At 42.7% G+C, this 144,179-nt stretch overlaps 2 protein-coding genes across 2 annotated transcripts; one reads left to right on the top strand and one right to left on the bottom strand.

Annotated features, from left to right (window-relative positions):
* Positions 1 to 15,108: 15,108 nt before the first annotated feature.
* Positions 15,109 to 32,148, top strand: LOC133365257 (von Willebrand factor D and EGF domain-containing protein-like). Its single transcript, XM_061586894.1, has 5 exons — positions 15,109 to 15,461; positions 28,828 to 28,923; positions 29,362 to 29,466; positions 30,650 to 30,745; positions 31,788 to 32,148. The coding sequence occupies exons 1-5, from the start codon at positions 15,134 to 15,136 to the stop codon at positions 31,895 to 31,897; spliced, it is 735 nt and encodes a 244-aa protein (XP_061442878.1). The 5' UTR covers positions 15,109 to 15,133; the 3' UTR covers positions 31,898 to 32,148.
* A 27,106-nt stretch (positions 32,149 to 59,254) lies between these two features.
* VWDE (von Willebrand factor D and EGF domains) lies at positions 59,255 to 136,879 on the bottom strand. Its single transcript, XM_061586215.1, has 31 exons — positions 136,610 to 136,879; positions 132,268 to 132,446; positions 130,737 to 130,968; positions 121,317 to 121,376; positions 114,850 to 115,109; positions 114,052 to 114,141; positions 112,939 to 113,083; positions 111,543 to 111,757; positions 108,929 to 109,002; positions 104,021 to 104,294; positions 100,550 to 100,758; positions 94,237 to 95,237; positions 91,659 to 91,795; positions 87,933 to 88,088; positions 87,455 to 87,559; positions 86,322 to 86,436; positions 83,129 to 83,379; positions 82,890 to 82,998; positions 80,615 to 80,752; positions 75,000 to 75,164; positions 72,083 to 72,769; positions 71,028 to 71,123; positions 70,849 to 70,944; positions 68,746 to 68,841; positions 67,419 to 67,514; positions 66,060 to 66,155; positions 63,876 to 63,971; positions 63,678 to 63,773; positions 61,985 to 62,080; positions 59,431 to 59,534; positions 59,255 to 59,328 (listed from the first exon to the last, which is right to left on the bottom strand). Exons 1-31 carry the CDS (start codon positions 136,689 to 136,691, stop codon positions 59,308 to 59,310), a joined length of 5,577 nt encoding a protein of 1,858 aa, XP_061442199.1. The 5' UTR covers positions 136,692 to 136,879; the 3' UTR covers positions 59,255 to 59,307.
* Positions 136,880 to 144,179: the final 7,300 nt, after the last annotated feature.

Here is a 144,179-nt window from a genome sequence, read left to right as displayed (position 1 = left end):
GTTTGGAAAGCACAAACAAAAGCAACTATGAGATTTTTGGCACTCAGCCTTTTTAGGATGGCTGATTTTTACTTAACAGAATCCTGAAGAGAAGTCTGAATTAATTCAATCTGATAAGGTAACATCTACAGCTTTTCAGTTTCTCATTTTAGTCATCTTCCCACCAATATGTAAATCAGGGATGACTAAACTGTGAACCTGCAAATGTCGCTGGACTCCAACTCCTATTATCCCCGACTATTGGCCATGCTGGCTGAGGCTGATGGCAGTTGGAGTCCAACAACACCTGGAGGGCCACAGGTTCCCCATCTCTTTCGTAAATGTAACAGTAGTACCTACATTTCATGTATGGCTGCTAAAAATTTTTAAAAGGGGAGGGATCTGTCTGTCCCCCAGATAGATGTATTCCTAATACAGAAGTACCTAGTTTACATTGTCCTGGGCAAACATAAATATGTCAATGGTTTGCTGTGAAGATCTGCCCATCAGTACAACTATATTGTATTGTTTTTGTTTATCTTATGTTTTCTTGTATTTCTATATATTGCTGTACACCATCTTATTTTTGTATATGAGTGGGCAGTATAAAAATATTTTATACTGGGGTTTTGCCCCTATGTGCTTTGCATCCCACCCCAGGCACCCCCATGCAATACCTCCAGGCATTGGCATGCATTGGCTGCCATGGGCCTGCTCATCTCCCGTTTCTCCACTGCTACCTGCCACTAGCCTGCACAGCCGCTCCTCCTTGTCAAATGCTGCTGCTGCTCCCTTTTCAAACACTATCACCAGCTTGCCTGGGCCACTTACCAGCCCCTCTGTCAAACACTGCCACACAGTGCACCTAGGCCACTGCCATGCCACCTGATCTGCTTACTGGCCTCCTGCTCACCTGGTTGCCCAGCCACTGCTGTCGTCCTACCTAAGCTGCTTACCAGCCTCCTGTCCACCTTCCTTTCTCTTCCACCCCCAGCCTTGAGTCCAGAATGGCTCGGTCACACTGCAGTTTGCAGCAGCACCTGCCTGTGGCCAAGCAAACTGCGGCATGATGGCTTAGGGGCATACAAAAATATAGTATAGAGAGATAAATATAAAATAAATAGATAAAATCATGTGACTATTCCCATTATAGGTGAGACAAAATCTAAGATTCACCAAATACTGCAAAATTTGTGCAATATTTCATCCTGTTGCTTCACTTCTCATAAAGTGGGCATAATTATGAATTCCTAGATTTCTATAGGAAATTATTTAATTATTATTTAAGATGCGTTACAAAGGCACTTTCACAAATTTGGCTTCTGATGAGCCTTAAGCAGATGTCTTAGCCAAGATTATCATGATGTATATTATCACTAACCCACAGTGAAGGTTGGTCCTAGAGCAAATGGGATACTCTTCTGCCAACACTTTCCTCCCCCCCCCTTCTTACTTACATCCACTCCAGGAGGTGCCCCTGGCTGTCCCATTTCCTTGTCCTTTGTTTGAGTGTCGCCTCCGTAGAAGGAGGATTGCCTGCCATTGACTCTGGCTCTAACTACTCTTGGCCACTCTGCCATATTCCCCAATGGGCATCAGCCACCACTGCTAGCCCATGGTGATTGTTAGGTAGCGGAGGACTGCTGAGGTTTAATTCTAACTTTGGTATTCTCTCTCGCAATACAATTTCTTCAGAACATGTGATACCACTGTCTGTTCCTGCTTAATATGTCATTACACTGCATACTCCCTACTCCTCTGAGTGGTAAGAAATTCCAAAGGCAGCATGGCCTGGATTGTTGGTTTACTTTAGAGGTGTTTTTATAATATCTGTTTTATTTACAGATACGCGAGTGGAACACAAGTGAAAGCAAACAGGTTCTATAAAGCAGCAACCCATCAGATTCCTAGGGTGAGGTCCTGATCCTCAAAATGCTTCTCACTTTCAGCTCACATATTTTTTCTCTCCAGTGCAAACTGCAGAACACCTGCAAAACTCTCTACACTCCCCTCCCCCACACCTTATATCAACTCACTCACCTGGGAAATGTCCCATTCTCCAAGCTCCGATGGCTATCTTCTTTAAACACTCAAAGAGATTGCCAACCACCTCCCAACTATTACCTCCCTCTGGAAACATCATCCAGCTATTCTGGGCTATTAGCAAGCAATCTGGGCAACCCTAAAAATCAAACAGAGATGAAAACTAGAGGTGAATGTCACTTCATCTAGGCACAAAGTGGGAGAACTTTTGTTACTCCAGGTTGTCACAGATGAAGCCCTGTGCCAGCACCATTCTCTGTTCAGTGCAGAAATTAGCTGTGCTGTGCAGCTTGATATCCCATGAGATTGCCATCTGCCTCCCAGCTGCATTACGAGGCTCAAGCTAAGATGCTATCTGGATTTCCCCGGGACAGCTACAAAGTCACTGTACGACCGTTCCTGGGGAAGAGTGCCATGTGTATAAACACATTAATGGTCATTTCTCCACCAATTCTTGCCCAGTCTCTTTGACAGAAACACCACTGTGATATTTCAACAGATGACAGAGTGAACTGCCTTGGTAATTTTCCATTGTAATGCACTCCAGTGGACATTAGTGCCTCATGTAGATGTATTGCACAGTGGTTTCAGGGGGCTTCAATGGAAGAAACAGTGAACTGTGTTGGCTCCCTTTATCCCCTTCTGCATCTTAAAATACTTTTTCTTACATTCTTTTTTCCCTTCTTTTATAACTTAGAAAACATACTCTGGGGCCTTTGTGCCCTCCATTTACTGTATATTTTAGGGCAAGTGCTATATTGGCTTCCACTTAATTTCCTGGCCCAATTCAAAAATACTGGTTTTGAGCTTTTTTGGCAGCCTAGATCCAGAATGACTTATGGACCGTTTTCTCCATACAGCTAGGAAGATCTTCCTCAGAGGCCTTGCTCTAGGTTCCCCCATCATCTGGGGTGGGGTGGGGTGGGGTGGGGTGGAGGATTACTTGAGAGAGGGACCTTTTTGGAAATGGCACCAGGGCTGTAGAACTTCTTCACATGCATGTCTTTGCTCTGTCTTTTTCCTGTTGGGCTTTACAAATTGGGAGAAGACATCTTGCCAAAAGGGCCTTGGAAGCTTCTATCCAGCTGCTTTTCCTGCTGCTCCATTAATTAGATATTATTCTCTCTTGTTTTTTTCTGCTGTTTTGAGTATTGTGTTTTGTTTTTATAAAATTATTATTATTATTGATTTTCATGAGTTGCATTTTAGATCAAATGGCAGGATATAAACATTTAAATAAAACAAATGTTCAGATAAAAGAAAGTCTAGAGTAGTATAATAGAGTCTCATCTAAGTAGTTATGTCACCATGGGTTGCTCTTGAATAAACACATTTTATTCTTGGACATTTTCCTTGCATGCACACATGCTTTAAAAATGGTTCTGAACCAAAATGTAGTGTGTCTAGTTATTTTTGTGCTGCCAGGGGTATGAACAGGATTGGAACCATGACACAAACAAGGGGGAATTTAACTGTATGCCCCCCTCCATGGTCATGACATAAATTGCTCCCACAGAAGCTGCTATTTATCTGGGCAGCTTTCCTCCCAGAGTGAAGAACAGCTACGGGGGCCCCCCTATGATTTTTGTTGGTACAGAGGTGGGGAAAGGCTTACCCCTTCCTCCAAGCACCACCTGATCCTGATCACCTCTTCCACAACTGTTATTTAAAGGAATGAAAACTAGACATGTTAAACCATGTATTTACAGTTCAGTGCTATACATACTCAGAAGCCTCACTGAGTTCAGTTAAGCTTACTCCCAGGTGAGTTCAGGATTGCAGCCTTCGCATATTGTCTAGTTTGACTCTTAAGAGGTTACATATACCACATGGGTGGGTGACATTTTTTTCCCTGTTGAAGGCTGCCTTCCCTCAGGGGTAATCTGTGATTGTGTGGGTGATATACTGGCAGTGGGTGGGGCCAGAGACAAAAATGGGTGGAGACAGAACCGATGGTCAGTGCAGCCACCCCCACTCTCCCCTTTCCCCCACTCCTTGCCACCCACATGAGAATAGGCCAAGAGCCACATGTGACCCTAGTGCCACAGGTTGTCCACTCCTGACATACTGTTGGAATCTATTAACTTGGTGGTTTACTCAAACGTCATTCCAGGCTTAGAACTGTTCTAAAAAGAAATTGAACTAGCTTCTACCTATTGTCAGTTATCATCTTCATTGAAGGTTTTCATCCTAGTCTGTATCTGTATTGGCCTTAAAATTGTTCTTCTATTTATAATTCAGTTGTTTCAAGATGTTTTATGGGAAGGGATTCATAAATGGAAACAACAACTAGATTCCTCACTTTCACATTCAGGTGTTATACAAAACTGGAAATCTAATGAGTGGGAAGGACGGGACAGCATGAAATCTCTATCCCCCCTCAACCCATTCAGCTCCCTGCTGCCCTTTGCGAGTTCAAGGGCAGCTGCCTGAAATTAGGAGCCTTTTGCACTCATGGAGATTCCCCACACACGGTAGAAACCTGGAAAATTAGGGTTCTGTGTCACACAGAGAGCCCACGAAGTAGAAGCAGGCTTCCTAGTTCAGACAGTTGCCTTCTCAAGTCGTAAAAGGTGGCAGGGATGGCAGTGGAGATGGACGTAGCATGTTGGCCCCCACTTTCTCTGCTCATGTGTTGCATTTCCAGATTTGTATAATGCCTGAATAGGGCTAACAAAAGAAGCGTATGTGTACACGGAGCATACGGCTAAATTCTGCAAAGGTTTCTTAAGGAATGGTAATGTCCTTTTAAATAATACCTGAGCACAGCAGCCATGATTTATTAGTCCTTGGAACAAGAATTAAATGTTCTCCTTTTATTTCAGGATGGCACCGTCCCTTAGCTGAAGTGTAATTGGGATTTTTTAAAACAGCATTTCAATTTATCATAGACTTGCAAGCCTCTTTTGTCCCACATTGGTCATCCATTGGCTGTCTGTGAAGCTCCATAAGGAATCACAGTCTTAATGGATAGTCCCTTTATGCTGAGGGATAAGAGCGAAGAGATGACATGAATTACTTATAAAGTTCACAGAAATACTGCGCCTGACAAAAAGACTAATGACTGGTTTCTAGCCTTAACTACTCCCATTTCCCCCCCTCTCACCTGCAGGCTGTCATTAACAAACCACAAAGGTGTAAATGGGCAGAGAACACTTCTGTTGTCTTGGTGTTCACATAGTGATGGAAAAGCTAGGAAATAATATGGGACATGGACATTTTTCATGGCTTTGTATTTTAGTTTTAAATTTGCAGATATCACCTTCTGAAAGAACGTGCAGAGAGAAATGGCTTTATTCCTTCCTTTTTCTTCAGATTTAATGGGTGGGAGTCCTGCTTTACATCCCCACAAAATGCTGAACAGGCCAAGTCTGCATATTTTGGTATGTCTTACAATGAAGCACATGTGTTTCTGTGCTGACTACAGTTCAACATTTTGTGTTGTCTTCCTACAAACAATGCAGCAGCTTCAACAAGAGTGTGTGAGAGAGAGAGGGGGGGGGAAATCCTTTTACATATAGTAAACATGTCATGGGAAATTCTCCAGCAACTGCTCCTACTGATCATATAGGCACCGTGATCCTCTTTCTCACCATCTTTATCTAGAGCACACAAAGGACCAAATAGGGTATAAGGCAGTGTGTGCGCCTGAATTGCAGGCCCAGCTTCCAGAAGCAAAGTGTGGACTATGCAACATGCTCTGTGCTGAGGCTATTAGAAATGTGTTTGACAGGATCACTGTCTTGCAGATTAGAAACATGCACGTGCTCAATCTAGCAAGCACAGCTGTGGCCACTGGTCACATTTACACCATAAATTTATTCCACTCTTATTCCAATTTAAACAGTCATACTTTCCCCCAAATAATCCTGGGAAGTGTTTGTGAAGAGTGCTGAGAGTTATTAGGGGACTCCTATTCCCCTCACACAGCTATAATTGTCAGAGTTCTCTGGGAAGAGGGACAGACTGTGAAACCACTCTGAAAACTGTAGCTCTGTGAGGAGAATGTTTCCTAACAACTGTCAGCACCTTTCATAAAATGACACTTCCCAGGATTGTTTGGGGGAAACCATGACTGTTTAAAGTGGAATAATAGTGGAATAAACCAGTGGTGTGAATGTGCCCTATATCTGAACATATGTGACAATTGTCTGCCTTTTAAAAAAAAGACAAGAAAACAACTCCAAGGATTAGTCCAGTTGTTTGTAATCTGACACAAAAAGATGATTCTGATTTGGAACACTTACAGGGAATCTTCAGGCATAGATGCAATTCTTGAGGAGGCACTTGGCACCTGTGGAAACTGACAGTCAGGGCTGAGCACTGACATTGTATTCAGGCCTAGCATTCAAAGGTAGATGTGAAGAAATCAAGAACAAATCTTTGACAATGTTCTGACCACCTTTCCCAGAAAACAGCTCACACTAGCTGGGCTTAGCAATAAGGGCATTCATTAGAGAGAGCTTTGACTTTCAGAAAGGCACCTCTTGTTTTAAGGAAGGGCTAAAACAGGAATGCCACCATGCTCTAGAATGGTATTTGATATAAAGCTGCTTGTGACACTACAGCCTCACATGTAAATGTATTTAGAACATACAGACAGGAAACTTGTTAAGTCTGCACCTTCTAAATTATTTGATGCATTTTATCCATATGCAGGGCATTTTTAATGTAGAAGGAACCTAGGAAGTGGCTCTCCAGGATTTCAGTCAGGGTTTTCTCCCAGTCCTACCTGGAGATTGTGGAAATTGAACTTGGGACCTTCTACATGCAAGGCAGATGCCCTAGCACCAAGCCATGGCTCTACCATGCAAGGCTGGAGAATGAGGCTGTGTCAGGAGCATACTGCCTAATTTGACAGGAGGCAGCAAGATGGCTCCTAGCTGAAACAACACTTTCTCACAGACTAGCCTGGAGATGGGAGAGGCAAGTGACAAGGGATTGGCTGAAGGATGTGTGTATAGTTCAGCAAGGCTATCAAGTTGGCTTTTATTATTAGATTCATTGCTCAAACAATGAAAGTGCACTTCCCCCCTTTCCAAATGATGTCAAATCACAAGGTGCTTTTCAAACTTGTCATGGTAATAAAGAAAAATGTGCTTTGAACATACTTCATTGTAACTGTTCTCCCGTGTATTGTCTTGAAGTGGAGCTTATTTCTCAAGTTGAGAAATAAAATTTTTGAAGAGAAACTATAACCTGCTTCAACACTTTCAAAGGAAAATATATGAGTATATATAAATGATAAACTTGCTGGGTATTAATGGACAAAGGTTCGATAAATGACCTTATCTGTATGAACCCAGGAATACACGTTTAGACTACAGCTTTGGTCCCCAACTGTCTGCCACTGATAGTGGTTTGCTAAACCAAAAATTGGCTACAGTATTTCATAAAACTTAAGTCGTAGCTAGGCTTTTACAATGCACTCATTACAATGGTGTTGAAGCATCACAATCCATTGTTATATCAACAAAAACTAGCAGTAAGGGACAGTTTGATCCTTTTGCATACATACAACTTGCAATATTGAAAAGAAATCACTCATGCACTATCACACGCTAAGCCATATTCAAAGCACAGTGGGAGCTTGATGTTCATAGGCTCCCCTTTTCAATATGATGTCAAGAACATAAGGAGAGCCCTGTTGGAGCAGACCTAAGGCCTATCTAATCCAACTTTCTGTTCAGAAGTCCACTAGCAATACCTGATAGCAAACTCCTAATTCCCTGTGTGCATCCTTTTGATGTATGTGTCTCAGATTTGTTCTTCGTGTTGCAGGGATCTGTGAAGCCCTTATGCACACAGGAGTCCCATATGACATCAAAGCAGCTGTCCACACAAATGTGCATCAGAGCTGCACTTCACTGATCCACACTTTATTGCTTTCAGTAGAATACACATTTGAACACACATTCCCATTCATGTTCTGGCACAACTAGTAATATGTAAAGTGTAATAAGATGGATCTGCACAGTAGTGTGATCACATATTTTGCTTCTGTCTAAAATATTTGTTAATAGATTGGAAAGCTGTGTATCAGGTTTATGTCAACATAAACAGCAAAATCATGACTGTAATAATGTTGTTTGATATCATGCATAAGGTGCACAGACACAATTATAACAGCATTATTTGCTTCATTACACACACATGCACACATACTAAAGGGAAAGCTGTTTTTTGCTTGTATGCATTCAAACACATGACAGTAATCCAGTTACAAGACTACTATGGATGAATGTAACACATTTATATTGCTACCTGTAGCTTTACTAATATTAACTCTTACAATGAATGAGGTCAATCCTGTACTGACTCAGAAAACAGAAGCCTTGTTAGCTGCATACTAAAGAGCATAGATGTAAACAACACAGTGCCAGCTGTGCAACTTGATCCATGCATATAAGTACCACAACACAACCATGCATATAAGTACCACAATGGTGTTTACTCCCAAGAAAGTATTCACAGGGTTGCAAACATTTTACTCGTGTAGCAAAAAGTAAAAAGATCCCCCTAATTCTGTATTGGACCTCACAGGGTTTTTTACCCTTTTCATGACATGTACAAAGACAAAGACCAGGTCCTGGCATTATTCCTAGAAAAAAAGTGAGGAAGCATGCCAGATATATTAACAGGAAGATTCCAAGCATATAAGTAGCAAGGCAAGATATCGGAGACCTAACAAGGCAACAAAAGTTTGAAATAGTAAGTGAAATATAAGAAGTAATTTTAAAGTATGCACACTATTGAGATTCAAAGTCATTGCTTTAAGTATTTTCCCATGAGTAAAGCTCTCTTGCCTACTTTTTTCTTGGAGATTCTTCTTTCCCTCTCTGTTACTCATATAACCCAAGGCTCACAGGCTTCGAGTTTGGAAAGCATTGATCTTATATGCTACTATAGAAGGGTTTATTGAAACACTTTTGACTGCTATGGTATTGACTCCTTCCTTTTGATCATGCACAGCTTTCTATTTTAGCATTCATTATGCAAAGGTTATTGGGACCTTTTTCTTCTAGAAGTTGTGCTTCAGTACTGACATTTGTACAGTACACCATCAAGTTTAAAAGTCAAAAATATTTGATTTGTTTTGTTTTCCATTACAGATAAAGACACAAAATCCATTTGTAAAAAAGTATGTCATGAAATTGAAATAATTTCTGAAAAACACTAAAAGTCTGGTTCCATTAAACAACTTAGAATTCTCTAATCATTTTGATCTTGTTTGAATTCCAGCAATGCTGACTATGGTCTTCTGTAACTGAATATTTTTCCTCATCTCTCCCCTAAATTGATCTAAACTGCTAAAGGGTATTTGCAGCCCTACCCTAGGATAGGGTATTCTGCTGGGGATGACTGTTCTTCTGTACTTTGCATATAGAATAAGTTTAGGAGTTCCATATCCCCCCCCATCTTCAGTACTCCCTGTATTCAAGCACCATCTTAACAGAACAAACACACACATCCCAACATTATCATCTATATAATACAGAACACAGAGAGATGACACTTACTGGTTCTTCCACTCCCAAAGTGTTTTTCTTTACAAAGACCAGCTTTGCAAAGGCCTCAGTAACAGGCATGGATCCCAGAACAGGGATAGCTTCCAGGTTTTGTGGACTACAACTCCCATTATCCCTGACTATTGGACATGCTGGTAGGGGCTGATGGAAGTTGCAGTGCAAAATATTTGGAGGGCACCATGTTGACCAGCCCTATCCTAGACACTCCGTCTCTCTTTGCTCTTCTTCACAGTGGCGATCATTGATTAAGCTGAGGAAGAAGGAGCACTGCTGATGTCTCCTCCTTCAACCAAAAAGATAGTCACTGAGGGCAAAACTATGGCTGATCCACATTAGGTCTATTTAGTGGTATTATTGCTCCTGACCACCTTGAGATGCACAAGACACTCATCCACATCTGTATTGAGGCCACAAACAGGTCTGTTTTAAATGAGGCTGCATGACTCAGGCTCTTTAAATATGCAGATTACCAGACTGATAAACCCTTAAATGAATTTAGGTGCACAAAAACAGTGACTAAACCTAATCCCTAATATTGGAGATAACATTTAAACAAATGTATTTAATTCAATGAGACCTGGACAAGCTTATTTAATTCACCCTTGCATCTGATTAGCTCTATTGAAGGGAAAGTTACTGTATTTCATGCTAAGTGTTTTGCCCTTTCATAGTAATCCTTTTAAGACCCTCAAAGGAAGCACAGATGAAAACAGGGGGGAAAATGCTTGTTAATTAACCCGGACCTCTGGAAATCCTTTTCTGGGGTGTTATGGAATATTGCCAATACTCTGACCATTCTCCCATTAAAATCTGGGCTCTGTGTATGAATAATAAATATGAAAATGTCTTGGGTTTCAAGAAAGGATACCAGGTTTATATTAAGTGGTGCAATAGTTATACCTAATCATACAAATTATATTAATCAAATCTGTGGTGTATCCCGAGTGTTTTAGGAGGTTTCCCAAGGAGAGACAGCTGGTATAGCACAGTGGGGAGGAGAGCCTGGCTGGGAGTCCAGAGTCTGTGAGTTCAAATCCCTATGTCTCTTGAGTGTAAAGGACCAGCTAAAGATCACCCTTGCAGTGAGTGGCTCCGGGGTTACCTGCCCTGCCACCTGTGTAGCTGTGGGCAAGCTGCATAGTCCCAAGGAGCCCAGTTGCTCCCCAGCTGGCAGCTGCGGACAAGGAAGGGGCTGGCTTGTGCAGCTGTGGCAAGCTCAGCAGGCCCTAGCCAGCTGGGGAGGACTAGCCTCAGAGGGAGGCAATGGTAAACCACTTACCATGAAAACCCTACTCATAGGGTAGCCATAAGTCGGGATCGACTTGAAGGCAGTCCATTTCCATTTTTTCCCAAGGAGATGAAAACAATGGCATAACCCAAAGATCAGCAAATATTTTTGAAGGCTATGGTCATGTTTCCAGAGAATAATCTGGATTGCCAAGCAGAAGCTTTTTCAGCCCCAAGTATCAACCAAGTATGGTAGAAAGGTGTCATATTGGTCCTGTATGAGGCTTTTGAGTTAAATTTCTTCAGAGAGGATATTGCAATAAGAGGTAGCTCCCTATCTATCAAGATCCAAAGGATACTGGTAATAGGTATGCAGGAGCTGTTATGCCCTGGAATATAAAGTTTCTTTGAATTAAATATTTTAGCTCAATACATTCTAATACTATTTATTTCCTTTGGATTTTGTCAACCACGGGGAAAAATGATACCGATGCTTAATGCAAGCATTCTCTGCTCTCACTCTGCCTAACAGGTGACTGGTGTTGTGTGATGCTTTATTTAAAATTCCTTTTTTTGGTGGTCTGATAAGGGTGGTACTACTGAACCCAGTCACAAAGACACTTCGTTGGAGGCAGGGGTTTTCTCTTCCATGCACGCAGCAGCAGCAGCCTACTGTGCTGCCCTTCTTAACAGAGCAGATCTATGTGGAGACTTCAATTTCTCTGCAGAGATTACACTCCCTGGATCACGCAGACTGTTCTATCACTCCCTCTAATAGCAAACTCAGGTGATGAGTGCCCACAGAAATGAAACCAAAACTAACTGTGAAATAAGTAGGTACTAGCAGCATGCTTGTGTAGAAATACAAAAACAGAACCTTTTGTAATACCCACAAAACCTAGGGTACTTAATCATTTGGAGTATCAGTTGGAAAATAAAAATGGAAACCAACAAAACCCAACTGGACCGGGGGGGGTGCCCTGCTTGAGCCTCTAATAAACTATAATATCTTGGAGAAGGGCGTGCTTGGCTAGCTGGAACCCTGAAGAGGAACTCTCCTATTGGAAGGCAAGAAGGATATACCACAAAATTTTGTTGCAGGTCCCACTTGTAACAAATTAATATGAAACATGCTGCCTGGGAGAAATTTTTTAAGCATTTTAATTCTTGATCATTCTTTAGCAGTTGACAAAAGTAAAAAGTAAAAGTAAAATAAACTATACACACCAGGTATGTGCATGTGTTAGCTTGTTTTCTACTTCCCTCCCCATTCCTTTTTCCATTTGTGGAATGCTTTTTTTTTAGATAATAAACCTAAGAACAGAGACTGTCTTTTTTTTTAACTGAAATGTAAATCGCTCTAGGAGCTTTTTGACTGAATAACAGGGTAGAAATGCTCTATTTATTTATTTATTATTTGCTTTATATCCTACCCTTCCTCCCAGCAGGAGCCCAGGAAGGCAAACATAAGCACTAAAAACACTTTAAAACTTCATAAAAATGGACATTAGAATACATTAAAACAAAACAACTTTTAAATTTTTTTTAAAGCTTTGAAGACTTTTTTTTAAAAAAAGATTTAGAAACATATTGTTTAAAAAAATGTTTAAAAGCAATTCCAACACAGAAGCAGACTGGGATAAGGTCTTAAAAGGCATGTTGAAAGAGGAAGGTCTTCAATAGGCACCGAAAAGATAACAGAGATGGCACCTTTCTAATATTTAAGGGTAGGGAGTTCCACAGGGTAGGCACCGCCACACTAAAGGTCCGTTTCCTATGTTGTGCAGAACGGACCTCCTGATAAGATGGTATCTGCAGTTGGCACCTGCAGAGCGCAGTGATCGACTGGGTATATAAGGGGTAAGACGGTCTTTTAGGTAATCTGGTCCCAAGCTGTATAGGGTTTTGTACACCAAAACTAGAACCTTGAACTTGGCCTGGTAGCAAATGGGCAGCCAGTGCAATTCTTTCAGCAGTGGGATGACATGTTAGCGATACCCTGCCCCAGTGAGCAGTCTCGCTGCTGCATTTTGCACCAGCTGCAGCTTCCGGACCAACCTCAAGAGCAGTTCTACATAGAGTGCATTACTGCAATCCAGCCTGGAGGTTACAAGTGTGTGGACAACAGTGGTCAGGCTATCCCAGTCCAGAAACGGCCACAGCTGTCTTACCAGGCGAAGCTGGTAAAAGGCACTCCTAGCCACTGATGTCACCTGGGCCTCTAGTGACAAAGATGGATCCAGGAGCACACCCGGACTACAGACCTGCTCTTTCAGAGGGAGTACGACCCCATCCAAGGCAGGCAAATGACCAATTATCTGAACTCGGGAAACACGAACCCACAGTGCCTCCATCTTGCTAGGATTCAGACTCAGTTTATTGGCCCTCATCCAGTCCACCACCGAGTCCAGGCAGCGGTCCAGACCTTGCATGACCTCTCCCAATTCAGATGTTACAGAGAAAAAGAGCTGTGTATCATCAGCGTACTGCTGACACCTTGCCCCAAATCTCCTGATGACTACTCCCAAGGGCTTCATATAGATGTTAAACAGCATGGGGGACAAGATGGTACCCTGCGGCACCCCACAGCACAACTGCCAGGGGGCCAAAAGACAATCACCCAATGCTATTATCTGAAAACGACCTTGGAGATAGGATCGGAACTACTGTAAAACAGTGCCTCCAATACCCATCTCACCAAGTCGGCCCAGTAGGATACCATGATCAATGGTATCAAAAGCCGCTGAGACATCAAGTAAGAGTGTCGCACTCCCTCTGTCCTTCTCCCAATAAAGGTCATCCATCAGGGCGACGAAGGCTGATTCAGTCCCATAACCAGGCCTGAACCCAGACTGGAACGGGTCAAAATACTGTAATCTGTTTCATCCAAGAGTACTTGGAATTGCTGCGCCACAACCGTCTCAACCACCTTCCCAAAAAGGGGAGTATTTGCAACCGGTCAGTAATTGTCATAGACCGATGGGTCCAGGGTGGGCTTTTTCAGGAGCGGTCGGATCACCGCTTCTTTCAGGGCGACTAGAACCACTCCCTCCTGCAATGATGTATTGGCCACACCCTGGATCCATTTGGTCAAACCCCCTTCGCAAGCTTTAATAAGCCAAGAAGGGCAAGGGTTGAGAGGACATGTTGCTGGCTGCATCATCACGAGCACCTTGTCCACGTCATCAGGCCTCATCAACTGAAACTGATACCAAGAAGTTGCAGCAGACATTGCACTGGACACCTCATTGGGGACTACAGTAGATGTGGATGGGACATCAAGACTATGGAGGCAAGCAACTTTACCCTCAAAGTGCCTTGCAAGCAATTCAGTGGGCCTCCGAAATGCTCTAAATAAACAAGTTAACGAATTTCCTCCCAAATTATTTCTTCCACTATTTTTCCTACTTCCTCCATGTTCTAGAACTGCTGTGCTACGTTCTGCTCATAACACAAAGGTAATGTAACCACAAACGAAATTTTGCAGATTGGCACCTCACTCTACATGTAGCTTGCTCCTATGTCTGGGTGGGGGGCAAATCCGTTCTGCAGCTTTAATGCAATATAATTATAACATGTTACTGGTAGCAGGTGCACATGGCAGCCAGCCCCAGCATAGGGAATTGTTGGTCTCAGAGGCCAGGGCTTGAGGCAGCCCCACGGGGAAGGAACGGGGGGGGGGGAGGAGAAAACTTGGCCACTTCATATTTAAAAGTAAGACTAAACATTTCTCTCACCCTAACCTCCTTCACAGCGCTCTTAAGGACATGGGATGGGGGAGAGCCATGTACATTGCTTTGAGCTCCTTGGAGGAAAGGCAGAATATAAATATATAACACATTGTAATACCAACAACAATAATATAATTGCTTTGAATTTCCTCTGGAATACAAACAGATGTGCACAAGAAGCTTCTTTGTTGGTCCCAGTCGCACAACCAAATAAAATAAAAACAAAACTTTCTCTTAGCCTAACCACAGGATAATGGAGGATAAAATGAGGTGGGGGAGGGAGAGAAAAAAGTACACTGCCTTCCACTCTTTAAGGCAGAATGGTAATAACACGACAAATGCTTGGATTTTTCTTTGGTATGGAAACACGAGTGCACCAGAACTTCCTTGCGTTGGTCCCAGTCACGCAAGCAAATAAAAACAAGTATGTCATGTAGTGATTTTAGATTGATTGACTGATGGATAGCGGTAGGAGGGTGTTTGTGAAAAAGGACGCGCAAACTGAAGACGAAGAAAATGAAGATGGGAGAGGTGGGGGAGCGGGGGGGAGGGAAAATAAAGGGGAAGCCACAAGTGGAGAGGGTGGGAGTGAAGGAGAAAGCGGCAGGGCGTTGAGGTAGACGGATGCCGGCTAAGAGGCAACTGCAACCGGGACAAGATAGCCGTCTCACTGCGTGCGGCGCCAGGGCCATGGGGTGGCACGTCGTCGCCGCGCACCGCGCGCCAAAGCTGCAGCTCCTGCCGCCGCCTCTGTGCCTGCTCTTTCTGGCCTGCGTGGGGGGGCCGCTTTTGGCGCGCGCGCTGCCTTCCAAGGCGTCGCGCGGCGTCGCCGTCCCCTTCGTCTTCGACCCGCACGCCGTCTGCAGCCCGCCTTGTCAGCACGGAGGCCTATGCATCCGGAACAGCACTTGCTTCTGCTCCAAGGGCTACGAGGGCGAGCTCTGCCAGTATGGTTGGTATATCATTAAAATAAAAAAAAGACCCCGCTCCCGCGCGCCCTGCTCTGCTGCGCCTATTAAGCATTATGGCGCGCGCCGTGATTGCCGTTGCTGCTCACCCACTCTCCCTTGCACTCTTCTTCGTGGGCTCCCCGTCGGCAGGGATGGGCCGATCAGCCACCCTATTGGTGGCGGGGCATCAGAGCCACCTGCTGATCGCAACCCGTGGCGAGATGGCAATCTATTCACTTTCGCGTTCCCCCCCCCCCGGAATTGGCTTTGAGAACTTTATTTCCAAGTCAAGCCGCAATCCTCTGCATGTACGCATCTCTAGTAGACAGTGTGAGGCTTATTCCCAGAGGTGCGCAGAAAAGGAGTGCATGCATGTTTAGGATTGCAAGTTTACTGCCCGATCCTAATGTTTACACGGAAGTATCATACACTCACAAACATGAGGTAGGCTCAAATCGAGGAAAGCTGATAAGATTGCAGTCCTAAATATGCGGATTAAGGAGTTAGGCTGCAATCCTAACGCCACTTAACAAGAAATAAGCCTATTTAATTCTGTAGCATTTACCTCTGAGTAGACCTGTGTAGGATTGCGCTGTAAAGCATCATTGAACACAGTGTGAGCTGGTAAAGTGAGCTGCACTTCTTTAAGGTTCCTGCCATAACGCTCCTGTTTTGTGTTTGCAGTGACAAAGTAAAACTCTGGAATTTTATCAGCATTGATTTCATTGGTGAGACTTTCTCCCCAAAAAATGGCTGTAGGATTACAGCCTTGAGAACAAAGAGCTTTTTAAGCTTCAAAAAGGGTTCCTTCCTTCCTCATTCAAATCAAGCTCTTGCTTGGTTAGCAAGTTCCTCCTTGCTAAACTAACATCAGGAATGCTTTTCTGAATGTGGAGGAAGATGTAACCCAAGTATTCATCTGGTGGGAATAGTGTAGGAGGGCTGTTCCACTTTGCAAACCGCCTATTTTCCAGTGGCAGCAGCACCAGGAAAAATATTTAAGGAGAGATATAGAGAAGGAGGGAAATGCCAGCCATATTTTGTCCAACTTTTTCGCCCTCTTGAAAGTATTGTAGATCTTCCTTGATTGGAATCGGGACAAGTTGCTTTGCATGCAAGGGTTATTAGGAAATGGTGCTCAGGGGGAAGAGAAGGCAAGTAATTTTTCGGAGGGGAGGTTCGGTTTACAGCAGGGGTGGAGAAGTTGAACCCCTCCAGATGAGGGCAACAGATTCCTCACCCCTGGTTTAGAGCCACTTGTTGTGGGAAGAGAAGGAAGGGGAGACCTGAATACCTTGATCTGGGATTGGTTTTCAGGTGCTGCTTTAAAATGGGAAGGGATGGTGCACATGTCAGGAGGATAAGTATTGTACACTTAGGAACCACAAGGAGAAGGAGAATGAAGACAAGAAGTGGGAAAGTGCGTGGATCTTGCATTTATAAAGAAGAAGGCACCCAAACGAGTGTGTGAGAGAGAAAGGGATTAAAGAAAAGATAGGCAAAAAGAAGCAAAAGTATGCAAACACTTAAAGGACAAAAGGTGACCCTAGGGTGGCACTTTTCAGTGGGCAACCTTATTTTTTCTGCAGTTTTGGTTTGCTTCCACAAACAGAAGTTTGATAGCGAGTTTTAGGCAGCCTTTACCAACCTTTGGGTCCCCAGATGTTGCTGGACTACAATTCCCATCATTCCTGACCATAGTACGTGCAGGCTGGAGTTGAGAAGAGCTAGAGTCCAACAACAACTGGGAACCCAAAGGTTGGGAAAGACTGTTCTAGAGAGTTGGAGAAAAGCCATTGGCAAGGGATCTGCTAGCAGGAAGAGAGTATGTTAAGACCTGTCAGGACTGTAGCTACAGGAAGAGGGGCACAGGTTACCCCGTTTGAGGACATTTCATACCCCTTCCTTAAGGATTCAACTTTTTTAAAAAAGTTTTTTAAGCCCTTCTAGAAACTTGTAAAAGAGAACTATTACAATAGTTATTGTACAGAAATAGAAGAGGACAACAAAAAAGTAGAACAAGAGCCATATTCCAAAAGATTAGCGAAATGAAAGGGAAATTTAAACCGAGTAGGGATGTTGAATAATCAACAGGAGAACACACTAATTGACCGAGATGAAATAAAAGGAAGATGGAAGCAATACACTGAAGAACTATATAAAAGAGATACAAGGAAAACAGATTCATTCATGGAGGAACCGTATGATAAAGAACCAGAAATTTTAGAATGTGAGATGATAGCTGCTCTTAAATTACTTGGAAGTAACAAATCACCAGGAACAGATGGCATACTAACAGAGTTGCTATAAGTTACTGAGATTGAATCTGTCCAAATTTTGACAATTGTCAACAAATATGGAAAACTAAACAATGGCCCACAGACTGGAAGCTTTCAATATACATCCCAATTCCAAAGAAAGGGGATCCCAGGGAATACAGTAATTATCGAACTATTGCCTTAATATCCCATGCAAGTAAAGTAATGCTCAAGATTCTACAATAAAGGCTCTTACCATTTATGGAGCGAGAAATGCTAGATGTTCAAGCTGGATTTAGAAAGGGAAGAGGTACCAGAGATCATATCGCAAACGTATGTTGGATAATGGAACGGACCAAGGAATTTCAGGAAAAAATCACCTTGTGCTTCATAGGTTACAGCAGAGGCTTTGATTGTGTAGATCATGAAAAACTATGGAATGCTTTAACAGAAACAGGGGTGCCGCAGCATCTGATTGTCCTGATGCACAACCTATACTCTGGACAAGAGGCTACTGTAAGGACAGAATATGGAGAAACCGATTGGTTCCCCATCAGAAAGGGTGTGAGACGGGTGTATTTTATCACCCTGTTTGTTTAATCTATATGCAGAACATATCATACAGAAAGTGGGATTGCACCAAGATGGAGGTGTGAAAATTGGAGGGAGAAATATCAGTAATTTAAGATATGCAGACGATACTATGCTGTTAGCAGAAACCAGTAATAATTTGCAACGAATGCTGATGGAAGTTAAAGAGGAAAGCACAAAAGCAGGACTACAGCTGAAAGTCAAGACGACTAAAGTAATGACAACAGAAGATTTATGTAACTTTAAAGCTGACAATGAGGACACTGAACTTGTCAAGGATTATCAATACCTTGGCATAGTCATTAACCAAAATAGAGACAATAGTCAAGAAATCAGATGAAGGCTAGGACTGGGGAGGGCAGCTTTGAGAGAACTAGAAAAGGTCCTCAAATGCAAAGATGTATCACTGAACACGAAAGTCAGGATCATTCAGACCATGGTATTCCCGATCTCTATGTATCTATGTGAAAGTTGGACAGTGAAAAAAGCAGATAAGAGAAAAATCCACTTATCTGAAATGTGGTGTTGGAGGAGAGCTTTGCGCATACCATGGACCGTGAAAAAGACAAATAATTGGGTGTTAGAACAAATTAAACCAGAACTATCACTAGAAGCTAAAATGATGAAACTGAGGTTATATTTTGGACACATAATTGTTGGAATTGCGGCTTGCCTGTCAGGGCAATGCCACTGCGTATGACAGGAATGAATAGAGACAGTACACTAGAAGTGGTGAAGATGAATCTTTTACTGATTCAATAGTCGTTTGCAGATACACGGATACACGAGCTTCTCTCTCCTTCACATACATCAAATGCACCCCCCACACCCTGAGCTGTTTCCATGGTAGTTTTATAGCCTTGGCAGCTTTCCTGCCCAGCCACCTGCAGCCTTCGGTCTGCTGTCTGTCCTTGAGCCCCAGAGTGTGCTTTTTAACCCTGTCCATGTCTTTTTGGAATACGTGCACGTCACAGCACCCAACAAGCCCCCACCTTCCAAACAGACATGGCTCTTTATACATTTTACAGATTTTGTTTCTCTCATTTACATTTCAGTTAAGTACAGTTTTACAGTTTACCTTTTTCTGTTTCTTGTTACATTTTATTATTACATTTCACACCTTTTATCAGACAACACATTAGTCAGCATCTATCTCTGGTTTGAAACATGTTAGATACAAAGTTTCTTCATTTGTTTTTCGTTCTGGCACTTTTGTATACCCTGTATATCCATGCATTTCATCATGTTTTTGTATGATGCTAATCTGGAACCTATCAGGCGGTTTCCCCAGATTAGATCTCTCAGATCTCCTTAAAACAATTTCTGGTTTGGGACTGCTATGTGTTTCTGTTTCAACAACAGCATGTTCCTCTTGTTCCTCTTGTTTTACTGTTTGCTCCCTTTGTTCAGAGCCATTGTGTGTATGCGTTAATTCCACTGATACTGATTTATCCCAGTCCTCCTCCTGAGCTTTCACACTCCGGCTGAATATCACTCTTTTCTCCTGTGGTAGCCATACGCAGTAAAAAAACATTTTGAAAACCTAAAATGATTCCTTTCTGAGCCCTGGGTGCTAGTTTCCCCCTACGTTTTCCCTTGGGGACATGAACCCATTATTTTGCGCCAAACTTTAGGATGTGCTTGAGTGTAGGTTTTTGTCCATATAGTTTTTTGTAGGGTGTCATGTTTATAGCACTGTGGAACAACCTGTTCTGAATATGTGTCGCATATAAAATACATTCACCCCAGTATGCATTACTCAGATTAGCATCTCTAATCATGGCTCTCGTGGCATATTGCAAGGATCTGTTTTTTCTCTCCGCCAGACCGTTCTGATGTGGGCTAAATGGAGCAGTGAGCGCATGTTTAATGCCTTTCTTTTCCAGATACTGTGCCAAGGACTGACTGGTAAACTCCCCCCCCCCGGTCTGATCTCATTTGCTGTATGCACATGCCATGCTGTACTTTCACCTTTTGTATGAACATCTTTAGTTTCCCTTCCGCTTCATTCTTGGAACGTAACAGATATACTGTACTATATCTTGAGAAATCATCTACTATCACCAAGAAATAGTGGGCTCCACCTTGTGACCCCTGAAAAGGTCCTGCCACGTCTACATGTATTGTTTGGTATGGCTTATTCGTGTGACTTTCAGCTTCCTTGTGTTTGGGAGCTGTGGTTGCTTTTGTCTGCTTTGGGAGCTGTGGTTGCTTTTGTCTGCTTACGTATTTCACAATCGATATAAACATCACATGGTTTTAATGTAACATCACTGCTCAAAGCGGGCATTTTCTTAATCATTTCATGATTTGCGTGCCCTAATCTTTTATGCCAGGAGTGTATGCAGTTATCATGTGGCCTTTGGTTAGAAAACATCATTACGTTTTCTTTGTCATTAGGGTTCAGTTTTACATAATACATGGAATCCCTGAGAAACCCCCTCACGCATACTTTTTCTCCTGCTTTCACCTCACAAGTTCTGTTTCTAAATGTAACTGTAAATCCCATCGCACATAATTTAGGAACAGACAATATGTGACATTGAATGTCTGGCACGTACAAAACGTCAGTAATTATCGTATTTAAAGCACTTAAAGTCACAGTACCCGTAGCTTGTACCTGTTTTTGTTTCCCATCAGCCAGCACCACATGTGAAGTCGCTGGAACCATAGTCCTGAACATAGATTTGTCATTGATTAGGGTGTGTGTAGCCCCTGAATCAATAATCCAGGTTCCTTTACTTTTATATTCTCTGTTTTCAGCTTCAGCTTTCACTAGCTGCACTTGCGATGGCCTTTCTCTCTGCCTTCTCTGCCGCAACTCACAGTCTCTTTGAAGATGAGTTAATGACCCACAACGATAGCATGCCTTTGTTCCAAACGACCTGCCAAACGACCTGCCATTAATCTCAGACTTTTCACTTTTTCCTTCCGACTTTCTTTCCTTCTCCTGTTCAGTAGCCTCCTGACGTCTCTCCCACTGCTGTATCAACTTGCCTGTCACGTAAGGGAGCGATAAATCTTCTTCAGGGAGCGCTTCGAGTGAACTAATAAGATTGTCCCATGATGAATTTAATGTTGCCAGGATTATATAAATTTTCTGTGTGTCCGGATACGTTACATTCCTTTCCTGCAACTCAGCAAATAGCTTTGAAATTTTAAACAAATGTCCAGACATTGTGACGTCGTCCGTGTACTTGAGCTGGTACAATCTTCTTGTTAAACTTATTTTATTGCTCGCTGTTTTACGAACGTGGGCCTCATACAGAGCTTGCCAGGTTAATTTAGCTGTTTCTTTATCCTGCACGTATAGCAATTGAGAGTCACTTACTGCCAGGATAATATACGATCTCGCACGCTCATCCAGCCTTATCCACAGTGCCGGTGGGGGATCAGACGGGGGATCCTCTGTTACAACAGTCCATAAGTCTTCCTTTGTTAGAAACGCCTGCATCCTCATTCTCCAATTCAAGTAATTAGTTTCGTTCAGACGCTCCAATGGCATCCCTTGCGAAAGTGAAACTGCCATTTTTCACAGGCACAGTTTCCTTGCGTCACTTTGGAGAAACGAATCCTCTTTTTACAGCTTTACCGTATCTGCTCCAGGCTTCTTTTACGTCCTGCACAGGCTTCCACTGGCTCCTGTCACCGTCCGTGCTGCCGTCGTTAGTCGGCTCAGCTCTGCTGCCTTTCTTTCTTCACTGCACTCTGCTTATGCTCTATTCCTTTCCTGTTCTGGGCCCATAACCCTTTGTTGGAATTGCGGCTTGCCTGTCAGGGCAATGCCACTGCGTATGACAGGAATGAATAGAGACAGTACACTAGAAGTGGTGAAGATGAATCTTTTACTGATTCAATAGTCGTTTGCAGATACACGGATACACGAGCTTCTCTCTCCTTCACATACATCAGATGCACCCCCCACACCCTGAGCTGTTTCCATGGTAGTTTTATAGCCTTGGCAGCTTTCCTGCCCAGCCACCTGCAGCCTTCGGTCTGCTGTCTGTCCTTGAGCCCCAGAGTGTGCTTTTTAACCCTGTCCATGTCTTTTTGGAATACGTGCACTTCACAGCACCCAACAATAATGAGAAGACATGATTCACTAGAAAAGACATTAATGCTGGGAAAAACAGCAGGGAGTAGAAAAAGAGGAAGACCAAACAAAAGATGGATTGACTTCATAAAGGAAACCACAGACCTGAACTTACAAGATCTGAATAGGGTGGTTTTTAACAAATGCTATTGGAGGTTGCTGATTCATAGGCTTGCCATAAGTAGTAATCGACTAGAAGGCACATAACAACAAGAAGAAACTTGTAAAGATTCAAGGAAAAACTCAGTTGCAGCATTCTCTACAATTGCTCCCTAAGCATCAAAGTAGTTCCTATCTTCCAGTGTTCTGACCAATGAGTGCAAAGTCACTGGGATAACTGACTAGTGTCGGCAGCTAGGGAATAGTGCGTGAATTTTGAATTTTGTATCAGGAAATGATTAACCTAGGCAGTTATTGCAAGGTTGAAGAAATGTTTTGAGCCCAGGGACCACAGTCCTTCATGGACAAACTGGGGGGGCACATACTACTGGTGTATGGAGCTTGATGGATGTACAGTAGGTTATATTCCAGCCATGCAAAAGTCAGAGGTTTCTTCTAACCATACATTCCATACATCTCTCCATCTTCCTTCAAGGAAAGCAAGAGGCATTATTACAGCTCAAGTCAAGCAAAAGCATTCAAGGAGAATATGGCCTATAGTCCTGAGAGCCAGATAGAGAGGTCTGGGAAGGGGGCACATTTGGCCCCCAGGCCTGAGGTTCCCAACCCCTGCACGAAGGCCTTATTTTTAATGTTGCCGAATATTTTTACAGATTTACTAACATTAATCAATCAAGTTATTTAGTTATGTCATTTATATGCTACCCAGTAACAAAAGTTCTTTGGGTGGGTTTTGATATTATGCTAGCTGTATTAGTATGTTGTTGCTGTTCTGTTATGATTCCCCACCACTTTAGGCCTCTTTACCACAACCTTTCTGGACCGCAGGACTGGAGCTGAAATGCAGGCAAGTTGAGTAATGAGCAACTAGGAGGCAGTGAGGCAATGAGGGGCATGGCTCTCTAAGCCACAGGACTAGAGGGAAAGCTGATGAATAGGGCCAGTCTGCCCCAAAAGCTCCAAAATCATTTTGATTTTTTTATCTGATGTATCCTAACGCGTATGCTTGTTTGTTTTGACATTTATACTCCACCTTTTATGATTAAAATAAAACTCAAGGTGGTTTATAAATGAAAATTAAAAATCACAACAAAATTTAAATAATCCTGAAAATTAAACAAAACAAACATCTGGAACAATGGCATCATAAAATCAATCATCAACAATTGACTGAAAACAACATCAGTGGCTTTAACTATAGTTGATACGCCTGTCAGAATGCCGTGTTAGGAACCTGTTTAATGTTATTGCTATCATCAAAGTAACTTACATCCTACTGGATTTAGGACGCTGATGCAGACAGTATAATAAAAGGAAATTATTCCAATTAATCAGGCATAGTTGAGTCTGGGATAGAAAGGTTTTTACAGAGATTATCACAAGAGGGGGTTGAATATGAAGAATCTGTATTTGCATAATTGAATTAGGAATAGTTCTTTGGAGAATAAAATTTATATGACTCTCTTTATTAGTAAAATGGGTACTTAGCATGGAGATACACTTTTATTAAAATGGATGGGGGAGGGAGGGGAAGCAGGAGTGGTCCCTGAAGACAGGGAAGAAGAAAACTCCTCAAAGTATGCAGGAAAATCTTACCTTTCAAAAAAGAAAGCCCGACATCTCCTGAAACACTCAAAGTTGAGCTGTGATTGTGCACTTGAGGATTCTAAGGGACAGTAATGGCAGATGAATGTCATGTACAGAGACAAGAAAGGAAAAGAAAACAAGGGGTAAAAAAGGGGGAAATGTTAGTTAGTTAGTTATTCTTTATTTATATCCCACCATCCTTCCAATACTGGAACTCGCGGCGGCTTCCAGATAAAAGCATATATAATTAATACAGAATCTACATTAAAATGAAATTAAACTACATCCAATATTAAAACCAATCATACTGCTAGATAAAAAGGAATCAAAACCAATTTAAAAATAGTAAAATTTGGCATTAGTAGTGCAGTTCCCAGCAGTCCCAACTTTAGCAACCGTCAGTACCAAAAGCTTGATGGAATAGGAAAGTCTTTGCTTGACGCCAGAAGGACTGCAGGGAGGGGGTTATTATATCCCTAGGAAGAGCATTCCACAGCCTAGGGGCCACCACCGAGAAGGCCCTATCCCGCGTCCCCACCAATCGTACTTGAGAGGAGGTGGGTACTGAGAGAAGGGCCTCTCCTGAAGATCTCAGGGCCCGGGCAGGTTCATACAGGGAGATACAGTGTGATAAAATGGGCATGGACTGCCTTCAAGTTGATTCCGACTTATGGCAACCCTATGAATAGGGTTTTCATGGTAGGCGGTATTCAGAGGTGGTTTACCATTGCCTTCCTCGGAGGCTGAGAGGCAGTCCCAAGGTCACCCAGTGAGTTTCATGGCTATGTGGGGATTCGAACCCTGGTCTCCCAGGTCCTAGTCCAGCATCTTAACCACTACACTACACTGGCTCTCAAACAAGGGGTAGGGGTATTATTTATTATTTAATTTATTTCCTTTTGGATATATACTTAGGTGTGTGGAACTGCAGGCCTGGGGCTAATTGTGGTCCTCCAAGCCTCTATCTGGCTCCAGACCACACCTCCTCTCCCCCGCCTCACCACCCTTCAGTGTTTTTGTCTGGCTGGAATGTGTCCTCGAACTCTGATAATGGCTCTTGCTTGCCTGCTTTGAAGATAGAGAAGGGTGTATGAGCATGTATAGAAACTAGTCTAGTGTACAAAGGTAAGATTTATATCCGTTCTGCCCACTTTTGCTTCTGGTCTCACTCAACACTGACATGTGGCCCTCAATGGCTTCCTCTCTCTCTCATCAAGGGGTGTAGCATCCAAGCCAGCCAAGTTATTTTGGCACTTGAGGCAGAAAATACAAGAAGAACCTCTCCCCCTTGCTGCAAATAAAAATAACTAATAATTTTATGCTCTTTCACGACCCCCAAAATCAGCTGCCTGAGGTGCTGCGTAATGCTAGTGCCAACCCAATCATTGGTAGGAGAAATGCATAAAAAGTCACAAAAGTATAATAATTGTTTGCAAACAGGAAAAAAAATCAGAAACATAAGCCATAATGGTGGGGGAGGGGAATAGAGTGTTCGCTTCAAATTAAGTCTCCAGCAATTCAAAGCAGAAAGGGCATTCAGGCGTTTGTTTAAACATGTCAATACATAATCTGTGGCCGGCTGGTAAAGGCACACATGCAAGCTACATCCCCAGCTTCCCAATATGCATTGCCGTGCCCATTCACTCCCCAACCTTCCTTTTCTTCACTGAGGAAGGTCTGCAGGGAGCTTTTATTTGTGTTTGCGTGAACATGAGTAGACCCTTGCATGTGATGAGGGACCCTGCCTTGTCAGTGCCCTCTGTCTCGTGGAGGGTTTTACTAACGTTCAAGAAGACATGAGTGAAAGCCCCCTGAAGGCCTTTCCCATTCAACAAAGGGAAAGTTGGGGATTGAGCAGGTGGGGTGATGTGCGGGGGGGACGTTGGGCTCAGGGCTTGTGTAGGTGCTTCTGCCCCCACATTCACAACTGTAGCCTATGCATGATTAGAGGAGTGCTTGAATGTGCCCAGAATACCAATATCTGGGGGGGGGAATTTAAATAATGTAAGATGCAAACAGCAAGCTTGGCACAGTGTGCAGTCTGAAACAGTTTTTAAAGATGAACCAATGTCCTCAAAAAGCTAAGCGACCCTATGAAAATAATTACTAGTTTTTTGACGAACAAGCCCAAAATGTGTAGGGAATGTGTTGGCAATGTAAAAAGGAACATTAAAGTTTTATGTCTTGTAATATGTTTGGGCTGCTTGGATAAAAAGCCACTTGACTGAAATGTAACAAAAACCTAAGTGAAGTGTATAAAATGACAAAAGAATGAAGAAAAAAAACAGGGAGATGCATGACGTGCTACTGTTCACAGTAAGTAATCCGTGTCCTCTTCCAGGATACTCCATTCCATCCTCCCCACCCTTCCAGCCCCACAACAGTCACCATTCCATGGCTGCTGAACATTCTCTGCCCCTACAGAGCTGTTTTTGGGGGATGGGTTCCCCCCTTTTCCAGATTTTTTCTGAAAAAACAAAATTTGTACTGTAAACCTGAGGTTACCCAAGCCTGTCAAAACCTCCCTCCCATGTATGCATAGAACCGTTTTGGTTACATAAGATCAGCATGTACTTCTGAACTTTGGAAACAGAAGGAATTATATGAATTAATGTATGAATAAGTGAGGTTTAGAAGAAAAATTAAATGTTAATAATTGTTAAATGTAGAAAAAATTAGATCAAATGTATTTAAAATATCAAATTTTGTTGAACATTTGAACAATGTTTTTAAAATATTAATACAAATCTGCATTCTTTAAAATAGTTTTAAGCATTTAATAATCTTTAAAAACACTCAAAAATGGGAAAAATAATAAAAGATAGGAGTGGACTACACTTCTAATATTTATCAATAATATTTATTACAATACACTGAAATACTGTTTTTGGCCTTCATAATTTATAACTGTGATTTAAATAAGTCTTGTTCACACATGCGTTTTTGAGGAATATTTCTTCATATGATAAGTTATTGATGTTTGCTATTCATTATTTTTTGAGCAGTACTCATTTTTTTCTTTAAAGTTCCATTTGCAACATTTCATTTGTATGTTCAGAGAGCAGAACCATCATTACACATTAAAGACTGTTCCCAGTAAATTCCTGGTGATCACCTGAATCTCAATGTAATCCATAAGGAAAGTCCAGAGGAAAAACCTGCAAATGTTTTCTTGAAAATTGTTTGCAGATAGCAAATACTGTACATCGAAATTGGGATTGGCTCATGAATGATTTATTAGTCAAGAACTACCTAAACTTCTCAGATAATTCGTTTGCACAAAATCATCGAAGCAGCCATACTCCAAAATGTGCAATTTCCGAGTTATTTATTTGTTTGTCATGCAGGCACATCTTTTAGCTGTCAGTCACAAATAATCCCTTAGAATCCACAAAGAATACTGTCTTCTCAGCAAGCTTTTGTTTTAAGCCCATATTTAGCATGGATAAAAACTAATAAAATGCTGTTTGCTGTAGGAAAACTACTTGTGAAGAAAATTCAGTGAGAATGTTGCAAATGATTTAGTCCTGGAAACGACTGGTAAAAGAGCTGGGGGTGGGAATGAGAAAAATTGTGGTTTGAAGACATAATCAGTTTTAACTGTAGAAAGATTTTCAGTTGTGTTGTGGAGTTCTACATGGCTTCCAACCATAAATCAAAAACCATCTCAAGATCTCAGACTGGAGATTAGATGTGGGTTCACAGCTGCTCCCAGAACTGTCCTGAATAACCAGACAATCCAGAGACCTGGGATATTCCCAGTGGATTTTTAACATCATCAAAGCTTTAGGGCCACCCTGTTTCTTTCAGATTCCTGTTAGGCCCATTAATCTTATATTGTGCGGAATAGTGCAAGGGGCAACAATGAATGAATGAATTCTGCTTTTTACAAGACAGTTTTGCATCTTAAATAAGTAGGCATTCATTAAGGAAAATGGGCACTAATGAGAAGCATGCCAGAAAATAAATTATCAAATTATCAGTGTTACTGAAATGATAAACTCACTGATTCATGCAGAATCAATCAAGTACTCAAGCACAAAGGAGAAAAAATTATGCTGATCTCTCTCTTCTATCAAATATACCAGTATATGAAGCACTGGCTTTAAATAACCTTTGCCAAACTCAAAAGCTAAACCCATCCCATAATCCTTTGACCAGTGAGATGGGAGTGATTCATTTATTTAAATATTTCTGTAGCTATGTTGTTGTGTTTTGTTTGCACCAATGTTAGCCTGGATTAGCTCTTAATCAGAGTTTGAAACCAAAGCAAGTCCCATTACTGCATCTCTTCCTCCTCTGTTTTGCCTGTGTTAGCAATTGAAGGGCCAGGCAATACCCATCAGAGACTAGATTTGGTTCAGAGTTTTCCTGCTACTGATTCTTTTCATGTAGCATTTGAAAGCTAATTAGTATAACCAGTTGTGGCTGTTCTCAAATGATAAGTTTTTCTCCTACCACTTGATAGTAAACAGTATTTACATGAAAAGAAAGTTCTGCCTTTATTATAGCTATTTCACAATCTGAATTAGATTATATTTGCTGTTACTAAGTGTATAGCATGAGTCATAGGGCTGCCTAGCTTAATGTGTCCAGGCAAATGTATGGATTTACTGGCAGGATTTTTGAAGGAGCAGCTTGCTTTTGAATCTGCTTTCCGCATCCCTACCCCTCAGAAACATCTCATCCTCTTAATTTGCCCCCTTTTTTGGTTCATAGCAACTTGTTATCCAAAATGTAAAAACGGTGGAAAGTGTCTCAGACCTGGAAAATGCAGGTGCCAGCCTGGCTATGGAGGAAGATACTGTCATAAAGGTAAGTTAATGTAGGCAATTTGCAAATTAGTGGCAAGGAGTAGTGGTGGTGGTAAGAGAGGCCTAGCTGCTGTTTTTGAGCTTTGAGCATGTGACTTGGTTTGCTTGCTCTAAGCTGATCGGCACTTCGAGCAAACCTGCCAAGAAACAATGGGCAGCACACTTTAAGACTCCTGATTGTTCCTTTGTAGCCACATTTTTATTTGCTTAATATGGCCTTTTCCCCTTCCTGAAATTCTTTCCCCTTGGCTATGCCTGGTGAGGCCTTGGCTAAGTCAAAACAGAAATGTTTTGCATAAATAAACCAATAGTACATTTATGTCTAGATGCCTCAACTCCATCCTAGATTGTTGCTTGGAAGAGGCAACATTTATGGGATAAAACATCATGCTAGAGTTCTGCTCTTGCCATGCTTTGTGTCTGTGCTGTTGCCTTCCAGTAAGCTGTGAAGGAGGATGTCAAAACAGTGGGGAATGCATCTCTGTCAATGGGGTGGTAAAGTGCCTTTGTGCTTCAGGATGGACAGGATCAAGATGCCAAGAAGGTAAGGACTATATGCTTTGTTAGTAATTGTATTTGGATCCTGTACTACTTTCAAGGAGTTTATGGTGTTCTATGCAGATTTTATTGTTGCAACCATAATCATAAAGAAATTAGGCAGAATGAGAGACAGACAGACAGACTTGTCCAAGGCTGCCCAATAAACTTTATGGCTCTTATGACTGAAAAAGGGAGAGGATGAGAAGATTTCAGTGGGTGCTACAAGACAGTTTCATTAAAATACATCCCATGTATTCAGGGGCAACTCACTTTATATGATTCTGCACAGATTCTTGTGCTACCACCTACTCTCATTCCCAATAAATCATTATTGTCAGAACTAATACAGTTTGCCCTCTGTTCAGGGGCAAGAGATCCTTAAGAACAGCAGTGTGTTTGCAGCCTCTCTGTTACAATTGATCATCTTTGGATTGTGGCAATGGATATCAATCTTCTGTTTTACATGGAAAAAAACGTTTTGGGCATGCTGCTGTTACACACTGCTGATTTGCCCACAAGTCTTTGGACTTCAGAGTATTTATAAAAACTATACATAGTTTGTCCAAAAAGAAAAGAGGGTGTTTATAGAACAGAAGGTTAGTGAACAGAATAGAAAAATAAGAAGGGGCTGTTGGCGAGTTATATTGCTAATTGACATGACACAATATGTTTTCTATAGTTCAAGAGCCATCCAGTCTTTGAACTGCAAGGCCAAAACCTTAACCAACAGCAAATAAAAGCAACAGCATTTGAGACTGACAGCTGAAGCTGCAGCTCTCAATCTGTCAGTTTTGTGGAAATGTAGAATATGTCAGGTTTAATGACATTGCTCTGAGGGGGAAATAACCCCCCCTTAAACTAGGGCCCTCCAGATGTTGATGAACTACAGCTTCCATGAGCTTCAGCCAGTACGGCTAATGGCCACAGATTATGGGAGTTAAAGCAGGTTAGTCACCACTGCTTTAAATATTTTCTAATGCTCTACAACAAGGATGGGGAGCCTGTGGCCCTCCAGATGTTACTGGACTACAGCTCCCATCATCTCTGACCATTGGCCATGTTGGCTGGGACTGGTAGAAGTAATAATCCAACAACATCTGGAAGACCACAGCTACCACCACCACCAATCCCCAACTCTACAGCATAATACTGAGAGAGTCAGACATATGACTTTGCTTTTTTTGCAGCGGTTTGTCCTCAGGGATGTCGGAATGGAGCAGCTTGTGTGGCTCCTGGAATCTGCAGCTGTGCGACTGGCTGGGTTGGCGGAGCGTGTCATTTAGGTGAGTTACCTATCTTTTCTAGGAACTTGAGAGCTTCTTGAATAAAATGCCTAAAGCTGACATGATCATCGTAACACCTGTCAAAGCTAAAGAAAAAAGAAAAAAAAAGAAGACAACTTCGTGGACGTGTACCAACTGCATCTAACTTTCCATCCTCATATCTCATGTACACCCTCTCATGCAGATATTCATGCACATAGGGAATATTGCACAAAAAGAATTTTGTACTGGGGTGTAGTTAATCTGAGTAGTTACTGGTGTGTACTTGGCAATTCACTATTTGTACTTGCTGTGTAGCATCCCCTTTCAGTTAATGGCTCTTGCATGGCTGCCCCATGGAAGATCCACTGAAATGGATGAAAGTTGCATAGCAGTAGTATAACAGATGTAGTTATGATAATAACAATAGTAGTAACAATAATAACAATAATAGATTGTGTGCTGAATTTAATACAGTCTGTTCTATTTGAAATCTGGAATCTGATCTAATTTTTGAAGTTAATAGATAAATATCCATTATCCCTCAAATGCTGGCTCCATTGGTGAAAGTTAGGATAAAGTTAGGATATGTTCTGTGTGCCACATGTGCACCATAAGGTCCTGCTTATTTAGGCTGTTTCCCTGGAAAGGAAGACTCAAGAGCATAAAGCAGTTTCCACAAACAGATCGCCCTGTCCAGTCCTAAATTTTGTGCTTGCATGGAATCTTCATAGTCCTGCCAGTCTTAGTTTCTCTTTCAAAACAGTTTGTAAATTCTCACAGGGATTGTGGATTTTAGCTGGATTTTAGAAATCACAAGACACTTACACATAAATTATTTTAAAAGTAATAATTGTTTCTCCAAGAATGGGAGTTTACAAAATTCAGACACTACAAAGATGAATGTCAGACATGGATATTGTGATTCTGCTATATTTTACTGATATTTTCTTAGGAATAATTGTGATAATTCAATGATATTATGTATCACATTAGATTAATTATATGAAATCTATAGTGTGTAACTAATGTGGTGCATTTTGGTTCCTCCCCCCCCCCCCAGCATTGTGTAGACTGCCTTGTCACCATGGAGGCAAATGTATCGCTCCAGATGTGTGCAGATGCCGTTCACCATACTCTGGTATACAGTGTACAAAGAAAATTAAAAAATGAAACAGCCTCTCTGAAGATGAATGCTTTTATTTTAATGAATAAACATTGGTAGAAATGAGAAATTTTGCTTTATGCTAATTGTTTCCTAAATAGATTTTAAAAATCCTGATTATATATATTAAAGGAAAGCTCTCCTATACTAAAGGGCAATTTAAATTTTTTAAAAGGCAATATCAACGCGGTTGAATGTGTTTAAAAATATATGTGAGTATGGAGAATTTGGATGCATGCGGATACTTTGATGTTTCATTTTAGCACATTTAACATTGAATATTTTAATTGAATAAAGCATTTTTCCTAAATATCTGCCCTTTTCCCATTTGTTTCCATGGACAGAATTTGTTTTTTCCCGTGTAATGAATACAGTCTTCGTTTTTAAGTTCTCTGCTCCAATATGAGAAATCTCTGGGCAGAAGCAAAGTTCCACATGTGGATCTTGCTGGATCATGGAATTTTATAGACATCTTTCCCTCTAAACAGTTGGTGAGTGTTAGTAATGTGTAGCCAAAATTGGGACACTGAGAAACCCCATGTGTAGCATGCTTGGAGAAACCCCAAGGTTTGCAGAAGTAGAATTTTTAAAAAATCTAAGGGAATCACAAAAACAAAAAACAGTCCAATAAATATAACAATTTTCTTGGTTTTCAAGCCACCTGATCCAGCATGAGGAATCTGGACAAGCAGAGTTTTATGTATGGATCTTGCAACCACACACTCTGTGCTTGGAACATGTGGTTCCTGATTTGGCTTGTGCACAGCATGTGGAGTCATATAGTCCTCTGTGATGCAAATAGGAGCAACACATTTGCATCCCCAGTCTGGAGCCACCATACATGGTTTATTTATTTATTTATTTTATTTTATTTATATACCGCCCTAAGCCCAAGGGCTCTCTGGGCGGTGTACATAAAATAAAACAGTCAGGAATATATAAATACAATAATACAATAAAATCAAGCCAACAAAGGTAAACAAAAATAATCAAACAGCAGCAAAATACAACAATACATATAATAAAACGCATTAAAATGCCTGGGAATATAAAAAGGTTTTCACCTGGCGCCGAAAAGATAGCAGCGTCGGCGCCAGGCGCACCTCATCGGGGAAACCATTCCATAGTTCGGGAGCCACAACCGAAAAGGCCCTATTTCTAGTCACCACCCTCCAAGCTTGTCGATGGGATGGTACTCGGAGGAGGGCCTTAGATGTTGAGCGCAGTGTACGGGTAGTTTCATATTGGGAGAGGCACTCCACCAGGTATTGCAGTCCCATGCCGTGTAAGGCTTTATAGGTCAAAACCAGCACTTTGAATTTAGCCCAGAAACGAATAGGAAGCCAGTGCAGACGAGCCAGAACGGGTGTAATATGAGCGGACCTTCTTGTCCGCGTCAACAATCTGGCCGCTGCATTCTGGACTAACTGTAGTTTCCGAACTGTCTTCAAGGGCAGCCCAACGTAGAGCGCATTGCAGTAGTCCAATCTAGAAGTTACCAGAGCATGAACGACTGAGGCGAGGTCGTCACTGTCCAGATAGGGACATAGCTGGGCTACCAATCGGAGATGGTAGAAAGCATTCCTTGCCACTGAGGCTACCTGAGCCTCAAGAGACAAGGAAGAGTCGATAAGAACTCCCAAGCTACGAACCTGTTCTTTCAAGGGGAGTGTAACCCCGTCCAGAACAGGGTGAACATCCACCATCTGGGCAGAGAAGGCACTCACTAACAGCATCTCGGTCTTGTCTGGATTAAGCTTCAGTCTGTTAGCTCCCATCCAATCCATTATCGCGGCCAGGCAACGGTTTAGTACGTTAACAGCCTCACCTGAAGAAGATGAAAAGGAGAAATAGAGTTGCGTGTCATCAGCGTACTGGTGACAACGCACTCCAAAACTCCTGATGACTGCGCCCAGCGGCTTCATGTAGATGTTGAAAAGCATGGGGGACAGAACCGATCCCTGCGGGACTCCACAATGGAGAGTCCAGGGTATCGAGCAATGTTCCCCAAGCACTACCTTCTGGTGGCGACCCACCAAGTAGGAGCGGAGCCACTGCCAAGCAGTACCCCCAACTCCCAACTCCGTGAGTCTTCCCAGAAGGATACCATGGTCGATGGTATCAAAAGCAGCTGAGAGATCAAGGAGAATCAACAGGGTCACACTCCCCCTGTCCCTCTCCCGACAAAGGTCATCATACAGGGCGACCAAGGCTGTTTCGGTACCAAACCCAGGCCTAAAACCGGATTGAAACGGATCGAGATAATCAGTGTCATCCAAGAGCCCCTGGAGCTGGCCGGCCACCACCCGCTCCAGAACCTTGCCCAGGAACGGAACATTCGCCACAGGTCTATAGTTGTTCAAGTTATCTGGGTCCAAGGAGGGTTTCTTCAGGAGTGGTCTCACTACCGCCGCTTTTAGGCAGTCAGGGACCACTCTCTGTGTGTAGTTATTTCTTTGTGTGCAGTTAGTCAAACACGCAACCTTTTCTTATATGTGATTATTGCTAGGTTGAGAGCCAGTGTGGCGTACTGGTTAGAGTGTTGGACTAGGACCTGGGAAACCAGGGTTCAAATCCCCACATAGCCACAAAGCTCACTTGGTGACCTTGGGCCAGTCACTGCCTCTCAGCCTCAGAGGAAGGCAATGGTAAACCACCTCTGAAACCACCATGAAAACATTCATAGGCATAAGTCGGGATCGATTTGAAGGCAGTCCATTTCCATTTCCATTGCTAGGTTGAAGAAAAGACCTTTTAGGCAAAGTAGCTGCTATGACTATGTTTCCTATTTAGTGGTTCCCTCTGTATATTAAAAAAACCTAGTTGTCACAAGAGAGAGAGGATTCCCTCCTTTTTTTCTTGTAATGTTGGGACAGTAATCAGAATGAGCAACTGTTCAGAAATCTTATTCTAAAGTTGCCACAGTGCTAAACAAACATTAATTTCTTGGTTCTGCAATTAAAAGCCCGTTGCTTTGCCAACCATAGGAAAATGTTGGCCTCTTACAAGGTCAATAAATTCTGCTGTTTAAGATTTTTTTGAAATTTTTTTTTATTGGAAACAGCACCATCTGCTGGCAGTTAAGGACCCCCCCCCTGCAATTTTATCTGTCTCGTCTGAGCCTTCAATGTAATTCTTACTGTTCAGCATTAGTTCTCTTAAGTCTGGTTTGACACAGCAGCATATAGAATCAATATCTGAAAGAATCAAACCACAAAGGCTATGTTCACATTAATGTTGTGTGTCAGATTCAACACAGATCCTATGTCATAATAGCATTCACATTGGTAAAGGACAAATTGTGTGCTAAAATCAAATTTAGTCCATTGTCTCTTCTCTTTTTAAAAATATATATATACAAAATTCCAAAAACTCAGAATGGTTTTACTACTGTCAGTGTGGAAAATATATTTTCAGATTAGATTGCATTTAAGGTTTTGTCTGGGTAGATGAATCACTGCTAGAAACTGCTGGTTGCAATCTAAATGTGTTTGTATGTGTGTTGTTGTAGATTTAGGTATAATTATATTGATTTAAAGTGGTAGATAAGAACAAAGCCTAATTATACGAATTGGCTTTAGCTGCAAATAGTTGTTTGTGTGCCTTGCTGCAAGAGTTACCCTCTTCTGCCTCATTTGCCATAAAAGCAACAAAGCTGTTGGTACAAAAAGGAAGCAAAAACAGTGTCAAAGGGTTACCGTATTGTTCCTGGACCAAAGGACCTGAAATCAGCATCTCTGCAGCATCAAGAGTCTGCATTGTTGGACACATGTCAAAACACAAGCAAAAGCTTCTTGGCCCCTGCTGCTGCTCTCTGTTCACCTGCCTTCTTTGAGCATGGAAGCAATGACAAGAGTGAAGATAGAAACAGCATCCTCCACTTGCCTTGCCCCACCCTTCTGGGCCAGGGCCAGTCTTACCATCAGGCAGAGTGATGTAGATACCTCAGGTGGCAGACGCTGGAGGAACAGGGAATGACAATGAGGTGCTGGAGGACTGATCTGTGTGTGCTACACAGGCTGTCCTGCACCCTCTGCTGCCCTCAGGAGTGGTGGAGGATGCTGTCCTATCACCATTATTGAAATAAGATTCAACTGCCAGTCTGATCAGCTTCTGTATATGCAGTTGGGGAGGGGTACGCCATCTTATTTACCTCAGGCAGCAAAATATTTTGGGCTGGCCTTGCTGTGGACAGTTATGTAGTTCTTAGTCGGCAAGGCAGTGGAGCACACAACAAAGGGTTAACTTCAGGAAGAAGTCAGGGCCTACCAAAAAAAACCCAACAACCACCCTTCAGTGGCCTTCCTGGAGAAGAGGAACCAGTTTTTGGATCTGCCTTCAAGAGAAGAGCAGGGTAGGTCTGCTATTATTGAGCTAATTGTTTATAGACCTTCAGCCTATACGACTAAGAGAGGTATAGAAAAATTAGAGGGAGTGTTTTTAGAGCACTTGGTGTTGTGATGGTGCCCAGTGCTCCATGGTTTCCAGTCTGCACAGCAGTCTGTGAAAGGGGGTCAAATGCCTGGGGTAGCAAGGCGATCTCTGGAGCCTCTTATATGTAGCAGTCTGCTCCTCCAGTAAATGCGGGAGATAATCTCTCAGTGTAGCAAGGAGACCTTCCAAGCTATGTGGTATTCTGCTTGCCTACAGATTGTGGGGAGAACAGCTTCCTTCCACATGCAGCCCTGTTCTCTCTATTTTGGCTCTCGTTGAGGTAGTCAGAGAAGGAAGAGTCCATCTCTGTATTCCTCCTGACCACATCTCCCAAAATCTACTTCAGCCAGCAGTCAAGGAGACGGCATGCCACAGACACAGCTTCCCTCTCCTGGCAACCTGGCTCTCTGCTTAGCAAAGGGACTCGCAAGCCAGCATGGAGAGTCTACTTGGGACTTCAAAGAATTCTGTTGAATACTGCCACAGCCTCCATTGGGATGAACCTTCTTCATTGCCAACCAGCAATCATTGTAAGGGGACCCACTGAGTGAATGCCCACCTCTCCCCCCCCCCGTTATTCTTTCTAGAATCTCTCACTGAATTGGCCACCCGGTGGCCCAAGGAGCAATGGCCTCTCATAAAGAGACATCATTCACAAAGAAGGGAGGGGAAAACCCTTTGCTTATAGGCAGTAGTTTATCTGTCCCTCTTGAAGGAAGTTTCTGCGGCAGGTCCACTGATTGTCCTATGAAGAAGAACACTGAGATTAGCCACAAACAGAAGCATCGCTCCCTCATTGGCTTCTGGCAAGGAGATGCAGGCAGGCAGAAATAACCCTCCTTTCGGCTAGCAGAGAGGTTAACTTGTCTGGGTAAAAAACAAACCAGCCCTGACTCAAATAGGAGTTTTGCTCCCAGGCCAGTTTTCTGACAGGAGGGCACAATCTGGCATCCCCCAGGTAAAAAAATTCCTCCTGCCTACAGGCAGCAAGTCCAGCTCTTAACACACAGGAGAATCCAGCCCGGTTGCCAAGAGGGGCTTAGCTCTGAATTAGTTATGGGAAGGGGGCAATGTCAAGCATGGTAGCCTCCTTTTTGGGTGCTCCATGCCAACTTTTTTGAGGTAGCTCCGCCAAATGCCAGAGCAGCAATTTTGGAACAGCACTAATTCAGCCAGAATCTTGAATACTGAAATGGTAGGCAGAGGAGAATTCTTCTTGAAACAGACCTTCTTTCCTGTCCCCCGCCCCCCATTAATTCCCTTCACCCAGAGCTTTTTCAGCTAAGTAAAGCAAGCGCTAATCAGGTTTGGAAAAATGAATTAACCCAGGAGTGTATACCTTTTAAATTAAGTAATATATCATATATCCTTCAAACTTCAGGCATCATAGCTGCTGCCATTACGGACAAGCACTTCACGGTAAATCCAACTATACTCTTGGGCACAGAAGGAGAGGAAGGGCCCACCTGGGGCGGCGGCGGGGAGTATATCAGGACTATTCTAAGGCATTTGCTGTCTGAAGTGAAGCACAAGATGTGCTCCCCTCCACCATTTCACATACAGAAGCTGATTTGACTGGCAGTCGGATCTTACTTTAACTCTGGCCAAAGGACAGCATCTTCCTCTGCACCTGAGTGCAGATTAGATTAGGGGACACAAGGTGGGCTGTAGGTCATTGCTCTGTCCTCTGACAGGACAATGGTTGGGTGGGCTGCCCATAATACTCATAATATTCGAACTCGGGGCCATCCAATGAAGCTGAAAGTTGGAAGGTTCAGGACAGATGAAAGAATGTATGTCTTTACATGATACATAGTTAAATTTTGGAATTTGCTCCCACAAGAGGTGGTGATGGCCACCAATTTGGATGACTTTAAAAGAAGACTAGACAAATTCATGGAGAATAAAGCTATCAGTGACTGTTAGCCATGATGACCATGTTCTTTCTCCACTGTTGGTAATATGTCTCTAAATGCTAGTGGTTGGGAATCCCAAGTAGAGAGAGTGCTGTCACACTCAGGTCCTGCTTGTGGGCTTCCCACAGGCATCGGGTTGGTCACTGTGGCCTTTGGCCTGATCTAGCAGGGCTCTTACGTTCACTGTACAGCAGTGCTGACTAGTAGTGCTAAAGTAATGTTAGTGTGCCAGATCCAAGTGTAACACTCAGGCTAGAATCCTTACATCTAATCCTATGAATTGCAATCTGAGGATAGTGGTCCATGTGACTCAATCTTAATCGATTAGGAGAATACATAAATCACACTTTTGTACCAAACTTGGAATTGAAGAAAAAAAATAAACTTGTTTCTATTCCAACATCCCTTAGGCTTGCCTTTGCTGCACATTTGTCATGCCTTTGTATTCAGATGATAGCAACATAACCCCCAGCCTTCCACAGTGGAGCTTGTAGAGTGTCAAGCTTGTATCAAGACTGCTCTACTGAGATTTCTGGGCTAAAGGCACCTCTTATCTTTCTACGTGAAGACTATGTCAAGTTACACACAATGAAATGACAAATGAAAGTTATAAATGTAAATCATGCAAATCGTTTGTGTCTAACATCATATCTGGAAAACCAGACACATTTTATACAGTAACACTTTAAACCAAGGATCATTTATCAAGAGAGGGGGGCATTTTCAGCATTGTAACATGCTGGATAATACGCACTCCCTATTGATCATAAACATCAAACATTGTAATGTATGTGATTTACAATGTTGTAAGTGGAATAAAGGAGAATTTTTGAGGTATTGTATATCCCTGTTCTTGCAGGTGGCCGGATGGTGGTCTTCACCTCTGGCATTGTGCTTCCTCCTGGAGGAAGATGGGGTCAGACTCTGATTTCAAGAGGGACAGGGGTATCCCTTCTCTCCTAAACAGGGCCTCTTAGATCAGAGACCCCTCAATCCCTAACATCAACAAATAGCAAGTGGGGCTAGCAATAAAATATTGCAGTGAGGAATGCTTCTGTTCAGGATTCCAGCCAGCCATGCTCTCTTCCAGTATACTCTCTTCCAGGGGTGGAGGATGGGGTCCAGCCCATTGGCCAGATCCTCAATTCTCCCATAGGCCACTTTAACAAGTGAACTGGGCCACTCCTCTGTCAATCTCCAGACATCAGCTAATCTTCAAAGGAAAGAATTAGGAACTTGAACTCAAGCTGGGCAGCAAAGGAACTCTGCTGAGAGGTGCTTACAGTCAGGAATGATCAGTTGATCCTTGCTGACTGCAACCCCTGTTGGGATTAAGAATGGAAGGATCTGTCAATTTTGGTTTTCTCAGCTTCGCATATCTCCAGTCTCAAGATATCTGCAGTAATTTGTGATTTAAAACAAAATCATGAAAATTTTTCAGCATTTTAATGTGAATTTCTCCAAAAATACATTTTTTCTGCAGTTTTGACTGATGCACACAATTTTGCAAATAATTCCTCCTAATATAATACATTTTGTATATTATTTTCACTAATTTATTCATTTGATACATATTTATACATTCATTTATTCATTTTATACACATTTTCCCCTCATCTATGCATTTTTGTAAACATTATTTGGTTGGAGAACTGTATCACAAAACTTGGATAAGTCTGGATTATGAAGGATGGCTGTGTTTCAGTTCTCATACTGTTTTGGAAAGTGGACATTGGATAATTCAGCTTTAAATGTGAACTGAATCAAAATTATCCCCCATCCCTAGTTGGGATTGGCTGCAATTGGGGAACTTACGAGTGCAGCTGATCGAAGTGGGGGCTTGTGATAAGCACTGATCAACTGATTGGCACTGAGTGCAAATTCTGCTTTCAGCAGGGATTGGCTCCACTCTGCAGTAGTTAATCCTAGCAGGGCTTTCACTTGCCACCATATTTAAAAGGCACTGAATGCAGGCCTTACTTGCCAAAGAACAATTGGGAGTGCACTTTAAGATTCCTGATTATTCATTTGCAGCCACATCTTTAACTGCTATCTTTAACACATATGACATCATATGAAATACGGGGCAGGTGGATGTGGCAGGGGAAAACCACCTCCCCAGTCAAATTAGAACTCTGGTCAGGCCTAATTTCTGCCTCAAAGTCTTCAAATACAATGTCCTCTGGATGGGAGGAAGGAGACAATGGTTACATCACCCTTACTTGATTTAGGAAGGGGTCGATGTAGATGTTAATTTAAAAACATATTATTTAGGCTCAGCTGAATAAATTTGGTCTGTTTTAGTCGTAATCGGCCCCATTCAATGAATTTAGTTGATTGGTCTGAATGGGGGACATCCCCAAAATATTTGTAAGAATGTAGGAAGTTATCTTATACCAAGACAGATCATTAGTCCATCTAACCCAGTATTGTCTATATCAGTGGTGGCTAAGGTGCAGCCTAAAGGTTGCATACAGCACACCCAAAGCATTTTTTGTGCCCCAAGATCCCCAATTTATCATATTTAAAATTAATCATTTCTAAAAGCACCTGTGGGGCCCTCACTGTGATGCGACGATGCCAAATGTTTTTTTGTGGGCCCAAAGCCCTCCCTTTTAAAAAAAAACACTCAGCGGTTCTTCAGGGTTCAGGTAGGACCTGGAGATGCCAGGGACTGAACCCTGAAACCTCATGCAAAGCATATGTTCTACCACTGACCTATGCCCCTTTGAGGGGTAGTGGGAGAATTTAATATATTGTTTTCTGGGGCAGGGAAGGCTGTACATTAAAAGAACTTTTGGTGTGGAAAAGCTTCTCCTTTCTATTAGCCCCTTCGCTGTCGATGATGGAGGGAAGAGACATACTAGCTACACACCCAGCCAGAAAGTAAACTGATTGTGGGATTTGTTTTGCCAGATATGATTTGAACAATGGTGGACCGTGTTGAAAAATCTTTGTAATGTGATCATGTCCACCTCCTTCCCACACCCCTTCATTGTGGAGTTCTTACTATTCTTCTGCCAGTACCTTGATGTTGAAACAGACCCTGCCATTTCACCACTTGGAGGCAAAACTAACAGTTTAACAACTCACCTCTTTCCCCAATAAAGGATCTGACTTACCAAGAACAGAAAACAGAAAAGACGAAGAGGATTCCAGCCTCACTTTTTCTCAGCAGATAATCTTACATGGTTGGCAAAGCTGTTTTGATAAATGCGTTAGATCTGATCTTCTGTGAAGACACAGTATTCCTCAACACTTAAAAGAAACAAGTCACATTTCAAATACAGGCTGTGGTCTTGTCTGAATGCACACAAGGCTACCACCTTGCTTAATGTAAGCAGGTCTGGGTCTTGTCAGTGCCTGGATAGATGACCTCCTTGGAACCACATTATGCCACCTTGGATTCCATAAAGGAAGAAAGATGGAATATTAATGTATGAACATACTGTAATGCACTCATCATTATTGTTGCCAAGGAGGGATCTTTTTACCTCACCAAGCCTGCAACTGTCTGTGTATATGCACCAGCATCTGTTACCTGTGCTGTGTGCCTTGGCACTAAAATCTTAACCTCATTTGGATTATGTCCTGAGAGAGAGACCAGCAGCTAAATCTTTGTTGCTCATCACACAATGGGTCTTTCTGCCATAATAGCTTGGGTCTATTCTGTTCCCTTTGGATATGGATAACTGCCATGGATGCAGGAGCCTTTAAGGTGACCCCAGATTTCTCTCCAAAGGGATTTGCCTGAAATGTCTCAAGTTTAAGCCTTGCAGTGGTTTGAGGCAAGGCATGAACAAGGAAGCATTGAGACTGCCTTATGAAAAGAAACTCCAGGTCATTGGTGGGCTTTCTTCCTACTTCTTCTCTTTTTATGTATGCAGTGGGCCCTAGGGAAAAGCAGAGAAGAGCACCATGAACTAGGAGCATGGAGCCGATTGCTTGCTAGCCAAATCAGCAGAGTGGGAGAAGAATAAAATTGGAAAGAAGTGGGGTCTTTTTTTTTTTAGATAAATATTTCTTGTTGGGTGCATTCCCCTCTGGGATGCTCACAAGCAAGGGAACTCAGAACAGGTGCACCTAACATAAGAGATTATCATTAGTTTGATGCTTCAGTGCTGAACTGAACCATTTTGGGGGGAATTGAACTTTTTTTATTTTTACATTCCTACTTTGGGATAACACGATCTCTCAAGAAAAAGCTTGTAGTTTCATCCTATTTAACTTACGTATCCCTTTGGTGGAGCATAAGCTTGTGAAGGCAGCTGATTGCCTTCCTGACTAGATCGCTGACATCATCCCTGGAATCTGGAATGTATGCTCCTAACTCTGCCATGTGGTGCCCCGGGACAAGGAACTCAGCAGATTTCTAGTGGGAAAGAAAGCATGATGGCACTGTGCCTAGATTTCTCTCTCAGCACTTCCCTTAGCTTCAATTGATCTCTGTCTTGCACATTCATGGATAGGAAATGCCCTCAGTCTCAAACCATCTTCTCAATTTCTACAGTAAATGGAACAGGTGCAGAGGAGGGGCTCTCTCCAGTACAAACTATCTCAAAGGAGGCATTCAGCGGGCACTGCCAGAAAGTGCTCAGTATGGGAAGCAGATTAAAGAAAATGACAAATAAGGCATTTCTTGCCTGACATCCTTGTTTGGACATCATCTTACATAAAAAAGCTATGGAACGCTTGTGGCCAAAGGCAAACTCATTCTGCTTCAACTAGTGGTCAGTAATACTTTTATTTGTTTAGTATAAGCCATAACAAAATGGGGGGGGGGATTCAAAGTTGAGCCACAGTTTTAGCTTTTAATTTACAGGTCATCAGCACAAATAAAGGAACACACATAGTTTACATTATCAAACAGCAAAAAGCGTACAAACTCATTGTCAGCTCTACACTGCATCAGCAGTGTCAGGGGGGGCTGGAAATTCCTGGGTCTTTGGCAGGGAAGGAAAGTCCTTAGCCAGCAGTCGGGTTGTAAATCTGCCAGGCCTATCCGAAGCGTACTTGCCGAGTCAGAAGTCCAGAAGCGAGGTCAGTGGAGGTCCGGGATCAATTGCCAAGGAGGTCAGTCAAAGAGATGCTGCAGGGAAACTAGGTCTACACAAAGCCACACCTGACATTGCAGTCAGCAACAAGCTGCAGCCAAGGTGTGCCTTATAAAGAGCAGGATGGACAGCAGGTGTGAGCCCTCAGCGTTTGGGCCTTAAGGAGACAGGCCTGCCTCTCTTCTGCCTGACCTTCTGCTGTCTACGTTCTGCAGGTGAGGGGGGAGTATCCTGTTCACTGTCTGTGTCTGGCTGCAGGGACTCTGCTGTATCTGGGGTGCTCTGCAGCTGAGGGGGAGAAGGAGCTGGATTCTCAGGAGGCTCCTCCATGTCTCCTTCTGAGTCTGCTGCTCCTGGGTCTGCTGCTGTTACTCCCGAGTCATCCTCATCTGAGGAGTCCTCTGACGGGGCCATGACACCATCCCCCCCCCACGACCAACCCTCTGCCTCCCACCGGGGCCCGGCTTATCCGGGTAGCGCTGGTGGAAGCACCGGACCAGACGAGGGGCATGCACCTGCGCAGCATCTTCCCACGAGCGTTCCTCTGGGCCGTACCCCTGCCAGTCTATGAGGTACTGGAGGCGGCCCCGATGCCTCCGGGAGTCCAGGATCTGCGCCACTTCGAATTCCTCTTCCCCGTTGACTTGTATCGGTGGTGGGGGCCGTGGTTGACTACCCAAGGGGTGAGGTGGGAGAGCGGGAGTCAGCAGTGATCTATGGAAGACAGGGTGAATGCGGAAGGAGACAGGGAGTTGGAGCCGGAACGCCACCGGGTTAATTTGCTGGGTGATCCGGAAGGGACCTGCATTCCGAGCCTCCAGCTTGTGAGACGGCCGTTGCGAATGCAGGAATTTGGTCGAGAGCCATACCCGGTCGCCCACCTTCAGCGGCGGGCCTGGTTGGCGGTGGCGGTCAGCAAAGCGCTTATACGCGTCCTTGGCCTGCTCCAGCTGCTCCTTCAGGACTGCCTGCGGGGCTTGCAACTCCTGCAGCATGACATCCGCAGCGGGGACCGGCGACGGGGGTCGCACTGAGGGAAAGAATCGGGGGTGGTAGCCGTAAGAGGCAAAGAACGGGGTCTGGCGCGTGGAGGCATGCACGGAGTTATTATACGCGAACTCCACCAGCGGTAACAGATCCACCCAATTGTCCTGTTGGAAGCAGGTGTAACACCGCAGGTATTGTTCGACGGTGGCGTTGGTACGTTCTGTTTGTCCATCTGATTGAGGGTGGTGGGCGGAGGACAAGTGGATCTGGACGTTCAGGGCCCGAAACAGGGCCTGCCAGAACCGGGCGGTGAACTGGGCTCCTCGGTCAGAGATCAGGTGGTCGGGGAGGCCATGTAATCGGAAAACCTGGGTCAAGAACAGTTGCACAGTTTCTGGGGCAGAGGGTAGGCCGGCACAGGGGAGGAAATGGGCCATCTTGGTGAACAGGTCTACGACTACGAGGATGGTGGTCATTCCCTGGGAGGCCGGTAAGTCCGTGATAAAATCCAGGGAGACCGAGCGCCAGGGCCCGGGGGGGTAGGCAGTGGGAGCAGGAGCCCCGGGGGCTTGCCGGGGTGGCTCTTGGCTCGCTGGCAGGTATCACAGGCCGCTACATAGTCCTTGACGTCCACTTGGACCCGGGGCCACCAGAAATCCCGTAGGACCAGGTGGAGGGTTTTATACGTTCCAAAATGCCCTGCCGGCTGGCTGTCATGGCAGAGGTGGAGCACCTCTCCCCGCAGAGCTCCTGGGGGAACGTACAACCGGTTCCGGTGATACAAGAGGCCCTGCTGCAAGGAAAAGGGGCTGTCCCGGGCGGGCATCCCTGACTGGAGCTCTCGCTGCTGGGCCACGGCATAGGGGTCCTTTTGCTGCTGTTCCTGCACCCGGTCCAGGAGGGGTTGTGGCTGGTGGGTAGCAGCGAAGTTCTCTGGGTGAAGAATTGGGCGAAGGGGGCGATCGACCTGCTCGGCTCGGTATTCCAGCTTGCGAGAGAGCGCGTCTGCTAGGGTGTTTCAGCGGCCAGGGAGGTAGGTGACCGTGAACTGGAACCGGGAGAAAAACAGGGACCACCGGATCTGGCGTTGGTTCAGCCGTCGGGCGCTTTGCAGGTGCTCCAGGTTTCGGTGGTCTGTTCGTACCTGGACCAGATGGCATGCCCCTTCCAGGAGATGACGCCAGGTCTCGAAGGCTACTTTGATGGCCAGTAACTCCTTCTCCCAAATGGTGTAGTTCTGTTCCGAAGCGTTGAGTTTCCGGGAGTGGAACGCACAGGGGAGCAGGGACTGCTTGCTCCCCACCGGCTGAAGTAGGACCGCTGCCACTGCCTTATCCGATGCATCGGCCTCCACTATGTAAGGTTGGGTAGGGTCGGGTTGCTGGAGGATGGGTTCAGATGTAAAGGCGTGTTGGAGGTGCCGGAAGGCCTGTTGAGCGGCCTCGGTCCAAACAAACTTCTCTTTGCCTCGAAGCAGGTCTGATATGGGCGTGGTGAGTTCGGAGAAGTGGGAGATGAACCGGCGGTAATAGTTGGCGAAGCCCAAGAAGCGCTGCACATCTTTGGGGCTTCGCAGAGCGGCCCAGTGGAGGATGGTCTCAATTTGGCAGGGTCCATCTGGATACCCGAGGGCGAGATCCGATGGCCTAGGAAATCCACGGTCGTGAGGTCAAAGGCGCATTTTTCGAGCTTGGCGAAGAGGCGGTGCTCCCGCAGACGCTGCTGCACCGCTCGAACGTGCTCCTTATGTTCCGAGGGGTTCTGCGAGTAGATCAGGATGTCATCCAAGTAGATCACCAGGAAGCGGTCTAGGAGGTCCCGGAAGATGTCGTTCATGAAATGCTGGAAGACGGCAGAGGCATTGCACAAGCCAAACGGCATCACAGTGTACTCAAAGTGCCCATAACGGGTGCGGAAGGCCGTCTTCCACTCATCGCCCTCCCGCATACGCACCAGGTTGTAGGCCCCTCTCAGGTCTAGTTTGGTGAAAATGCGAGCGCCCCGCAGCCGCTCTAACAGTTCTGGGATCAGGGGCAGAGGGTAGCGATTCTGAACTGTAATCTGGTTGAGGGCGCGGTAGTCATTGCACAGCCGGAGTTCCCCACATTTCTTTTTGACAAAGAGGACAGGGGTGGCTGCAGGGGACGTGGAAGGGCGAATGAACCCTCGGCGCAGGTTCTTGTCGAGGAACTCTCTGAGGGCTGCCAGTTCGGGTTCTGACAGGGAATAAAGCCGGCCCACGGGAATCTTGGCTCCGGGAAGCAGATCAATGGGACAGTCGTAAGGACGATGGGGCGGCAACTGGTCTGCCTCTTGCTTCCCAAACACATCCGTGAACTCCCGGTACTGTTCCGGTAAGGCCTCGGGCATGGAGCTTGCCTCCTGGGTCATCAGGATGCGCTCCTTCGGCCTCCAGCAGTTGGCTTGGCAATGGGGGGATCCGAGGGTTAGTCGGCCCGTGGACCACTGGATGATGGGGTCATGCCGCTGGAGCCATGCCAGGCCCAGCACGACCGGGAAGTGGGGTGCGGCATCCAGGTAGAACTGGAGGCTTTCCTCGTGCTCCCCCAGGGCCATGTCGAGCGGCACTGTCTCCTGTACTACAGGGCCCAAGGCGAGAAGCCGGCCATCAATAGTCTTCACCAGGAGGGGGCGGTGAATGGGTTGACTAGGAACCCGGTGGAGCTTGGCAAAGGACACGTCCATAAAATTGCTGGTGGATCCTGAGTCCAGCATGGTGGGTACTTGTAGGGTCCCCCTTCCGGGGACTGTCAGTGCGATCAACACGGTCAGATGCTTGGGCGGTGAGGAACTGAGGTGGCGGGCCTCTTGAACCATGAGGTTGCCCCGGCTCAGGGGCCTGTGAAGGCCGGGGCATGGGCGTTTCCCGAGGCAGGGGCTGTGGGTCGTTTCACGGAACACTGGGCTGCAAAATGTCCCGGGGCCCCGCAATACAGGCAGAGGCCCTGTTGCCGGCATCGCAGCTTTTCGGCCGCAGAGAGATGTGGCCGAGCCCCTCCCAGCTGCATCGGTTCTGCCAGGGGTGTAGGGTCCTTGCCGACAGGCTCCAAGGGCCCAGCCACTGGGGCTGATGCTCTGTAGACTGGCCGGGGTCGGTTGGCAGCACGCCTGCTTTCCAGCCTCCCGTCAATCTGGAGACACAGGCGTATGAGGGCTTGCAGGGTTCCAGGGCGCTCCACCCTAGCTAGCTCATCCAGGAGCTCATCCGACAGCCCCTCCTGAAACTGGTCCATGAGAGCGGCTTCGTTCCAGCCCAGGGTTTGTTGCAATAGATGAAAGTCTGTTACATATTCCCCCAAGGGGCGTCGGCCTTGCCGCAGCCTGCGTATCCGGCGGTTGGCTGTGGCAGATTGGACTGGGTCCTCAAACATAGCCTTCAGTTGTCTGGTGAAGGCGGCTAGGTCATTGAGCACGGGGCTCCGCTCGAGGAGCAGGGGCATGGCCCATCTAGCTGCCGCCCCGGTGCAGAGGTTAATCAAGAATCCCACCCGGGTCTTATCATCTGGGAAGGCCTCTGGGCGTAACTCCATGAAGAGCTGGGCCTGGGCCAAGAAGGCTGAGAGCTGGTCGGAAGCCCCAGTAAACTTCTCTGGGAGAGTCACAGGGCACTTGGCTCTCCCTGTAGGGAGAGGGGGTGGGGCTGCTGCTAGCTGGGTTTGCAAGCCTTGGACGGCCAAAAGCAGCTGGTCTACTTGTGAGCGCAGGAGCAAGTTTTCCTGCTGGAGTTGCTCCATGGTCAGCACTTCCCCCACTCCTTTGTTGCCTGCTTTGTTTGGGCTGACTGCAAACTGTCAGCTCTACACTGCATCAGCAGTGTCAGGGGGGGCTGGAAATTCCTGGGTCTCTGGCAGGGAAGGAAAGTCCTTAGCCAGCAGTCGGGTTGTAAATCTGCCAGGCCTATCCGAAGCGTACTTGCCGAGTCAGAAGTCCAGAAGCGAGGTCAGTGGAGGTCCGGGATCAATTGCCAAGGAGGTCAGTCAAAGAGATGCTGCAGGGAAACTAGGTCTACACAAAGCCACGCCTGATGTTGCAGTCAGCAACAAGCTGCAGCCATGGTGTGCCTTATAAAGAGCAAGGTTGACAGCAGGTGTGAGCCCTCAGCGTTTGGGCCTTAAGGAGACAGGCCTGCCTCTCTTCTGTCTGACCTTCTGCTGTCTACGTTCTGCAGGTGAGGGGGGAGTATCCTGTTCACTGTCTGTGTCTGGCTGCAGGGATTCTGCTGTATCTGGGGTGCTCTGCAGCTGAGGGGGAGAAGGAGCTGGATTCTCAGGAGGCTCCTCCATGTCTCCTTCTGAGTCTGCTGCTCCTGGGTCTGCTGCTGTTACTCCTGAGTCGTCCTCATCTGAGGAGTCCTCTGACGGGGCCATGACACTCATTAGGTGCAATAAAGTTCTTCCTGCAACTATATCCCTGCAAGTATTTTCCATGGCGACCTTTGTAAAATGGGCATTGAGTAATACAATATTACAGTAATATAACCAGGGGCTGTGTCCCTACTTGCATTGCTTGCCAATCCCACCTACCATTGTGATGTCGTGATTGGCAGGTGGGTTGCCCCGCCCACTTGTCAAAATCCTACATTAGATGTTGAAAGGAGAGCACGGGGAAACTTGCAAAGTCCGCCGGAAGCAGATGCTTTCAACCTTTTGTGATCATCTCTGACTCCCCCACTTCTAATTTGAACCCCCAATGTCTATTTCACCCAAAAGCATCTCTTCCCCCACATAGCATTCTCTCCCTTTCACTCTACCCAAGAACACCTCTTGCCCACATTTTTTCTCCCTTTCTCTCTCTGTTCAACAGCATCTTTTCCTCCAATACCCCACACATCATTATCTCCCTTTCTCTCTCTACCCAAGAGCATCTCTTTCCCCCAAACCCCACTTATCTTTCCCTCCCTAACCTGGTACCTAACCCTAACTGGAACCGTAACCCAGAACCTAACCCTAACCTGAAACATAACTGGTTGCCCACTCCTTCTATAGAAGAACTTCAAAATATCCCTAACAAGCTGTCTCGCTTGTTTTAGTCTGTTGGATGGGTTGGATAAGAAATTGCCCAATTAAATGTAGAAGATTGCTTGTCAAATAAAAACTACTTTAGCTTTGGTAAATTCATGCTATGCTGTTCCTTCTGACAAAAGTTAGCTTACACATCCATCCACTTTTTTAGACCACCTCTGGTCAGGGATAAAATGCACATCATTTTCATATAGGAGAACACTGACCTTTCTATTTCCTATGGCAGGTGACCATGCATCCGTTCCCCAAACAATTTAACAAAATCATTGACATAAAGACTGAAATGGAAGGGTGCCAAAACTGATCCCTGTTTAACTATCTTCATAGTTGGAATTGGGTCAGAAAGAAGCCCACTCCTGCCTGTTCTAATTTGAACAACTGTGTTTTGGTACAGACTTCAGAGAAGGAGCAGCAGCCTATATCAAAGTGAAGCAGCTCAGCCCACAGGCAACTTCTATCTGTTGAATCAAATGCTAATTATAAGTCAGCAAACGCTGTGAAAAGCCTTGTGTTATTTTTAACATTTTTTCCTGATAAGATGAAACAGAATTTAACAATGATAAATGGTGGAACAGGAGTTGCTAAAATGAACTTGCTCTTTGTATAAGATACAGTTGCACAAGACCCAGTCCTGCAACTTGTTAAGTAAGAAATTTATTTTAGAAGAGATATTTAGCAGACTGATTGGTCTTAATACTTCAGTCTAAGTCTCCGTGGGGAGAAATTCTCAGAAGTCTAATCTGGCTCTGCTATGCAGCAGTGTGAAACAACCACCTCCAGGTAACATCATGTTGGGGAAGAGGGATAGATAGATAGAGGGATGGGAATCTATGGCCCTCCATTTCCCATCATTCTTAGCCAGTATGGCCAATGATTAGATATGGGAGCTGGAGTCCAACAATATTTGGAGAGCCATACGTTTCACATTCCTGCAATAGATGACTCCAAGAACTGGAGACTTGATGGCCCCTTCTATGATGAGCTTCCGCTGGGCCTTGAAGACCTGGCTCTTCAGGCAGGTTTTTGGGGTGGGTTAGATTTTATCTTCATTGTTTTTAGATTTTTAATGCCTACGTATTGTATGCCTATGTTGTACGTCGCCCAGAGTGGCTGGACAGCCAGCCAGATGGGTGACTAATAAATTCAATAAATAAATAAATAAACACCAAGACTTTTAAAGGTATTAGCCACTTCCAGGAGGGCTCATTGGAGCAAGAACAAGAATATAAGTAGAGTTGGGGTCCACTCCTAGTTCTCGAACACCTCCTTTCCTGGGTTCATAGCAGCGCCAGCCGTGCATAGCAGTGCATATGGGGGTATTCAAACTGTGCCATATTTGCAGCATACTGGAGCAAGGAGATGCTGTACATGATGGCCCTGCATTTCTCTTGATGATCGGAGGTCTTCATCCAGAAGTTAATGTGCTATGGAAGGGAGCAGCAGCTCAAAATCCTTGCAACATCTGCAGGGAGTTTTACACACCATCTTATTCACCCAAAAGTGCCCTATTCACCCAGAAGTGCCCATACTTCGTTATGCAGCAGAGATAACCCATTTCTTGATTCTGAACAATTCTAAGTGGGCTCTACTCCTATATAAGGTTGATGATAGTGTCCATCAGGGCGTGTTCTCTTATACTGCTGCATAGGGGGTGATTCTATGCACCAAAAGTGTACCTAAGGTAATGGCAACTAAAATATTTCCCTGACAATTCTCCCTTCTCTTTTTAAGTGCAAACTAAATCACTGTTCTCTTGTCTGTAACCCACTCACATTCATTAAGAAAAGCAGGCATCTCATGGTGGCCTCTCCTAAACAGCAAACTTTTCATCATCAAGTCCAAAGTCTCTGATGATGATCTGTAGAGATCCTGAAAAGGGGTCAGTGTGTGGAGGCTGAATTATTTCCCCTTCCACAAATAGGCTACAGAAAACATTGCTCAGCCTGTCTAAGTGAAACTCCCCCAGTTCAATAGAGTTCCAGGGATGCAGGACAAGAAGGAAATGTGTGGTGAATCTAATAATCACACACTCTGGGGCATATAAACCTGCCCAACCCTGAGGATGGAATGTGTACCCACAATTTAAATTAAGGAAAGGATCTGGCATTACAGCACCACAAGACTATATTTCCTTCAGCATTGATGAGTTTGAACAGAACTTACCTGACTATGGGAATGTGTTGAGTTGATTTTCATGCTGAGGACAGCATAGTTAACCCTTAGGATGAAAGATTCATGTTCAAGCAGAGGCTTGGTTTTACTGGTATGACAAACAGAAAAGCAATAGGTTGTTCAGTGATGGGGATGGACTGTCACTTGGGCTGATTCAAGGGTAAAATATTAAATATTCCCACCCACTACAGCCTCATCTTTCGTCTTAGACTTCTACTAATCATCATCATTGTCTGAGAAGTAAGTTCTGCTATGTTAAATGGGGCTTGTTCATTAGTAAGTTGTGTTTAGGATGGCAGCCTTTAGCTCTTATATCTATAAATTCTCCTGACTCCTGCTTAGAACTCCTTTCCAGTTTTTCATGGTCCCAGTATTTGCCACCTCCTCCCTCCATGGCTTCCTTCTGTAAAAGGAAGTACATTGGGAGTTCATAAAACTCATATAACCAGGGCTGGCCCATTAGTACTAGTTTTCCTCTATTTGGCACTGGTAAGGCCTCATCTTGAGTACTGTGTCCAGTTCTGGACACCACACTTTAAGAAGGATGCAGACAAAATGGATCAGGTTCAGAGGAGGGCAACAAGGATGATTGGGGACTGGAAACAAAGCCCTGTGAGGAGAAACTGAAAGAACTGGACATGTTTAGCCTGGAGAAGAGAAGACTGAGGGACATATGATAGCACTCTTCAAGTCCTTGAAAGGTTGTCACACAGAGGAGGGCCATGATCTCTTTTCAATCAACCCAGAGTGGACACGGAATAACGGGTTTAAGTTGCAGGAAGCCAGATTTTGGCTCAACATCAGGAAAAACGTCCTAACTGTTATAGTGGTACGACAATGGAACCAATTACCTAGAGAGATGGTGGGCTCTCCAACACTGGAGGCATTCAAGAGGTAACTAAGCCACCTTTTGGGTATCCTTTAAGTTGGATTCTGGTATTAAACAGGAGGTTGGATGCTATGTCCTTATAGGCCCCTTCCAACTCTACTATTCTATGATTAATTTTTGTTGCCTGAGGCAAACGACAAGATGCTGTCCCCCAGGTTCCTTCTGTGGACTCCAATTATACTGGCTCTTGATTATTACTTCAATATGGTGGTGGGACAACCTCCTCCATTCTGCCCATGTGCAGCAAGCTGTATTAGGAAGTGCAGAGCTTTGGAGACTGAAGGGAAATGGTGGGGGAACAGCTGCCACCATCACCCCAACATCTGCGACCTATTGCAGCTGCCTCACTCTGCCTAATGATAAGGCCAGCCCAATATGTAACATATATGTTCATCTTCAAGATGAAGTTAAAAATTAATTAACATTGAGAGAGCAGAAATTTATGGACCTCTTGTCAATTTACAAAAATTCAAATTATGGAACGCCACCTTCCATGATGTATGAGGGAGTGCCGTTACTGGGTTTGTACCTATGAAGTGGAAAATAGTGTTGCTTAGAAATCACTCTTTCTTCCCCCCCCCCGTCCTGACCCTAATCACTGTAGTTTTGAGGAAGAACAGATGCATTGTTGATACGTGAGGTGGTAAGCAGCAGTCACAGAAGGTGGCAAAATGGAAGATGGCATGTAATGAGCAGGCAATGTTTTCATCACTATCTGCAAGATATTAATAAGTAACATATAAATGATGCGAGTCAGTGTTGCCTCAACTTCCACCATAGAACTGAACAAATGATAAATAGGGATTCTCCAAATTTTTTCTTCCCAGCCTCACCGCCTGTGTTCTTTTTCATCCATATATATGCCTTTGACAAAGCTCCTTAGAACAGGCATTACAACTCCATAATATTTTTTAAATAGTTATGACCATCCCAAGTGTGGCTCCAAATTTCTTCTCTGAGCCACACCCATAAGCCTAACTTCCCTTCTTTTCTTCCCAGTGTTGAAATCCAGGGTCTCTCCTCCACCCTTCATCTGCCTTCTGACGGCACTTCCGGCACTACATTTCACTCACCACTGTCACTTCTGTGAGATTTGCTTTGGTGTACGGGAGCCATATTGGCCACTCATCTCTGCTTCTACACAGCTAAATATTATAGTGTGTAGGAAATGAAGCTGCCTTTAGAAGTTGATGAGGAAACTGAGGAGGAAGTCAAGAAGATGCAACAGTTGCGGTGTTAAGTAAGGAACAGCATTTTTGTGCCTTCTCTCCAATGGTCCGTACACACGTTCTGAATGGGAAGAGGATTCATTCAAGTTGCCACCTTCCTTGCACTGGAGTAAAGTGTAGCCAGTCATGATTGTCTGACTCTGAACACCCAGTGCTGTCATACTCTCCTCTATATACTGCCTAAGACGGAGCTCTGAGTGCACACCATAATTCAGAGACAGAGAAGGTCCAAAAATGAACATTTCCTGAATATGTTTTGTATTTTATTTAAAATGAAAGCACCAATTCAGTTTTACAAAATAGGTATTTACATTAGCGTTCATGAAATCAGTACCTGCTATTTTAGGTGTGCCGATTTAATCCTCTAGGAGAGATGGCAACCTCAAAAAAAAAAGTGAAATCTGTAGTAGGGAATCATTTGGAAAACGATAGAATACTGCCAAAATCACAATGCCTTTATAGAAATTATGATGTAACACGCTTGGAAGTACTGTGTACAGTTCAGTTTGAGGCATCTCAAAAAAGTTATTGTTGATTAGCTTTCGGGGGATATGTGTCAAGCACAGCATCCCCATGCTGCCCTGTGTAAGATCTATTGCAGTATTGAGAGGTTATAGAACTTGGGAAGATGATGAACTTAAAAGTGGGTACTCTGGAGTCCTGTGGGCAAACAGGAGATGGAAGTTGCCTGGGCTCTGCAGGAGAAGCACCTGAGCTAGGGGTTCTGGAAACATATTTTACTTCAAGAACAGAGAGAAAGGGGTAGATGTACCTTATATAGTTTACCATGTTGTCATTTATGTTTTTAACATGCATAGGGAAGTTGCCTGCTGATTGGTGTGACTGAAGATGTGTGAGGAAATGCCGCTTGTTTGTTGATGAAGCAGTGAGAACGGGCATAACTGAAAATGTAAGAACTAATTGGTATCGTCTTCCTTCTTCAAAAGGGATGCCGCTGCTTCCCCCTGAAGCATTTTTAAATCAAAGAGCTGGGCCTCCAGATGTGCTTTTGTCATATCCAATTAGTGAGACTCTCTGTGCTGTCCTAACAGTTCCCTTGAGCTTGCCCCTGGGCACCTCATCACTGGAAGCAGCGGCTCCAGCCTTCAGGACATTGAGCCGCTCAATTAGAAACTGCAGATGGAACTCTTCATATGAGCTTCTCATTCTTATTAAAGGTAGTACAAAATCAGTACGTTTTAAACTGTCGAGTTTTGGATTTCAACTGTCAAATCCAGAATTCTGCTTTGCCAAAATCCCACCAGCAGCAGTGGGCCACCTTATTCACAGACTGCACATTATGTGTGTGTGTGTGACATTTTGCCACACTGGGGAAGTGCACAGGGAAGGTGTATGAGGCAAAAACACCAGCAGTGGGAATTGTGGAAGCATTTTGTTTCTCTCTCTCCAGTAGCAAAGCATCACTATAATTAAAGTTCATAAATCTGGTCCTAATGAAAGACTTGGAATAGGCATATTACACAGGTCTTTAATGCTATATATATATATACTGTTATTCCTTTAAAATGACCTCAAAAGATGGCTGATGTAGCTCCTGGGGCACAGGTTACAAACAGCTGCCAGAATGTGGAAGAGAACAGTCAGTTTTACTGAACAGTAAGAGTCAGAGGATGAGTTTTAGTATAACAGCAGTCAGCAGATACTATTTCAACAGTGGGTTGGACCCTGAGCAAGTTAGTTTTATTTAGGTCCCACTGAAATCAACATGAAGTTAGACATGACTAGCTGAATTTTAATGGCCCCAAGTGCAAATAACTTGCTCAAGATATAATCCACTGTTGTGCATTTACTGGTATAATACATTCCTCCACTGGATCCAACCCAAGGACTGTGCTAGCAACCTTCAGCCTGCAAAGAAATGGGCCATAAACTTTTCAAACTGTTTTAAAGTCCTCCCTGCAATTCCACTCCCTGCTTTCACTCTGCTTGCACACAGTGTGGTGCAGTACCTGCTTTGACAAAGATCATAAAACAAGGCAGAAAATTCCATATATTGTCCGGATTACTTAAATACTTGTTTTTCCAAAGAGCAAGTCCCTTGAGGATCTGGCTCTTGTTTGCTGGGTCAGATTCAGGTTTGAGGGGCCCCTGGGTAAAATGTTCTCTGATGGATTTCTACCTCTGTCAGGGTCTTGGTGGGCTTACCTGGCTACAGTGGCAGCTTTCCAATCAGCTGCGTCTAGCATTTAATTTCCCAAGCAATGCTAGGTCAAGAGAATTGTGGGAAATTAAAAAGGAGGCTATATCTAGTTATTGGCACTCAGAGTAATAGGATGGAGAGGGAAGAAAGGTTTTACTAAGCTTGTTTGCTTTAATTGGAACTCTGTATACACCCCCAAACTGTGTGTAATTTGAGTCTACTCTGAGGAATGAGTGCTAGTGCCATAAACATACACACACATATGAGAGAGATCCCTATATGAACCCTGTGCTGATATAAATACAATGACAACCACAAACAGGAACTGGTTGCATTGCATACGACTAATTAACTCCCTGGAATCTAGTGCTGTAGCTAATTGAAGCAATGCCTAGAATTTGCCTATTAATCATCCCTTGCAGTTCCCTCCAGCCAGCATATCCTGCCTTGATTGAAACTAAAATTCTCCTGTTGTGTTTCTTGAGAAATCTGCTAATAAGTCCATTCCTATAGCTGGATGCCCCTTATATCCCCAAAGTGTTCAGCTTTTGGGGACACTAACTGAAGCCTGTTTTGAGGTGTCTTTTTTAATCCTCAGACTTTACAGATTGCTGCAGTTGCGTCTTCTGTAGCTCAGGGATATCCAACATGGTGCCCTCTAGATGACGTAGTTCAAAGTGTCTGGACAGCACTGTGTTGGGTACCTTGCTTTTGCTAGTTCCCTTCCTTGCCTGTTGCTCCCTACCCCGTAACTTCTGCATTTTTTTCTTCAAGATTAGTCAGACATACTCAGCAGAGGCACCAGCCAGAATCTTTCTAAACACTCATTTTCTAATTTCAGTTAGAATAGAGGAGCTCAATGTAACCCAAAATAAAATCTAAAAGGGAAAAACTTTAAAAGCATGGGGAAATTGCTCAAACTCTCAAAGGTTGGGATGGATGAAAAGATCTCATGGCTGGAAGAAAACAGTTGATGGTGGTTTCTATTTGGGTATGGAAGCCCTGACCCTTGGTTGGTTTCTCCCAACAACCCAAAAGAATTATGATTTTCAGATGCAGCCCCTAGCCCATTTTGTGATGCACGACAGTGAAAATCCAGCTTTTCTCTTCTCTTCATTGTACACCCTATGACAAGACAGGTAATTCTTGCATTTCAACTCCCTCACTACTTTCCACCTTTCACACTCCTCCAATCTTGCCCACCTTTTCTTCTCATGAGATTGGAGCATGTAGTGTGTGCTATGTGAAGTTTCCTCCTGGTTTTTGCCAGTCTCTCTACAGATAAGCTGGAGCTCTAGGATTCTCCCTCCCATTTCCCTTCCTCTATTTCCACAGCATGCAGTGGGTAGCCTGTATAACGTGTAACCATTGTTCGTTATACTCTTCTGTACTGGCAATTCAAGCCACAAAGCCTTTTTATTTCTTGTTAAGCCAATTTCTTGTGGAGAAGTATTCTAATTATAACAGTGGAATTACTGCTAATTCTCTGAAACAAGCATTCATATTGGCATTCATGGGCATTGTTAAATACCCCAATGCAGGTGGGGTAATTGGGTCTGCTGCAATTGTATCTATGGTCCACAATCTTCTCCAGTAAAGGTCCCAAGAGTAAGAAGGCATCGTTTTATGTTCCACCCTGTATTTGTCACATGCAGCACCTTTTCCATTCTGCTGCAGTTCGTCTTCCACCAAACTGTTATTTGTCTCATTGCCTGCAGTGACAAAATTACATAACTTACGTAATTAATTAAGTTATATTGTCATTACGTTAATCTACTCCTTTCATTTCAGTGGAAAGGAATTGTAATGCAAATGGGAAAAAACGTAATTAATTACATGTCATTTGCGGGTTGAAAGCAACAACTGATCATATTCACTGGATTGATTTCCATTTTGGACATGGGATGAATAAACAAACATCGGAATTCTCTGACATCCCTACCCAAACGCTAATTCCCCTAAAATTGGCGTTTCTGTGAATATATAGGTAAGATACAAGGTTTGTGTGCATGTGCGAAAGTGGTAACAGACAACAGCAGTGGGTCTTGCCAAGGCCCTGAGGTAGGTACTGAAATATGTCAGGTGCTGCCATTTGGGGAATGAACTATTAAGAATAAAAACAAAAATGCTATTCACTAAAGTTATGTACATGCAATGCTTAGCCAAGAGGTTGTGATAACCATTTCTACCTTATCCTACGATATTACCATAGATACAACACAGATATTTCTTCCACTGCACCTAAAGTATGAAGTACTAATCCTGAGAAGCAGAGGGAGCCAACCAGCATTTCTCAGCCTCCCAGGAAGCCCCCATACTTGGTGGTTTGGGTTTGCAATGCCTCCATAACAGACTATGTTGCACATGGATCTGTAGAATGCTGAGCATCTTCACTGGGTCGACCTGATCCTTTTGTGTGTGCTTTATTTTGAGCCTCAGGGAAAAAAACTTCGTATCAAACAAATATGGAATTCTCCTGATTCAGAGCATGGAGCAAATTTATGATGCTGGCATGTTACATATGAGTAAATGCATAAACTGTTCCAGAATTTCAAGTTCAGAGTGTTTCTGAATGCCCTTCTTTCAGCTGGTTACAGTAAACAAATAGCTTAAGTAACAAGAATGTATCCTACACAATCCACACCGGTAGTGTCATATTTTATGACTAGACTATCAGAGGCATCTCAAAGTTTACAAGACAGGATCCCAAGCAATATCAGGTCCAGATTTCTTTTTAAAAGCATGCTTCCCCAGCTATTATATATGGAGTAGGAATCTGAACTGTCTGCCTTATCCAAGTGTTCATTACACAAATTAAAACCTGTTGTTACCTAGTTCTGAGGTGGCAAGACAAATAATGCATAGAGGTGTATTATGTTTGATAGGAATATTTTACCAACCAGTTTTGCAAAAATCAATCTCCTTGGTTTTCAAAACCATACCAAGACTTCTTATGGTCAGATTCTTTGCTTTAACAAACTTGGAGTACTCTAGCCCCTTCCCAGACAGAGAGCACAGTGCTGGGAGATGCAGTGTAGCTTTCCAGTTCTCTGTCAATCAAGCCGTGAATTGAGTGTACTTGCTACTATGCTGAGCATGCTGCAACATACTCAGCCATTCATGGTAATGTAAGGCCTGCCTTGACCTCACCTAAAAGTATCCAGTAACCCAGTCCCCCTGGGTCCCCACGTACAATGCCACTCTGTTTCTGCTGCAACACGTCTGTGCCCCATGAGCCTGGGGAGGTGCAGGCCACTGGATGTTCATAGGTGAATCCTTGGCAGGCTTCTGCTTTACATGAATAGCCGGGCAGGTTGCAGCATGCTTGGCTCAGCAGCGTTTTGTCCTACACAGAGTCAGGCTGGTAGAGAAGGGAAGAACTTCAGTACATTCCTTTGAAGATCAACTCTGCACTCTTCATGTGGAAGGGGCTGGAGTGTGCAGTTTATGTAATGGTGACTCAAGTGAAGCTCTCCACTTCCTCGGCCCTGGAGTCCATCCAGCACGATTATTTGATGCAGATAAATTTATTCTTCAAGCATGACGTCCTTGTACCTTGAAACAAAAGCAAAAAGCCAGGACAATTAGAATGCAGCTTAATTTCTCCACAAATCTCTTTCGTCTTTCAAAAGTATTGAGCATTTGTACTATGATTACCTGGGTTTTTCCCCCACATATGACTCCAGTGTAGCCAGGACGACAAGTGCATACATTAGGCAGTATACATGTACCTCCGTATAGACATTTCCGGTTGCACACAGCTAAAACATACAAAAGTGCATGTGTTTTTATCTGGCAATCAAAACATACCCACTCTGTAAAAAAGAGAGGCCCTAATGATTCTGCAATAACCCCTAAGCACGGCGTAGATGCTACAGGTCAGCAAGCCATGTGGGAATACATGAATTATCTGATGGTTTGAGGTCAGAAAGAAGGTCCTCTTTCAGCTTCCACATGGTCCATAACTTTAGAGCAACCAAAGCAAAGGTTTCAAGGGTGTGTAGCTTTGCTAATGGCTCAGTCACTCAATTACAGTTGCATCCCTGAAAGGTGATTTTAAAAAATGATATTATACTCCTCAAAGACTGTAAGAATATTTATGTATAGACTTCCCATGGCACTATCCTGGAGATGCTAATCTTAGACACATTTGATGAATGTGTAAAGAAATACAGGAGTACTGGACAGATGAACATATAAGAGACAACAAGGTACAGGCTACTAACAGATACAATTGCTTTGCCTTTAGGAAAGCTTGATTGTACAATCCCAATCAAGAATCATAAAATGTCAAGAAGTATATTGATTGCAACCTGTTTGCTAGTGGCTCAATACTGAAAGCAGCAAAAATATTTTTTGCCAACAATGGAAGAGTGGAAAAGGAATGTGTGTGGCACAGGATTTTAATGTATAAAAATGGAAATGGGCTGCTTTCAAGTCCATCCTGACTTATGGCAACTCTATGAATAGGGATTGCATGGTAAGTGGTATTCAGAGGGGGTTTACCATTGCCTCCCTCTGAGGCTAGTCCACCCCAGCTGGCTAGGGCTTGCTCAGCTTGCCACAGCTGCGCAAGCCAGCCCCTTTCTTACCTGCAACTGCCAGCTGGGGGGCAACTGGGCTCCTTGGGACTGTGCAGCTTGCCCACGGCTGCACAGGTGGCAGGGCATGTAACCCCTGAGCCACTCACTGTGGAGGTGATCTTTAGCTGACCCTTGACACACAGGAGACACGAGCGGGCATTTGAACTCAGAGACTCTGGCCTCCCAGCCAGGCTGGCCTCCCCACTGTGCTATACCAGCAGTTTTAATGTATAAGGGAACAGTTTTAACCTCAGCTGGAGAAGGTGCCTCAGAAACAGGAGTAATTGCTGCTCTGTTGGTGAAGATAGAGATACACAGGTGGGAAGATATGCCACTGGAAGTCCCCTGGCATTCAAGTAAAAAGCTCAGTTGATGCAGATGATCCGCTGGTTGATGTAGATGTTCCACTGAGGTGTGTTGAGTGAGTGCACAGAGCTGACACATCCACAGTAGGGATGGGTGAGAAATTCAGTTTGCATTTCAAGCCAAATCTACCAAATTCACACTTTCCCAAAAGTATGAGAACCAAAACCCAGCCACCCTTCAAAATTTTCACTTATTTGAATTTTGCAATGCAGTTCCCCAACCAATGTTTACAAAAACGAATTTGCTAGGAGAAAGTGTGCATACAAATGAATATATGAGTGTAAATAACACACAAAAATGCATTACATTTGGAGAAATGGCTTGCAAAAATGTGTACTTTAGTCAAAACTGCCTATAAAAATGTTTATTAGGAGAAATTGGCACTAAGATGCTGAATTTTCATGAGCATGTTTTTTTTTAAAAAAAATCACAAATTGCTGCAGAAATGTAGTGAATTGAATTTAAGATTGGAAAAATGAGAAACTGAGATAACCGAAACTGACAGATCTTTCTATCCCTACTACACAGCCCTTTCATTTCCCCAACATGCCCACAGAAATGGAGAGACTCTACAATGGCTCTTGGCTGAAGTAGTTAATTCCCTCCAATTGACTACAATGGGAGGAGGAATGAAGGACACCCCCCCGCCGCATCTATCTTCCGTGGTGAAACAGCAGGGCAATGGATGTAGAGGTTGCTCTGCCAGCAGATCTCTTTGCACAGTACTGGAATAGAAATGCTAATTATGAAAATGTTAAGAGGGAGGTGTGAAATATAATCTAAGCATGAAAGAAAAGTAAGTGTTTGAGTTTCAAACATATTGTTAACCTATTACCAAGGATTTTAAGAGCATCTTTTAAATGTTAGATTCAGGGCTTTATCATTTTTTTGGAATTTAAGTTATGATCTAGTGCCGAGGTGGGAAACAGGAGCCAATCAGAGTGATGGATCCAGAAGTGGCCAGCTCCCCAAGAGCCACTTTGACAAGTAGAAGGGCTGCCCATCTGTCACTCACCTGATATCATGTGACATCAGCAGGTGATTGAAACTTGAAGCCACAGTGTCAAAGAGTCTTCCTTTGCAGCTATAGTGAAGAGTACTTCATCTTGCAGAGAATTTTGAAGGTCTTTCATAAGTTATTTCAACAATAAACACCAGTTCACAAGGGGTGGCTCTGGATGCAACATGAACCAGCAATAAAAGCCCTACAAAAACACCGTTCCCCCCCCCTTCCCGTTATCCAAACATAATAGCCGACTCACGTGTTTGACAGTGAACTCCTTCCCATCCTGGAGGGCAATGGCAAGTACTTGGCCCAATACATTCTCCTCCATTCCTGCACTTCTGAAGGCATATAGCTGTATAAGGCAGACACACACATAAAGGGAATAGCCCTGATGGCTCAAAATCTGTGCAAGCAACGAGCAAATAGTGCAGGGAGGTTTATGATCAAATTATGTGTGCTGTTCTAAAAATGCATCTACAAATTACATCTTATTGTTGAATAAAATTATTTTAAGCCGCACCTAGCACAGTTGTGCTATTCCTTAGGAGGTACCGGTGATAGCTAAGTGTTTGCAAGAATGATTGTCAGGGTGAGACTCAAGTAGGAATTTAATGAGGAGGTTTGATACTAAAAAGATCCTTCGCTGGCTATGGAACTGGACTTAGAGGATGTGCAAGACAGAACCTGAATCCTGCAAGCACAGTCTCCCCTTGCCCTACAACAGGGGTGGGAGGCCTTTTTTGCCTGGTGGCCCAGGTCGCTCTTTGTTCCCACCCCCACCAGCCAACTTTGGCAGGTGGTGGGGACAACAATCCACCTCTCAATCATCTGATGTCATGTTAGATGATGGATATGTGGGTTGTCCTGCCCAGCTGCAACTGTCCCTTGTACAGCACTTCGCAAGGGTCTGACAGCCACCTGGTTGTCCGGCGCTTGGGAACCAAAGTGCAAGGATCAGCCCTATAGTTGGCAAGGCTCCACACATAGGGCTGGATAAGCTCCTTTTTACAGGGATAAGCTGCGCGATTGAGTTTTTCGGAGAACTCAGGCGCACAGTTGATCCAGCTGCGTCTCTATCTGCCGCATCTCTGATGTCACATATGACATCTGATGTGGGACAGGTGGGCATAGTTTTGGGAAAACAGTCTCATTGGACAAACTGAGACCCATGCTGGGCCAAATTTGACCAATGGGCCAGAAGTTCCCCACCTCCGCCTACAGGTTGAGAGGAAGCAGACTATTTCTGAGGTCTCTCTCTCCTATATGCTACTTCAGGGAGGGGAACCTGTGGCCCTCCAGATTTTGTTGGATTACAACTGTTGACCATGGTGGCTGGGGCTGAGTCCTCAAACTTTTTTGGGGGGACATAAATTTCTCATCCCTGAACTATTTCCATCTGCCAGTAATATTCCTTGCCCTCTCATTACCACCATCCCACCCCTGATATTTCTCTGCAAGGTTAGGGGGCCTCTAATAACTGTCTGATACTCTTAAAAATGGCGTTTTCTAGCTTTTATATATGAAACTGATGCATCCTAATGTTGACCTCATTTACATTAGTCTGATAAAGCTGGAGTCTAATGTCTTCTGGATAAGAAATGGGAATTCATCTCAGAACTGTGGTAGCTCTTCAGAAAGACTGATGGAGACATGCTGCGCCAGTGAGATACTGAGCTGAGCATCCAAAACCTGTTTGCTTAAGAGCAGAGATAAACAAGGAAATCTGCACATGCCATTTTGGAAGAGAAGGTAAGACCTGCTTCCAACATTTAGACAGAAAAGCCGTAAAAATCACATTAAGCAGCAGTGGAAAGATGCCCTCCAGTCACAACTGAATGTAAATGAAACACTACTTATTGATGCAGCTTGGACTAAGTGCTTTTTATAAGCCCAGTTTAACAGGCTTCCCTCTTTCTTTTCTTTTTTTAGATGCTGAGAATAATACATACGTGCGTTACATCTTTTGCCTCTCCACCCTGATGGGCAGGAGCAAATATTTGGCCCCACGCATCTTCCTCCGTTCATGCACACGGGGTCACAGATACCTGAAATCAAAGAGCAATTAGAAAATACTCAGCACGTGCGATTGAGCGGGCAGCATTTCCCAAAGCCAGCCAGCTGAGACTTGCATTTTGAAGAAGCCTTACTTTTTTCACACCGTCTGCCAACATAGCCATCAGGACAGGTGCAAACATTATTTCTCATACAGTGGCCGCCATTCTTACAGGGAGGCTTGCAGATGGCTAAAGACAAAGAGATACAGAAGTGAGGTAGTGGTTCAAGCATTGCATACTACAGGGGCATATCATTTTTATTTCCTTTTGTACAGAGGTCGGGATCTTGAGGAATGCGGGCAGAACATGGTCCTCCAAGCGTCTCTGTCTGGCCCACCAAACTCTCCCTAGGCCACACCCTTAACTGGCCCTGCTTCACACCCCAAGTGTTGTTCACTTCCTGCAATGTGTCCTTGAACTCTGATAATGTCTCTTACTTGCCTAGATGCAGGATACAGAGGGATGTGTCAGTGTGTGCAGAAACTAGCCTACTGGTTTGTATTTGTTGCTCTGCACTTTTGCCTCTGGGTTCGCCCAACACTGGCATGTGGTCCTCAGAAGGTTGCCCAGAAGGAATGTGGCCCAAGGACTTTAAAAAGTTCACCTGATCTAGTTGGATCGGAACCAAATTATTATTATCTAAAATTTATTAGACGCCTATCTGGCAGGGAAAATCCTGTCACTCTAGGCGACGTACTGAATGTATAAAATTCAATGATGGGTTGAGGGTGGGAGCTAATCAGTTCTGTCCAGCTTGTTAGAAGGGCTATTGCAGTTCTCTAGCCCCCATCAACCGACTGTCAGCATTTAGGCATGTTCTTTCCCTAGCAGCACAGTCTGATGGAGATCAAAGGTGGAGCAGTGCCCACTGAGTGGGTCAGGTATAAAGTTAACATTATACATTAAGGTCAGAGTCTTGCTAGAGCAGATTCCTCCCCACCACCACCACAATCAGGCCAAAACAGAGTAGGGTGAAGCCTGAGGGTATTTAAACCTTCCGTCTGGATCCGGCAGTGCTCATGCAACACATTGCTTTATAAACTGTGGTCACGCCCTTAATCCAGTGCTTCCTTAGTTTATCCATCACTCAGACTACAACAGATACCCATTTCCATTGTTCCCGCCAGGGGTGTTACTAGGCACTTAAAGGAGCACTGGCCCATGTTACAAATTTGTATATGCTAATTTATATATATAGATGCCTCTGGGAAATCAAGCTGATAGTTGCCTGGAGTCTCACCAACGTTGCACTTTGCAGTGCATCCAACCACACTATAACCAAAGTGATAAATAAAACATAACTAAAAGTGTGTGTGTGTGTGACAGATCTGGGGACCACATGACCACAATGACCTATGACTCGCCAGTGATGTTCCTATATTAATGTATATATGGTAAGTGTTGTTGTTTTAGAAGATACATGGTAAGTGGAGTGAAAGAGGAGGGGGAGTGAATGGGCAGTAGAATGCGAGATGATTGGCTGAGTGTTTAAAATGGCTGAATGTATAAAAGGAAGAGTGAGAGTGGAATCGGGGGGGAGAAGAGAACTGAGTGGGTTGGTTGGTGGGGTTTAGAGAGTTGTTTGCCAGGAGGGAGGTGGAGTTCGGATTAGTATTGAGTAAAACCATATGCTTATGTGCCTTAAGAAGAAATCTTGTTAATCTTGTTAGCTTTGTTATCTGTAATAAATACTTAATTTGGTTTACCAAAGGCCTGATCCTTGGCTGGGGTTTCACAGACCAGAAGGGAGGGTAAGGTAATGACCAAGGCTGAAGGGGAACTGTAACAAATGGTGGCAGCGGTGAAGAATAACAATACCAGTATTCAGAGTCTCTGGGAATACTAGTATTGGGACGTTACTGGTGGTTGCCTAGCAGGGGGATCTGTTGAGATCTGTGCTAGAGCGGGGAGAGAAACCATAAGAGAGAGCGGTCCGGACTGGTGGAGTCCCTGGTGGTGCCTAGAGACAGGCAGTAACCACGAGCAGGTAGTAACCTGACAGGGAGAGCCAGGGAAGGATGCATCACACCAACCACACTATAACCAAAGTGATAAATAAAACATAACTAAAAGTGTGTGTGCGTGTGACAGATCTGGGGACCACATGACCACAATGACCTATGACTCGCCCACCCTGGGGCATCCCACAGCAACGGCCTTGGTGCCTGCTATATGAACCAGTTTGGATCTATTCCATCATTGTTTCCCTGAAAAATAGAAGGGGGGGACACCTTTAATTATCACTTTCTTGTTTATAAATATAACAAAAAAAATTACCATTCTGACAATAGACACCGAAAAATCCATTTGGGCAAAGGCAAATGTTTGGTTTAATACAGGATCCACCATTGAGACACACTGGGTCACACACCGCTAGAGAAGCCAAGAAAGGAAGAAATATTTCCTTTTTAAAGTTAAGTGGAAGCACATTTAAACAAGTGCAATGAAGCTTTTTCATTTCACTGCATGCAAATGCTCTGTTAAGTCACTTAACTATGCTCTAACAGGAGAAATAATAGAAGGGTAATTTACTTTGGAGGAAAGGTTGCTATTCCTCCCAGGTCAACAGGATGAAAAAACAACCTATGCTTATTTGCAAAGGCTGTTTATTTACATATATGCTCGTTGAGAAATGCCTTTTCACTATGGAGATTGTAATTAACAACCAAACATCCTCCTTCTCCAGGAGAACAAAACACACACACACACACACACACACACACAGAGAGAGAGAGAGAGAGACAGAGAGAGAGAGAGAGGGCTTAGATTACTTAAAAGAAGGCAGGTGGCAGTTCTACCCAGTGTTTAAAAATTGTGTGAGAGTTACAAGAAATTGTGTGAAAGATTATTAAAGCTGATCTTGTATGCATAAGAGGGCATGTGATTTTCAAAGCTATAGCATGCCCTGCCTTCTTGGGATGCAGTGTCAAGCTACATCACAATGATAAAGGTGTCAGATAATTTGTTTCTGAAGTCTATGGCTTGGATTACATTAACAAGGAAGTTCACTGGAGAGTTTCTTGCCCCCTCCTCCCCACAGCAGTGACCTGCATCCCCCTCAAACCTCTCTAGAAGGTTGGAACCCCTCCCTCAAAAATGTAGGATGAGGTGCAGGAGGCTGCTGATGGGAACAGTAGGCAAGAAATTTCCATCTGTAAACTTCCTTAAGTTAACTTATCTTAGGATCCAAACTCAATTTTGGGCAATTTCCCCACTTACCCAACAGCCCCCTATCTCACATTGTTCAGGAGGGTCCTCAACCCTTCAGAGAGGCTTATGAGGATATACAGGTGTCTGAGTGGAAAGAAGGGGATGGGAAATTGTCCTTCCGTGAACTTCCTTAAATTAGCCTTCTTAGGATCCAAGCCAATCACTTGATTGTTATTTTACATTCCATAAAGCTCCTATGGACGTTTTCCTGAGTGAAGTTCCTGTGGGAGCCAATCCCTTCCCATCCACACTGTAGCCAATCATGGACTGCACCAATATATGTCAGAAATCTAGTACTTCAAAGCCTACCTCTGTTAACATAACCATTTGTGATATCAGATGTTTTGAGCTCTTCTTGCTTCTCTTTGTGGCCATGTGCATATGGTTCTACTTCAAATAAACCTCCTTTGGGGTTATGATTTTTACCTGTGCTACACGTAGGTCCATTCCAGCCAACTCTGCACTGGCAGACATCTGGGGTAAGACATCTGCCGCCATTTTCACAATGCCTGTTGCAAACCACTGTATCGAGCAAAATTTTTAAAAAATAAATAACTGGAAACTAGTATGAAAAAGTGTTGTTGTCATATTTTATAGCTATCATGCATCCAAACAATTTTGCAGCTTTTGTCTAAAAATGCCTTAATGTCATGATTTTTAATGAGAAGTACACCTCAAGATTTTTTGTTGGATCCAGTCATACTTAGAGCAGATTCACTGAAATCAAAGAGAACCGATGATGCTTATATTATCTAAAACAGATAAACCTAAGCAACCCTTTTGCTAGGAACTGCAAGTTCTTGTGGATATTTGAAGCATCCAAGACCAACAGAACAGATTAAATTGTCCAACTGCTAAAGCCAGCCAGTTTTCATTTTGCCTAATCGAGGAAGGAGTCCATAGACATGTTGGTAGGGGTAGTTATCTTCTTGCTGATCTGATTAGGGCTTTCTCTGCTGTGGCACCCATCATATGGAATGCTTTGCCAACTGAGAGGCATCAGAGCCCATCATTATACAGCTTTATCTGGTTGACAAATATATGGCTTTAATTAATAGGCCACAAATATCTGAGAAAACATCTCCAACCTTATCAGCCTTTTCAGGTGTTAAGATCTGCAGAGGAGGCTTTCTTGGTAGTTCCACCACCCTCAAAAGTATGTGAAAGGCAGCCCAGGAGATGGCTTTCTCTATGGCAGCCCCTAAATTGTGGAACACTCTCTCCACAGAGGTCCATCAAGCATCTTCATTTTACAGCTTCTGCTGTATGCTGAAAAGTCACCTCTTTTCCCTAGCATCTGACAATTATGGTATTTTGTTTTGTGGGACCCATCTCTTTTGCTGAATACAAACAGTTGCATTTGAACAGCATTTATAAGATGTATAAGAAACATAAATAAATAAATGGCTCTAATTAATTTATTGCTAGCTTAGTTTTGTGTTTTTGGATGGCTTTTTTGGAATAGGTTCTGTGTTGAGTTGTGAGTTACAATTTTGCTTGCTGTTGTCTGGTTTTTATCATTCTGCTGTTGATACTTGTCTTGAATTTCCTTGGAAAAACTGAGATGGAACAGAAAATTTTGCTATAAATATTAATATTAATAATAATAATAATAATAATTTACTTGTAGTAAATTCATCAAGAAGTTGTTGGGGGAACAGAAAATCAGAAACACAGAGTACCTCTTATGTGTATGCTGTTTGCTATGCAAAGATCCTTTGTTCATCAAAATCTCACATTTTTAATGACTTACTTGTTTCACAGTGTGGACCCACAAACCCGTATGGACAAGTGCAAAGGTTTCTAGCCAGGCATGTTCCTCCATGTTGGCAAGGAGGGTTGCAATGTGCTGCAGGTGCAAAAGGAGGCTGGTCAAGATAACAGCTCCAGGAAGTCAATTGAAATCAGAAACTTTTAAACAAAAGGTGTAAAGAAGAAAGGGTTTCTACAACCTATTCTATGCAAAACATTTGAAATAGCCATAATTGCATTAGAGAAACAACTGAAACTACTTCTTGGAACATCAAACAGAAAGAGAACCTATTTTTAGCATGGATCAAACTTAAATTTGGATATGAATGGGCATCACACTGATGAAATCAAGAGGCTACATGGGCAAATGTCAGTGCTGCACTCAATCTCTGTGGGTTTTTTTTTTACTGAACCTGTGTTGTCTAAGTAACTTGATGACAATAAATAAGCTCACTGGAAAATTTAAGCCCCCAAGGGCTATTTTATTTATTTCATTTTGTCCTGCCCTTCACAGACCCTCCGTGGTGCAGAGTAGTAAGTGGCGGTAACGCAGCTGAAGCTCTGCTCATGGCTGGAGTTCGATTCCAACGGAAGGAGGAAGTCGAATCTCCAGTAAAAGGGGTCGAGGTCCACTCAGCCTTCCATCCATCCGTGGTCGGTAAAATGAGTACCCGGCATATGCTGGGGGGTAAAGAAAGGCCGGGGAAGGAACTGGCAATCCCACCCCATATATACGGTCTGCCTTGTAAATGTCACAAGACGTCACCCTAAGAGTTGGAAACAACTTGCACTATGAGTGCGGGGACACCTTTACCTTTTTCACAGACAAGTAATCCCAGGGTGAGTTACATAATCCAAGGACAGTACATACACATCATAACACAGTAAAACAAATCAAAATAACATTAAGACCATATTTTATAAAACCTTCCATAACTTACTCCATCTGTTCCTTCTCACCATTATAACTACTGGCCTACTGTATTAATCATCCTCCACATCAAAAGCCTACCGGAAGAGGTGGGTCTTTATTTGGCCTATTCCAAATGAAACACGCATTTGGGGATAAGGGATATTTTTCACTGAACACTGTATACGTAGATAATATGTCAAAATGTCTGCCATTAGCAAAATGTTGAAAAACACAGAGTCTCTAAGAACATGTATATGTACAAAAATACATGGATGGATATTGATAAGATGGTGAGTTGGGAGGTGTCTTTTAACTAGTGATGGAGAAGAAATTCAATTTTGTTTGCATTTTAATGAGAAACTACCTGACTTGTACTTTTTTAAACAATGCATGAACCAAAACACATCCATCCTTCCTAATTTGCACTTCTCCCAATTTTGCAATGAAGTTCTTCAGCAAATGTGTAAAGAAATGTACACATTTGAGTAAAGTATGCCTTAAAATGCATGCATTAGTAAAAGCGACAGAGTAAATGCATGATATTAGGGAAATCGATTAAAATGCACATATTAGTCAAAACTGAATACAAAAATATGTATAGCAAGAGGAATTTGCACCAAAATGCTGATGAATTTTCATGATTTTTTTTAAAATCTGCAAATTGCTGCAGAAATATTGAGAACTGAACTTAAGACTGGAAAAATGAAAAAGATAAACCGCAATTGACAGATTCATCCATCCATACTGCCTTTGACCTGTATATTTAACACACAAAAGATACAGCATGGAGGTAGTGAAGATGGGATAAAACACTAACAGGAGTGTGTGCAGATGACTTATGCATGCATTTCAGCCACCCCAAGAGAAAATCTTTGCACCAGATGCATGGTGGCAAATGATTAGAATGTGATTGCAAGACAGTAGCCTGCTTCACACAGGATGCTATTATGCTATTCTCTATACAGCTGCAGTTCTTCTGAATGTCTTTAGGACCAAGAGTGGTGTACTATGAGCTCCCAATCTTATGGGAACCTTGTGACAAAAATGAAACATGATTTTTCATATTGTTTCAGGTGTTTTCTGGAAAGTGTGAAATAATTGACACTGCTACCTTCTGAGGATCAATATTCACACCATCAATCAGTACACATTTTGGGTTATCCTTTTATATTAAAGAGATAGTCCAATTACCTTCATCACAGATGGAACCACTGAATCCCGGGAGGCATTCACATACATTAGGCTTGGTGCATTTCCCATGGTTTTTGCACTCTGGCCGACATACAGCTGTATAAGAACAACATTAAATTCTTAGATGTATGATGTATGATTATTAAATGCAGAAGATACACACAACATACATTACTCACCAGCCTGACAACTAAGGCCAGAGTAACCAGGCTTACATCTGCATGTATTGGGTGCCACACATTCCATGTTTTGACCGCACGTGTGCCTGCATATTGCTATGAAAGAGAGAGGGGGGGAACATAAGACCAGTAGCTAGTCTGTTCTAAGGTGGTCACTTTCATGAATCAGCTAAAAGCACTGACCTCGAAAACACTATGTTTTTACATAGTTTGTGCAATTATAAAGTTTAAGATGTTCTGTCACTGTCTAGGCCCAGAAACAATGCAAAATTGAAACTGCTATATTTCTAGCAACTTTGCCATGTGTGAGCAACACAGTATATAACATAAGAATGACTACAACACGCAATTGGCAGGCAAGTCAATGACCAGTGAGTAGCCTGCCTGTTTGTGGGGCTATTTGTATAATTTCTATGATCTTGTGGACAGGGTTGGATTTAATGCTGCTGCTCCTTCTCCTTCCCCACTATGACTGCTCTTTATTCACAACTCAGTCATGCAAGTTTTTGCATACAGCAGCAACTACCCTATGTTACTGCACCAATGCAACAATCAATGCAATATGGGAACTGCAAGCTGTCCAATGGCCTGGTTCGCACATAGCTTGCTTAAGCCATGGTTTATGTAGTGAACTAGAGTTAACCACAGTTAACAGATGATCAAACCAGTTATGACTTGTTTCTCCAAAGTTTAGTTTGTTTTCAGCTGCTCTTGCCTTGCACCTTTGTAGTATGGTGAACGCATGGGGTGGGGAGTTCAAACCAGGATTAAGGAAAGGTAATGGGTTCACATGTAATGCCAAGCCATAGTCAAAACAATCCAAGGTTCCTGACCCAGCAGCAAATCATGACTTCACATCATGGTTTGTTAGCAATAGATAGTTAAGCTGCTGGGCTGGGTCTACACATGATGCTAAGCCATGGTTCAATAAACCATGGTTTAGTGATATGTGTGAACCAGGCCTACACTGCCACTGTAAACGTTGGGCATGAAATCTGATACATTACTTATGCAACATAACATAGCTAAACATATGCTATTGTAAATTCCCATACCTCTACAAATGACACCATCTCCATAATAACCAAAAGGACAACGACCACATCTGAAGCTTCCATTTTCACTTGGCTCACAAGGAACCCCACGGAAACAGGGTAAATCTGCACAGGTTAGTAAGCGGGGGACAGTTGGTGCAGTACCTGATTTTTGATCTGTGACAGGCCCTTTGGGTGTCATAGCAAACCTCTCAAAGGTGGTCTGCAAAGCATTGGCCTTACGCTGGCTGAATGGATTTTGGAATTTGTCACCATTTCCTCCTCCCAGTTCTTTCTTTGTTAGTAATGTCTCATTGATCATGTTAGCTCTGCTGCTCAGTGTTACACTGGTTTCTAGGGGAGAATAGGTCTGGTCTTGTGTTGCTGCTGTCTTCTCAGGAGCAATTACCGTATTCCTAAGTGACATGTCAGATGCAGAATTTACTGCTGACTCTTTCTTTGTGTTGCCAGAATGTATGTTTACAGTATTCACACCTAGTGCATAATCTGGGTATCCGCTACTAACAAGCTTTCTAAAAGCTGTTCTCTGTGAAATGAATAAATGTGAAGTCATGGTTGTTTTGGCCACCGAAACGGACAAAGTGCTGCTGGCTATTTCTGTGGGAATGAAATTTCTGGGAACATTTGTAGGATTACGAGGAAAGTTTGTGGTATTTGGAACTTCCGCAGTTGACAGTTGCAGGAAATCTGCCAAGCAAACAGAAGAGAGAAAGAAGAGCATTATGATGAGATCTACATTTTAAAGGAAGCACTTTTAAATCAGTAAAAATAGTCGCCTTCTACGTTTATCTGGATTTTCCCATTCATACTTGCAGTGGTATACTTAGTATCAAAAAGATACTAGAAATACACTGAAAACCCAAACAGCAGCTCTCAGTTGGCAGGGAGCACAAAACATAACTGAGTGTTGGCAGGGAGAATAAAACAAAACCTGCTGTTAACACACTTTAGCATTTATCTATCATCAATAGTCTGCACAAAAAGAGAACCACAGCACAAGCTCTTTCCATATCCTTTCCCATTTTCCTCTCCCTCTCGCTTCAGATAATAAATTCTTTAGCAATTATAGCCTAAGCAAGATGGACAGAAAAACAGAAAAGGGTGTGGAGAGGAGCTCATTTCAAACAAGAGTAACGAGGATGAGGCTCAGAGGACAAATGGGGCCTGGAACCAAGCAATTCAGTGTGGAGTGCCCCTGTTTAGGAACGCAGCCAGCTTGCCATACCTGTTTTAAGCAAATTCCATTCCATTTCCCCCCCTCCCCCACTTTTTCCTCCCCAACAGTCCATTTACATTTTGCAGCCATTGAGCACGCTTAGTCCTCATTGGGCTGTTTTTTGGTTTGTTTGCTTTTCCTTCTTAAGAGTTTCCCCCCCAAAAAACATCAGAAGCAGCTTGCCAGGTGAAGTGAAGCCACTATGCTAGGTTTCTGGCAGGTGCGTTTCATTTGCTTACCGGGAGGGAGAGGGTGAGGCATTGGGAAGGTTGGTGCGGTGCAAACACACTGGCAGATTGATTCTGCCAGCAAACAACAGCAACCCACCTGCTGGGAAGCTAGCCTAGCAACTCTGTTCTCCCCCCCTCCCCCATGAACCACTTCTGCCAAATATTCTTTGTTATTCTGCAAACTTGGACCTGCTGATACCTCCCTCTTGGGCATGGGTGGTGCTGTTCTGGTTTTTACAAAGAGCCACACACAGAGAATGAATTCTACATGTGTATATAGAACACTGGCAGCAAACTGTGCAGAAAATGCATGTCTGTGTCAGAAAATAAAGAAAGTATTATTGTTAGAATTTATTGCTTGCTCTTCACCCAGAGGTCCCAGGGTGGGTTACAACAATGTAAACACCTTAAAAAAATTAAAAGTAAGTGGTCTTCATGGAACTGCACACCTCAAAATACAGGTGAGGAACTATGGCTGGTGTTCAATGCTAATCCTACTCAGAGTAGACCCACTGAAGTTAAAAAACATGCCTAACTTAGGTTCATTTACATGCTGCATGTGGAAACCTGTCACATTATCGAGAAAAGTTCTAATCTGGCCTTCTCCCTGGCATGCTCATTTTTTAAATAAAAAATGTGAAGGGAGTTTTTGACCGGGGGGCATGCACTGAAACATGCAGAAGGAGCCAGGTCTAATCCCGCACATCTCCAGGTAGGACTAGGAATGTCCCTTTTCTGAAACTCTGGAAAGTTGCTGCCAGTGGAGAGCAGGGGTGCAGAGATTTTTTAGCTCGACAGCTGCATTCCTACATAGGCAACCAGTGGTGGGCGGAGCCAGAGGCAAAAGTGTACAGCAGAGGTAGCCAATACGATGCCCTCTAGATGTTGAACTATAACTTGCCTCAGCCACAGCCATCACTTTCAATGGTTAAGGCTGTAGTCCAGCAACATCCGGAGGACACTAAGACTACCTCTGTTGTACACAGTGATGGATGTGACTCTTATCTAGTTACATCCTAGCCATGCAAAGGACAAAGGTTTCTGCACTTGCTGTCCCGTTTCTCCATCTCCCATCAAAGGAGGAAATGTGTTGAAGGACACATTTCAGCCACGCAAAAGCACTTAAGAGGGGTATGGAGCAGCACTGGAGAGGGGTTGTGACCTAGGAAAAGGGGGCATGGTCTGGTTAGAGTCCTGACAACTGGCTAGAGAGGCCTGGAGGTCCAGATTCAGCTGTAAGGACCAAAGGTTTCCCCACCCATGGTTAAGACAATACTGAACTAAATGAACCAATGGTCTGATTTGGGATAAAGTAGTTTCAGAAATAGAATATCCCCACGAACACATTGCTATTAATTCTGCTATTCAGAAACCAGAAGGAATGCCAATAACAATGTCAATTCCCTCTCCTACATTCTTGTCTTTAAAACGAAAAGTATATGAATAACATACATCTGAGATCTTTACTTGCCAGAGACACTTTTGTCACTATGAGCACCAACAATTCTGTGTCCTTGATCTACACTAAGATTTTTGCCCACTTTCACTCCAGTCCTTTCATGGTGGTCTTGTTTGCTATATGCATCTTCTGGGGTCAAAGGATGGGAGACACCCTTGCTTTTTGGCTTTATTTCAGCTACAACATACATAAAAGAACTCCCAATCGAACGGCTACTAAACAAAAGACGAACTTATTGAATGGCCAGCTGTAGAATTTCATACTCACACATCCCTCTCTATGCTCTGGACAAGCAAGAGTTCAAGGCCCCATTCAAGCAAGCAAGAACAGTCGGGGTGCACAGCAGGGCCAGTGAGGGGTATGGCCTGGGAAAAGTTCTGAGGGCCGGGAAGAGAGGTCTAGAGGGCTGCAATTGGCTTTTGGGCCTGAGATTCTCCCACCCTGCAGTACAGTAATTCCTCAACAGCACTGAAGGGCCCAAATATGGAAGCAACCTAGAAGAGAATGTGAAGCTGCTACTGGGCTATGGGATGTCTGGAAACCCATTCTTCCACATGGCAATTTCCAAGATGTAAATGTAGGCCCTACTGGATCATACAGATACGTCTTGACCTGGTAAAGGTGGAAATTTCTCTGGAGGTCTATTATAAGAACTGTAGGATGCCCTCACAGGATGGCTTCTCAGATTCTCTCCCAGAACTGCCTCACCCTATTCCCTCTTTTTCAGTCTTCACATTCCCTCAACAGCTTCCCTTTGGATTTGCTCAGAGTCTTCCCTTCTCCACTTTGGTAGCTCTTTGGGCACCAAAATGATACCTATCCAGGGAATCGAGAGGCTACAAAAGGTCCTCAAATGCAAAGATGTATCACTGAACACTAAAGTCAGGATCATTCAGACCATGGTATTCCCAATCTCTATGTATGGATGTGAAAGTTGGACAGTGAAAAAAGCTGATAAGAGAAAAATCAACTCATTTGAAATGTGGTGTTGGAGATACCATGGACTGCTTTGTGGATACCATGGACTGCGAAAAATACAAATAATTGGGTGTTAGAACAAATTAAACCAGAACTATCACTAGAAGCTAAAATGATGAAACTGAGGTTATCATACTTTGGACACATAATGAGAAGCCAAAGTATGGACACATAATGAGAAGCCATGATTCATTAGAAGATATAATAATGCTGGGGAAAACTGCAGGGAGTAGAAAAAGAGGAAGGCCAAACAAGAGATGGATAGATTCCATAAAGGAAGCCACAGACCTGAACTTACAAGATCTGAACAGGGTGGTTCATGACAGATGCCCTTGGAGGTCGCTGATTCATAGCGTCACCATAAGTCATAGTCGACTTGAAGGCACACAACAACAACAATCTCCCATCTGCTAGTGATTTGAGGAGTATATTTTTTGTTGTTTCATGAAATGTGCCACAAAACTAACCATTACTCACTAAGATGTTAGGTAATCATACTGAAATATCTTTGTTTTACATGTATTTTAATATCTAAGGGGACAATCCAAACCCAAGATCTGCATGGATGAGCAAGTTAGCAGATCTCTGGCTCAGCCAGGGCTATGCCAGCATAAGTATAGCCATGGGGGGGGATGAATTACCATTGAAGACGAGGGCAAGGCTATCTATGCCTTGTTTCTCCCTCCCACTTCTCTCATGGATGGGTTCCTCATTGCTCATCTGCTGTGCCCACTGGGCTGTGTGTGTTGTTGTTTAATACCTTATCGGTACACAATAAAACCACATTCATCCATAATCTGATCTTGGATGAAGGTGCCAATTTGGTAAGCATTACCTGGATAATTGGTGCAACACCAGGGTGCAGGGATGGGGGAAGGAGTTGCTGTGGTTTACAGAACTTCCATCTCTGTCACCAGGAAACCACTCTGTCTTGGAGCTGGCTGTGAGGGCCTGCATCTGGTGTCGGGCCAAGAAGACAGGAAACTAGGGTTGCTGTTGGTGTACCGTCCACCCTGCTGCCCAGCAGCTTCTCTGACTGAGCTAGCATAGGCCATCTCCGCTGTGGTATTGGAGGAGCCCAGAACGAGAGTGCTGGGTGATTTCAATTCCATGCTGAGGCTGCCTCTAGTGTTCCGGCTTGGGACTTCATGACCTCCATGACAACCATGCAGCTGTCTCAAGTTGTCACCAGCCCAATGCATAGGGCAGGGCATACCCTCAACTTGGTTTTTGCTTCAGATGGAGGAAGGGGTGGTCTGAAGATGGAAGCTGGTGGATGTTACCCTATTGTCATAGTCAGACCATTCCTGGTGAAGTTTAGACTTATGGCTCCAGTCCTTCCCTGCAAGGGTGGTGGACAGATTAAGATGGTCAGCCCCTGGAGACTAATGGAATCCACTGGGTTCCTGAATGCTCTGGGGGAGTTCCCAGTAGATAGAGCAGGTGACCCTGTTGAAGCCCTTGTCACGCTGTTCCACAGAGAGGCATGTCGGGCTCTTGATATGGTTGCCCCCGAATGCCCTCTCCAGAATTGTGGAGCCCAGTATGCACCTTGGTATACCAGTGAGCTAAGGGCAATGAAACAGGCTAGATGACGGCTAGAGCGTAAGTGGCAAAAGACGTGCTGTGAGGCTGATCAGGCACGAGTAAAACATTGTAACTGTGCCTACTGTGTGGTGGTGAGGGCAGCGAAGGCAGCCCACTTCTCTGCCTCCATTACATCCTCAAGTAGCTGTCCAATGGAGCTCTTCCGTATTGTCAGGGGTCTGTTGACATCAACTCCAGGAAATGGAGTTTTAGACCCTTCAGAGGCCCACTGTGAATTGTTTGCAAGGCACTTTCAGGGTAAAGTTGCTCACCTCCATAGCAGTCTTGATGCCCCATCCACATCTACTTTAGTCCCCAATAAGGTGTCCAGTGCAACGTCTGCTGCAACTTCTTGGTTTTAGTTGATGCGGCCTGATGATGTAGACAAGGTGCCTGCGATGATGCAGCCAGCAACATGACCTCTCAACCCTTGCCCTCTTGGCTTATTAAAGCTTGCCGAGGGGGTTTGACCGAGTGGATCCAGGGTGTGGTCAACACATCATTGCAGGAGGGAGTGGTTCCAGCCACCTTGAAAGAGGCGGTGATCAGACCACTTCTGAAAAAGCCCACCCTGGACCTATTGGTCTGTGACAATTACTGACCGGTCGCAAACACCCCCTTCTGAGGGAAGGTGATTGAGAGGGTTGTGCCGCAGCAATTGCAAGTACTCTTGGGTGAAACAGATTATCTTGACCTGTTCCAGTCTGGGTTCAGGCCTGGTTATGGGACTGAATCGGCTTCGGTCGTCTTGATGGATGACCTTTCATTAGGAGAAGGACAGGGGAAGTGTGACCCTGTTTCTCTTACTTGTTCTCTCAGCGGTTTTTGATACTGTTGACCATGGTATCCTTCTAGGCCAACTTGGTGAGATGGGTATTGGAGGCACTGTTTTAGAGCGATTCCGATCCTATCTCCAAGGTCATTTTCAGAGAATAGCATTGGGTGATTGTTTTTTGGCCCCCTGGCAGTTGTGCTGTGGGGTGCCGCAGGGTACCATCTTGTCCCCCATGCTGTTTAACATCTATATGAAGCCCTAGAGTGCGATCACCAGGAAATTTGGGGTTAGTCAGCAGTACACTGACAATACCCAGCTCTATTTCATCTGAATTGGGAGAGGCCGTGCAAGCCCTGGACCGCTGCCTGGACTCAGTGGTGGGCTGGATGAGGGCCAATAAACTGAATCTGAATCCTAGCAAGACGGAGGCGCTGTGGGTTGGTGGTTCCCAATTTCAGATAATTGGTCAGTTGCATGCTTTGGATGGGGTTGTACTCCCTCTGAAAGAGCAGGTCTGTAGTCTGGGGGTGCTCCTGGATCCATCTTTGCTGCTAGAGGCCCAGGTGACCTCAGTGGCTACGAGTGCTTTTTGCCAGCTTCAGCTGGTAAGACAGCTGTGGCCATTTCTGGACTGGCCTAGCCAGACCACTTTTGTTCATGCACTGGTAACGTCCAGGCTGGACTGCTGTAATGCGCTCTATGTGGGGCTGCCCTTGAGGATGGTCCGCAAGTTGCAGCTGGTGCAAAATGTGGTAGCAAGACTGCTCACTGGAGCAGGGTATCGCCAACATGTCACCTCGCTGCTGAAAGAACTGCACTGGCTGCCCATTTGCTACCGGGCCAAGTTCAAGGTTCTTGTTTTGGTGTACAAAGCCCTATAAAGCTTGGGACCAGGATACCTGAAAGACCATGTTATCCTTTATATACCCAGTCGATCACTGCGCTCTGCAGGTGAGGGCCTCCTGCAGATACCATCTTATCAGGAGGTCCGTTCTGCACAATGTAGGAAACGGACCTTTAGTGTGGTGGCACCTACCCTGTGGAATTTCCTCCGATTAAATATTAGACAGGCACCATCTCTTGTTATCTTTTGGGCACCTATTGAAGACCTTCCTCTTTCAAGAAGCTTTTTAAGTTGAGACCTTATCTCAGTCTGCATCTATGTTGGAATTGCTTATTAATAAACCTTTTTTAAAAAAACAGTACGTTTTTAACCTTTTCTTTTTTTTTTAGATGTCTTCAGAGCTTTTTAAAAATGTTTTTAAAGATGTTTTGTTATAATGTATTTTAAAGTCTGTTTTTATGATGTTTTAAAGTGTTTTTAGTGCTTTTGTTTGCCGCCCTGGGCTCCCGCTGGGAGGAAGGGTGGGATATAACTCAAATAATAAATAAATAAATAATAAGTCCCCAACCATGGCTCAGTTGAGGCTGGTGTAAGTCCCAAGAAAGGGGGGTTCGGGGGCACAAGGGGAGATCTAAATCTAATCCATACCTCTTTCAGTTCAGTTACGTGACCTGCCAATCTGGCAAAACTTACACTGACAAAAATGGTGGTGCAAGTCAAACTTTATTTTGAAGGCTTGTTTTCCCTCTGCTCAGCTTGGGCCATCTCAGACAGTAGTAGTCTCGCTCCTGAATGGTGTTTGGATTTGGCATTAGTTACGCTGGCTTAACTTAAGCTGGCGTAAATTCTGCTATCTTCCTGTAGTTAGGATCGCTCTGTTAGTCTGCAACTTCCAAAAGTCCACTCATGCAGCTTTGGGAACATTACCATTGGCTTTCTTTTATGTATGCATATAGGTGCCATGATGCACAAGACAGGTGCTGCAGTAAGATGCCTGGGTGCTAGCATGAAAAGTGGTGCCAAAGACTAAGCCAGTCTTCCCCTACCTGGTCCTTTCTAAATGTTGCTAGACTCCAACTCTCATCAACCCCAGCCACCATGGCCAATGATCAGGGACGATGGTAGTCCAAAATATCTAGAAGGCACCAGGTTGGGATAGTTTGCTTAAGCCATCCTGCTCTTTCTGCCTACCCAAGTTTTTCTCATTCCAAGCCACATCTTCTATTCCATACGGTGGATTCAGCTATCAAGCATGACATTCCAATGAAGGTCTATTATGTGGACAGTCTTAGTAGACAAGTTGCTGCCTGCACACAGCTGGCATCTGAAGGGCTATATTAGGCACATCCAATGATTTGGACATGGCTTAGTGAAACAAACAAAACATTAGTGCTTTGGAATAAATGAAAGATGATTGCACTCTTACAAGGATTGCACTCTTACCATAGCATCTTTTCCCATCTCCGTACAGGCCACTGGGACATGGGCCGCAATAATAAGAATCAATAGTATTGAAGCAAGCTACTCCTGGGAAGCATGGCCTGGATTTGCATTTATCAGGGTCTTCTTGGCAATGTCTACCTAAACAGAAAAAAGACATTCAGGCATGTACCAAAGAGCTTTTGCATGGGTTGGCTTCTTCTTCCGCACAGGCAGCTCATGAAAAGAAAATGCCACAAATACTCCAACACAGAAAACAATGTGGGTTCATTGCCTAACCTTCGGCAGATGGCAACCCTGGATTCTCTGGAAACACTGAGTTTCTTATGATAAATTGTTCTATATGCATTTAAGGGAAGGTAGCCTCTTTTGCAAAAGAGGACTCAAGAAAAGATATTTGGAATCCATTTCAGGCAGCTGTGGTGGAGAGTCTGAGTTTTGAGGATATAAATTCATTCTGAGATGCATCCCCCTATTTTTTTAATGTTTAGCTGGTTTAGTAAATATCCAATTCAAAAGTGTTCCTTGTATACTTTTATGGGGTGCTTTGAACATATTTTATATGGAGTGTAAATTTTTAAAATTTTCTTTGCTTTTGATATGGTTTTTGGGCTAGAGCAATACTTTCTACCCTAGCCTATTCCTCAACATTTAAGGCTGCAGTCCATAGCCAATTTCCTGGCAGTAAGCCTCATTAAATTCAGCTGCACTTACTTCTGATGGTAAGTAGAGCATGCATCTTGGTGGCTTTTGATGGAACTGACCACGGTATCCTCCTGGACTGGCTCCATGGAATGGGAATTGGGGACACTGTGTTATGGCAGGACCGAGTCCAGAAAGTAGCATTGGGTGATGTCTTTCGCCCCCCCTGTCAAGTATGCTGTGGGGTGCCTCAGGGTACCGTCTTATCCCCAACGCTATTTAATATCTAAATGAAGCCACTGGGAGTGGTCATTAGGAGTTTGGGGGCAAGGTGTCATCAGTATGCTGAATTTCTCCAGAACATCCAAATCAGAAGGGGCTGTGTGGGTCCTGGCTGGATGCAGTGCTGGGATGAAGAAAAATAAGCTCAGCTTGAATCCTGTCAAGACTCATGGTGGGTGAGTGGCTCCTGTGTCAGAGAGATTAGTCAATTGCCTGCCCTGGATGGGGTTGAACACCCTCTGTGTGCAGTCTGGGGGTGCTTCTGGATCCATCTCTGCCACTGGAGGCCCAGGTAGTCTCAGTGGCTAGAAGTGCTTTTTACCATCTGCACCTGGTAAGACCATTCCCAGACCAGGAGAGCTTGGCCACAGTAGTTCAGGCAATGGTGACTTCAAGACTGGATTACTTCAATGCACCCTATGTGGAGCTTCCCTTGCACTTGACTTGGAAACTGCAGTTAGTGCAGAATGCCGCAGCCAGATTGCCGACAGGAGTGAGACCGTTAGCATAACATTTCTGCTCAGGGAGCTGTACTGGTTGCCAATTTGTTACTGGGCCAAGTTCAAGGTGTTACTATTAGTATATAAAGCCATTAACAGCTAAGGACCAGTTTACTTGTGGGACCACCTTACCTCACATGTGCCCACTTGAGCATTTTAATCTGGCACTGTTGCAGATGCCACATAACACTCATTTTGCACTTGTAAGAAATCATTCTTTTAGTGTGGCAGCACCTACTCTTTGGAATTTCCTGTCTATTGACATCAGGCAGGCACTTTTGCTGTATTTTTTTCAGTGCCTGCTTGAAACTTTTTTGTTTAGGCAAGTCTAGACACACAAATGTTGATGTGTTTTAATCTTTTTAGTCTGTTGCTGTTTTAAAATGCTTTAATTACTTGTTTTTAACTGTTTTATCAGTAATTTTCATGGTTTTTGTAAACCACTCAGATTTTTTTTTACAATCAAGCAGTATATAAATTCTGACAGGTAGATAAATAAATGTATAGGATTGCACTGTGTTTTTATTTCTTATCTTGGCTTCCACTGTAATCTACAAACTGCACAAGCCTTTAAAAGCCAAACTTTGTCTTCTTGCTCAGCGGTTTTGAGAGGCATACATGAACATCAGTGATGCTTAGAAAATATTTGTTCTGCTTAAATAAATCTCACAGTAAACTGAACCCTGAAATCATGCATGTAATTGAATTATTGCTATGTAAATTCAGAATAAGTGACAATTCACCCTGAAGCCCAGGTGTACATTCACAGCGGAAGCTATTTATTCCATCAAAACATCTGCCAAGGCCACAAGGGTTGGATGTGCAGTCATCAATGTTCACTTGACAAAGGTCACCTTCAAATCCTGGCAAGCAAATGCACAGATATTTCCCACTTCCAGGAGGGAAATTGGTATTTGTCACACAGGAGCCACCATTTAAGCAGTCACATGGCTTCATGTTGACCTACAAAAACATACCCAATAAACAGCAGGCTATAATTACTAATGAATGAGAAATTCCATTTATAGTGGAGTTTTTATCATTGCTGTATAAGAGCAATTAGTGTTGGGTATTTGACCACAAAAGTTATTACCTCTATTACAACTTTGGTTATGGCACTGCAGTCATCTGTCACAGAAAAGGTAAACTGCTGAGTCTTTTTTGACATTGCCTTCCATATCAGGAGTCCAGTGGAAGAAAGACTGGCACCCGGAGGGCCAGAATTCAACAAGAAAGCAACGGCAGAGCCTTCTGCATCTGTTGCTGTGAACTGATACACAAAATCCTCTCCGAAAAAGGTCTGCAGCCTTTTTTGCACATTCTGAAGTACAGGAGGCTGATTGTCTGGAGTAAAAGAAATGAATGAGCCATCGTGTGAGAAATTATGAAAAATGGCTGCTAGAAACGTATCAATCTGTTCCCCACCCATCTAGGTAGCCACTGTTAGAGGCTCACTCCAAATGTGCCCGAGTCCAATGCTTTACTTGATCCCATATAGTTGCTTTTCCTTAAGCAGTGCACTAAGGCAGCTTTCCCCAGTGGTGCCCTCCAGATGTTGTTGGACTGGGACATGGAAGACCAGGGTTCACATCCCTTCTTGATCATGAAGCTCACTGGGTGACCATGGGCCAGTCACTGTATCTCAGCCATATCTATCTCACAGGGTTGTTGTGATGATAAAATGGAGAGGGAAAGAAACATGTTTATATCACACCCTGGAGGAAAGGTGGGATATGTGTTGCTGTTGATACCCCATTATTATTGGGATATAAACGTATTAACATTAATTGATTAATTAATTAATTTCCATCATCCCTGACCATTGGTCATGTTGGCTGAAGCTGATGGAAGTTGGAGTCCAGCCACACTTGGAGGGTACCAGGTTGAGGAAGACTGCACTAAAGGATACTGCTAGGGTGAGAGGCAAAACCAGTCCATGACAATGGCCTTAAGCAGCCCAGGATCTGCTCATAGGGATTTCACTGGGGGTGTGAGTTCCTGCACTAAGTGGTCCCCTGCTCCCAATTGGTCCTCATGCATCATAACGGCAGACATTTTTCTAGCAAAGGAATCAAACTCAGTAACGTTTGTGTAATCACTGGTGTCAGTGGGTGCAAACGGGTCTTAAAGATGTACATGTCATGACCAGATGAATGTTTCAGAGTCTTGAGGGACTGAGTTGGATTCAGACTAAGTTAACTGAATTTAAGTCCTACTGATTTCAGTGAGACTTATGACTAACGTGCCCCACAGATTTCAGTGGGGTCTACATTTATATAGCTAAGGCTGCCATCATAACCTTGTCTATGCAGATGTAAGTCCTACTGAATTCAATGGGACTGTCCATGCAGTGTGATCTGCTAGGTGTTCAGGCAGTTTTTCGTCTCTCCTACTAGTATCTACAAATATGAAAGAGTCGGAGCTCAGTGGTAGAGCATCTGCTTTGCATGCAGAAGGTCCCAGGTTCAATCCTTGGCATCTTCAGGTAGGGCTGGGAATATCCCCTCCCTGCAATCCTGGAGAGTTGCAGCCAGTCAATGTAGACAATACTGAGCTAGGTGGACCTGACTTGAAATAAGGCAGTTTCCTATATTTTTATATATAGAAATGGACCATTCCTGTATTCAGTGGTGGCTGGTGCCCATTGAGACTGGTGGGGTGGAAAGGAAAGAGCCAAACACTAGGTGAAGTCGGAGCCAATGAAAACTCCCTGCTGAGTTCTACAATGGCAGCACTGAGACTAAGGAGGATAAAGCTGACAGCCAGGGCTACCCCTTGAACTGGATTAAAGTAAGAAGGCCGGCTGGGACTGACTGAGGTTGGTAGGGCAGTGCCTCACTTGCTCAAACGGACCAGCCACCGTTGCCTGTATTCCTAAATGCTCACTTGAGTTGAGAAGATATAAACTGGCCCATCATGCCTTACTCTCCTGCTCGGGGGTAAATAAATTTATTTATTTATTTATAGAATTTATTAGTCGCCCACCTGGCTGGCTGTCCAGCCACTCTGGGCGACGTACAACATAGGCATATAATACCTAGACATTGAAAATCTAAAAACAATGAAGATAAAATCTAGCCCACCCCAAAAGCCTGCCTGAAGAGCCAGGTCTTCAAGGCCCAGCGGAAACTCATCACAGAAGGGGCACGGCGGAGATAATTTGGGAGGGAGTTCCACAGGGTGGGGGCCACAATTGAAAAAGCCCTCCACCATGGAGACCATAAATACTACATTTTTACATGGTACCATGTATATACACAACCCTGTCAAGTACATAAAGTGCTCTAGGCACTCAATAAACATTTTTGTTCCAGGTGCATCCACTACAGAGCAAAATGGCACAAACCTGTCAGGAAATAACAAACCCATGATGAACTCTCACATCATCCTTGCGCTGGCAGTTAGGAACAAAATGTACTGATGCAAGGTAAGCAACTGCTAGATGGTAATTTCATCCAAAATTTTTCCTCCTTTTTCATAAAGAAGTGTAAAGGGGATATGTGCTGCTCCAAACTCTCAGGCAGGGATGGGGAACCCGTGCTCCTTCAGATGTTGTTGGACTCCAACTCCCATTAGCCCATTCAGCATGGCCAACAGTAAAGGATGATGGGAGTTGTAGTCCAACAACATCTGCAGGGTCAAAGGTTTCCTATCGCTGTAGGGATGTAGTCCCCGGAGCAACGCTTGAGTCACTCCCAACCAGGGATGGGTGAGAAATTAGATTCAGTTCACATTTCAAGCGGAATCTATCATATTTGCTCTTTCCGAAACAGTATGAGAACTAAAGCACAGCCATTCTTCAAAATTTGCACTTATTCAAATTTTGCAATGCATTTTTGCCAACCAATGTTAAGGGAAAGTGTGCATTAAAATGAATATATGAGTGAAAATAACATACAAAAATACATTATATGATGAGAAATTGCTTGCAAAAATGAGTACGTTAGTCAAAACTGCCTACAAAAATCTGTTTATTAGGAGAAAATTGCACTAAAATTCTGTAGAATTTTCACAAAGACTTTATTTAAAAAATCCATAAATTGCTGCAGAAATATGGAGAATTGAATTTAAGATTGGGAAAATTAGAAACTATGAGAACTAAAACTGGCAGATTTTTCAATTCCTTCTTCCAACTATATGTCCTCAACTCCCCGGAGATGTGTCTTCCAGTCATTATATTTACATTACAGATGGAAAATGTGCATGTTGTGTACCTTTTGAAAAACGAATCATTTGTTAGGTTTAGGTATTTGAACCAGTGAGCTTCATAAATAATTATAACTTACTTTCAGCAATTGACCAAGTTAACTTTGATATTTCAGGTCTGCAGAGTAAGCAGGGGCTGGTGGGATTTGTGTCCCCTTCACCATAACAAAGTCCATCTATGTTGCATGTTTTCTCCTTTGAAGAAACAACATTATTTATTAAGACTTTGGAATGTTTTTTCCCTGCATACTCCAAGACATATTTATTTATGTGCCATAAACTGTCACAATAGTAGCCCACAAGTTACTCTTGTGTGCTCTCCCCTGCTCTAATTTTTGCATGATTCACAGAGAGTTCACAACTTGCAAAGGGCCCAGCATTACTTTGTACTAAAGATGCTGTTTTTACCTCCGTTTTGTTTGCACCATCCACAGTAAGGGCTCAATGCCAGCGGCAAACCTAGTGATTTCTATTCACACTGGAGGGGAAGGATCAATAATGCAGTTTCCTAATGACCACTCCCTCTAATTTAACATTTCCACCCCCTCTGGTTACTTGGCAACCGAGCATGCCCAGGAGGAGAAAGGCCTGAAATAGAGCCTTTTTCCTCTTTGGGACAGCCAATGCATCAGGAGCTATTTCTAGAATGAACCCAGTTGACGTTGCCACAGGAGTTGAGAAGCAGCAAAAATAGAGGTAAGGCATTACAGGTAACAGATATATTGCCTGCTTTTACCTTATGAATCCTGTAAATTCAGGTTTCCACAATCTCTGGCTGTTGGCCACATTGTCTGGGGCCAATGGAAGTTATACTCCAACAACATCTGGAGGTTCCTCATTGGCCACCCCTACACACTTAGCTGGGAGTAAGTCTCATTGAACTCAATGGTGCTTACTTTTAAGTAGACATATATAGGATTGCACTGTTAGTTCTATGTATCTGATGAAATGAACTCTACCCATGAAAATATGTGCCATAAATAAATGGGTCAGCCTTTAAATTGCCACAAGGCTGACTGCTATAACAAATTAACATGGTAAGCTGTGTGTGTATTGCAGATTTAGTTGACTTATTAATTGATTACACCATTAAAACATATACTGTATGATTAAGTTAAGGTTTTTCAATGAGCTGACAGCTCTACTAGATGTACCTTCTAGCACCAATGAGGGTGTAAATATTCAAAATGAAAAATAACAAAAAAACACTTGCCTTTAACATGCATAATCCGTTTGACTGTGGATCACATATCTGACAAGCTCCGTCAAATAAAGTCACTGTTTTAGGGTTGCTATAAGTGAACCCATCATTAGAAATCTGTTTAGACATATAGAAATAGCTCTTTGAGATATACAAGCATCCAAAACAGGATGTCGCAGCATTTTACAACTGACAACATGCAACTTAGCCCTTAATGGCTTGGGTCCTACATATTTTAGAATGGGTGTGGGGAGAAGGTAGATTAGAGTCTATTGGCAGACCTCGGAGTGACCTATTATAAACATTTTCCCCCATGGTACAATGTGCATTTTTTCATACTGTGCATTTCTATGCTTTCAAATGGTTTTATAAGCCATATATTTATATCTGGGGCATTTCCTTGGTTCAGTTCTGGGAACGGCGGGAGAACAATTTGTTAAAATAAATAAATAATCTCAATTACTATATAAACTAAATCTCTACAAGTTACCTTAATTTGCCACCTTGCAATGGGCTGGTCATCCACAAGATCCAAAGCATCCGTTTGATATCCTTTAGTGGGAAGTTGGCAATCAACGGTTCTGGTGTTGTGGAAGGCCGCACGGATGAATACAGATTCCCTAAGCACCCATTTATTATCACTGTACTGAATTAAAGGACCAATAAGCCTGATTTAGTGAAACTATGAAGACAACACAGTATGATATTTAAAGAACTTTTAGTTTTTTTGCCCTGATTTAGCAACTTGAAAGGCTGCCACACAGAGGAGGGCCAGGATCTCTTCTCGATCATCCCAGAGCTTAGGAAACAGAATAATAGGCTCAAGCTGCAGAAAGCCAGATTTCAACTGAACATTAGGAAAAACCTCCCAATTGTTAGAGCGGTACGATACTGGAACCAATTGCCTAGGGAGGTGGTGGGCTCTCCAACACTAGAGGCATTCAAGAGGCAGCTGGACAGCCACCTGACAGGTATGCTTTAATTTGAATTCCTGCATTTAGCAGGGAGTTGAGTTGGACCCTATGGCCTTATAGGCCTCTTCCAACTCTACGATTCTATGATTCTATAAATGGGGTTTTTGCAGGATCAATGCATTATCAAGTCAAAGCCATATAGCCAAGTCAGAAAAAGATCCATGATTGGATCTCCTTCTTTTTTTAAAAAATAAAGAGTACATGCAGTCATGAAGGCACTGATTTAGAGCTGGGTTATGACACTGGATGAGGGCCAGTTTCAGCTGTGATTTGCTTTCCAGGCTGAAGCATAAATGTAGATGCCAGCTTGTGTGTGCATGCAATTTGGATTGGAAAACCAGTGCAAGAAAGAAAAGGCTTAAACCACAAATATCCAGGATGTTACATCTCGTTATAGAGAAGTGCCCCATCTGCTCTATACATTTAAAGCAGTATCAAACCACTTTGTCGCAGCTTCCTGCGGAGAATCCTGGGGACTGTAGTTTCTTAGGAAACCCCTATTCCACTCAGAGCTACAATTTCCAGAGTGGTTTAACAATCAGTCCTTCTTTCCATGGAACTCTGGGAACTCTGTGGGGGAAATATGGATCTCTTAACAACTCTCACCATCCTTAACAAACTACAGTTCCCAGGATGCTTTAGAGCAAGCCATGACTGTTTAAAGTGGTATGATACTGCTTTAAATGTATGGTGCAGATGGGGCGAAGGAGGTATGCCTGACATTTTTTTTTGTAGCATACTCTGAAATGATTCTCATTTACAATGCCAAAGCATCCAATTTCATCCACAGATGACGAGGTTCTCATGGGCCACTTTTGATATTGTCAATCAACTCTTTATTAACACACTTAAATATTAGGCAGGCGCCAATTCTGTTATCTTTTCGGCACCTATTGAAGACTTTCTTCTTTCAACAAGCCTTTTAAGTTAAGACCTATCCCAGTCTGCGTCTGTGTTGGAATTGCTTTTAATATGTTTTTTTAAAACCTTTTTTCTTAACAATATGTTTTTTAAACCCTTTTTATTTAAGATGTTTTTAAAGCTTTTTTAAAGAATGTTTTTAAAGTTGTTTTGTTTTAAGGTACAGTAGGACCCCGCTTTTACGGCGCATGCTGTTCCGGACCCCCACCGTAAAGTGGAAATCGCCGTAAAGCGGAACCCCATTGACTTTAATGGGGTGCGTTGCGCGAAAATGCCACAAAAATGCCACAAAATGCCGCAAAAGCGGCTTTAAAAGAGGGGAGGGAAGCCGCCGCATTAGCAGAACACCGTTAAGCGGAGCGCTGGTAAGCAGGGCCCTACTGTATTTTAAGGTCTGTTTTTATGATGTTTTAAAGTGTTTTTAGTGCTTTTGTTTGCTGCCCTGGGCTCCTGCTGGGAGGTAGGCAGGATATAAATCAAATAATAAATAAATAAACAAACAAACAAACAAACACATAAACACAATGGACGGCATGTTCATGGGCTATTTAGAGTAAAAGTGCTTCTGCTTGCTTTCTCAGGAGGATCTCAATCCTCTCTACTTTCTTTAGATCAACTTAAATACCTTTGGCTGCAGACACACCAGTTACTTCAAAAGCAGCCTGGCTGTTTTCTCCAGCTGCATTTTGAGACAACTCTGCTTATGTCTGGACACATCTCCTTTCCCACTGCTGATGAGGACCACCCACAGAGAAGCGTTGGGCCAATCATTGTGTCTGCCTGAGCCTACAGCAAAGCATTTACATTGGACACACCTGGGAGTGGCAATGGGGTTGATGGCCAACCAGTTATGAAGTCTATGTGAAGCTGACTTCAAGATAAAACGCCTTGGAGTAAAAGGGGGCAGAGTTTTCCTGGTGTTATGTGTCTCCACGTTCAGAAAATGGAGGTGGAGGTGCACTGAAGCCAGCAAACTCACAAGTGTGTTTCTACCTTTTGTGTGGGCCAACTAAAAACTCACAAAGTAATGACCAAGTTTTCAAGTTCCCCAGAACTATTCTTCAAGCTGAACGTTAAGCAAAAACACACAAACAAAAAAGCAGTGGGTGGGTTAGAAGGGAGAGAGAAATAGGGGTAATGCTGGGGGGCATACTGAAAACAGCCTGCATTTTGTAAGATGGAGTGGAGGAGGTATTATGCAGCTGTGCAACACAATTCCATGCATACATGCTTGGAAACAGGTTCCACTGTGTCCAATGGGGCTTGGTCCTAGAATGAGCGTAGGATTGCAGCTCTAATTAGGTCAGATTGTGCTGTCAGCGAGCAAAAAGGTATCAGGTTGTGCCAGAGGCTACTACAGAGAGAAGCAACGGCTGTTCTTCCTTTGCAAAATATAAAAAGTAGTCATTATTCAAATCTCACAGACTCACATGGTGACCACAATTTTTGTCTGCTCATTAAAAAGATAGCGTAGACTACACAAACTTATTTTGGGGGGGGGCAGGAGAGTTTGGGACAAAGAGTTTTGCTGCTGAAAGTGTTACATCAATATTATCTTGCAATGAGTGAGGAGCCTGACAGTTCAAACTGTGATAAGTGAACTCCCAATAACTGTCTCACTAGGAGTTTGATCAGAGTTCGCTTAACTTAATGGGGTGTAAATGTGTTGTTGGCTTTCTCATTTCAAACTGACTTGCAGATGAGAGGATCCATGTTGTGTGTAAGGAAAATCCATAGCCTGCCAAAATAACCTCAGCATAGGCTGGAACTAGCCGAGCAAAAAGATTCACTGGAAAAAGAAAATGTTTCCTATTGGATTGACGTGAAAATGGAATTTCTTATGCATAAGGGATTAAAAAACAAGTTGTATTCTTTCTCTTGTTTAAATTCAGAAGCCAAGTGCTAGTTTGCTAGAATAGGCTTCTGATACTTGCCAAAGGTCTTGGATAAGCTCCAACCTGAGTAATTGCTTTCTTCCCAACAAAAATCCTCCTGTAAATTTTACTTGCAGTCTTGATATCTAACTGCTAATGCAGAACTAAGCAGTTGCAACTCACCTCTTCTCTGTATGGGACTTTCCAGTCTGTCATCTTTGCACATGGCCAAAAGGTACAGACAAGACAAGAAAACATACTGAACTAGATTTTTTTACATCTTTTCATTTAGCAGGCTCTACGACCTGTAATTTCCTCAGTCAAGAACAAGTGAGGGATCCGCATGAGGAGAATATGGATGCAGCCTGGCTTAGAGGACCTTTGTGTTCTGAAAACTTGAACATTGAATCTTTATGAATGTTAGTTTTATTGTGTAAAATAATTTACCTGCAACTTGTTAATTTCACATCTGAGGTCTGGCGATGCCATGAATCCATAGCCAAAAGCTCTTACAGTTGTGCAGTCATATTGCTGGACATCACATAATCCTCCGTTATCCAGCTCTATGATTTCTGGAACCTGATCTTTGAAATAAAAATAAGAAAGTGGAATGCTGAGTCAATAAATGGACCCTTCATGCCAACAGCATAAAAAGGCTTTTGTGGTTGTCAACAAATACCTATGAGATAAATAAGGGGAAAACAGCGTAATGCAGACATAATATCTGGGCAAAGAATCAAACTAATTTCAATGTATTTTTCACTGACAGTTTCTCTGTCAAATTCTCTAGAGAACATTCCTCATACTATATTCTGCTAAAGTGCCTAGGTTTCACAGACAGTGGCCGAGAAGGTAAACCTGCTTTTGGACTTGAAAATTTCAGACTGAAGGAGGTGTCTGGTAGTGGTGATGGTGGTGAGGCTCATAAACGGATACCGTTCCATACAGAAATATTCTCTGCTCTTAGAAAACTGGATGTCAGAGATAAGTGCTCTCAATTAGAATGCTTCTCTCTGATGAAGAAGCTATTGTGATGAATGAAGCTCTGATGAAGATACTATTGTATTGTATGTGCAGAGCATTCTTTGCTACAGGGAGCATAAAATCACATGAGCCTCCCCCTGCAATATGAAGTTGTACAGCCCAGAAACAAGCTTATCTCTCCATAATACATTGTTTGTGAGAACTTCTAAGTTACCTTGCCTAATTTTCATTTAGTAATCTCCTTGCATAGTTTTCATTTCTTTCAAAGCACCCTGTGACTGATCTAACGGAGTCTTCAGACAATCATGTCATACCATCATTATTGTCTGGTTGTATGATGCAGACATGGGATGTATCTGAATTCGTCAGAGGGTCTGGCAAATTTGAAACTACCACCAGGCTGTGCTGGGCTTCATCATAGCTCTGTAGGTGACTCTATTACATCATGCAAGTTGTTTTATGACACTGGGACTCATTTCTTCTTGGCGTGGTAAAACCAGTATTAGGAGATCCTAAAGTGGGGTTAATCTGAGTAATGAAAACAAGTTAGGGAAAGGCTGCAACATGTTTCCCATGTAAAAGGTCCCAGGTGCAATCCCTGGCATCTCCAGGCAGGGCTCCTGTCTGAAACCCTGAAGAGGTGCTATCAGTCAGTGCAAACAATGTCACACTAGACAGATCAATGATCTGACTTGTTATAAGGTCCTTTCTGAAATTCTGAAGAAAAGCTATTTTGTTTTCTTGCAAGAGTCAAGTGTTCCCTAAGACAGGGGTTCCCAAACTGTGGTCCATGAACCACCAGTGGTTCACGAGCTTCATTGAGGTGGTCCACGGCATGTCTGCATTAAATATTCATATTAATTGTATTAGTATTGCTTCTTTTATTTCTTATAGTGTATTTTCAGACCGTTTGATTGCTATGGAATGCAAATTGTAATACAATAAAATACATATACAATTACAAAACTATACAGCATCTAGCACAATGCATTGTAATTGCTACAACAGAGCAGGATATTTTTGAAAGGAATTATTACTGGGTGTCCATTTTTTTCATTTATATGACTTGCACATGGAAGCTTCTCTACCACGTATACACCCTGACATTTCGATTGAGACAAAAATGGTTAAAACTAAAAAAAAACAACCAGAATGAATACAGCCTTGCAAATGCATTTCCACAAGTTACTGGCCTAGCAAAATTCTTACTGGCCTGCCCACCCACCAGTAAATACATAAAGAAAAGCAAATTAAAATTAAAAACTACTGCTTACGATCCACAACCTGTTGTAGCAAAATTCTTATGAAAAATAAAGAACAAAGATACAGACATCGCAGTGCACAGGGAGAGAGATTTTGGCCAATGGTCAGGAATTATGGGATCTGTAGTCCAGCAACATCTGGGGACCCTAAAGGTGGGAAAGGCTGCTTTAAGGTATTCAGAAATACAGAATGGAGGCTTCTGGTTGCATTCCATATGGAGAGTGGCATGTGAAGTGATACTATTTTCCTGGGCTAGTAACTGAGACTAGAGATCTGGGCCACATTCACACCAGACATTTATTCCACTGTTATTCCATTTTAAACATTCTTAGCTTCTCCCCCCAAATCCTAAAAAGCGTAGTTTGCAAAGGGTGCTGACAGTTGTTAGAAGACTTCTTGTTACACAGCTACAACTGTCATAGTGGTTTAACAGTCAGTCCCTCTTCCCAGAGAACTCTGAGAACTGTAACTCTATGAGGGTAATAGGGGTCTCCTAACAACTCTCAGCACCTTTCACCAATTACAGTTCCCAGAATTCTTTGGGGGAAACCATGACTGTTTAAAGTGGAATAAACTTATGCTGTGAATGTGGTCCTGGTGAGCAGTGGTTAAACCTGGCATGACTGGAGCTGATTATATATGACTTACCTTGAGGAGACAGAATGAATGCAGAACAGATTGCAAAACTGACTGTTTTCGATTGGAACTGAGGTGTTGGATAATAAGAAGGCCCACTGCAGAGCAGAGAGAAGATGCTAATAACTGTAGCTCGACTCACCGGATGACATGCTGCAGTCGTACGAACTGAAGCCTTGAAAACAAGCACAGCCCCACTCAACGCAATGACCTCTTCCGCTGCAGCGGCTGGGGCACTTCAGCGCTGAGAGCATGTCCTCAACTAATTTCTTGTTTTCTTCCTTGTGGTAATTAACTTCTTCCAAAACTCTCTTTTCACATTCGTTTTCTAGCACGGCCAAACCTGCCTTTGCCCAGATGAGATCGTCCTTCAGTTGTAGATCCTTGACACAGAGGTGTACTACATCCTCCACCCATTGGCCAAGGAGAGCCTTACAAGCTCTCCCAATGCTGGAATTGGCAACTGTCTCCTGACAAAGATCCAACGCGTCGGACTCGGTGAGGCCAGAAGGTGTGGGCCATGAGGACACAGGCTCTTGGAATGGGTCAGCCATGTGATCTTCTGGGAAGAAATAACTAAACCCATCCAGATCTGTTTGGCTTAGGCTCTGGGATGGAAATACAGAAAGGTACTCATAGTAATGCTGGCGCTTTGGATGCTTTTGGGCAGAATGTCTTCTGGGGTGCTGCTGACTGCCCAACATGTCAGTGTAGCGGTCAGCAACCGGGCTCCCAACAGCTTGTTCATCTGTTGCAAAGCCTGCCTTTGTGTTTGGAAAGACAGCTGTATGTTCCGGGGATGCTGATTGAAGAGCTCTTTGATTCAGAGAGTGTCCCTCTCTGGAGGGAAGAGCAGAAGAAACCTCTTCGAGCACAGAAGCACGTTTCCTCAAGCCTCTGATATGATCAACTGAACTAATGTACTCAGCAGTGACATCCAGCCCAGGGATCAGAGAAGGAAGCCAACTATTGTGTTGGCTTCTTCTGCAAGGCCAAGCTAATTCAGCCTCAGAAACAGAATTCAGTTTATTCCTCGGCTGATCTGCTCCCACGCCCCCAGCACTGCAATTGCAGAAAAGCATTTCTTTGGCTGGAGTTGACGGATCCAGTGTTTTATCAAAGAGGCTCTCTCCTGGTGGAACCCTGTGAAAGAAAAACAAGATGGCCACCATCCAAAGAAGCAATATGCACACATGGAGGGGGAAGTGGGAGAACCGCTCGTGTCACTGGAGCTTTGCAATACTTGCTGCTGCAGCAATCTCCCCACTTCTAGACATCCCTTTTAATACCAAAGGGCGACATCTCTTTACCATAACAGTTCCTGTTGCCCCCCTAAATACCAAAGTGCATGGCTTTTAAAAATGTATTATATTTGCATCCCTCCCTTCCTGCAGGTGCTTCAGGGTGGTATACACAGGCATGGCTTATTTTATCCTATTAGGTAGGTAAGCCTGCGATTGTGACTGGCTGAAGCTAATTTCAGGAGTTTCATGGCCAAGTGGGGATAGGAACCCAGGTCTTTCCAACATTCCATTGCACAATGGCTTTCCTTCCATATAGGCAGCGGGAGACTTTTGGAAACCATCTAGTCCAATCCCCTGCTAGATGCAGGAAATCCAGAGGCAGAGGACCCCCAGCAGGTGGCTCTCCAGCCTCTGCTCCAGCAAGGAGATCCCACCAGCCCTCTAGGTAATTGGCTCAATTGTTGTACCAGTCTCACCATCAAGAAGCTTCTCCTAATGTTCAGCCAAAATGTATCCTTCTGTAACTAGGGATGGGGGAGAGATTCGATTCAGTTCACGCTTAAGGTCAAATCGATTAAATTCACACTTTCTGAAACAACATGAAAACTGAAACACAGCCATTCTTCAAAATTCACACTTATCTGAATTTTGAGATGCAGTTCTCCAACCAAGCAATGTTTACAAAAATGCAAATCTTATGGAAAAGTGTACAGAAAATGAATATATTGGTGAAAACAACATAAAATGCATCACATTAGGAAACATTGCTTGCAAACTATGTACTGCATACAAAATGTATTTACTGAAGAAAATGCTGAAGATTTTCATGACTTTTTAAAAAGAAATCTGCAAATTGCTGCAGATATGTGGAGAACTGAATTTAAGATTAGAAAAATGAGAAACTGAGAGAACTAAAGCTGACGGATCAGTTTTGCCCTCTGGGGCAGCAGAGAACCAGCACTTGCTTTTTTCTATGTGACAGCCCTTTAGGTCTTTGAAGAACGCTATTATGTCCCCCTCTCCGCTTTTGCTTCTTCAGGCCAGGCAGGTCCTTCAGCCTTTCCTCTTAGGACTTGCTTTCTATACTGCTGACCACCTCTGTTGCCCTCCTCCGCACCCGTCCTAATTTGTCTAAATACTTGGCTCCTACTGGGGGGAAGAGCGGGATATAAATCTAATAAATAAATACTTTTCAAAGTGTGTTGTCCAAGTCTGGGCATAGCACTCAATATACAGTTCTCTGAACCATAGTCTGTCTTTTGAAATATTGTATTATATATTTATTTATCTTTATTGTTAGTCAATGACCAGCACGAGTTATATAATATAGATGGTGTTGTGTGTCTCTGTGTGTATATATAAATGATAGTGACACCATCACCCCGGACCATAAAAAGCCTACACTGTCTCATTTTGGAGATAAAAGATCAGAGATCTTAAGCTGTGAAACAGCACACATTCAGAATGATAAGAGAAATTAATTAAATGGAAAATTGAAAGGTTGTATGAGTTTGTGCAGTTTATCGTTTATTGCACTTTAATTTTATTGAGGATTTGGATGTTACATCCCCTTCCTGTTGTTATTATACCGGTAATTAACTTACAGTGAAAAGAAGTCAGGATATTTTTGTACAATGATATTTTAAAATCTGGGGCTTCTTAGTTTAAATAAAAGGCAAGCAACAGGTGACATGATAGAGGAGTATAAAATTATGCATGGTATGGAAAAAGAGGAGAGGGGAAAAACTTTTCTCCCATTTAGAACTCGTGGACATTCAACGGAGCTGAATGTTGGAGGATTCAGGACAGACAAAAGAAAGTACTTCTTCATACAGCACTGTTAATCTATGGAATTTCCTCCCACAAGAGGCAGTGATGGCCACCAACTTGGATGGCTTTAAAAGAGGATTAGACAAATTCATGAAGAATAAGGCTATTAATGGAACTATCTATGATGGCTCTGTTCTACCTCCATTGTCAGAAGCACTATACCTCTGAATACAAGCTGCTGGGAATCATAGGCAGGGAGAGTGCTGTTGTGCTCAAGTCCTGCTTGTGGGCTTCCCATAGGCATCTGGTTGCAGGACTGGCATCAGACTGCAGCGGGCACCACCACCGGCTTAAAAGGTCTAGTTGCATCAAAGTGTTAGTACATACCTGCCATCACCCAAGGTGGCAGGGATGTGTTGAATCTTGGGTGATGGCAAGCATGCGTGTGCAGAACACTGATGCAATGACACAGCAGTGCAGGAAGTGGTGTGGCCAGCTCATGCCGGCAATTTGGGGGTTCTGTCTGGGAGGGTGGCTCTCATCCAGCCCTAGCAGCAGGGGCTCCTCTCAGCCACAGGGACCCTCGGCCAGTGCCCAACCTGGCTGCCTGCTGGCACTGGGCCTGTCTGATTGGCCACTCTGAGAACAGGACGCTGAACTAGATCCAGCAGGCTCCCCTTAGGTTCTTCTGAAATAGCTAAACCAAACTGCTTCCATAGAAGAATTCATTTTGATATTAAACTAAGAATGGACTTCCGGGAAGGGTGACTTTGCTTGTGCCTGCTTTTGGGACGGGCTCCCGCCTCAAAAGAAGCTTATTCAGATATAAATCAGTCAGAACATTTTTTTTTTTTTTGACTGATGAAATTTCTCCCGGGCAGGGAGAAACGTAGAGATCAACCTCAAAGCCTGTTTTTGTTGGGAGGACTGGATTTCATTAATTTATGAGATAAGGTCCAGCCAACAATGCCGGACGGACTTTCCAGCAAGCTCTATCTGCTTAAGCGATACGTTTATCTTTTCTTGAAAGAGAGAACGGACTAACAGGCAAGCACCCTTCTTTCTATTATTTTTTTTACTTGGTTTAAATTGTTGCAGCAAAAGGAGATTTGTCAGATTGATCGGCTTTGGACAACTTCTGGGTGAGATATAGCTCTTCTCTGTTATTCACGAAATTAACAGCTTATCTCTGTTTCTGTCGCAAAAAGCTGTCCTGGAAGTGCATTCTAAAGATAATAAACAGAAGAGGGATTTCTATTCCTGATTTCTATTCCGAGGAATATTATATTGTCTGGGACTATTCTCTTTTTGGTCTATTTTATTTTGACGAATCTGCTTCTTCACGACGCCACTAACTGTTTTGATGCTGGGAACTAAATTTGTTTTGCATTCTTGCACAAGAGAGATAAGGCAGGTTGCTCTGTTTATACTGTGATGTCATCAAGCCTGGAATATTAACCCAATTGTTGCTGAAATAAGAAGTGGTTCTTCTTTATTTTTGTTTTGCTTTGTTTTCGTGGTTTTAAAAATGGCAATCAAGAAAGTGGCTGAGAATCTGGAAGTAATTATGTTTCAGAAAATAATGGATGAGATTGAGATAACGAAACAAACCCTGCAACAGGGTAGTAAGGAGCTGAAAATTGAACTGAGCAAAATGACGCAGGAGCTTAAAGAAATAGGGGACCCTGTGAGAGAGGAGAATGAGATCAGAGATGAGAAAAGAAAAAATAAAGGGAAGATACAAGCCCTGGAGATTGGAACAAATGTGGAATTGGAAAAAGATCTGGAGTTTATGGATTTTAGAAATAAAATCTATTGTTTGGAATTTAACGTTATCTCTGAAGAAATTAATGAAGATATTAGAGATAAAGTTATCAATGGCTTGGATAATCTTCTGGACTGGAATGATGTGATGGAGCTTGATATAGAGAAAATCTATGGAATTAACTGCAGCCATGTGACAATGGAAAAACTCTTAAGAGATGAGCCAGTGCATTTTGTAAAAAAGAAGAACACAGATATGACTTTACAACAGTATTTCAGCAACTTATTCAGAATGGATGGCAAGAAAATATTTGGGATAGAGGAAATTCCCATCAGACTCTTATTATATGACTATGGCTACAACAGCAAGATTATTATGGAATACTGATAATGGAAGATTGGACACTGAAATTACTGGACTTAACAGGACTATTGAAGATGGAAGATGGAACTAATAGGGATAATGGAATAATGGCTATTGAAATTATTGGACCTAACAGATTCTGATGAGATGGATTAATCGAAATGTTCATTTGGACTATGGTTATGACAATAAGATTATTATAATTATTAACGAGATGGATTAATTGACATGTTTATTTGGAGAAAAATTGATAGATATATTTCTTAAAGAATTGAAACCTCTCTTTGACTTTTTGTGGAAAGAATAAAGTAATGTTTATGAGATTTGATGATTAATTAAGATAACTACTGGAGGAAAGTGATTTTATAATATGATTTAAGAGACAGGATTGTTATATATTGTAGACCTATAACTGATTTGATATGTGACAAATGGGAAGTCAACATTTTATTTTATTTTATTTTATTGTTTAATCATTTTTGTTTTGTTTTGTTTTTTGTCTTTGAATGTTTTATGATTTTGTTTTCTATGTTTTATGAAAATTTGAATAAAAATTATTGTAAAAAAAAAAAAAAAAAAAGATATTAAACTAAGAATGTACATTATGATTTCCGTAGCACTTGCAACTGTTTTATAATTCTTATTATATATTTTTCTCCAAAAGATCCCTGTTAGACAGATTGTTACTCACAACTTGTTCAAAATCACCCAGCAAACTTCACTGGTGAAAATGGTGAAACTGAACATATGGTCTGAAGGCATACAAAGCCACAACTTTGCTAAAGCTAAGCGGGTCTGGGCCTGATTAATGCCTAGATGGAGCAAGGGTGTAGTCATCCTTGGTCATGAGAGGTCTTAGACCCCTTATATTTTTGGGAGCAGGGTCCTGATGTCTTCAGCATGCAACAAGCCAATCAGCATGAAAGAGTGTGTTGGCCACCTAAAAGAGTCTTCTAACATGCTTCCTTGTCCTTTCTTGCTGAATGGAGCCAATCAGAGTGAAAGGAGGTGAGTGGGCCACTGAGAAGACACTTTCCCCTTTCATGCTCATTGGCCTCTAGGAATGTCTATTGTTGTGGGGGAAGGCATTAATAAGAATCTAATTCTCAAGCCAGCAGCAAAAAGGGAGCAGGGTGTGTGGCTGTGGCTAACATGAAGGACCCTGGCCATTACAATACTGGATAGGAAGCCACCTGGGAACCACATGTACGCCACCTTGGGTTTCATGACAGATGAAAGGCAGGCTATAAATGTAAGAAAATAAATATGTCTGTCACATCCAAATTCAACACTGCCCTTTTCAGTAAGTTTACCTCCATTCATTAATAAAAGAGATATAGGCATCAGTTCCTCCAGTGATTTCAGTTCCATCCACATCATGGTAATCATTCTCCGCAATGCCATCAAATGTTCCACAAAGTCCCAGTGTGTGTTTATAATCTGAACTGGGGGCTCTGAGAGTTAGACTCATTCCCCATTCGCTCACGTCGGCTCGGATGAAAGCTCCAGAAGAAAACAAGACCTAAAAATAAATGTCACACCAAGACAACAGGGATACCTTTTCAGAATACACTACCAATTTCTTATCCTTCTTAGAGATCAGACTTATGAGTGCTTTGTCCCAACCCATTTTACCCTCCCATCCTTTCCCCCCATCTTTAACTAAAGCCTTGTCTTTAAAAGGTGCACCTTCTAAGGAAATCAAGTCTGTTCAACAATTCCACTTGTCACTGACTGTTGTCTTCAAAGAATAAGTGACTGAGACACTTGGGGCAACCAATCACAAATCTGTAAATGCTAATTGTCAGCTTAACATGGGTATGTAAAAATGGTTTGTTTATAAACACAGAAATCTCCACGATGCGCACATTTTATCTTTGGATCGCTCCTCTAAATCCTCCACATCAGGCCACCATATCATGTGAGAGAGGCAGATGGTGGCACAGAAATGAGACTCAGCTTCTTCAGCTAATATGGCAAACACCATAAGCAGGCCAGAAATTTGTTTCGCTCTTATAAACTTCTGCCTGGCGGCTTTCAAACATCCAGGCAAGATTCTCAAACAATATGGAGGGTCCATCAGCAGCAGCCCCAAGCCATGTGGTAATTAATTGTAATTTTGATGTATATTTGCATTTTATGTAAATCACTTAGAGGTCTTGATGATTGTTACACAAATCTTGTTAAATAAATCAATGTGGAGAGCCAGGATCCCATGGTATTGGCAGGGATTTAGTAATAGTATATAAGGCAGCTTCCTATGTTGCTAACTCAGATCATTGGTCCATCTAGCTCAGTAATGCCTACTCTGACTGGCAGTGGCTCTCCAGGATTTCAGGCAGGGAACGTCCACAGCCCCACCTGGAGATGCTGGGGATTGAAACTGGGACCTTCTGCATGCAAAACAGATGTTCTGTCAATATGCTATGGCCCTTGTCTACTTTAGCTGAAGGAATGCGGTCATGCTTAGCTCACTGCCTGAACACTGAATACAGCCGCAGTAAGAACAGCTGTATGGGAAATGTTAAAGCTGACACCCCACAACCTGGTTTTGTGTTCCATCCCTAAGAGTACTCTTGCACCAGCATGATTTTTTAAAAGATAATGTTAAATATGTGCAGCCACACGTGTGCACCACTGTGCATACCATTAATTTTGATGTGATGTGGAAAAGCAAAAAAAAAAAAAAAGGGGGGGGGAGATTGAAATATACCCATGAGACTGTGGAGCAAACTACACTCAGCAGAGCATCATCTGTTTGTCCCTCTTTTTTCTTTTTAAAACAGAAGCTGTGAAGGGGAGGATCCGGATTGAGACTTGCTGCTGGGGGAGGGGAAGATAAACGCTTTTCACCTTTGCCATTTTCCCACCCAAAATCAGCCTCCTCGCAAGCAGCAATAACAATTGTTGCAATGGAATCTTTTTTGGGAGGGGGATTTTTGGTAGGAAAATGATGGGGGCGGGGGCAGGGCTAAACAGCCCCTCCCCCTGCACTGCAGTCCCAATTCAGATCCTCCCCTACTGCTGTTTTAAAGGGGGGAGGAAACACAAGAGAGAAAATGGGCTGTATTCAAGTAAGTCCTACTTGAAGCAAAGCCACTGAAATTAATGAACCCAAGTGAGGCATGCCCATTCACTTCAATTGCTGTACTCTGAGTAGGGCTAACTTTGAATACCACCCAATGGCAAGTTTGATACAACAGCTAGTTTGGTCCCTGAAGACTCAAGGCTCACTCCCGCTTCTAAAACCAAGAAGTCAGCTGTATTGTGCGTGAACGGATGATATGCGTGAACGGATGATATGCGTAGCCTTCAGGGTTTACAAAAGACTTCTGATAATGAAGGATAATGTGGAATACATCTATTCATAGTAACTGGAGGTGATTAGTGCCTTTTTAGTGAAACCCTGAATTTCAGGCGAGATAAAAGGATGGAAATTGTAGTGTCATAAAATGGGTTGGGATAAGGCTCAGATTGCACCAGCCCTCCTCCTTTAGGCTGCAATCCAATACACACTTGAAAAATGAAATGGACTGCCCTCAAGTCGATCCCGATTTATGGTGACCTTATGAATGGGTTTTCATGGTAAGCAGTCTTCAGAGGGGGTTTACCATTGCCTCCCTCTGATGCTAGTCCTCCCCAGCTGGCTAGGGCCTGCTCAGCTTGCCACAGCTGCACAAGCCAGCCCCTTCCTTGTCCGCACCTGCCAGCTGGGAGGCAACTGGGCTCCTTGGGACTGTGCAGCTTGCCCACGGCTGCACAGGTGGCAGAGCAGTTCAGTGATCTTTAGCTGGCCCTTGACACCAAGGAGACATGAGCGGGGATTCGAACTCACAGACTCTGCACTCCCAGCCAGGCTCTCCTCCCCACTGTGCTATACCAGCCACAATACACACTTACCTGGGAGTAAATCCCATTGAACCCAATGGAGCTTACTTCTGAGTAGACACATATTGGATTGCACTGTCAAAATGAACCTCAGCATTGTGGTCTACTTCTTGACTAAAGTTCCTTATGTTTTAAATTGTCCAGTATGAAGCACATTTCAGGATGTAAAAGGGTAAAAGGGAAGATTTTGTTGTTGCTGTTAATGAATAAAAGGAATTTGGATGCAGTGCTAAACTATAGTTGTGTATGTTGTCAATGAGTCTCAGGCTCACGCACTCCTCCCCTCTGGCAAGGCTGCAAGGAAAATGGAAGCTTTTGCTCCTGTTTTCAATTAGTAGTAGAGTTCAACATTACATCTAAATCCTAAAACATGATTAATCTTAACAATGATTTATTTAAACAAGCCAGCTTTATAAACCACAGTTTGAAGTTGGCTTGTTTTAGAAACTGCACTTAAGACTAACTACAGTTTGTCCACATAACACTAAACTGTGATTAGTTGAAAATGGTTCCAAATGCTCCTGATTTTCTTGTGGACACACTGGAGGAGCGGAAAAGGGAAACGCACAAGCCCGAGATTCAGTCATGTTTGTTTATATAATAATAAAAAATCACGGTTTATCATTAATTTCTGAATGCAGGCTATATGTGTGCATTTTCAAAAAGAATAAAAAATAAAACGTAATACCAAACTATGATTAGTTAAAAGTGTTAGCAAAGGCTCCCAATTTCCTTTTACGTTGGAGGAGAAGTAAGGGGCAGTGCAGAAGCCCAAGGCGCAGCCAAGCTTCTTTATGTAATTATAAACCATAGTTATTAGGTACACTGAATAAAAAGCAAAGACCCTTCTCTTGAATCAAATAGTTTTACAGAAGATGGAAAAGTGATTAACACACCGTGACTTTTCTTCCTAAATATGATTCAGTGATCCTGACATTGCTGTTTGCTGAATCTCTGCTCTTCACAGATAAGTGTGGCTGGGAATCACGCAGCTCGCCGCTGCACATGTCAAATGCTATTGTATCAGCCCCTTCTCTGGCAACAAAACCACAGTTACATGATGCTGGGTAATACAGGCTTCCACAGTCCCACTGGCGCACATGGACTTCAAAATCACGGGAAGTACTACTGTACAGCACAAATGTTCCTGTTTTAAAATTGTCGTACATCCTAGAAAAAAACCCAGAATTTGAAATTATTTGTGTTTTAGAATTATCATGTTTGTGAAAAGCATTGTTTTAACGCATTACTATCCAATGTTATCATATTTATTTGACCTTTTTTGGCTGTTCTGACCATTTTTACAACCAGATACTATGCATGTTTACTCAAAAGTACCTAGTTTAATGGGTCTTACTCCATGAACAGGATTTCAGCCTTCCTCGGTGAAATCAGAGCCAAATTATATCTGGTGTTCAGTTGCATATAGTTTGTCCAGAGTGATTTTTATAGGAAAAATGTATGAGGGGGAAGAGTTATGAAACCCCACATTAGCTCTATAGCTGCATTTTGTAAAAAAAAGAAAAAATAGGGACAAACCAAGCATCAGGTATAACTTGACCTTCATCAGAGGATGTTTCTGGAACTTTCTTTTAAGGCTAAAGATAGATAATTGTTTTTCCAGAGAGATGAAAGAGCAGAAGAGCCATTTTGGCTCATGATGTGTCAACTGATTATCTCTGGCCACACCCAGGATGCAGGCTGAAACTAGTTTCCCCAGAGGAATTCCTGTGTAGGGAGAACAGAAAACAGTGCTTTCACTTGGGGAGTTGGAGTTTTGACTCTAAGATGCTGAGGTTGCTTTGAGGACTAGCAACATGCACTTCCTTCTATACCTCCACGATGCTCAAGCAGTCTGTACATATGTAAGGAACCTTACTATTACCAAGAGGCTGCAAGCACCCAATGCTCTGTCCTCTAATTCAGTGTTTCTCAAACAATGGGACAGAACCCACTCTCAGGTGGGTCTCAGAGCCCCAACCTGCCCAGTGCTTCACTTGCCCACCCTGCCCCCTAGCTGTGCCCCATCCTTTTGGTTGGACCAATGCCAGCACTAGCAATGGGAGATACAGAAGTTGGGGGGGGAGAGGGAAGGTAGGTCTCCCTCCTCTGAGGGAAAATGGCCAACGAAGGAAATTAGAAAGTGAGATAAAAAGTTAACTTTTAAAATTATTAATAAACAAACAGAGTAAAAAGAAAGGGAATAAAAGAAGAAAGGTGTTTTTGAATGAAGAAGTGAATATACAAAAGATTTGGGAGGGATAAGGTACAAGCTGAGAGTGAAAGGAGAATGGGAGAAGAAATTACAGCAGATGGGTAAAAATACTTTAAGAGGCATGTGGGAGTCGGAAGGGGGAAATATGCATTTTAAAAGCCTTCTCTAATTAAGAGCCTCTGGACCAGCAAATTCTACCTAAAATAGGGAAGTTGAGTTACAATAACTCCAGAGCAAATGTTTGTACTCAGCATGAGGAAAAGTGAGCCATGGAACTCCTTATGACAAGGAAAATGCTGTGACAATTTCCAAAGATGGATTAGAGATGAGTAGAATATGATGCCAGTAATTGCCAGCTGACTGTGCCAAACTCTGCCTCCACCAATTACCATTTTGTGAGTGGTTCTGCTCTTGTACCACCATTTGTGACTGATGGGCTTCAGCTATTTTCAGCCATCTGAAGTGTGCCCTGGGGGCAGAATGACTGAAAACTGCTGCTCTAATGGAACATTTCCTTGTAATGGCTGCCTTGAACTTCCTACTGCCCAGGAAAAGGGAGGAAGCTTCAGGGATGGGATCTGTTGGCCTGTGCCACTTCAAAAGCATTCCATCAACCTTACAGATGTTATCAATTCAAGTTTGTCCATCATCTGATATCCAGAGATTATCAATATTAATATCAATAATTTAAAAGGAAATATTGATATTTTGAAAGGAAAGTAAAACGAGTTCACCTCCTCCTCCTCCACTGTTGTGACTAAGGCTGGTCAGTTTCCACATTAGCAAGCAGAGACTGACTGTTTTCCTTTTGGAAGGGAAAGGAGGAAAGCAGCTTTCAGTGCCCCCTCATCCTCTACCTCCTCCTCGGCAAGCCTAGAGTCCTTAACATGGGAGAGACTCTCTAGGGATAGGCCTGCTTTTTAATCTCTATTATAGGCTTGGCTTGCTTCCTTCCACTTGGAGCTTGGATTATTAGAGTGTAGGGGGGAAGGGGGAGGGGAACAGAGAGAGAGGTGTAGTAGTGCTGTGTTGCGAGTAAAATCAATAAAAGAACAATATAGGTGAGGAAATATTCAAGGGGCAAAATCCAGTGTTGGGGAAAAGCTGCTGAAGTTCTGACCAAACAGAATCACTCTGCAAAGATGGAGAATATGTAGACCACTGATAAATCCAGCGCTAAATCAGAATTCAGCTGAATTCTTGCCCAACTCTAGTCTGAATAACATCATTCTGTAACGTTTGAATCATGGGGTTATACAAAACACAGGGCAACAGCATTGCGTCACTTGTGAGGATCTTCATTCTTTGTCTTTTACACTGAAACATCAAAGACACAGCACACTCAGACTGGAAGATGTGGGGAATGTAGGAAACTGCCTTGAAGCAGGCTAGACCATTGCTCCGACTAAGCCAGCACTGTATATGCTGATAGGCAGCAGTTCTGCAACCTCTTAGGCAGGGGATTTTTCAGCTGTGCTAATCTGAGAGCCTTTTAAATCGGAGAAGTTCTGCATGCAATGTGTGTCCACTTGATGACAGGGGTTGGAAACTTTTTTCAGCCCAAGCAGGACATTCCCCTCTGGCAACCTTCAGGGGGCCACATGCCAGTAGTGGGTGGGGCCAGAGGCAAAAGTTGGTGGAGCAATAAATATAAATTTTGCCTTTGTAAGGTAGGGTAGTTTCTATACACACTCGCATGTCCCTCTCCATGCAGGCAAGGAAAAGGCATTATCAGAGCTCAAGACACATTCCAGTCAGGCAAAAACACTTGGAATGTGAAGCAGAGCCAGGGTGGCGTGTGGCCTGAGGAGAGGATGGGGTGGCCTGGGGAGACTTCTGAGGACCAGAGAGAGAGGCCTGGAGGGCTGCATTTGGCCTCCGGGCCTGAGTCTGAACGATGGCCCCTCCCTTAAATTTCTATCCCATGTTTATAAGGGATCCTTTTTCCTACTACATCCACTAGTCAGATACTGAAATAAGAGCAGGCAATATATCTATCCTGTCCCATCTAGAATGTTTGTTTCCTCGGAAGAGAACCAAGAGGTGATGATGTGCCTCAGCCTTTGCCTAACTGGTGCCCTCCAGATGTTTTAGACTACAACTCCCACCATCCCATTCTGGTTTGGGGATGATAGTCCAAAACATCTGGCGTAAGTTGATGTATCTGTATTGTGCAACGTTCTTCAGCTATTCCCTCCATATTCCCTGGCATGCTGATGTTCCCCCAACTCCTTAAATAAGCCACAGGCAGAAGAAAGAGTGTGCCGTTTAGATGCCTGAGCCTTTTTTTTTTTTTAAGGGGAGGCTCTATGATTAGATGAGAAAGGCATGGCAAACGGCTGCCACAAATTATGACATTAAGACAGGCTGCACTTAGCTGTGTAAGACAGGCTGCACTTAGCTGTGTGTGTTTCAGGTAGTTGCTAAGAGACTGGGCTGAATAAAATCTATCACTGCCTCTTTGCCTAGTCAATGCTCACACAGTATGGGTTTTAATAAGCAGATGCTTCCCCTGGTTATGCATTGTGGGTACAGAGTGTTTGGTGTAACTGTGATGTTCCTATATATTAGTGTATATATGGTAAGTGTTGGTTGTTTAGAGTATACATGGTAAGTAGTGAAAGAGGAGGGGGAGTGAATGGGCAATAGAATGCTTGATGATTGGCTGAATGTTTAAAATGGCTGACAGTATAAATGAAAGGATGACAGGTAAATCTGGGGGAATGTGAGGTGGTGAATTGTGGAATCTGGGGGGAGAAGAGAAAGAGGTGGATGTTGATAGGTGGATGTGGTGTGAATTGGAGAGAGTTGTTTGCCAGGAGAGAGTGAAGAAGGAGGGAGGTGGAGTTCAGATTAGTATTGAGTAAAACCATATGCTTATGTGCCTTAAGAAGAAATCTTGTTAATCTTGTTAGCTTTGTTATCTTTAATAAATACTTAATTTGGTTTACCAAAGGCCTGATCCTTGGCTGGGGTTTCACAGACCAGAAGGGAGGGTAAGGTAATGACCAAGGCTGAAGGGGAACTGTAACAAATGGTGGCAGCGGTGAAGAGAATAACAATACCAGTATTCAGAGTCTCTGGGAATACTAGTATTGGGACGTTACTGGTGGTTGCCTAGCAGGGGGATCTGTTGAGATCTATGCTAGAGCGGGGAGAGAAATCATAAGAGAGAGCGGTCCGGACTGGTGGAGTCCCTGGTGGTGCCTAGAGACAGGCAGTAACCACGAGCAGGTAGGAACCTGACAGGGAGAGCCAGGGAAGGACGCCTCACAGTAACCACCATCACTCATCTCTAGGGGCACATTCTGTAGAACTGTCCAAAAGATATGATCTTCCCTGGCTGTGTTTTGCTGTGACACAGTGAAGAAAAACAGCTTTCCTTTATAAATATAACAACCAGCACCACTGAATTGAAGCAAGGAACTAAAGCCAACTCTTCTTTCTCCTTTCTTTCATTGTGTGCGTGTAGGCTTCAATTAACAAGCAACAGCTGAAAAGCATGTACAACAACAACGTGTTTGTCATAGTGCGTATTATAAAAATACTCTGCAAAAAAGAAAACAGAAAGAAGAAATCTGTAGATTACCTGCCATCAAAGGTAATAATATGTGGATCGGTAAAAGAGTAGCAATAGGCAGATGGAAGATCCTTCACAGTAACCTTTAAAAGAAGGGAAGACATTAACAGTGCCATTTTGCTAAATCAGCCGATGAGGAATCCTTCCAATATTGACATGCTGATTATGGATCTTGACTTCCAAGTAACTAACAGAGCAATTCTACACATTGTTTAGTCAAAAGTAAGCTTCACTAAGTTCAATGAGACTCATTCCCAGGTAAGTGTGCGCAGGTCTGCAGCTTAGGGGGGGTTACCTTACAAACGTATAAGATTATGCTGTTAATTTTCTGTTTTTCAAGACATTTTAGACATCAATAGCTTCTAAAACTAACCTCAATAAGAAGCTTCTCAAGCAACTAAAGTTGAACCTAAAACTGATGCATTAGAAAAGGTGGGCACAGATTTCTGGCTAACTGGGAGTCAGAGGTCCGCCGAATGGAAACAGGTGCAAAATAGGGTCTGGTTGAGCCAACTGCCTGCTGCATTGGAGGAGCCGTAGTGGAAATGGGAAGGTGGTGTGCAAATTTTCTAATGAAATACTCAAGTTCTGCTTCTGGCCTATTGGCCGATGATGAATAAAATACTAAAAATATCTAAAATATCCTTCCCTGCATTTTAACCTGGCACCTATTTTGATGAATTTTAGACACCAGGTGAAACCATCTACATTCAGTAGAAGTGATATTTTCTGCTTTTTAAAAATCTGTGGTTGGTGGAGGTTTTGTTGTTTTGTTCCAGTTTATACTGTATTGTTTTTAAATACGTTATAGGCCACCTTAAGAAATATAGGTAAGGGGTGTACATAGTTTAACTCAGGAACAGCAGAAACTGTGGCCCTCCAGATATTGTTGGATTCCAATTCCCATCATTCCTGACCACTGGCTATGCTGGTTGCAGCTGATGAAAGCTGGAGTCCAACATCTGGAGGACCACAGGTTCTCCATCCTTGGTTTAAATAAACAACACATATTTGATGATCACACATGATGATGCCACTCAAGGTTCACATTCTCTGCCTCCTCACAGGAATTGGGTAATGTTTGAATTGGCCTCCATAGAGAGGCAGGCAGATAAATCTCTTCCCCAATAGCAGGAGTGGGGAACTTGTGGCTCTCCAGGTGTTGCTTGATTACAATTCCCATCATCCCTATGCTGTCTGGGGCTGAGGGGAGTTGGTCCCACAACATCTGGAGAGCCACAGGTTCCTCACCTCTGCCCAATGAGAACTGTAACATCTGTCTCTTGTAGGGCTCTAGGGAGGGCAATAAAGATGGCAATGCTACTATTAAATTAGACTGGCAGGGATTACAGACAGCGACTTTTCACTGGTGCTCCTCTACTTGGCAGATTTCACACATGGGGCTGATTGCGTTAGTTTAACAGATTAAAAAGATAGCACTTCTATCCTGATTTCCAAAATCCCTTTCACACTGCAGTACCTTTGGCATTAAGGAACAGCAGCTTTTTCAGCCAATATACCGGCCTTTCACAGAACGGCCTTTCACACAGCTTGTTTTTGTCCCTCACCCATTACACACATGACTGTTCTCCACTGTGTAGCAGGTCTAAGATCTTGTCCTGTCACCATGTGAGCCCTCCTTCTTTAGGATCTGACTTTTTAAATTATTTTAGTTGTACTGACACAGGGGTGTGTTTGGGAAACACTGCTGGTATCTGTGCCGATGCTGGAATACCAGTACAATTTTCATCAGGCAAAAAAACCATGTGTGTCTAAAGGACAGGAACCTACTGCATGCTGGGATGCCTGTCATGTGAGCGGCTGCAGCTAGCGAAAAACTCCCACAATTTTCTGGGTTCCCAGCCTTGCTAATGGATTATTTCTGGTAACATTTATCATGGAAATTTGCGCTAACCTTGCACTACATTCCACTAGAATTCCGGAGCTAGCTTGCACATAGTATGAAAGATCAAATATAACGTGCAAATTGCCAGGTAAGAAATCGTCAGAATAACAGAATAAAGGGCAATGTGAAACCAGCCCCTGTGGAACTCCTTCCCAAGAGAGAGAGATTTGGTCCCATCAATATTTGCTTTTAACCCCTTTTGAAACACATTTTGTTTTGTTTGTTCTTGAGACAATTTTTGATTATTTCTGCTGATTTTTAAATTGTCTTCTAAACTATTTTTATATGTGGTGCTGGACTGCAAAATGGTTTTAAAATGGCTTTTTAATACATTAAGACGTTTTAGTGTTTGTTTTTTAAATTATGGGTTGTATTCAGTTAAGTCCTGCTCAGAGTAAACACACTGAAATTAATGAACTTAAGCTAGTCATGTCTATTAACTTCAATGGATATACTCTGAGTAGGACTAGCACTGAAGACCTCGATGTATGTAAATAAAACCCAAGACCACAGTGGGAGGGCTCTGCCCTGACAGATGGCTTAGAAATAAGTTTAAGAATAAAACAAATAAATAAAACACACTGTGCAAATGAGGAACATCATTATAAATGACCATCATAAGTCATTATGAAAAATGTGCAAAAAACCAGTTTATATCAGTTGATTTCCAGGTGTTTTCTTTTTCTTTTACCAAGACTGAATGGGATGAGTTTCCACCTGAATGCTTTCTGGCGTGTAGCTGTTCCACAGGAAGTTGTTGCTAACAATAGGTTCCACCGCAATCCTGGTTACTCGGTCTCCATCACGGATAAAATCAGTCACTGCAGTGTAATGGACGCTGGCTTGGCCACACGTTCCATTGTGGCAGGGATGCTGAAGAAGAGCCACGCGACAAGAAGAAAGAGCCACGTTTAAGCTCTGCAGAGCTTCACCTATTCCAATGCAGACAGCCATTAGTAGTAAGATCTTGCTTTAAGAGGTAATAGAGTTGAGTTGTCAATATTACTGAAAAGCCAACACCAATGCAGTTTGGGGGGAAAAGAGATGGCGGGGAGGGGGGGGGAGGAAGAGGAAAGGTTGCAAATGACTAGAGAGGGGACTAGTTCAACCACTTGCAGGCTCTTCCATATATTACTTACTTCTCTCTCTCCGTTTGCTGCAAGAGGCACTTATATTATCCCCATTACAATCTGCACACAAGCAGTAAGCAGTAGCGGGAAAAGATGTTATTACTCATGGGCAGCACTAGCCCAAGACATTTTGTTGCTTTTGGCCAGGGATGAGGAATCTGTGGTCCTCAAGATGCTGTTGGACTTCAGCTCCCCTCAGCCACAGCCACCATGGTCAGTGGTCAGGGGGTATGATGGGAATGGTAGATTCAGAACAGTCAAAAGGAATGACTAATGGGGAAGAGCCGTAGCTTAGTGGCAGAGCATCTGCCTTGTGTGCAAAAGATCTCAGGTTCAAACCCCGACATCTCCTACTGAGGCTTGAAATATCTCATCTGGTACCCTGGAGCCAGACAGAACACAGAAAGTTGCCATTAGTCTACGGAGAACAGCAACATCTGGAGCAGCCTTTCCCAACCAGTGTGCCTCCAGATGTTGTTGGACCACAATTCCCATCTTTCCTGACCACTGGCAATGCTGGCTGAGGCTGATGGGAGTTGTGGTCCAACAACATCTAGAGGCACACTGGTTGGGAAAGGCTGATCTGGAGGGACACAGGTTTCACACCTGTGCCTTAAGTAAAGGACATGATGAACCTCCCCCCACCATTCTGGGCACAGAAGACAACTGGACTACAAGGATCTTATTTTAACATGAGCACTGGGACACTGTCCTCCACCGCAAACTAGGTTAGCAAACAAGTTGCTGTCGCACACACACTTCTCTGCCTGGCACCTGCTCTAACAAATGCTGCAGTGCAGCAGCAGTGGAACCAGCATGTCTCACATGAGCAGAGCACTGCACGTCCAACAAGATATACTGCGTGTGCACGCACACGCACGCACATACACCAATCATTATACCACCACCACAAGAATGTTAAGCTGAAATGAGGTACATATTCAAGGCACAAGCCTTTTAACAAAAACCAAACCAGAAATTACCTTCCTCTATTGTATTTAATTTTAATGAGATTTTGCAGTCATTTCCCAGCTGACTAGCTTGAGGACAAGGAATGGGAATTTTGCTCTCTATTGTCAGTCTGTATTCCTTTCCATCTTCTGATATGGTAAATGCCTCAGGATGCAGCTGGATATAAAAAGAGCATGCTAAGAATGCAAGATATCAGTACAGAATTATCTCATGTTGTGAATTACGTAACTGTTCAGAACAACGTTGAAGGGAATTGAAAGAGAAAACTATTTTTTTACAGCTGTAAAAAACAGATGGGCAAATCAATAAAATAATACCTAACTTAAACCTTGCTCTGATAGAGACAAAACATTTTTAAAAAACCCCAAATCCCTCAAAATTAATGATAGTAATCTTGCAAAAACAGATTTCCCCATGCTAAAGTAATACAAAAACTCCCCAAACAGTCCCTAAATGCAGGGTGATTTTTAAAAAACAATTGCATGCCAAATCATTAGCAGAAAATGTTAAAGGTTTGATCCAGACCTGTTTAGTTACACTTAGTTCCCATTAAGTCAAGTCATAATTTACTTTTCATATTGATTTAAATGGGGCTGTAGTACAATTAACTCAGGCTACAATCCTATACACATTTATCTAGGTGTAAGCCTCATTGAATTCAATGGGGCGTATTTCTGAATAGACATGCATAGGATTGCCCTGCATCCCTGATCCAACCTAGAAAAAATGAGAGGTATTTGGAATGTCCTTCATTTATTACCTTTACAAGATATTACAGCACTTACGTTATTGCCTTTGAGGAAGAATTCTAGCAAACATTACAATACAGTATTGTTTTTTAGAATACTTGCACAAGTGCAATGAACAAAGAAAAGGGTGACATAGTTACAGCACCCTATACATATCTACTCAGAAGCAAGTGCCAGTGAGTTCAATAGGGCTTACCTCCAGGTAAATGGGTACAGAGGGGGTTGGGGACCTTTGGCCTTCCAGATGTTGTAGGATACCAACTCCCATCATCCCCAGCCAGCATGGCCAATGCAGCCATAATGCATTGGAAGACAAATGCCCTTCCCCTGGGGTACAGAGTTATAACTACATAAGATATTTTCTTTTCAGCATACCTTAATTCCTGCAAAAAATTCCTTGCTCTCAATGAGTGAACTCTGCATTTCTGGTTTCTCTAAGAAAAAGGTGGAACTGCTACAGTAAATCTATATAAGGAACAAGATAATACTGTATTAAAGCAAAAACAACAAGTATTCTTGTGGCATCTTAAGACTGACAAAATTATTATGGCGTAAGCACTTACGGATTAGAACCCACTTCTTCAGAAGCATGAAGTCTTCAGTTGCAAGAATATATACAAATTGAATGGGGTGGAATACTTGAATGGAGATGTAAACCTAGGTTTTCCTGTTCAGAGACTAGCCAATATGTCACACTAGCTCTTAGGTTGTAGGCACACCCCCCCACACACACACACTTTCTGATCCTTGACAGAGGAAACAGCAAGATACTCTAGGTCAGTTTTTATGGAATTGCACTGAGAGCCATGTTATTAGCTTGCTGAGCCTGTTAAAATATTGTTTATGCCAATGACTAAGATAGAAGCAGTAAACGGAACAAAATCAAGAGTTTAGACAGATGCAGATATGACAGTCTCCATCTCAACACTATAATCACAACAGGGGAACTTGTCAGATTATTGAAATAACAGAAACAAACACCAACTTGGCAGTGAATGATGGTGCTTTCTCTAAGAGAGTTACACATAAGAAGGTTTGCACTCAGCTTTTTATCATTTGGTGTGACTCCTTGCTTAACACGGATTAACTTTTTTTGACTTGTAATTAGAAGAGCACTACAGAACATTACCCCTTTGCTGAAACGTAAAACAGTAATATAGAACTTAAACATACCCTGTCTCCAAGTCTGAGGTTTATACCATCCAGTTCTAAAAGCGAGAAGGCCTGAATTGTCGTCTCTTGTTTCAGTTCTTCTTTGATGCTTTCAGGAGACAGTCTGGACCAAGCCACTAGAAAGCCCACAGACATGTTTGTGGTAGGAACATCAAAGGTGCACCTTAAGAAAATGCTGCCTTCGAGTAACACTGCCACAATTTCAGGTATGCTTGGATGGGGTGGTGAAGGAAGTGGCAACCATGAAGAAGCCAATTTATCTAACAGCAAAAACAAGCGGAGAGCCATTACTAATACTTAAGAAATGAAAAACAAAATAAAACAAATTGTTAATTAAAAAAAAAGAAAACTATGAAAGCAAACTCACAGAAACAAGCAGCAGCAAAACAATGTAATTTGCTGGAAAACGTTTTATGAATATAAGAAAAGTCCTGTTGGATCTCTGGATCCCTGTTCTCACAGTGGCCAACATGCAAATTAGTCTGTTTAACTCAGGTACGGTGAAGCAAAGCATGTAGTGTTGTATGTGGGTGTGGTTGTTGGGAACAGAAAAAACTGAAATCGATACAAGTTACACATAATATCCATAGCCTTCAATGTGCCCAGAATTTTACTCCTGTTATTTATTACAAAGCTCCTCGATGAATACAAATGGTTAGTCTCTATGTCACATAAGCCTGAAGACACATAAGGCCAGCTCCCTGCTGAAGCTAAGCAGTGTCAGGTCTGGTCAGTGCCTGGATGGGAGACCGCCTGGGAACCATATGTAAGCCGCCTTGGGTTTCTAACAGTAAAAGAAAGGCGGGGTATAAATGTAATAAACAAATAAATAAACAAACATAGTATCCAAAATGCAACATGGGATAGTGGTGGAAGATGAGACCCCCAAGCCTGAAGGCACTCAACAAGCTACTGGGGAAGAACAAAGGACAAGTACGAGTAGCACTGTGACTAATGATGCAGCTGGGTCAAAGCCGAAAGGAAGCCCAGAGGCTGATGCGCACAGATGCGAAAGGAGAGTCCAGAGTTGTACAATGCATACAATAGGAACATGGAATGCAAGAAGCATGAACCAGGGAAAGTTAGAAATTGTCAAGCAAGAAATGGAACGCATCAACATTACAATACTTGGAGTGAGTGAATTGAAATGGAAGGGAACGGGACATTTTCAATCAACTACAAAATATTTTAAGCAGGAAATGAGAAATTAAGAAGAAACAGGGTTGCTTTAATAGTGAGGAGTGATGTAGCAAAAACAAGAGCTATAACGCAGGGTCTGAGCGAGTTATATCAATGAGATTTAACGGGAAACCTATTAACATAATGATCATCCAAGGGCTTATCCAAATGGAGAGGGATAATCCACAGTTTCCATATTCGGTTTGTCATCTGATAGTCCTCACTTTGCCTTTTAGTTCGCTCTTTCCCAATTAAAAAAAATGCTTTTTTGCACCCACACACGCAGCGGTAAGACCCCTACATTCTTTTTGCTTTTTCCAAGCTCCACCTCTAAAACCTCCCCCTATCAACCAATTGGTCAGCAAAAAAATTAGGTATGCTCCTCTCCCCCTTTGCAATGAAGCACAATATGGCTGTAAAGGAGTTCTTGCCTGGAAGGAAAGGCTGCAGGTCGGTTTCACGCCTGCCTTGTTTGTATTTGCAATATTACGCTTAAATGAATGTATGCTTTTCTGCCTTTATTAATATTTAAGGAGATACACACACTGGCAATTGCACTTATTTCTCCGAAAAAGCAAGAAACATGTCACCCACCCTCCTTCTCCCTTTCCTTCCCAGGAGAATGAAATTGACAAAGCTTCCCTGAGCAGGCTTGAAACCGACCAGAAGCCCTTTTCTTGTTTGCATTTGCGATATTACACTTAAACATATGCTTTTCTGATTTGAAGCAAAACCCCCAGCAAGTACAATAAAATTGACAAAGCTTTCCGGAGGCAGGCTGAAACCGACTATCCCCCCTTTCTCGCTTGCTGTGCATTGCAGATCTCACCCAGAGCGGCCGCCCAGTTTGCAGGCTGGCAAAAAATAAAATGCATCTGCGCAGTAGTTGCAGACCCCGCCCCCCAACACCCCACCATTGCGATGATTGGTTCAATTTTCCCAGGCTTATTCTCACACATGCGCAAAAGTGCAGATACGTGATTGACTGGAACGAGGAGAAGGGGCACGGCGAAATGCCCCAAAACTGTCCATCAGCTGTAAAGTCCGCGGTATTGCATCCTAACTCCTGAAGGCACAGCGGATGATTCCCAATTTTAAACAGCAAATCGCATTTTTGCCGGTATTGCAAGGAGCGGATTTAACCCGCAAAAATGCGTAACAGCGCGAGACGTCATTTGGACGACCGAAAGATAATGAACACACATAGCGGGCGTGTCACACATTTTGCAGTCGTCTGGATGAGCCCCAAGTCTACGCTTCAATGGCAAATGAAGAAGAAGAGGAATTGGAGAGATTTTACGCAGAAGAAATTGATCACACACCAAAACAAATTGTGCTGATAATTATGGGGGACTGGAATGTAAAAGTAGGGAACAGAGAAGAACTAGGAATTGTGGGAAAATGGGACTTAGGAGATAGAAATGAAGCAGGATAATTTGTTTCTCGCAAACACATTTTTTGAACAACCGAAATGACGACTGTACACATGGACATCACCAAATGGTCAATATAGGAATCACTTTGATTATATAATTGGTAGCAGAAGATGGAGAAGTTCCATACTTTCTGCAAAAACAAGACCAGGAGTAGACTATGGTACAGATAATGAATTGGTCATATCAAAAATTAGAGTAAAGATGGTCTTCTTTACCAACAAAGCAATCATAATGCCAAAATACAATTTAAATAACATCCCAGAAGAATATAAAGATCAAATAAGGAACAGATTTGAGGTTTTAGACTTAGTTGACAGAGAACCAGAAGAACTATGGAGTAAAGTCAGAGACATTATCAAGGAAGAATGCAAAAAGACAATACCTGTAGTTAAAAAGACAGAAAGACCTCAATGGATGACTGAAGAAACTCTTAAAATGGTTAAAGAGAGAAGGAAAGCAAAAAGAAATAGAAACATGGTTAGAACCCTAAATGCAACAATACAGCGACTAGTAAGTAGGGACAAAGAACTATTACAATGGTTATTGTATAGAAATAGAAGAGGAGAACAAAAAGGGAGAACAAGAGCCCTATTCCAAAAGATTAGAGAAATTCAAGGAAAATTTAAATCAAGAGTAGGAATGTTGAATAATCAACAGGAGAACACACTGACTGACTGAGATGAAATAAAAGGAAGATGGAAGCAATACACTGAAGAACTCTATAAAAGAGATGCAAGGATGACAGATTCATTCATGGAGGAACAGTATGACAAAGAACCAGAATTTTTAGAATGTGAGGTGAAAGCTGCTCTGAAAATACTTGGAAGAAACAAATCACCAGGAACAGATGGCATACCAATAGAGTTGCTACAAGCTACTGAGAATGAATCTATCCAAATTTTGTCAAACATTTGTCAACAAATATGAAAAAGGAAACAATGGCCCACAGACTGGAAGTGTTCAATATACATCCCAATTCCAAAGAAAGGGGATCCCAGGGAATGCGGTAATTATTGAACTATTGCCTTAATATCCCATGCAAGTGAAGTAATGCTCATGATTCTACAACAAAGGCTGTTAGCATTTATGGAGTGAGAAATGCCAGATGTCTAAGCTGGATTTAGAAAGGGAAGAGGCACCAGAGATCATATCGCAAACACACGTTGGATAATGGAACGGAGCAAGGAATTTCAGAAGAAAATCATCCTGTGCTTTATAGATTACAGCAAAGTCTTTGATTGTGTAGATCATGAAAAACTATGGAATGCTTTAAAAGAAATGGGGGTGCCACAGCATCTGATTGTCCTGATGCGCAACCTATACTCTGGACAAGAGGCTACTGTAAGGACAGAATATGGAGAAATCGATTGGTTCCTCATCAGAAAAGGTGTGAGACAGGGGTGTATTTTATCACCCTACTTGTTTAATCTATACGCTGAACATATCATACAGAAAGCAGGATTGGACCAAGATGAAGGAGGTTTGAAAACTGGAGGGAGAAATATCAATAATTTAAGATATGCAGACAATATCATACTCTTAGCAGAAACCAGTACTTATTTGAAACAAATGCTCATGAAAGTTAAAGAGGAAAGCACAAAAGCAGGACTACAACTGAATGTCAAGAAGACTAAAGTAATGACAACAGAAGATTTATATAACTTTAAAGTTGACAACGAGGACATTGAACTTGTCAAGAATTATCAATACCTTGGCATAGTCATTAACCAAAATGGAGACCATAGTCAAGAAATCAGAAGAAGGCTAGGACTCGGGAGGGCAGCTACGAGAAAACTAGAAAAGGTCCTCAAATGCAAAGATGTATCACGAAACACGAAAGTCAGGATCATTCAGACCATGGTATTCCCATCTCTGTGTATGGACAGTGAAAAATTGGGTAAGAGAAAAATCAACCCATCTGAAATGTGGTGTTGGAGGAGAGCTATGCACGTACCACAGACTACAAAAAAGACAAATAATTGTGTGTTAGAACAAATTAAACCATAACTATCACTAGAAGCTAAAATGATGAAACTGAGGCTATCATACTTTGGACACATAATGAGAAGACATGATTCACTAGAAAAGACAATAAGGCTGGGAGAAACAGAGGGGAGCAGAAAAAGAGGAAGGCCAAAAGAGGTGGATTGATTCCATAAAGGAAGCCACAGACCTGAACTTACAAGATCTGAACAGGGTGGTTCACAACAGATGCTACTGGAGGTTGCTGATTCATAGGGTCACCATAAGTCATAATCAACTTGAAGGCACATAACAACAACAACAAATGCATACAATGGGTGGTCCTACTCAGAGTAGACTCACTGATATTAATGGACATCACTAATTAATAATAATTAGTAACTTGGGTTCATTATTTTCGATGGATCTATTCTGAGTAGGAGCTAATTGAACACAATCCAATGAGGTGTATCTGAGTGTACAATCCTATCAGCATAATGGTCTACACTAGAAATGCTATCAATAGAAACAGATGCAAAAGATCTATTCCAGAGTTTTAGGGAACAGAAATTATCCATAGTTCTGGGGTAGCCAACGTGGTCCTCTTCAGATGGTTACTGGACTCTCAACTCCCATCAGCATCAGCCATAATGCCCAATGGTCAGGGATTATGGGTACTGTAGTTCAACAACAACTGGAAGGCACTGTGATGCGTCCTTCCCTGGCTCTCCCTGTCAGGTTCCTACCTGCTCGTGGTTACTGCCTGTCTCTAGGCACCACCAGGGACTCCACCAGTCCGGACCGCACTCTCTTATGGTTTACCTATCCGCTCTAGCACAGATCTCAACAGATCCCCCTGCTAGGCAACCACCAGTAACGTCCCAATACTAGTATTCCCAGAGACTCTGAATACTGGTATCGTTATTCTCTTCACCGCTGCCACCATTTGTTACAGTTCCCCTTCAGCCTTGGTCATTACCTTACCCTCCCTTCTGGTCTGTGAAACCCCAGCCAAGGATCAGGCCTTTGGTAAACCAAATTAAGTATTTATTAAAGATAACAAAGCTAACAAGATTAACAAGATTTCTTCTTAAGGCACATAAGCATATGGTTTTACTCAATACTAATCCGAACTCCACCTCCCTCCTTCTTCACTCTCTCCTGACAAATAACTCTCTCAAACCCCACCAAGCAATCCACTCTTTCTCTTCTCCCCCCTATTCCACAATTTACCACCTCACATTCACCCAGATTTACCTGTCATCCTTTCATTTATACTGTCAGCCATTTTAAACATTCAGCCAATCATCAAGCATTCTATTGCCCATTCACTCCCCCTCCTCTTTCACTACTTACCATGTATACTCTAAACAACCAGCACTTACCATATATACACTAATATATAGGAACATCACAGGCACCATCTAGCTACCTCTGCCGTAGCTGCATTCTACCTGCTCCACTACATTCTCATTAGATCTTGTTCACCCATTGCCTGCACAAGGCATATACTTTCAGCCAGGTCTATGGTAATGCAGAAAAGGCTAAGCAGCTGCAGTTTCAACAATATGGCCCACATGGTATCCATTTCCCTTCTCATGCCAGGAATCCTTGCCCTACAATGAACATGGGCAGACCTGAAATCACAAATTCCCATCAACTACTGTTAAATGAAGCAACAGAAATATTATGCAGGTTTTCCTTCTTGGCACACTGATGCATAAATCTACCATTCAGTAGCTGTATTTATTTTTTTGTCTTGTCAACAGCAGTCTTTCTACAATGTCTCTTAGAGAGGAAGACAAGATAATTCACTTTTATCAATATCAAAGTCAGAGTTAACACAGAAAATGCACTGAAATTTATTGACAATCAGTGCAAAACACTTACTGCTACATGTGGTTCCTGTCTCCCCAGGCTGGCAGGCATGCAGTTCTGCACCTGAAATAACTGGAGATATATTCCTTATATGTATCCGGTGACTGTTCCAACAGGATCTTGTAGCATTTTTGCCTTGTATTTAACTAATGATAATAAATTAGAGAACTAACAGCCTGGATTTATGAGCCCAGTCTTTCCCAACCAGTGTGCCTCCAGATGTTGTTGGACCACAACTCCCATCAGCCTCAGCCATTGGCAATGCTGGCTGAGGCTGATGGGAGTTGTGGTCCAACATCTGGAGGCACACTGGTTGGGAAAGGCTGGCCTAGATGAACAACTGTAGCAACTTCCAGAGTGGTAGCCACATCACTTTCTTGTAGCAAAAACAACAGAGTCCTGTGACATCGTTTAAAAAGCAGATGACAAAAGCTAACATGTATCAAAAACCTTATTTAAGATGCCACAAAACTTTTGGTTTTGCTCTGGCAAAGGAGCATTTGGATCAGGGATGGGGAACTCTGCTCTGGACTGCAACTCCCATCATCCCTTGCCATTGGCCATGCTGGCTGGGGCTGATGGGAGCTGGAATCCACCAATATTTGGAGAGCCAAAAATTCTTCATCATCCTTCATTATCAGCACAATGTAACAAACCTTTGGTGGTATTGGCTACCATCTAACCATATCAATCAAAGGGGAACTGCCTTAATGTCAATTCCAGATAATCCAGTACAATTAGACATTGAAACTGTCTGATTATAAATAAACAAATAAAAATGGGACCTGCAACAAAATGCTACAGTGTGAAATGTTCTTGTTTAGGGTTCCAGCCATGCCCCTTTCCAGGATACTCTATTCCATGCCATTCTACTCTCCAGTTTTCACCCCCACCCCACCCCCCAATAGTCAGTAAGCCACCTGTGGCAACTAAACATGATCAATCCTCATTAGACTGTTTTAAAAGATTCTTCCCTCCCTTGGGTTTGTATTTCTAACCATATTATTTCTCTTCTCTTCTCTTGTGTTCTTCCAGACCTACCAATATCTCCCTCGTGGATGTTTTGGCACTTGGAGGTTTGCTATTAGTGTACAGGATATGGTAAGAGAGCAGCATGAGTTGAAAGCCCAACATAGTCAACTATTTTACTACACTTTTTATTATACAAGTGGCACCTGATTTGTGGTAAATACCATTTTTTAAGCGGGGTGATACAGAAGACCAACCTATCCCGAGGGCAAGAGAACTTACCCTGGGTAATTTGGCATCTATATTCGTTCTGAAACTTGGGGAGTGCCAATAGATATACATAATTTCAGTGGTGGGTATACTATGGAGGCACACTTACTGCAGTTTAGAGACACAAACTCCCTCCCTCTGCCCTCACAGGAACACAAGCGAACCTTATTCTTCGGTTGGGATGGAATAGAAGCCATATTTATACAGTGCTGATTGGCTGACCTTTGTGTCTGTCATGAAAGCATCTCTCCTTCAAGGGTAGGTCTGCACAGAACACTGGCTGGCTAGCTCTTAGGGTAATCACAATGCCATCTCCCTCTCTTCGTTTAGCAATTTTTCAAGTGTGACAAAAATAATAGCATGGACACTGTTCCAAGCAAACAACCTTGCCAAGGCCATCAGGGAAAAAACACAGTGGGCAGCCCACTTGAACTGGGGGTAGAGTGAGGTCAAGCATCATGTTGGTTCCAGAGGTGATACATGTATCATTACAGAAGTGAGGTGGGAGGAAGCAGCTCACCCCACAATTGAAAAATCTGTACCCATGGGTTGTCAACGTGCTGTCTGCAGGTGCACATGTGACCTCAGAGGCCTTCCCTGGTGCCCAGAGGGTCCTCTCCCCCTGCCCTTAGTTGAAAGAAGCCTCCTTTAGCCAAAAGGAGGAGGGTTTCTTTTCTATTTGCATGGTATGCAGACAATTGGGGGGGTGTATTCACAGCTGGGGAGGAGAGAGTTGCGTCATGTGTGGGGTGTCCACAACATTTTCTCTGGTTTGCAAATGTGCCCACAAGCCCAAAAAGGATGGTGACTCCTGTACCCACTTGAAGGTACATCTCTATGCAGCTCTGGCCCGTTTATTCCTTCCTCAAATATTAAACACCATGAGTTATAAAGTGGGAAAACTGTTCACCCAATCAATCATTCCCTGCTATTGTTGTATGTTGGCATCTACATTCACCCTGAGTTGATGCCTGAGAAAGCGTATAATTAAAAGTTCAGTTTTTATTATAAACTGAAGCTGCATGAACTGTTTAAAAACTTTTCAGTATGTTGTAATTTCACTAAACAGCATTAAGCTTTTAAAAGCCAAATGCATTTCTCTCTTTTTAAGACAGCTCATTACTTTCAGTTTAAGAAAACAAGCTGGCTTAGTTTAATGTAGCAATGAAAATGTTTTCAATATTTAAATTGTTCTCCACCATAAAAGTAAATGGTGTATTATAGTATACACATTTAGCATTTCAGTAAATAAATTGCATAGGGTGATGAAGAGTGTTTATGCCATTCACTGACTATTTTTCGCTGGCATAATAAAGAAATCCATTAAATTATAATTATTACGTTTACGTGGCAAAAGAAATTAAGAAAACATTATTATGCTGGACTGTTCAGGGTAAGTAACAGATACCTCTTCCTGACAATAAAAAGTTTATTTCAAGTCTTTTAATTAAAACACCAGACAGCACTAATTTAAAACCTTATTTTACTGCAAGGAAAGCAGCTTTACTATGAGATCCCCCGCCCTCCCCAGCTAATTTTCAGATGCAAATGGATTTTGCTTCAACTACTCATCACATTTTTGAAAAATATTACAACTTAGCATGTCCATTGCTCATTTTTTCACTAACGCTGCAATCCTATGGTCCTTGGGAGGGTATTCCAGGAACCATCGGAAGCATCAAAACTCCCTCTTTGAAGGTGGAGAGAAAGGCTCAACCATGGAGCAGGAGATTCAACATGACCTCCTCCCTGCTGCTGTGGAAACCCCCACTGACCTTGCCCTACCAGTAGGGCATGTGGGGCAGTGGATTTGAGGTGTGCCAGGAGAACCCATACATTTCCCAGTCCCTCAGCATACCTCCAAACCAGGAAAGAAACTATGCCAGTCCTGGAGCTAGTGTAATGAACTTCCCTTTCATAATTTCCAATGGAGAGAAATCATTAAATAAAGAAAACACTTGGGAATTGAAGGTGTGCGAGACTACTGCTTTGCCCTTACTTCCACCCTGCTGGTGAAAGCCTGGCAGGGTTTGAGATCCTGCAGTATATCTGACTTCGATTCTCCCTCCTCCATGCCCTTTATGATTGCAGCCTAAATCAATTAATTCTTGTAGATGGGGCAGCAGTTTTGTCTTGGCATATGAGATGCGTTCAGCCATTATGATTTGCTGTCATAATGTCTCTTTTATATATATCTTTAGCACACTGATGGTCAATAGTTTAGCTCATGATTGGTGATCACTGATCGTTTGGATCACTTTTGAGAGGCCATATGGCAGGCAAGTTTTTAGAGATGAGTCATTCAAAAATAGTAAGCCCCGACTTCCCGGAAGTGAGTGCTCAGCTGGTGATTGTCTCTGAGAGATCTCTGCCTCAGAGGAAGCTTTTTTCAGTTAAAAGCCAGCCAAGAGGAAACTTTGACTGGCTTAAATGTTCTCCAAGGTATTGGAGAACCGATCAGATTTTCCACAGGACTTCGTTGAGCTGTCGCCGGCTGGAATTGATCAGGAAATCCCTGAGATAAGAAGGCATGCCGATCGGCTGAAGACGGAGTCAGGACTTCCATGCAAGCTGTACTGGAAAAAAGCGAAGCTTTTTTTTTCTTCTTAAAAACGTTCTTAACCAGCGAGCCTACTTCTGTCTAAATCTTATCTGGCTTAAATTACTACAATAAAAGGGATTTGTTTACGAATCAGCAATTGAGAAATCTGGGTGAGTCATACTTTTTCTCTTTTAAATATATTTAAGGAAGAAAGAAAATGTAAACAATTCATATTTTTTTTACGACAAAAAGCTGGCCTGAATTTGGAGTTTTAAAGTTTAAAAACGGATGAGAGGTATTTATTATTTGATGGAAATATATTTTGGACTATTTTTCTCCTTGGACTATTTCTTTTTGGACGAATCTGCTGTTCGTATATGTTACTAATCGCTTGGTGTTGTGAACCAGAATTGTTTTGCATTCCTGGACGTAGATAAGAACTGTGCTGGCCGGACCATAATAACAGGCCTGGAATATTAACTCTTCTGTTGGTGGAGGAAAAAAAAAAAGAAATAGACTGCATCTAGGTTTTGGAACAGTGGTTAATATCAGAAATTAAAGGCTTCTTATGAGAATGATCACTAGAAAAACAGCTAAGGCTCAGGAGCGAAGAGGTTCAATTGATCCACAGGAAGGGGCTATACCCCCAGATATGTTTCAAAAAATAATGGAAGGGATTAGTGATCTAAAACAGGAAATGAAAACTGAATTGATAAATATAAAAGACTATATTAAAACACAAGTGGATGAGATTAAAAGGACAATTGGGCAAATAAAGGAGGATGCAAAAAATACTAAAGAAAAGGTACAAATCTTGAAGAACAGATATATTAAATCTGGAATTAGAAAAAAATTTGGACTACATGGCTGTGATTGAATTGAGAATAAAGAACATTGTTTGAGATTCCGTGCAATCCCTGAGGAAACAGGTGAAGACATCAGAGATAAAATTGTTAATGCTTTAGTAAAATTTTTGGATTTGAATGAAGATCAGATGAAATTTGAAATAGATAAAGTTTATAGAATTAATTCCAGATATGCAACAATGAAAAAAATTCCAAGAGATGTGCTTGTTCACTTTATAAAGAAGACGACCAGAGATATGGTATTACAACAACATTTTAACAATACCTTTAAAATTGATGGTAAGGAAATACTGGTGATGAAAGAAATTCCTATTAGACTTTTACGAAAGAGAAAAGAATATGCTTTCCTTACAGAAAAACTTAAGCAATGCAAAATTCAATTTAGATGGGATGTTCCAGAAGGAGTGATTTTTACATTCAGACAACAGAAATATCGATTGAATACTGTTCAAAAAGCAAGGGACTTCTTGAGAAAAGCTTCAAAAGACATGGAAGAAGATAAACTCAAAGATATGGATATAATTCCTGGGAAACAAAGTCAACAAGAACATGCAGAGGAGGGGAAGGAAGATGATGGATTAAAGGGAGCATCAGGCGCATTTTAAAATACAAGCTTAAAGATGGATTACAAATATCTAACTTGGAATATAAATGGAGCCAACATGGCGCAGAAGAGAAAGAAAGTGTTTCATTATTTGAAAAAATTAAAATTGGATATAATTTGTTTACAAGAAACTCATATTAAGAAGAAAGATTCCAAATATTTGATTTGTAAAAATTTGGGTGAAGAATTTATTTCGGCTGGACCAAAAAAAAAATATGGAGTTGTTCTTTACATTAACCCACAATTGCTTCCTAAATTGGTATTACTGGATGATAGTGGTAGATTTGTGGGAGTTGAAATTACTTTACAGGGCACAAACATTTTGATAGTGGGTATTTATGCCCCCAATGAAGATAAAACAAGGTTTTACACAGGACTTATGGAAAAATTGTCAGAGTTTTCATATGATCATTGGTGCGTCATGGGTGATTGGAATGGGGTAATCTCACCAAAAATTGATAGACTTTCTGAAAAAAATATTAAAGAGACACAGGGTAAATTACCGAAGATTTGCTTTGAACTGATGGAAAATTTAGAATTGGTGGATACCTGGAGATATATAAATGATAATGCAAAGGAATTTACTTATTTTTCAGAAAGACATAAAACATTCTCGAGGATTGATATGATTTGGATGTCTAAAATTCTAGCGAAGGATATTTTTAAAATGGATATATTACCAAAAACTTTTTCGGACCACAACCCTGTGATATTAACTTTTTTTAAAAAAAATCTTGGATTTAGATGGAGACTAAATGAATCTTTATTACAGAATGACAAAGTAGTACAAGAATGTAAGAAGAAATTAAAAGAGTTTTTTGAACATAATTTACATAAAGGAACAAATGAAAATATCGTTTGGGATACAAGTAAGGCATTTATGAGGGGATATTTTATTAAATGTAACTCTGAATTTAAAAAAAAGAAACAGAAAATGCAATTAATTTTGGAAGAAATAAAACAAAAAGAGGAAGAATTGAAAAAGAATCCAACTAAAGTTTCTATTGTAAATCAAATTAAAATGTTACAGAATCAAGTATCAACGCTGACAGTTAGAGAAATTGAAAGGAAACTAAATTTTGCTAAACAAAGGACTTTTGAATTTGCAAATAAACCAGGGAAATGGTTAGCATATAAATTAAGAAAAGAACGTCAAAAAAATCTTATATTAAAGATACAAGAAGGAGATGAGATGCTGACAGATAATGTAAAAATCAAAAAGATTTTTCATCAATATTATTCAACATTGTACAAGTGTCAGGAAATCCCATCTGAAAAAATAGAAGAGTATATATCTAAACAGAATTTGCCTAAAATTACAGACTTTCAGAGACAAGCTATTAATGGCCCTATCACGTCAAGAGAGATATCTGAAGCTATAAACAAAATTAAATTAGGAAAGGCACCAGGACCAGATGGGTTATCTGCAATGTACTATAAATGTTTGGAGGAAGAACTCTTGCTACCTTTACAGTATACAATGAATTCTATTTTGCAAGAGGGAAAGATACCGGATAGTTGGAAAAATGCTAACATAACATTAATACCTAAAGAGGAGCAAGATTTAACTAAAACAAAAAATTATCGGCCAATATCTCTATTGAATAATGACTATAAATTTTTTACAATGATCTTGGCAGAAAGAATGAAAATAATATTGCAACAATTTATCCAGGAAGATCAATCAGGGTTTTTACCTAAAAGACAATTACGTGACAACGTCAGGAATGTCTTGAATGTCTTGGAATATTTAGAACAACGAAATGATAAACAAGCAGCTTTGATTTTTTTAGATGCTGAAAAAGCATTTGATAATTTGAATTGGAAATTTATGTTTCAGGTTTTGGAGCAAATGGATTTTGGAGACAATTTTATAAAATGGATTAGATCGATTTATACATCTCAGAAGGCTCAGATAATTGTTAATGGAGATTTAACGGATTCATGTGAAATACAAAAGGGTACAAGACAGGGACGTCCATTATCTCCCCTTTTATTTATTCTGGTCTTAGAAGTGTTGCTTAGAGATATAAGGCAAGATAAAAGGATTTCGGGATTAAAGATAAAAAAAGAAGAATATAAATTGAGAGCATTTGCTGATGATTTGATAATTGTATTAGAAAACCCTTTGAAAGGAATTAATGTATTGATGAACAAATTAAAAGAATTTGGACCGTTAGCAGGATTTAAGATCAACAATCAAAAAACAAAGATGTTGGTGAAAAATTTAACTTTAAGGGAACAGAAAGAGTTAATGGACAAGACAGATTTTATAATAGAGAAAAAGTTGAAATATTTAGGTATCATTATGACAAATAAAAATTCAAAGTTGTTTCATAATAATTATGAAAAATTATGGACAGAGATTAAGAAAGATCTGCTAAAATGGGATAAACTACAATTGTCATTAATGGGTAGAATATCTGTGATAAAAATGAATGTATTACCGAGAATGATGTTTTTGTTTCAAACAATACCTGTAATATCCTCTGATTTACCTTTTAAACAATGGCAAAAAGATATCTCTAAATTTGTATGGCAAGGAAAAAAACCAAGAGTTAAATTTAAACTACTACAAGACGCCAAAGAAAGAGGAGGACTGGGATTACCAAATCTGAGACTTTATTTTGCTGCCTGCTGTCTAGTCTGGATAAAGGAATGGATTTTATTGAGGAATAAAAGACTACTGGATTTGGAGGGCCATAATCTGAAGTGGGGATGGCATGGATATCTATGGTATGACAAAGTAAAAGTAAATGTAGACTTTAATAATTTTATAAGAAGTCCTCTGTTGAAAATATGGAATAGATATAAACCAAGGTTTTATTCGAAAATACCATTATGTGTCTCAAGTCAAGAAGCGTTCTACAGAAGAGAAATGGCTGGAAAAGAGAAATGGTTAACTTATCAAGAACTATTAGAAAATGTACATGGAGAATATATAATGAAAGAGAGAGAACAACTGATAAAGGAAGGATATAGTTCTCAATGGTTTGCCTACTTACAATTGTTAGAAAGATATAAAATGGACAAGAAAATGGGTTTGAAATAAATAAATCTGATTTTGAAATAGGTTTGTGTACAAATGATGAAAATATAATTGCGAAAATGTATAAACTCTTACTGAAAATGGATATGGAGGAAGAACAAGTAAAAGAGTGTATGGTAAAGTGGGCAAAAAATTTTGGTTATAACATACAAATGGATCAATGGGAAAATATGTGGAAAAAAGGCTTGAGATTTACATTATGCTATAATCTTAAAGAAAATTTCTATAAAATGATGTACCGTTGGTACATGACTCCAGAAAAGTTGTCAAAAATGTATAGTAATGTTTCTAATGTTTGTTGGAAATGTAAACAACAAGAAGGATCATTTCATCATATGTGGTGGCTGTGTAAAAAGGCAAAATCATTTTGGGCACAGATAGGTAGGATGATGCCAAAAATTTTAAAGGTAAATATTCAGTCAAAACCAGAATTTTTTTATTGGGTTTTATGGATAAACAAATAGAAAAGAAATATGGAAGAATAATATTATATATGATTACGGCAGCAAGATTATTATATGCACAAAAGTGGAAAATGGAATCAACACCAACAACGGAAGAATGGCTATTGAAATTAATGGACTTAGTAGAGATGGATAAATTAACATGTTTACTTAGAGAAAAATCGACAGATACATTTCTTAAGGAATGGAAGCCTCTCTTAGACTTTTTGTTGAAAGATCAAAATAAAATGATGATATTGGGATTTGACGATTAACTAAGATAGCCTATGGAGAAAAGTGATTCTGTATGTATACATTAAGGGACAGGTTTGATGTATATTATATACTTATAGCTGATCTGCGACAAATCGGAAGTCAACTTTTGTTGTTGTTGTATTGTTATGTTTTTTGACTTTGTTTTGTTTGTCTTTTGAAAAAATTTGAATAAAAAAATTATTAAAAAACAAAACAAAAATAGTATGCCCCAGCTGCAGCCTGAGGTGGTAGTCCACTCTATCACCTCAGAATTCTTCCATCTCATTCCACAGCATGTGTAGGCCAGGCCTAATATATTCTATAGATGTGAAAACACTTATAACAACATAACAGGAGATCAAATGGTTAGACACACATTTTGGAAAAAGAACACACATCTAGATTTTGTGATGTAGCAGGCAGCACATGCTCACCTTCTGCACAATATCCCATGCACCCCTGTGTGGGCTGGAGCAAGTATACAAAGAAATCTCCACAGTTCCTCACACTCACAGGAATTCGGAAAAGGCAGCAGTCCTTTGTGGTGCTGAAGAAAAACTGCCAAGTTGCACAGGCTGTTAAGTGTTTGATCTCACCAGGTTGAGGCATAGATTCAAATTCTCTCAGAGACAGCCAGACAGGGGCCTGTGTCCCACAGTGATTCATCTTTTAGCACCAAAATCAAAACAGAAGAAAATTGTTGATCAACACAACATGTCCACCATCCCAGACAGGGAAATGGCCTGGTTTGCACATCATGCTAAGCTAAAACATGGCTTAGCATGAACGTGGGTTCCAAGAGAGGAGACTGTGGCAGCTTTGCTCCTCCCTGGTCATTTTGCTGCTGCACTGCATTGAGCCAAGCCATGGTTTGGTGCAGTATGTTGTGCAAACCTTAGTTTGTGGTTTAGCTCTCTCTAGACTAACCATCAGCTGTAACCAAGATTATGGTTTCCAGCTTCTGGTTTGTCCAGGAGACCAAAAGCCCAGTTCAGATGACATAATAAGTCAAATTATGACTTAGGTGAGCACAGAACAGCAGCAAAACGGCCAAGGGGGAGTGAAGCAGTTGCAATCTCCTCTCCCAAAGTCTGATGCTTGCACTAAGCCAATGTTAGCATGACCTGCAAACCAGGCTATTGAGAAATAAGGCACACATTGGGGCTATGTTCCTAACAGCAACCCATTCACTATGTGTAAATCCTGGCACCTGTTGAACACTGCAAAAACAAGGGGCTGGCAAGCACGCGGTAGGCCACAATAAATGCAGGTGGACAGGTTTTGGCTAGGCAGTGTACAAGCTGAGCAGGCCCACAGTAGCGCCTATCTCTAAATACATGCACTGTGAACCTGTGGCCCTCTGCATGTTGCTGGACTACAACTCCCTCAGGCCTGACCATTGGCCATGCTGGCTGGGGCCGATGGGACTTGGAACAGAACAATATCTGGAGGACCACAGGTTCCGCAGTCCTACTCTCGTATTATAGGAATATAGGAAGCTAACTTGTACCAGGTCAGACTATTGTGCTCCCATCTCACACTACACAAGCTGATTTTAACATAGATAACCTAATGCTTGAGTATGGTTTTAATAAGCTGATCATCTGCATTCTAACATATGGGGAAAGTAAACTTGTTCTTTGTGTATGAGAGAGAAAGAGACAGAAACAGAAAGACAGCAGACAAATGTCAGAGGAAATATACTTTTCAATGCAGTGTACTGCCCACTAAAATCTTGCACACCCCAGACCAAATAAAATTCTCTATCACTCTAGTCCAATAATATTCAAACAGGGTTTAGGATGCCGCAATGGATTTTGCAGCAATGGATGGGCTAGCAGAATGCTTGCACTATAAAGCTAGCCATAATGGCTAGGGTTTGCATGTATGGAAGATTGTGAATTCATGACAAAAAAGAAGTCTGCCATATTATACAATTATAGGTTTAATGGAGTGCATCAATACCTCCACACACTTGGTTGGCATTTCAGCCTGTTTATCGAAAATTAGGAAGCGGTACCACCCTGCTGCCAATGAATGATCACATATTAAGTCCTGAATGGATGACTGTTGAAGTTGTGATGAATCAAAATCAACACTCCGGTATGGACTGTGAAGGATCTGATGACCACCTGGATGACATTCTAGAGATGCAGAAAAATTATAGTCATCAATATTCTTATGTATTCATCTACAGCATGATATTGATATTAAATATGTTTTACCAGATTGTGTCAAGGTATCAAATATTGGCCTGGTTTGCACACCATGGTAACCCAAACTTTTGCTTACTGGGACTGAACACATCTTGGCTACAGCTTTTGGTTAGTGAGGAGAGAGCTTAACCACAAACCTGAGTGTGGAACACAAGCTAAGCCAAACCTTGGCTTAGCTCAGCATAGCAAAGCCATAAAAAGGACTGGAGAGGAGCAAAGTGCTGCAAGCTCCTTTCCAGGAGCCTGCACATTCACACAGTCCTGGCAAGGCATAATTCGGCTCACCATGTTGTGTTAATCAGGTCACTATTTGTCAGTACAAAAGCATACTTTGCTTTTGCTACAAATACATGTATTAAATTGTTGTCTGTTGGGATCAATTTAGTGGGGAGCTACAAAGCCCGTGCTTGAATCTTTTAGCACATTTGCTCCTTTTGCCTATTACTAGAACTAAGAAAGTTTGTAACAGACATTTGACTCTCCTTTTAAACTGGAAAGCTCACTAGTCAGTTGAATTCTGATAATATTGTGCTATGTTCATAATAAAATCTCATCAAGATGGCTATCAAGCATATATCATTGGTTTCTTTCTGTGGAACGGTGCTAAAGCAGTGCACATTGTATACCATAGCTTAGTCCAACAGAGAGACACAAGCCAACCATCCTGTGAAGAACTTGAAATGCAGTATTAAACAAGAAGACAACGTAGGCTACATTCACACCATCCATGTATTCCACTATTATTCTACTTTAAATGCTCGTGGCTTCCCCCAAAGAATCCTGGAAACTATAGTTTGTGAAGGGTGCTAAGATTTGTTAAGAGAGCCCTATTCCTCTCACAGAGCTACAATTTCCAGAGATCTCTGGGAAGGGGAACTGACAGCTAAACCACTCTAACAATTGTAGCTCTATGAGGGGAATAGGAGCCTCCTAACTACTCTCAGCACTCTTAACAAACTACAGGTCCCAGAATCCTTTAGGGGAAGCCATGACTGTTTAAAGTGGGATAATAGTGGAATGAATGGTTGGTGTGAATGTGACCAACAAGAAAGCACAATATAACTTATTAAGACAGTCTTGAGTACCATGATAAGCTTAGGTCAAAACATACCAGCTATGTAATATTTCTTAGGTTTGTACCATATGTCTAGCTTCTGGCAAGTTGTCAAACAGCATTTATATCACTGTTTCTCATTAAAGCCCATAAGACCATAAACAACATTCATACTTTCATTTTGTATAAAGAATATTCTCAATATTAAAATCATAAGTGCCCAGACAACCAATTAAAAAATAATATTAAGGCCTTTCTCACTTGGATTCTCACTGGCTATCCTCACCCTACCCTAACCACAGCAGTAATAATCAACAGAGGCCTCTCAATAATATAGTGGATCATGCACATTCCATCCTGCTGTCAGGGTAAAAGATGAGTTCCTTGTACTTTGAGGTACATTTCTGACTTCCCATTGATGTGACTGAGCATGGCTTAATAGCTTCAAGACCTGCTAACTAGCACAAACCAAGCTATTTTCAGTCATTTCGTTTTTGGATAATCTTGGTGGCAGGGTCCACTTCTGATCTAGCTCTCAATAGAACATCAGAGGCAGAACTTGCGGTCAAGATCTCCACCACCACCACCGCGGTTTCATTATCCCCAGACTGATCACTTGAACAATGCTCTGGGCCCTTGGCATTTTAAAGCATGCATAACCTATCTCTTAGTATTGGAGATGAACTGGGAAATCATGAAATAAGTCACCTGGTGGCATGGTCAAGGACTTCTATTTTCTTCTGTGAGAGGAAAACATCAGTGCCCACTTCTCATGAGGCTTTGAAATCATTGTTATTTTAGCCACTGACCACTTGATCTAAGGAGGATGCTGCAGAGAAAAGTCCATGCCACATAGCTAGCATGATATGATGGCCATGAGACTCAGCTGTGAACAAGGAAACTGTGGGAACATTGGAAGCTGCCTGACACCGGGTCAGACTATTTGTCCATATAGACCTTTATTGTCTGTGCACACCAGGTATTGAAAGGTGGTTGCAGGACCATCTGCAGTCGGCAGCTCAATAGGTTTTGTGCAGCAAACTGCAAAAAGAAGCAAGTATCCATGAGATCTGGAGTGGGGTTTTGGAGCTCTTTGCCAAGTAACACCTAGAGCCAAAGGGGCTGGTGGACACAGTACATAAAATGTGCTGGCACAGGCGATATTTCTGGAGGTACATGGGCCCCCAGCCGTTCAGGGCTTTACATTCTAAAACCAATACTTGTATTGGGCCCAGCACCTTACAATCCGCTGGTGCAGAGCATTCACGATCAGTGTTATATGATCTCACCCTGTTTAACAGATGCATCAGCTGCAGCTTCTGGACTGTTGTCAAGGTGAGCGTAATGTAGAGCGCAACTGGCCATGCGCCTATCAAATGGAGATTGTCAGAGGAACAGAAAATGTGGTTCCACAGAGCCATACTAGCACCTATGTGAACCCTACCACACAGAGCTGTGGAAGCTGATTTCAACTGTATATTATTGATAGTTGTTTTATGTTGTTTTTATGTACACTACTTAGGGATTTTTTGATTAAGTGGTTCATACATTCTTCTAAAAAATAAAAACAAAAATATATGGAAAGTGCTTTGGATACTTTAAAGGAGGTGTGAGGAGACAGACATTGCTGAACTTCAGCTCCCATAATCCCTCGCCATTAGCCATTAGTTGTAGTTCAATAACATCTGGAGGGCCAAAGGTTCCCCACACCTGCTTTAAAGTGTTATATAAATGTAATAATGAGTAATCATGCATAGGATTGCACTTAGTAACACAACTCATTTTATCTGAGGAAGCAGCGTCTATTGCCTTTTTGCTGCACAAGCCAACAAAGCTACACTCTAAGGATCATATCTAAGTATTTATTCTTTATTACTACATTTATATCCCACCTTTCCTCCAAGAAGTTCAAGGTGACATACAAACACCATTCTCCCCCTCTCCATTTTATCCTCACCACAACCCTGTGCAGAGCTTGGAAAAGTTACTTTTTTGAACTACTACTCCCACCAGCCCAATCCAGTGGCCATGCTGGCTGGAGCTGATGGGATTTGTAGCTCAAAAAAAGTAACTTTTCCAAGCTCTGACCCTGTGAGGTAGGCTAGGCTGAGAGGCAGTGACTGGCCCAAGGTCACCCAGTGAGCTTCATGGCCAAGTGGAGATTTGAACCCTGGTCTCCCAGGTCCCAGTCAGACACTCTAACGACCACTACACCACACTGGTTCTATTCAGAGTAGACCCACTGAAACTAATGAACTGAAGTTAGTCATAACTATAATTTCAATGGGCTGACTCTGAATATGGCTACAGCTGGATTATAACCTAAACAGTGAAAAAAGAAATAAGATTTGTTCTCCCCCCGTTTGCTACACCCCTTTCTTTAGAGCTCTGTCTCTGTGCTTCTTATCATGCCTTTATATATTTTGTTTATTCATCCAAAATCACTACCCTCTCCTCATACGCACACAGCAAGGGGAAAAAAATTTTGGACCTCTCTTAAATGCATTTTAAGGGAGGGAAATCATGATTATTAGCAACATGAAGACTTTTATTCTAGGGACTTTTATTCTGACTTTCAAAACATAATGTACATTATTAGCAATTATTGGCCGTAGTAATCATAATAGCGGTAGCAGCACTATTCTGTTATTGACATTTGTGAGCCACATTCTTCTCCTCAGGCTGAATACACACTTAAAGCACATTTCCCCGAAATAATCCTGGAAACTGCACTTTAACCTCACAGAGGTTCAATTCCAGGCACCCTTGGGGGAAATAATGTGCTTCCAATATTGCTTTAAAAGCATGGTGTGTACGTAGCCCCAGAGTGCGCAAAATGATATGCAACAGGCACAACCCCCTCAACCACAGAACAACTTTTGTTACCAAATACATGAACAACCAATATATTTCATTTGACAGTAGTGCAACAACACCGTTGCAATCTTTAACCAGCACCTACCCATGATTTCAAATCGAAAGAAGCGCCAAGGACTCCCCTTTTCCTTTCCAAAGAGCTCTCTCTCTCTTTCCTTACCTTGCTCGGAGCGCGCTATCTTGATGCACAGCAGTGCCACCCAAAGGGCGAGGACGTTCCCCGGCGGGCTTGGCGAGCGCATGGCTCCCCCCTTTTTTTCTGGAGGGGGACCCTGGATGCGGGGCTTTCCTCCCCTTAGCAAGCCAGCTTGGGGAGCAAGGGTCGCTCTGATCCTTCGCCGAGCGCCTTTCCCCAAGAGAAGCTCGGAGCGACGTTTGCGCGCTTCGCTTGCCTCTCTCTGCTGCAAAGTTCTTGCGGCAGCGGCGGCAGTTTCCCAGGTCCCGGGTGGGACGTCTTGCGCGCCCTCTCCCTGCAGGCCGCTTTCGCCTGGAAGAGGGAGAAAACGAGGAGCAAGAGGCCAAAAAAGGCAGCAGCAGGAACAGCAGAGCTGGGAGGGGAGCAGCAACCTGTGTCGTTGCCACCGAGCCCTTCTGGTTCTGCTGGTCGCTGACCCCATCCAGCTCCTAATGGAAGGATCTGGAGCAGGCAAGCTCATGGTCGGCAGGGATTTGAGCTCTACTGCTACAGTAACAGTGCAGTCTTATCCGTGTCTACTCAGAAGTAAGTCCTATTGAAGTCACGGGGCTTACTCTTAGGTAAATGAGGTTAGGATTGCAGTCTCTGGGATATAATCAGTTAAAATCTACTCAGAGGAGGCCCATTGAAATTAACGAACCAAAATTCGCCATGTTTGTTAATTTCAGTGGGTCTACTCTGAGTAGGACGACCGTTGAATGGCACCCTTTAATTCCCTGGGTTCTCGTCGACCTTCATCACTCAGGCAAACTACTAGTCTCTGCAGCGTGCAATTGATTTGGCGTTTTGGCCTCCGGAATTCTCACGTTTGGAACGCACTGAATGCTTGCAACGAACAAGCGGGAAGGATGGGAAGCGACAGTCCAAGCTCCGTCTGCTTCACAGGCCTTTCTGTAGGTAGGATTCTCCCTCTGCAAGGTGGCAGTGGCATGATAAGAGGCCACTGCAAGGAGATGCCAGAAGGGTGAAAAAGAAAGTACTCCCAGGGCATGAAAGAAATGACCTCCCAAACACAAGGCAGACAATGCCAGCTCCACACAGAGAATTATTAAAAAAAAAAAACACCACGAATCAGAAGGGTGATATACGTGAGTGAGTACATGTCGCTGTTAGTGGTTAACCCCGATCCCGAACACGTCGGTGGCAAGCACACAAATCGAGACTAAAATGTTCAGGATTGTGCCCATTGTACGGAAGTGGTCTGCCGAAATTGCTGCCTGCAGTAGTAACAACATTAGAATAATTATGCAGAAATTATATAAAAGAACAAAATAAAATAGGCTGTCTTTGAAACAGAGCCCCTTTTATTGCCATAAACCACACCTTTGACCAAGGAACAGTTGAACCTTCACATTTGTAATCCTGCATATTTGCTACATGCTATCAGCTCTCACTGATTCTGAACATAGAGCAGTGATCATGTGCAGATGGCCATCGAATAAAGTGGAGCTTATTTCTCGGCACATGGCCTGGGGGAGCCCAAGAACAACAGAGCGTACTTACATGAACCAAGGCATCTTGGAGCTTGTGTTTGCTGAAGGGCACAAAACAGCAAAATTGTTTTTGAAATCTCCGGGGCTGGGGGGGGGGGAGATAGCATGAAAAACTCAGGAATTGGACTGGGTGTGCATAAAGATGTGATGTGCATAAAGACCATTTGCACAACATATTTAGGTGTGCAAAATCAAGCTAACAATGTGAACAAGGAATTAGTCCGACATTTTCAATCAGTCTGGTTATTATTCCATGGGACTGGGCCAGCATCCTAAGACATTGCAAGAGTACAAATTAGTATCCTTTTAAAATGAATATATGTGACAAATATTTTAGATTTGAATCCATACCATGACGATTTGCTGAATTTGTTATGAATGTTGCCTGTGCGTCTGGGAATTGCTAACCCCGATGAACCTCAAATGTTTTGCTAGCACAAGATCCTTTGAAAGTGGCATACTGAAGTGCAACAGAGAGCTATGAGAAAGCATCACTTACAATCATGTTTATTTTACATTCAGGCTTTACTGAGAGCTACTTGAGTTTTGAATGGTACTGGTTTTGCAAAAGGCCTTAGCATTTTTGCTGATTATTTTTAACACGTCATTTTACACACACACAATGTGTTTAACTTATATAAATAACTACCTTTTAAAATGCCCCTTTCAGAGCCTACTTTTTTCCATGTTTGATCTGTTGTATTTGATTGGTGAATGAAGACCTCGTTGCTGGAATTTAGTGTAAATTGATCTGGAAAAACAAAACAAGTTTTAATACGAATGATGGTGGCTGGTCCATTTGGGCGAACAGGGCACTGCCCACCAACCTTAGTCTGCCCTCAGCCAGTACCCATTTGTCTGCCTTCTTATTTAAAACCAGACCAGGGGGTGGCATTGCCTGTCAGCCTCCTCTTCTTTAGCCTCAGTGTAGTGTGGCCATCTTAGCAGGGAGGAGGATGGGGACAAAACTAGAATTACTTGGCTCTGCCTGTCATTGGCTCTGGCTCCACCTCCTCTTGGACACCCTGCCTTCCGCCCTAGCAGCCCCAATGGACATCAGCTGCCACTGCAAATGAAGAAACACAATATTTGGCTATGAATCCAGTTCAGACCCAAATTATTTATATCATTTTGCTTCTGTGTACTAAATATATCCATATTATTACATTAGCATTTATTGCCCGCCCTTCATCCAGTGGTCCCAGGGCGGGATACAACAACCTTAAAATACAGTGTGAAAAACAATTAAAAACAATAATAGAACCAGGACTGTGGTGTCGGTACGCCAAACCTTTGACTCCGACTCTGACTCTATTTTTCTACTGTCCAACTCCAACTCCACCCAAAATTGCTTCCAACTCCACAGCCCTGGAAAGGGCTGTAAATGTGTTTTTAAATTGGAAGCTCTCATAGGAGCATTTTTATTGCTGCCTGAATATGCGCTGATCTTGGCATCACAGCATTTGTCTTCATCTGGGTCCTGTGTCATACACTGACACACAAAATGTTTTCCATCTTCAGTTATGGTGAAGTGCTCAACTACAGCTGACTTCATGGGAAGCTTCTTTGACATTTTGCATTTATATTTTTTAAAATTTGTCAGTCAAAATTTATTTTGAAGTTGGAGTCGGTACATTTCTACCAACTCCGACTCCACCCGAAATTGCTTCCGAATCCATGACTCCAACTCCACAGCCCTGCATAGAACACACACCCTTGCCGTCGCCCTGTTCAGTCTTCAGATCATGTGATTGATAAGCACATAGAGTGGGAGACCATGGCCATTGACCATACTATTGTATTCCCATTGGTGGCCCCTGCTGTCCACGTGTTGGAAGCCATGTCTGTAGGAGGGATCATCTATGCATGAAGGCCCTCTCCATGATGTGAAGCACTGTGCAATCAGGGTGTCACATCGGGAGCAGGGGGGGAAGCTTACATGTGTAGAGCAACTGCCCTATATAGACATGACCCCAACGCATTTGGCCCTGTCCTGTTCCACACGATGGTTAATTGTGTGGTTTGAACACGCAACCATTGCTTGTCTCACTTCTTCAGCTGCAGCCAAGTAGAATGGCCACTGGTGAAATTTCACTCCCCGCATGATAACTGATGCATGTGCTATCCAGCCCTTTGGTAGTGTGGTCATTCTTTGATGGATGTGTGTGTTGAAGTGCCTTCCAGGAGCTGATTAAACAGAGCATCAATTTTGCCCACTGCTCCACCAGCTGAGCCCACCTGCCCCACCCACACACTGCAAAAATGCTTCTAACGACAGGGCAACTTTAATCTATAAAAGCTAGAATTTATACAGGCATACCCTGTGGGAATACTATGCATATCAAATCTGCAGGACTCCCTGTGCAAAAGTTACAAATGTTTACTAAAAAAATTTGAATAGATATGATACTTAAACAATAAATAAATAAAGAATTCTTTTTAAAAGTTTGTTAAAATGGGAATAGTCTGTTCCAGGTATTATTAATGGCAGTTTTTAACAAGTCTGCTAGGAGTACATTTCTTTGCACAAGAAAATGCTGAGAAAAATGTACCATAGACAAAATGCAATTATTTATTATTCTTGGACTGAGCTGAACTGAAATGAAGACTTTTGAGAACAGAGCACTCTCCTTTGCTAAGTGAAGTATCCATCACTATTTTGGAATAAGTAAGCTCTAAGCACTGAAGAATACTCTGCTTTTCTTCTTTAGCTAACCTTTTTGGCATTAGCTTACATATTTAGAATCCCTAATGATTAAAATGCATTATCCTTTTGTTCAAAAAAATGAGGACAGAAAAGATTACGTGAGAATCCATGCAGCTTTGCATGAGAATGTAACATTTAGCACATTTGGTCTTCATGTTTAGCTACATAAAATATTTCACAGCTGCGCCACTGTCTGTTTTGTGGGAAAGTATAAGCAACAGGTGCGTAATCAGATCCTATGTGGATGACACTCAGTTTTACTTCTTGTTTCCATTCACTAATCTGGGGGAGACTGTGGAAATCCTAAACAGGTGTCTGGTGGTGGTTTTTGGATGGATACAGGCAAATGAGTTGAATCTTAATCCAGGTAAGATGGAAGTACTTGTGTGAGGGTTGGGAAATCAGCTGACCTGAATGGGGGATTGCAAATGGTTCTAGATGGGGTTGTACTCCCAAGTTTGCAGCTTGTGCTCGGTGCTATTTCTGGATGTGCAGATGGTATCAATGGCTAGGAGTGCCTTTTATCACTTTAGAATGACACATCAGCTGCAACCCTATTTAGAGAAAATGGACCTAGTGTCAATTTCTTATGACCTGGTCATACCCAGAGTAGACTTTTGCAATACGCTCAACATTTAAAGTTCGTTTGGAAATTTCAATTGATAAAGAATGCAGCCAGATGACGGAGCCAGATGTTTGGAACATGTTGTACCTATATTGCACCAATTGCATTGACTGCTTGTTTGCTTCTGCACCCAATGTAAAGTGTTAGTATTTTTAAAGCCTTAAAAACGGTTACGGTTATTTGAATGGCCACCAGTACTAATATGAATCTACCTGGGCCTTAAGATGGCAGGTCTGCCATGTAACTACTAAAGACAAGGTCTTTTCTGTGGTGACCCATATTTGTGGCACTCCCAAAGGATATACATTTGGGTCCATCGTTACCAGCTTTTAAACAGGCCTTGAAAACCTGTTTATGTTTCACTCTACTTTTGGTTAAGATCCTTGGACTGGGTATTATTGCTTTAAACTGTAGTTTGCCATTTTAATTTGTTGTATTTGATCTGCTTGGCTGGGCTGTATAATGTTTAAGACTACTGCTTTTAGCTTTCCATTTGTAATTAAACATTTCAGTGTATTTTTGTCTTTTCTATATATATTTCTCCATGTGTATGTGAGTGTGTGCGCGCATGCTTGGGATTCAGCACAAAAATTCTGGAAATAAATAAAAATTTACTTAGAAGTAATCGTCAGTGGTATTTACCCCAGGTATGTGTGGATGGAATTTCAGCCTTAGATTTCCTAAATCCAGTAAATAAGAGTGTGGTTTTTTTTTTTTAAAAAACCCACACGATTCATTGAAAAACATCTAGGGAGTATGCATCGAAAAAGTAGCACTAGTGCAAGGGCTAGTGCTAGCGCAATGAGATTCTTCCTTCTCCTGCCCCTGCGCAGTCTCTGCCTCATCCCCAGATCTGCTCTGGAGGGTTGGGGAAACCCTCAGAACAGATTTAGGGGGTGTGCAGGTCGAGGAGAGGGGGATAATATTCTGTTGTGCAAGGAGAAATCCTTGCTGTAACAGAGCATTCACCTTAGTGCTGTGTTGCATACAGTCCTTACTCTCCACAACACCCAAGGTGGCTCTTTATTAAACAATCCATCAAATGGTTTTGGAGAGGAGGCAGGTGCTTTGGCAAGTCTTCTGAAAATGAAGCGCTGGCAGCATCTAGAAAAGCAGGAGGCTGGAAGTGCTGTAGCAAAGTAGGAAAGGTTCCATCTCCCCTCCTCTTCAGTAGGGCCAGGGCTGGTTCTAAAGGGCGACCAGGTGGGGCAAGGGCCCCTGGAGCTACAGGGCCACTCCGCTCGCCAGACAGGAGCTTCCAAGCCGCCCACCATCCCCCTGGTTCACCTACCTTTCAGCTGTTTTTTGCGGTTTGCCATCAATCAAGATGGCGGCTGTTTCCCTAAGGGGCTGAAGCCTCTGCCACCATCTTGGTTGATGGCCGCAAAAAACAGCGGAGAGAAAGGTAGGTGAAGCAGGGGATGGCGGGCGGCTCGGAAGCTCCTATCCGGCGATCCACAGCTGCTTCTGTGGATCGCAGAAGGGGAGCAGAGGGGCCCAGGGCAGGCTGGTATCCAAGGGCCCTGGCATGCCTGGGGCCGGCCCTGAGTAGGGCCCTGCTTTTTGGCAGCCTGCTAATATGGCGGTTTTCATTTAGAGTAAGGCCCCATTCATATGGTGCTTGTTCCACTTTTACGGCATTTTTCGGCATGACGCACTCAGAAGCTGCGCATTGGGCACCATTTTATTGACAGAGTTCCACTTTTCAGCGCTTATCGCTTTTCGGCGGGGGTCTGGAACGTAACCCGCCATATAAGTGGGGCCCTACTGTACCACATTATCCCGTTTGGCATTTTGTAAAGCAACAATTCCAAGACAGCCCAGGAAGTGCTTTGAGCAACTTGTCATCAGACACGTCTGTTGAAATCAGCATAAAAGACACTGGGCAGGCTGCATGAAGCAGCAAGCACTGAGCTGCACATAAAAGTGATCACAACTGTAGACTAGAAACAAGGAGGGTAGTGATGGACGGAAGTATATTGTATGCTGGCATACAAGACCCCAGTTCTTTTCTTAGCTTTAACCTTAGGCTGCGCACACACCATACATTTCAAGCACTCTGAAAGCACATTATTTCCCCCAGAGAATTCTGGGAACTTTAGTTTATCCCTCACAGAGCTACAATCCCCATCACCCTTAACAAACTGCAGTTTGGGGAAAATAATGAGTTTTCAATGTGCTTCTAATGAATGGTGTGCATGCAGCCTAAGCAATAAATGAGAAGGTTATTTTTTTGTTGTTTAATTGCACCCTTCCTCCATGGATTGCATGCATTGGGTGCCCCCCTCATGCTACAACAACCCTGTGACGTAGATGGGCTTAAGAACCCCAGAAGCTACCTTATACTAAGGTCATTGGTCCATCTAGCTTAGTATTGTCAACTCTGATCAGCAGCAGCTCTCTATGGAGTCAGACAGGAGTCTTTTTTTCCTCCCAAGCCCTGGAGATGTGAGGGATTGAACCTGGGACATTTTGCATGCAAAGCAGGTGCTCTGCCACTGAGCTACAGCCCTTCCCTAATCCAACCTGAGGCCACTTGTCAGCTTCATTGCTGAAGGGCAGTTTGAACCCAGGTCTCCACAGTGCTAGTCCACACTCTAATAAATTACTACACTGCAATGGCTGATAAGAAAAAGAGACCAAAAACAAAGCAAAACAAAAGAACCAAATTGTTTCGCTGTTTATATAAACCACCTGTAATGAAATGTA

Source organism: Rhineura floridana, chromosome 10 (assembly GCF_030035675.1).
Source record: "Rhineura floridana isolate rRhiFlo1 chromosome 10, rRhiFlo1.hap2, whole genome shotgun sequence".
Lineage (NCBI taxonomy): Eukaryota > Metazoa > Chordata > Lepidosauria > Squamata > Rhineuridae > Rhineura > Rhineura floridana.
Note: the sequence above shows the minus strand (reverse complement) of the source record. Positions and strands in the feature narration are given on the sequence as shown.

Bases quoted from the DNA above. Each gene is read 5' to 3' on its own strand.
- LOC133365257 (XM_061586894.1), top strand. From the start codon at position 15,134: ATGCCGGCTAAGAGGCAACTGCAACCGGGACAAGATAGCCGTCTCACT. The intron at 29,467-30,649 runs GTAAGGACTATA...CTTTTTTTGCAG, and splicing joins AGGATCAAGATGCCAAGAAG to CGGTTTGTCCTCAGGGATGT. The intron at 30,746-31,787 runs GTGAGTTACCTA...CCCCCCCCCCAG, and splicing joins TGGCGGAGCGTGTCATTTAG to CATTGTGTAGACTGCCTTGT.
- VWDE (XM_061586215.1), bottom strand. From the start codon at position 136,691: ATGCGCTCGCCAAGCCCGCCGGGGAACGTCCTCGCCCTTTGGGTGGCA. The intron at 104,295-108,928 runs GTAATCTACAGA...GTTTTTTTCTAG, and splicing joins ATTATTACCTTTGATGGCAG to GATGTACGACAATTTTAAAA. The intron at 86,437-87,454 runs GCAAGTGTTTTT...GTTTCTTCAAAG, and splicing joins ACGGATTATGCATGTTAAAG to GAGAAAACATGCAACATAGA.